At 43.6% G+C, this 110450-nt stretch overlaps 4 protein-coding genes and 1 long non-coding RNA gene across 9 annotated transcripts; 3 read left to right on the top strand and 2 right to left on the bottom strand.

Moving 5' to 3' along the window:
* The first annotated feature begins 8243 nt into the window (after positions 1–8243).
* Positions 8244–10819, top strand: LOC146759341 (growth/differentiation factor 9-like). Its single transcript, XM_085510230.1, has 2 exons — positions 8244–8699; positions 9700–10819. Exons 1-2 carry the CDS (start codon positions 8276–8278, stop codon positions 10647–10649), a joined length of 1374 nt encoding a protein of 457 aa, XP_085366356.1. The 5' UTR covers positions 8244–8275; the 3' UTR covers positions 10650–10819.
* A 1326-nt stretch (positions 10820–12145) lies between these two features.
* Positions 12146–12882, top strand: LOC146759340 (cytochrome b-c1 complex subunit 8-like). The gene is made up of 2 exons (XM_085510229.1): positions 12146–12354; positions 12673–12882. The coding sequence occupies exons 1-2, from the start codon at positions 12201–12203 to the stop codon at positions 12765–12767; spliced, it is 249 nt and encodes an 82-aa protein (XP_085366355.1). The 5' UTR covers positions 12146–12200; the 3' UTR covers positions 12768–12882.
* Positions 12883–16502: 3620 nt separating this feature from the next.
* LOC146759339 (uncharacterized) lies at positions 16503–17282 on the top strand. Its single transcript, XR_014932259.1, has 2 exons — positions 16503–16741; positions 17145–17282. It is a non-coding gene; the product is annotated as an uncharacterized LOC146759339 (long non-coding RNA).
* Positions 17283–19063: 1781 nt separating this feature from the next.
* On the bottom strand, positions 19064–59561 carry LOC146759338 (AF4/FMR2 family member 4-like). Of its 5 annotated transcripts, none has more exons than XM_085510227.1 (23): positions 59414–59561; positions 59033–59193; positions 58569–58675; positions 57996–58120; positions 55772–56038; positions 45181–45307; positions 39952–39988; positions 38183–38231; positions 36850–36870; positions 36243–36297; positions 35194–35231; positions 34692–34851; positions 33243–34178; positions 32474–32562; positions 31137–31374; positions 29164–29261; positions 28528–28591; positions 28243–28379; positions 27769–27840; positions 26567–26660; positions 26009–26052; positions 24953–25173; positions 19064–24376 (listed from the first exon to the last, which is right to left on the bottom strand). In XM_085510227.1, exons 6-23 carry the CDS (start codon positions 45301–45303, stop codon positions 24258–24260), a joined length of 2595 nt encoding a protein of 864 aa, XP_085366353.1. In that variant the 5' UTR covers positions 45304–45307; positions 55772–56038; positions 57996–58120; positions 58569–58675; positions 59033–59193; positions 59414–59561; the 3' UTR covers positions 19064–24257. The 5 variants fall into 5 exon arrangements, with proteins under 5 accessions (XP_085366353.1, XP_085366351.1, XP_085366350.1 ...); XM_085510225.1 differs by having other exon boundaries at positions 34692–34854; positions 57996–58123; positions 59414–59559; XM_085510224.1 differs by having other exon boundaries at positions 34692–34854; positions 59414–59559.
* A 6690-nt stretch (positions 59562–66251) lies between these two features.
* Positions 66252–74258, bottom strand: LOC146759337 (obscurin-like). Its single transcript, XM_085510353.1, has 4 exons — positions 73708–74258; positions 71806–72075; positions 70854–71120; positions 66252–66274 (listed from the first exon to the last, which is right to left on the bottom strand). The coding sequence occupies exons 1-4, from the start codon at positions 73820–73822 to the stop codon at positions 66252–66254; spliced, it is 675 nt and encodes a 224-aa protein (XP_085366479.1). The 5' UTR covers positions 73823–74258.
* Positions 74259–110450: the final 36192 nt, after the last annotated feature.

The following is a 110450-nucleotide window of genomic DNA, read 5'->3' as shown; positions in this document are numbered from 1 at the left end:
ACAGATGGCTGCTCAGAGTTACCAGCTTCAAAAACTAGGTCAATGGTATCAGAGAGAGGAAGGAAACATAACGATCCTGGGCTTTACGAACCCAAACCATCCAAATAACAGCAGCCTAACAGAGAAGATGATTTCACTGAGAGTCCTCATTAACCCCAGGCCTGGCAGCTGCACTGCTGAGCGATCAGAGCAGTGAGAGGGGCAGAGGACCGTGCAGCTGCAGCTGCACACTCAGTACCTTTTACCATTGCCCAGTAATTCCTATAGGAGTTAATCCTGCTGCGTAACCTTCCAGCAAACATAATCAGTAGCTCTCCAGCATTTCCTAAGACATAGTTAATTTTTTTGTTAGCAGGTTGGTTATGCACAAAAAGCAATACAAAGGGCACTACCACTGCTCTAATTCATACAGAAGTGCCCCGGATCAAAGACCAATGCTCCTGCACTCCTCCAGACCCCAGTTTCATACAACACATTCTGCAGCCAGGCTTCCCCTGCCCTCGTTCCCATGGGGATGGTTTCCCTATTCCAGCAGTACAGGCAGTTACAGCACACAGGGCTTCCAGCCGCAGCGTGGAGCAGAAGCAAACAGCTGTGTGCCAGGGAAGAGTGAGCACCAATACCAGTTACCTGAAATGTCGGTATTGAGGCCAAAGATTTGTGTTGTGAAAGCACAGCCACACTTACAGCCACAGAAACCTCCGCTGTGGGCTTTGACTGGGTCAGGTTATGGGATTTCTTCCCAGTAAATATGTAATTGTGGGTCTTTAGGTCAGAACAATCAAATCATATTTGAAGGACTCATTACAACAACATTTAGCTGAACAAGTTTCCCAATTGAAAGCAAGTTGTAAGCATGTTTAAATGCTACACATCCAGTGCCCAATCTCTTTGAACCTATGGAGAAGAATTCCTGGGGAGCACCAAACATTGTATCACCCCAAACAGGGACAGTTTAGTGTCTTAACCAAAGGGCTGCAGCAGCCTGGATAGGCATACAATGGGCTCAATGATACCGTTTAATATTTTATTAAATTAAGTGAACTTCCTTGGGTACAGCTGTCACACACCACCAGAGACCCCTGAGCCACAGCCTGGAAGCAGCTCCAGTCACTGAAGTGCAAACCATACCAATGGAAATAGCAGACACCTCGCTGCTGTCAGGGGCTGGATTGAAAAAGATAGTAATTAACATCCCCTAAAGTAAAACACATTCAGTTTTTCGCTACATTTATGACCTCTTCCTAATGTCTAAACCTCATTTTAATAAGATTATGCTGAACACGGTATACATCTATTGAATAATCTGTATATGTTTTACCCTTTTGTTGTACCCTTTTTAACACAGCTCATCCCGTGCAAATACCTCAATATCTTATTTGTGCAGAGAAGCAATGGATAAGAAGCTCATGGGACATTCTGTCCAACAAAAGCATTGCTGCTCACAACTTCTGTGCTTTCTTTTTTCACAGATAATTACTGAGCCGGAATGTAAACGAAGCTTGTCACTACATTTAAAGAAACACTTGGGGATTGCACAGTGGCAGCACTGAGGAGCAGTGCAGGATGCTGCTCCATCACTCCCAGGCAATCGTGGCCCATTTGTTTCTCTCACAGGCACCACAGAATGTGAGAGAAGTAAACAGAGAAGGACACCAGGGTCCCTCTGGGACAGGATCCCCATAGAACAGCCCCCCAGCTGCTGCCTGTTCTGCCATCAGGACACGCTCCTCCCCTGCATTAGAGAAATGAAGAAATGAGGGGCTCAGGGGTGTCAGTATGGTCACAGACAGTGGCAGGCATGCTGCTTTCTCTTGCAACACTCAAAAACAATGGTGTCTTTGTTGTGGGGAGGCTAAATAAATAATGCAGCTAGCAGATGACATAAAGAAAAGGAGCATTACCTGATTAAGTTCCAAATGTTGGCTGGGGCAGCTCCGCCACCCTCACAGGTAAACAAACAGCCGTGTGAGCTGGCAGCTTGCTGTTCTTTAGGGCAAAAAGTGCCCAGGGTGCATAGAGAGACACGACATGAAGATTCTTGGGTATTAAGTACCGTTTAGCACTGGATGACGTCTGATAACATGTATTTATTGTTATTATGCTTTAATTTACTGCACTGGAATGGATGAGTACATGAACCCAGTAGGAGTGGAACCAATGGCCCTTGGACATGGCTTCTGAAGAAAACCCAGCCATCATGCAAGGCAGCTCGAGCACATTTCCAGAAGTAAAAGTTCTATTATTCTACCAACCAAACTCTAAAGAGTATCAGAGGTCTCCAAACAGACATCACATTACATCACTACAGACATAACATTGAGCTTTACATACTGACCATCCACAGCTCCCAAGGCCATCCCTGGAATTCCCCTTGGAAGCAAAGAGATCAGTACTTGGAACTAAGAAAGTGACCACATCTATTATTGACAAGTCCGTAGTTGTTAATAGTTGTAGTGACTTATAGTTGCTTGTTTACTCTGATTATTTACATTCATTCACTTTATGTTTATCCTGTTTTTCATTCGCCTCATGAAAAGCCTCAAAGCTCAAGCGCTGCCGTAACACTGCACACCCCTGACAATGAGTACAGGCACTGTGACCATCTGCACATCAAAAAGTCACAAATATCTCATTCTCAAACATAAAGCCTATGCTCATACATACGCACAGAACGAAAAATGTAAATCCTGCGTCATTTGTGGCAACACACAGGACTGTATTTGGGCATAATTTTCTCGTTACCCACCCTCCACTCCAGCTTGGTGTGCACTGTACAGCCAGAGGAACCTGAACTTACCAGAGCGGGACACCCCCAGGAGCGCTGTGACCAACTTCACCCCCAGCTCAGCCCATTCACTGACACCTCAGCACCCTCCAGTATTCAGTGCCTGAATCCTCACCCACAGAATCATCACCCTTCTGACAGCAAAGACTATCAGGAAACGTTCCTGTCAGGTCATGAAATATTTAAACACATTTGATCACTTTTGAAAATGTACAAAATTAAGTTCCAGAGGAGCATTAAGTTCAGGTGGATCTCCAGGTCTGCCATACACCTGCAGTAGTGGCGAGCTGATGTCACAAGAGCAGATGATGAAGAGGAAGGTGATAGAAACTGGAGTGTGTTTGAGACTTGGCACCAACCATATTTCTAGCACAGTCTTTCCTTTGCAGATAACTTTCAAAGAAATTAAAGCTTCATTTTAATAACTAAGGTTAAGAAAACATCACAAACAAAAAGGAACTAACTGTGATTAGCTCTTTTTTCCCCCCTTCTCATTGCTTTCAGCTGTCTGTATGGAAATTATACACGTCTATAATTATGTTTAAAGAACATTCACAGAACTCCTACTCCATTTGTGTTCACCCCACCCCTCCCAGCCCCATTCCCACCTGCTCAGCTCTGTCAGGTCCTGGGGCACAGTGTCAGAACCCCCAGTTCCAGTGTGGCCAATGCCCACCAGGAGCCCACAGTGACAGTCGGGCTCTGCACCTGAAGGCACGGGTTGGAGGCAGCCGGCTCATTTATCTCTTGGGATGAGCCCAGAGTCAGCCCAGCCATGGCTGGGAGCTCCTGGAGATTCCAGTAGGATAAGGACAATCTTCAGACATTTAAGGTATGAAAATCAAAGCGAGTGCATTTTCTGTTGATTATTAATTGGCCAGACTTGGGAGGATCTTCAGAGGGAAGAACAAAAGGTGCATCCCTAATGCAAATCCATGCAAAACAAAAATTAGTTCCTTTCTCCAAATCATGGGAAACGCAGCTGCTCAGTGACAGCTCAGAACTACTGAAAATAGGGAAGACAGCATTTGATCCCCTAAGATCATCGTTAGGGACACAGGGTTTGTTCTGCTAACTTTGCCCCAAAAACCCAGACCGAGTAAACAACCAGAGTGCAAATTATCAGCTGAAACAAACTCCAGCAAAGTCAGGACAAGGCAGCGAGCGAGTTCAACTCCAAAGCTGACTTCACTGTTCAAAGTTGAACAGGAGAGTTCAACTCCAAAGCACAGAGGTGGCTCAGAAGCACGGCAGCACTCCCACATCCCCGGCCCTACGCGTGCTCAGACTCGCAGCTCAGCACCAAACACAGCAGTCAAGAGGCAGCATCAGAGCACACGAAACCTCCCAGGCAGATTCATAAGTAAATCATTTGCATCTGCTCTCCCAAATCACTGGAAAGTCTGCTGGGATTTTCTCCCCCTCCCCTGCAAACACCTTTCCTTCCCAGCCACACCTCTGCCCGATTCATTCACTTTGGATTCCTGTTTTCCAGCTGCATGCTCAAATCGTTTCACGAGTTTTAACGTTTTCTCCTGGACTTTCACACCGAAGCACACACACACACACTGCTAAGAGACACTTCTTAAACACAACACATCCGAACATCTCACAACACAACTAAGTGCTCAGATCTCAGCAGCGCAGTGTATTCGCTCCCTGCCCCGTCCCGGCGCTCAGACCTTTGCTGCTCAGAGGAGACCCCGCAGTGACCGCAGGAATTAGCGATGCGGCTCAGACCGCGACCACACAGATTTTAAAGCCCAGAGAACGGCATGTCGATGCACGGCAGAGCCGCCTTAGCCACGTAACGCCGCTTATTCAATCTACAGCAGGGCTCTTTTCACCGCGGAGATAACATCACATGAGACACAATCATCGTCAGGACCATTTTGAGCAGACAACAGGACGCCGTACCTTTAGCGCTGTACAGATGAGAGCAGCATCCCCGGGAGGGATTTCCGAGAGTCCGTTTCCAGCCGGGACCGCTTCAGGCAGGAATCAGCGCAGTAACACCCGCACGGCAGCTCCCGAGAGCACAACTTCGGAACTTCCCCAAGCACTGCAGGGTTTCACCGGCCCCTCAAATCGCTGCATAAGCGATCCCTCCCCCTCCGCCCTTCCCAAATCCGTCTACCTCCGTCAGTCCCAAATCACTTCCAGATGGGTACACGCGCTCTCAGCTATTGGACCCGAGCGGCGCAACTCACGGAGCGGAGCCGACCCCTCTCGGCCCAATCCCCGCAGCGCTGCGCTCTGCCAGCCCGGCCCCGGGGAGGCACGGAGGTGGGGTCACGGGGAGACACGTGCGGCTGGAGCGGAGCTGCTGGGGAGAAAGAAGGAAGAGAACCCCTCACGGACACGGGGAAAGGGCGAAGCGGCCGCCCCGAAGTCGCAGGAACGGGCAGCGCCGGGCGGAGCAACGGCGTGGGCTCCGGTCCGTGGAGTTCGGAGCGGCCACGAGGGGCTGCTTCACAGCCCAGTGCTTTTATGGCTGAGGGTCACACAAGGACACGCACGGCAGCACAACAAAACGAACGATTCCTTGTTTTCCTACCAGCCAGTGGCTGCCAGAACGGCTGGAATTGCTATTTTATTTAAAAACTATTTTAAAACATCCGAAAACCTTCACACGTGGGTACTGTTATTTACCTACCCCATCAGCTGCCCTGCGCCAGTTGACAGCGGCAGCATCAGTGCCGTGCTGCTGCTTGTAGGTACCTTCCAACGTGAGGACATGGCAGATCTCAGCTCTGTAGCAGCACAAAAACAGGAGGAAGAAAGCCAAGCATCAGCACCCACCTCCTGGCTTGTCAGGAGGGGGTTCATTTGGGTTTTTGTCCTTCCCCTTTATATAGAAAAAGTAAAATAGAAAAGGGTGAAGGTCTTCTGCCAACCTGTCTCTGCATATATTACGAGCGCTTTGGTTGTTCTTAATGACCAACCAGCACACTCTAACCACATGTGCTTTTCCCCAGACCATGCAGCTGATGACAGCACTGCATGGTATCGCCCTACAAAGAATCCACGCTAACAGCAGCACTGCAGAGCCACCACCTCACCTCCTGCCTTCCTCCTTAACAAAGGGCACAGCCTGAGCTGCCCCATGGCCCTGGTTGGATTGAGCAGCCAAGGAATGAGCTCTCATCGTTCTTTTTTAATGAACACCTGATTACAACAAGGAGAGACCCACCAGCTTCTACGCAGTATAGGCTGAACGGGTGAGGATGTGAGTGCCATGTTTGAACACTACGTATCAACATTTATCACCTCACATAACATGGCTGATGGGAAGCCATGAGTGGATGAGTTGTAAACCAAGATTTCAGTACAGAAGAGCTCTAAGTGAGCACTCCACAAGCACATACCTTCACTGCAGCAGGACTGAAGGGACTGGATGAAGCCAAGCAGCCCCAGCAGCCCATGAGCAGAGGAGGGCCAGGCTCCATTCCAGTGGCCAAAGCAGGGCCGTGCTGTGCCAGGCAGTTGTTTTCACCAAGGTTGAAGTACAGCTTTTCTCACATTGCTGCCTATTCAGTCACTGAACTCTACTAAATGAACCAACTGACTGACTACCCTGCCAAGAACAGTTATTAATTCCAGTGGTACAAACTGCCCAGTCTCTCAATGCTGTGCTACATGCTCAGCTTCCTGCTGGTAATGCATCCAAAGGAGCAACAGTGCACCTATGCAGTGTGCCTTGCTCCTGGCATGGAGAACACAGCTCATCACAGCACTGCGTGCAGCAAGCTTCATACTCAGAGCAGGACACAGCTCCACAGCAGGCACTGAGCTCACAGTTACAGTGTAGAAGTAGTTAGCTACAGACCTACAGCATTATCAAGGGACCTTACAGAGAGCACCTGTTGCTTCTTGTATTTCACAGTACTCTGAATCAGCCCAACAAGCCCAAGTAAAGCACTTGGTTGGGGCAGAACAGCTGCACCTGCAATTGATGCTTCCGCTCTCTCATGGAAACAAACAAATGTCATTATCTTGCTACAGGGCAAAGCACCAAGTCTTCTCTGCTTCATAGAAATTCAAAGATTGCCATTAGTTTGTGAGAAACAAATGAGGTACTTGGTGTTTCCCAAGGAAGAAGAAAGAAAAGATATTGGAGAGCAGCTTTAATAGTCATGAAACAGCAGAAACCATCATCATGTTTGTCTGACGTTAACACAGGGAGGGAATGGTTTACATGCACAGGAGAGCAGCAGATCAGCTCTTCAGGTGTCACTGAAGGATGCATTTTTAAAACAAACAGAAGTACCGACCTCATCCAAAGCGCTGTTACACAGATGGCCTTAGACCTGATGGCATCCCCTTATCTCATCACAGTCAGAACAGCTCTAAGAGATCTAAGCAAAAAGGTTATGTTGTTTCACATTAGCGATTGGTTGTTGGAGATGGAGGGAGAAAAGCAAACGACCACACCTGTCATTGACATATGATCAGCTAATCTCATTTATTGCTTGGCTGCGTGTACATTTATAATACAGATAATTAGCTCATACATAGTGCAAAAGCGGAGCTCATCATTGGTTCCCAATTACATACCATCCCCAAGTATCTTTGCAACTTGGAGTTATCATCCTGATAGTTACTCCCTTGCTGAGTTCACAAAACCATGGCTAGTTTCTCACCATCACAGGGCATCCTGTTGCTCTTGCTGTCCTTGCAGGTGGTACAGCTGCTTGTTTAGCTGCACTGTGTTTATGACCCTTCTCAGCTAACTAGCTGTCAATAACACTCCAAAATTGGTATCTGAATTAAACCTTCCATTCCAAATGAAAGAATTCTGTAAGTTAATTAAGCATTCTCTGAACAAGCACACCTTATTTAGAAGCCCTAAGATGCAAAAGCCAGATTACAGGTGACACTTCACTAGATTACCGATAGCACAGCTCTAATTAAAACCATCTGGCATGAAAACACGTTTTCCTTACTAAGTAAAACAAAACTCCACCCCTTTCCTTACATCATGCAACGAGTTTCTAAACACACCAAGCACTCACTACTACTCCAGATGGAATCTTTAGGAGCAACAATATTTAGCATCTTATATATATTTAGCAATGATAACTGGTGCTGTTGCTGAACTTCCTTTAACAGCTAACACCCTGATACCGGAGTGCCGGCAGATCGCGCTCACTCAGCCGGACCGGCAGCATCACTTGGGCTCCCGGCTCCCCCTGGGGGCTGATCCACGAACATGGTGCGCTGCAGTTTTCACCAGGTGGAGAAGTTTAACCCTGAGAAGCAGCGTTTGTTGGTGAGACGCTTCCACGTGCAGAGACTCAGCCCGGCCGCACACACACGCACGTGGATTCCACAGCCAGCTGCGGATCTTCCCCTTTGGTTTCTAATCGCAAAGAAACCTCCCTTTAGAGTCACAGCTGAAGCATATATAAGGGCTCGCACTCGTGTGCATTTGTTTTTTCTTGAATATTTTGGGGGAGGCGTTGTTAGGCTGCAGCTCTGAAGAGCATGGAGGGTACCTGGAGGGTCTGCGTTTGTTTCTATTGCTGCATTCACTGGTTTTCTTTCAGCATCCAGTGCTCCCCCCGCTCCAGGGGTCGCGCAGCTCCAGACAAGGGCTCCGGGCTTATGAGAGCTCCTGAGCTCCGCGAGCTCTATCCGCTGCTGCGGCTGCCCAAGGGAGCGAGCCGAGGCTGTGCGCTCCTGCCCCCCCTGCTCAAAGTGCTGTCCGACCAGGGATGGCAGAGCTGGGAACGTGGGACCCCCAGGCTCCAGCTGGACTCCCGAGCCCTGCGGTACATGAAGAGGCTGTATAAGATGTACGCCACCAAGGAGGGAATCCCAAAGGCCCACAAGAGCCACCTCTATAACACTGTTCGACTTTTCACCCCGTGTTCTGAGTGCCAGCACTGCCACAGGGACCTGATTACAGGTAGGTGATCAGGTAGGTGATTTACAGCACAGGCTGCTGGAGGCGTTTTGGTTTTTAACAGGCAGCCTCATGCCAATGTCTCCTAAATACAGCAGCAGTTAAAGCAGTGGTCTGAATCCAAATCAACTTGGAGCAAATTTGGAGGCTGCTGTTGAAATTCATAACTTTAGATAAAAAAAAATCATTAACATAAAGTAGTAAGTTTATTAAGATCCACAGAGACCACATCTGACTCTTAACCCTTTGCTTCTCTGTGTTTGAAGATCACTTAATGCACTTGTGTCTACCAAAGAACAATCTCTAACTCAGGAAAGCAGCAGTGCTGAGCAGTAAGAGAAGCAGCGTGCTGAGCATTCAGCTCTACACCTGGAGAGAAGGCCAGCACGGGGCTTCACCAGCCTCAGAATGAGACAGAAATTGCAGTAAATACAAATAACATCATGGGAAATGACAACAAACAGCGTGTACTACAGTAGGGACAAATGAGACAGAAATATGCATTCAGAATAGCTTGGAAGCTGTCATTCTGTTTCATGAGAGAGAAGCAAACTGACAGAAATGACTTTCTGCTTTGCTGTTAGTCAGCATCACTGGCAGCTGTTGGTCAGGAATGTGTGAGTAGGAACAATAACTGCAGCTAATGCTAAAAATCTAAAGTTTTAAAGGGAACATGGCAGCACACCCATTAGAACTTACATCATTTCATGGTTTCCTGCACAGTCCAAAGGCTCTGGTTCCTTTTTCCCCTTTGGAACTGCCAACTTTGTGTGCTGTTCCTTAACTGCACTCAGTGCCTCTTAGAAACCTTGGGCCTTCTTGGTTTTGTTGAAAAGTTTTGGTTCTGACTGAAGTAGACATTCCATATAATAAAAATATGGGCATCTAAATTGGTTTCTTCTGCTGCTTACCAATTTCTGGTGATCCACTATGTCAGAGCATTTATGTACCGGTGGCAAATCAAGATGCATTAACTGTGCAAGATCTTTGTTTCTCTTTTCAGGAGACCTTCACTCAGTGGATCTGCTCTTCAACCTGGACCGTGTTACTGCTCTCGAGCACTTACTCAAGTCTGTCTTGCTCTACTCATTTGACACCTCAGTTCCCACTTCTTCCTTTACGTGCACGTGCCATTTGGCTGTTAAGGAGCATGATTCTTCTAGCCAAGAATGTCCCAGCATTTCACACTCTGTAGCTTTTAGCCTGCACTTTGAAGTTAGAAAGCGCAAGTGGATTGAGGTTGATGTGACTTCTTTTCTGCAGCCTCTCATTGCTACTAACAGGAGGAATATTCATATGGCTGTGAACTTCACTTGTCTGATGGGTAACCCACAACATAACACTAACCAGGATAATCTCATTAATATGGCTCTGGTCCCCCCTTCTCTTCTTCTTTACCTAAACGATACCAGCGAGCAAGCTTATCACAGGTGGAACTCACTTAGACACAGAAGGAAAAGCCCAGCGCGGCTCAGGCAGAGGAACAGCCTGTTTGCTGATGTGACAGGTGACAAAGGAAGAGAGAACACGCAGGTTAAAAGGGCATCCAGGCATCGAAGGGAAGAGAATCTGAAGGAAGCTCCAGCAACTCCGCCTCAAAACCTGAGTGAATATTTCAAACAATTTCTGTTTCCTCAAAACGAGTGCGAGCTTCACAGCTTCCATTTAAGCTTCAGCCGGTTAAAATGGGACAAATGGATCATAGCACCGCATAGATACAGCCCTCAGTACTGCAAGGGTGACTGTCCAAGGGTGGTTGGGCACCGTTATGGCTCACCTGTACATACAATGGTGCAGAACCTCATATATGAGAAACTGGACTCCTCTGTTCCCAGGCCCTCCTGTGTTCCTGCTGAATACAGCCCTCTGAGCGTCCTGACCATAGAGCCTGATGGCTCCATAGTCTACAAAGAATACGAGGACATGATAGCTACTAAATGCACTTGTCGGTAGGGGGTGCACCTTAACCTGCTTCACACTTGCTTTGGGTGTTTTGTAATCTCAGAATATTTGTGGTGTTTGTGTAATTCTGACGGCTCTTTCAAACTGAATAGGAGCATGGAGTTAATTAGTGGGTGTTTATATAATAGCACTGTTTTTGTAGCCACTCGGGCTTTCTAGAATGTGGAAATAAATGTAAGTTTCTTTTTATTGGAATAATGTTGCATTTGAACAGAAGTGGTTTCAACTACCAGGTGCCTATTTTAAGCTGTTTTGGTACAGATTTAATAATAAATAAAATGAGTGCCTATCACACATATCACTTGAATTCAGTGTCTGCTAGTCTTACTTTATATAAAGAAATCCTTTGTAATGGCACTTCTGTTAAGCTTCTGGATAAGAGGAAAGGCTCATGTTAAAATTATTCTCAGTATTTCATTCTTTTTCCTTTCCAAATTTCCAGCCCCCCCCCCAGTGTTTTTCTTGTAGTAGGAATGTTGCAGAAAATGCTTGTTTCAGGATGAGAACAACTCAAGCTAAGAGAGCTTTGGCTGCAGCTCACACAAAGGGGGCTGCTTTTGGTAGGGATTTTTTAATAGAATATGGTGCTGTTTTGAGTGTGGGGGTTTTTTTAGTTGCGAAGAATAGCTTTTAAAACAATTTGTGAGCATGTTGTTGCGTAAACTCCCGTTCTCTACCAGCCCTTAACATTAGATCATGACTCACACGGCTCCGTGGGGCTTAGGCTGGGAGCACAGCCTGGTGGGGACAGCACGGAGCCCGAGGGCTGTACATGGCTCACAGGGCACTGGCAGGGCAGCAGACGTGCTTTAGTCCCTCGGCATGAGCCTGGAGCTGCGGTGCTGCCTGACACAGCCCAGCTCTGCCCATTGCGTTGGCCTGAAGCTGCTGAACTAAAAATAGTGCTGACTTTGGTGCTGTGTGAGGTTCATCTCACCAAGGGCTCCAGGCGAAATGGTTCCACGTCAAACAAAGTCCTGCCTCAGCTTGGTGCTGTGTCTGATTGGCTTTAAAAAGGGTTGCTTGCTGAATGTACACCACTCCCACCGATCCATTCCAAATGATGGGAGCTGAGCTCTGCCAAACGTGTGTGTATTTGAAGCCGCCTCCTTTCACATTGTGGCTGCGGCTCTTTCAGCAGTGACAGATCCTGGCAGCGCCCTGTGGTGCCTTTTCTCACCGTTTTTAGGGCGTTTTGGCGTTTTTAGGGGATTAAAGATGCTGCGCACCCTGCAGCTGGTTCAGCAGAAGCGAACACGGAGATGTGAAGTTATTCGCTCTTTATCACGAGTGTGGAAAAGTCAATGGAGGACAAAGCATTCAGGCTGTGGAAGCTGTAATGGGGGCAGCAACAGAAACGTATCACCTCATATCAGAAACGTGATGGATCCGAGGGCGCATCCTCTGCGCAGTGATAACGCACCCATTGCAACCAATGGCGACCAAGGGCCGCCTCGCCGCCAGGAAGCAGAAGCAGCATGTGAGGTTCCGTTCTGAGTCGCGCTGCAGCGGGGCGGTGTGACAAGGTGACACGGTCCGGCCATGGGCATCTACTTCGGGAACCTGGCCCAGGTGCGGCACATCATCACGTACAGCCTGTCGCCCTTCGAGCAGCGCGCCATCCCCAACGTCTTCTCGGACGGGCTGCCCAATGTGTGGCGGCGCTTCAGCTCGCAGGTCTTCAAGGTGGCGCCCCGTGAGTAGGAGCGGGGCTGAGCGGGGGCCTGATGGAGCTCGGGGGGGCACAGTGAGCAATGGGGTCTTATGGTGGCAATGGGGCTTTGTAGTGGCAGTGGGGTTTTATAGTGGCAATGAGGTTTTATTGTGGCAGTGGGGTCTTATAGTGGCAATGGAGCCTTATGGTGGCAATGGGGCCTTACGGTGGCAGTGGGGCTTTATGGTGGCAATGGGGCTTTATAGCGAGGTGTCATGGCTGTGTTGCCGTAGAAGCACAGCGGGCAGCCTGTGCTGCTCTGTGCCGTGCCCTGTGTCAGTGTTTCTTTTCCGTTTCCAGCCTTCCTGGGCGCCTACCTGCTGTACTCGTGGGGCATGCAAGAGTTTGAGAGGCTGAAGAGGAAGAATCCTGCTGACTATGAGAACGACCAGTGACTGCACCGCTCAGTGTCACCGCTCTGCGTTACTTGTTCCATTGCTCATTCACGGAACCAGAGGGACGGGGAGATAATACATAATAATGCCTAATAAACTTTAACTTTGGCCTGTATCTTTATATGAAGTCTGTGTCTTACATTGCTTAAGGTGAATTATACCCCGTTATCTGTCAGGTGAATGCCATACAGAGATAACAGTACTAAAATCCTCTAAGCTCAAATTGCTTTATTTCACATTTCTCTCTGACTCTATTTTCTAGATACATTTCTCAGTGTATTCAGTTGAAGGCATCCCTGGCTACAGTACAGGTGATGAGAAATAGCAGAGCATTGGTGAGCAATTTGATCCTTTTATCCTCCTCTCACTGGCCACTTTTTGCTTGAATTAGAACAGATTCCAGTCTGTGTACCTGTGAAGAACAGTCTGATATGATACTGACAAAACTTGCCCAGCCTGACTGATGGTTCAGAATTGAATATGAGCTTTGATCCTTTATACAGTTACCAGGTTATCATATTTATTAATAATAATCAGATGATAAACTGCAATTCTGATGTTTGGTTAGCGTTAACTGGCTGAATTAAAAGCAGTTCCTAGGGAACTACAAGGAAGTAAAAGGATTATTTTAACACCCAAAGATGATTTAAGGAACTCTATTACTACCATTAAATTTTCAAATGCATGACTACAAAATTCACCCCGGGGCTCTTACATGTATGACACGTTTCCCTCTGCAAAGTCCAGAACATTTGGCCCATTCCTTTATCTTTTATTTTTCTTAGTGTTGAGCTGTCTGCCTCAAATTCAAGCAAAGTAACACCTTTATCTCCCTGTCACGCTATTCCTGTAGCTGGTACTGAAAATTTATCTAATCTGGAGAGTGTGACGTTCTTCTGTGATAGATCCTTTGTGGGTTAAGGGCTGAGCTGTCTGGAAGTCAAAGATGCTCAGTCTCTCACTTCAGCAAGCTGTGAATATACACTTCCAATAGCTGCAGGCTTTCTTGTTCTGTACTCCCAAGTGCAGTCTGAGGTTGGCAGAAACAAGCAAAGCAAGCTACTCAGTGCTGTAAGTTCTGCTAAAAATAATCTATTTCAGTTCTATTTCTACTTAAGCAAGGGAAGAATAAACTGGGTTCTCCAATTCTGAGCAGCCAAACATGTCGGCAGCCATACTTCATTCAGAACTCTTGTTTGGGTCTTATTTACTTACCCTCAAACAGCAACAGGAGTTGATTCGTAGCCTGAATAACAGGACATCTAAGGTTTCGTACTGTGGGAGTTTGAGTCAATACTTCCTTTTTGGTACCTCTCAGCAGTTCTGTTGAGCATGAGCAGCTCAGAACAGAGCCCAGCCTCTCGTGAGGTCTCTGCTCCCATTCACAGACAGCTGAACTATGTCCAGACCAGCTGCTAGACTGCTGTAAACAGGTGGCAAGTTCAGCTGCCACTGCTGAGTTTACCTACAACCCAGCAGCCCCGTGAGCTTCAAGCGACAGCACCGCTGCCAGGCCCTGGCTTTTAACCTTCATGCTGCAGGGTCAGCAGCTGGGCTGGAGCTGCTCCCTGTCTGTTCCTGCTGCTGGCAGCGCCTGCTGCAATCCCGCTGAGCTGTTCTCATCTCTGCAGTTGCCTGCGGGCCCAGCCGTGCAGCAGGGAGCAAGAAGCAAACCTGGCACATTGACATGCTGCTGCAGTGATGGCTCCCACCTGCCAGGTGGTACGTGGGAGCTCAGCTGAGCAGCATTTCAGAGTCTGAACAATGCAGCTGAAAATCAATCTGTCCCCTCATTTATTTCTGATGTTCCTTCACTAAATGCTAAAAGTGGCAACACAGCAATGTTTTACATTCTTTTCAATTGTTTAAACAATTGCAGTGGCTATCTACTGGCCTGCAACAGACATCTGGACTGCACTGCATTTGCACACATGGAAACAATCAGTCCCTTTTTTTTCTTGCACAGATGAAACAGATGCAGCCCAGAAGGGATCTGCAACTACAAAGACACTATAAAGAACTTATAATACACAACAATTTTGATGTATCATCACACGAGTAGTTTTAGCTAGCAAAAAATGCTGAGAAACAATGACATGCTGGAGGCACTGCTCTTAGAGTTGAGATGCCATTCAAACCTGTGCTCCACAGGTGAAGGCAGTAATTAAAACTCAGTTGTATGTAAAGAAAGGATTCAGTAGAAGAAACAGTTGAGAAATTCACAGCAAAATGTAAAAAAAACAACCAACCAACACTGAAGTTCAGCTATTTGATCTGCAGTGATTATGTGAGACCCAAGAATGCAAAATAAAGACCAGTTTTGATTCCTCCTCACAGGGAAGCAAGACAAATAAGGGGAAGTGGGAAAATGTAAGAGGAACGCCAGGAAAGGAGCAAATCTTCCTGCAGTGGGTTGGAGGCAATATGCTGCAAAGGGCTTTCATTTAATCCCAGTGAAATTTGGGCTTCGCAGTAATCATTTGTAGGCTGGAACCTGACAACCAAGCAGGCATTATCTTAATCTATGTAACTTGCCTTCCACGCTGGCACTTATGCCTCCATATTGGGCAATCACAGAAAACTGTAGCCTACTGCATTCACATTTGGATTTATAATGTAGCTGAAGCACAATTATTTTGTACAGTACCTGAAATATTTGTTTTTAAACAGACTGCTTCCAAATCTACGTGCAGAGCTTGACACAGCTATACTGGTGTTCTGCTACTCTGCAACTGAAAAAAGTCATTTCCTTGACAGATACAGCAAACCTGGACATACGTGGTAGCTGGGTGCATGAAGCATCACAGCCAAAAAGGAGTAAATAGTGACAAGGTGCATTTACAGAGTAGTAATCTTAGACACACACCTACTCCTACTTGTCTCAGTGGGAGACAAGTGGGGGAAGCATGTTTCAACTTTGATATTTTGGAAGAAATGGGAAGCAGTATGTAGTGCTTTTTAAACATTATTTTCTCTGGGCTGTTGGCAATCTTCTATCACCACAGAAGAGTTTAAGATTTCCCTTAATTACAGACTGCCTGTCCACATCAGTGGGAGTTTTGTAGGCACCTTTCAGAAGATGAATCGTGAGGTAGACTATGAGATACAGAGGCAGAGTACAGCAGAGAGCATTCATCTCCATAAACCAGTCTTGCTAGATAGAGCAACTCACCTCCATAAAATCCTTGCAGCCATCCCTTCTACTTTTTTGCTTAGCTATCTAGAGATTAACTGCACATGAGGATCCTTGAAAGGACAGATCTGTGATTTACCTACCAAGTAATAACATTATTTTGACATTCCAAACCCCACATGGAAAATATTATATCTGATTCTCAAGTACTGCTTTGTGGGAATAAAGGTTAAATTATTTGCTTGTGATTCTTTCACACACCAAGAATGAGAAGCAGAGTCGAAAGTTTGATTCTCTGCTCAAAATACTCTCAGGAGAGCAGTATTTACCTCCCAGCTGGCAAACTCAGAGCTCTGCATGCTGTGAATGTCACAGAAGTCAAATAAGGTTATGGCTTTTTGATCTTCACCATGAGACTGTTGGCCACCCACACTTTCACTTGCAGGCACACAAGGGAGTTCTGGTAACATGCTAGATAGGTGTTAAAGAAAGAACAGTTGGCAAATCTGGTAAGCTGACCAGACAAAGTACAAGTGGAAGGAGAGTAAATCATTAGCTAGATAGATAGGCCTTGAACCAGATTGCTTCAGTAGATGCTAACTTTGTAATTCCCTCTTGCTCCTAAATGAACTTTGTTCCTGTAATGACTGACAGCTGATGCAACGATAAGAGAATGAAGTCTATAAAAATCTGGCTGTAGCTTGGGAAGTTCTATTCGGGGCTCTTCCAACCTCCTCCACCCACAGCTGTTCCTACAGTTGAAGTGGCAGCTCATCCTGTGAAGATGCACTGTTGGAAAAGCATGGCATTCCTTTTATTCTTCTCACTGCTGCTCAGTCAGGTAAGCACAGATTACTGTTTGAAGTGCTAGTTCAGACGTCAGACAGCAAAGACGTGCATGAACGAGAGGAACTGGCAGGAGTCAGCAGTGTGGGTAGAGCTCTTTTGGGGGACTCAGCATCCCAAAGAAGCAGAGTGTCTGCCTAGTGAAGATGGGTCACTTGCTCAGTTACTTTTCAGAGTAATTGTGCCTTCCCTCCCAAAGTAACTAAAATGCTGATTTTTAATAACTATTTCTTTAGGACTCGGATACAAACAATTATGCTTTAAGAGAGCAATGTCTGAAAACAAGGAAGATTTAAAGTCCTTCACTTAGTAATGCTTAAGATGATTGACCCGAGCATCAAAATGACCCTCTGCCCACTGCTGCTGCATGTTGCTGACAGTTGGCTGCTCTGTTCCAGGCACACTCTGCTTCCCTGCACCAACCACAGCCCCTCCAGAGACAGAAGCGGATGACACCTTTCTGGAGAGGAGTCTCACTGAGACCCGTTGGAGCCTCATGTAGGGATAACAGTGAATGCATTACAATGCTATGCAGGTACTAACCCTAATCAACATCATGGCTTGGAGACGTTTGATACTGTGTTATGTGGAGGAAGTTCCTACTTCTTCTCAATCAATTAAGATATGAGATTAACTCTGTGCATAAAAGAAAAAGATGCCAGGAATAAGGATGGAGCAATAGATTGAGACCTCTTCTGTTGGCAGTACAAACAGAACAGAGTCCAAGTGCCCTTGATGACAGGCCTGAGCCATTGCAGTGCAACCCCAGAAAAGTCATCTTAGAAAGAGAAAAAAGAACACAGAGTTCGAGACTGAATTTAGGTACTGAGGCCTTAAAAATTAATCCTTAAGGCCAAAATAATTCACTTTAAAGCATATATTAATTAAAAGGGACTAGTTCAGCTCTCATTTTGAAGAGAGCTAAAATACTAAAGCAAAAATTCCTCAGTTGCCATGCACATGAAGTATGAGTAAATTGTCCAAATCCATATAAAAAGTGATGTTGAAGTTACTTGGTGACTGAAAGCTGATTTTGTGGCACCTACTGTACTGCCAGAAAGCAAATGGAAGAAGAGCAGAACATATACATCATCTAGATGCAAATGCTACAGGAAATGGTAGTCAGGCTCCTCTTTTGCATGCATTTGAAATGCTTCTTGTGGTTCTACCAACTAGTATGGATGAACTGTAACAGCAGCTACAGGAAGATAAATAGACAGAAAGGTGTCTCTTATGGGTAACTTGTACGCCACTATCTGACTACTGGGTCAGACCTGGGTAAGCTGTTCTTTGCAGTTACCATGAGAAGCAAAGAATGTAAAACGAATAAAGTCAAACTGAATTAAGCCAGCGAGATAACAGCAGCACCGCTGCAATGGCTGAGTAAGATGAGCACCGCTAGGGCTGGATAGACTTGTGTAAGCCCTACATGGCCGCCAGTCTGAGCTGTCAGTGCCTGATGATGTTTTGTCCTCCAAGAAGAACTGCTGCTTCCTTAGAACTGCCTCCGAGTGACCTGCCTCTAAGAACACCCACTGCTGTTACTGCTGCCACGGCTCAGCTCTACTTGTGACGTATTTATTGACCACTCAGAAGCTACGACAGCAAATCAGCAACAAGTACATTCGACTTTCCTGCCACAGGAACTGGTAAAAGGACTTCAAAAAGATGGAGAGCATTCGCTCACTGGGGTTGTACCTCTGCAGCACGCACTGAGGATGGCCAAGCTCAGTAAAAGGACTCTGCATCTCATGTTTGTTTTGTTTGTAATTGTTCATATATATATATTTATTTTAAGGTGCGTATTAAAAGTTTATATTCCGCAAACTACCTGGGTTTTTCCTTGCATTCTGTGACCACAGTGTCTGCTGACGGCACATCAGGCACTTCAAGCAGAAGTGCTTATTTCACAGTGGACTTTAGACATTTATCGTTCAACCTGGCAAGTGTGTAAAGTTGATCACGCTTCTGTCTCATTTCAGTCTCAATAGCTGAACTCTTAGCCGGACTTCAAATAAAAGCCTGTTAGAAGAGAGAGCAAACAAACTGATAATAATAGTGCTAGCAGATTCAATATACTAAATATATCTGGTGATAACCGGAAGAAGTATTTACTTTTAAATTATTTCTAATCAAAATTGCCTACGTCCCAAGCTGACCTCCCCGTCTGAATAATCCCATTATTTCAACATACCTCACATACTGGACGGTATCTTCCCTTGTTATGCAGAGTGCTGGGGTCAAAAAAGAAACCTCTGCTTAAAAATATAGCAGCAGGGAGCACGCAGCCCTTTCAACAGACAGGACCACTTTGAAATTTAATACAGAAAATCTATTTGATATTTATTAAACTTAGTTTCTCCAGTTACAGTTTTGCATTGTACAAAGCATTTTAATGACACAGTAGTTAAAAAGATCTTTACAAATTGAAATGTGATACCCTTTTCTCCAAATATTTTAATTGCCATAAATTTGTTTAAAAATACACATTAAACGCATGTTTCAGACACTAAACTTTCTATAATCTCAATACCACAAAATACATAGAATATACTATACAGATGTGGAAAAAATCTAGTTAGTATATAATACTTTGCTCACCATTATCAGCTTTATTACGTGAAATGCACATACTGACTTAGAAATCCTAATTTGAGCCCCAAAGTACCCTTTGAAATTTCAAATGTATTGCAACAAATAAAATCACAGTTGGTGTGTTTCTTTAGGTTTTGGTTGAAGACGGACGCCTAAATATTCCCATAGAAACAAAACGTAACACATGGACTCGTCATGTACAAAGTGTGAAACAGAGAAATCCCATTAGTTACTAGCAGTACCTTTCTGTATGATTCACAAGGGCTTCATTTATAAGAGACAGGTGAAAAGTTACCTTCCCTCACCCACAAACCCTCCCCCCAAAAAACCCTTCTTCATCAAATAATAATTTCAATTAAGATAAAGGATTTTTAATAAATATATAAGCACTTTATCCTCCATATACAAAATTTCTTAAAACAATTTAAAAGGGGGACCAGATACAAATGTCAGGAACTGTGCTTGCAAAAGTCACGCCTGGTCCTTAGAGTTGAGTTTTCAGATGTGTAACATCAATGCAGCCGAAAAGAAGCGCTGCAGAAGTACTGTGCACCCAACAGCACCGATTCCCCGGGCTGCATATAAAAACCAAGTCGGGGAACACTGCATTCCAATTTGCCCGTATCAGCTCCAATAGCAAACGCAGAGAGGTATGACAGGAGTAGGTACGTTTCCATTAAGTTTCCAGATGAAAATAAAACTTTTACATAAAGATGGCCTATATAAACCCTAACGCTGTAACACAGCGTTTCAAATTGTTCAGTATAGTGTATTCGATTGAAACTCAGCTGAGATCGGCAGAGAGCAAAGAACTAATGCTGTCGATAGCTGATCTAGCAACGACCAGAGCTCGTATTGAGAGAAAAATGTACTTATTACATCGCTAAGCCCTCCCTCCCTGCCTCCCCCCACCCCCAATACCGCTGCTTTCAAATGGCATCATGGCATCAGAAACCAATTCCTTGAAAAGTAATGGAGTTTGACATACATCACGATTCCCTGATTGATTGATTGCTTTTAGGTAACTTTCACACTGTGGAGATTTGCCTCCTGGAACAGCTCTGTATTTGTCTGAGTTGGCCACCAAAAGCTTTGGCTAGTCTTCACACTTCAAGATATCCAGCATTAACATACAGGTTTCCATAACACTGTTTCATTAGATGGAATAATTTAAACCCTGACCAAAATTTTTGTCAGAAATCTAGAAATTTGGAAGTTGCTTACTCCCCAATGGGTAATTCAAACTTGACTTGCTCAGGCCCTTAACATAAACGCTGCGGTGACAGTAAATATCTGTTAGGTAACTGAAATATTAAATACAGCAAAGGTAGTCTCTTTTTCCAATAGTTTCCCATTCTGGAAAACTACATCATTATCTGCCTACGGCTTTATTTTACTTGCCCCGGGCAAGCACATCATTCCCATAAAGTACTGACTCTGTATGTTGGGGCCATTCATAAATACATTTCAGGGCTTTTTTTTTTCTTCTTCTTTTCCTTTGTTATCACAGCAATCAAGCCTCAGCAATCTAAAGGAATATACATTGCACTCCTGTATAATATGCAAGATTTATCACCAGTAAGATGGTGACTCAGCACTCAATAAATAATATATCAATATAGTCAGTTGCACCATAATCTAAAAACAAGTATAACATATACTTTGGACAGACTGATTTCATATATATATACATATATATTAAAAGACACATACAATACAAATTGCATACTGCCATCAAAAGCCAAGAAGAGCCATTCACACGCTCTACTTTATGGCTAATAGTTTCAAATCAAAATAAAAGTATCGGGCTGTTTTACTCTGGTGTCCTGAAGATTTGTTTATAAGTATAAATGGTTGCACCTTACCATCTAGGAACCTGCAAGTTTCACAGCAAATCCAAATAATAGTGATATCTGAGCAAGCCTAGTCTGATTAAGCCATTTTTAAGATTCACCAACTGGGACCACGTTCGGTAAGGGAATTAAGATCTCAGTGTTGATATGTGCTTAAGATCCAATCATCTAGGGAATCGTTGAGGAAGCTGGGAGTGAGGGATCCCCTCCTCAGCCACCAGCGCAGCCTGCCTTAGTGCTGACGCTGTCTGCATTTCCACTGCTGTTGTGTAGAGGTTAACAAAAGGACAGAGTTGGACTGTTAGTCTGCATCGTGGCACCGGGATGGAAGCATATTCAGTATTTGCATTTTTTTAATTGCTAAGAAATCTGACAAAGTACACAACTTCTGTCTTAGAAACAATGGTAAAGCCCAAATCAGATATGCTTTTGGAAGCGTGAAATTTAAGTGTCTCTGATTGAAATAGCCACAGATGAGTAAGGCATTTTTCAAATAACAAGACCACTGTGTATCTCCCATACAGACAGAAAACCTGGGCAGCACTCCAGGGAATGTTTCCCTGTGACGGATTCTGTCAGCCATTCCAGGTCCACATTTTAACACAATGTAAGAAGTCTTTCAGTTACCCAAAGACCCATTGACCTGGGGACAAGCAAAACATTTTTGTAAGAGACAACTGCGTGTAACACCAAAAGGTATTTGTGGGACTCTAAGGAAATAAAAAGAGAAAATAAATTCCCAGAGATGAGACCATTCCTGCTTACAGTCATGGTCACGGTGCACTAAGGAGCAAGCTGGAAGCAGCCGCACCGGCCGGTGCAGCACTACACAAAAAAAAACAACTATGAATGCAACTCCTACAAAGGTATTTTTTATATAGCGTCAAAAGAGTGCTAGGCACTTTAGAGTATTAAAGGAAAAATTAGTTGACAGTGTCCTATTAACCAGGATGCAGAGTCTGAGGGTACAGAGTTTTGTCTCTAACAGCAAACACGAAAAGAATGCGATCTTGCACAGTGATTTAATAAAAAGGATGCTCCAACCAACAGACCTGATCAGTGATTCAGCTCTAACGGGAAAAGTCACAGGTCCGCTAACCAAACACATGTTGGTTCGTATGTAGCAAAGCTCTTCTGGAAGTACAAAACACGCTGGAACACAAAGGAAGCTCTACGAATATGCAGCTACCTTTTAGTAGGTTACTCATTTCAAAACTTCTAAACTCTTAAAGCCCATAGGACATACTGCAGTACTAAGTAGCGTAGAATTCTATTCCTTCTTTCGAGGTTGCCATGATTTTGGCACTTAACCACGACGACACAAAACTTTAGTGCAATATTTTTTCCTGAACGTGCACGTTCATCTCTGGTACAGAACTAAGGGTTAAATGGGAGATAAAACAAAGCAGCATTCCACAATCGCACTCTAAAGTATTCAGAGCTTGACTCTTTAGAAGACCACTGCAATGAGAAGTCAGTTTGCATGACAGACACTGGTACTTTTGAAAAAGAAATGGAATTTTACCCAAGTACTGCAGAAGTCCACTGCATACAGTACACCTGGTCCTGCTGTAAAACATCTTGTAAACAGTTCATAAAATCTTCATCTAAAAGTAAGGCATAAGGCACACCAGACATGTTAGGGGCACTAAGCAATACTGAAAGCAGTAGCATTTTAAACCTTTGATTCAGACAAGCACCTCATGTGGAAAGGTACTTTGGTTTTGAGAGCAGTCGACTGCAACTCCACAAACTGTTTCTGTTACACCAACTCGCTTCCCTCTCAAATGAATATTCTGCTCCATCAAATGCATCAAACACGAATGGGACCTTCATTAACATGGGGTAAATACAAGTTTTAAATCCATTCTGCATCAAAACGATTAGACAACTTCCCTGTAATAGCAGGTGTGCTCCCCCACCCCACAATGGCTGTTGCACTGTCATGCTGTAGTGTCCATTAACCACCAGACATTTTTTCAGGCAGAAAAAAAAATGGACCTCCGTCTCTACTTAAGATTCCTGATTTTCCAGTCAATGAGAAAGTTGCAAATGGCAGTTCTGGTAGGAATTTAACTACTGTTGGTTTTTTTCACCACAAAACTGCTGATTTTGCAAGTGTCAAAAAATGACAAACAAAATGCGTTTTAAATGAAGAGAGATTAAAAAAAAAGCACAAGATTGTCCATTTCAGAAACCTTTCCTATATGCCTTTCCTATCAGACCGAAGTTCATTCCTACACCATTACTCTGATATTACATTGAATGCAAATTGTTTCATGATTTGCTATAGTGTTAACCAATGGTTTGAAACTGCCTTGAAAGCAACCCAAGTCAGAACCAGCTAAATATTTTTCCATATAAATTTCTTTAAAATTCATTTAAATGAAGTATTTTAATACGTAGAAGAATATCTGGAATTTTTTCTATTTAGTACAAATTCTGCAATAATAAAACTCTAGCTGTCATTTATTAGTTGATCATAGGCATTAGGCATGAAAAGTATGGTGTTTCTACACGTTAGAACCTATCAATCCTAATTCCTTTTACAGGTTCTACCACCACAAGACATTACAGAGTAACAAAGCTCACAGAGTACTTAAATAAAGTGTCTATGTTTAATTTTTCCTAAGTACTTGGAAGGGTAAAATTTAGGGAAGAAATAGCTAAAAACTACCCAAAAACTGGGCTTTTCAAAATTAAAATTAAAAAAATTAAAATAAATAGGATTTAAACCGACTATTTACGTATTGTGACGGGAATTCCAATGACTGATCCATCCATGATAGATTAGCCAAGCTACACCTTTATATGTCGCAAATTTAAAAATATTTAAATAACTTAAAAAGGGAATACTGAAGGAGTTCATTAGCAAGATCGTTTTGGGTTAAAACACAAAACACAAATCAAGATGGGAGACATGTGAAAGCATTCTTTGTTTTTAGTGTCAACTAAGCAATGTGTTATGGCAGTCTTCCTTATTGACATGACACAGTGTTGTGGAGATAAATCAGAGGCAGCGAGAAAAATGTGTTCAATTTTCCATTCCTTCAGTTCGAAGTATCACTTGGCATCCAGGCGCAACCAGTGTAGTCCCTGACGGGTGTAACGCACTAGGTCTGTCATGATGCTCGAGTTAAAAACCAGAGGGCCCATCTCTTTATCCAGTTCGGCAAAGAACTCTAAAACAACAGAAACACAAATCAGGCACAGTCGTTCTCATTGGCTGCCGTAAGTGAAATATTGCTCTCCCTAAAAGAACACCACCTCAGCACAAACATTGCAGATCAAGGCAAAAGAAATGAAAGACGGCTGAAGATGGCAGAAGAAAGAGAAAGAGATCCTTTCTAAGCCCATTTCTTTACTGTTTTGCAGAAGGTAAGCATAATTACACTGCGGCCTAACTGTTACAAAGCATTCTTGGCCTTCTCCCTCGAATGTGTATATTCACTCCAGGATTTCAGAAAAGGAAATGCACCAAGTTCTACTTCCTAAAGAGAAAAACTTGCAGGAAATGCAAGACTTATTTATTTATTTTAAGCATAGCTGGTAGGAAATGTTAGATCTCCAACACCACCTGACAACCAGGACAGCCAGCCCAGAGCATCGCTGTCACCAAAGGAATTACTTTCCATCTTTCTTTTACAAAGGACCCAATTATTTATCATTATGCACTGTTAACTCCAAAATTGAAAACCTGTTAGAATTTAACACAATGTATACATCTTAGGTTACAACTTGCCTTTGCCTACCCTTACCTTTCTGTTCTTTAGACAGCTGTTCAGCTTGGTCCCAAATTTCAGTGGCATAGAGGAAGTTGGATGTAACTTGGACGTAGCTGGCTGCCATCTGATGGATCCTCTGGGGGATCGTCACCGAAGACCCACTCCCTGAAGGGCTGGCTGCCCCAGAGGAGTAATTTCCTGAATTCCCTGGAGACAGCTTTGGAGAGACTGGAGACGGCATACCAACAGGCTTGCTGCTTATCCAAAGGAAAACATTACATTGTAAAACACGCACACAGATATGTCAGGTGTGTCATGCAAATGTCTTCCTACAGCTCAGAACATGGGATGCTAAGGCACTCCTACTTCACACACTGAGAACTCAGGACTGGCCCTAAAACAAGTGAGCTTTTGAAAACCTCTCATGTTCCTCCAGCTCCTGTATTTTAGCCTCACAGCCAAATCAACATGCAGCATCTTTCAATCAAATCTGTTTAAATAAATTGAACCTCACATAGTAATAATGAAAAAATTAAAGCAAGGCAATTATACTGCTGTTGTATTTTCAAATAACATGATGCATATCTGAAATGCCCTCCTAAAATTCTGGTTTTTGTTTTGTTTTGATAGAGTAATCTATAAAAAGTCTGTTGTCAGGTTTCAAGAACAGAAGTAAACTGCTGTACCATGGAAGAGCTTACTGTGAAAGCACTTGTAGCCATCTGGGCTACAAGTGCATCACTGCAGCACTAATAAAGCTATTGTTTTGAGAGCAAAAGCATTACATAAAACAACAAACCACTGAGACAAGTGACCTGTGTGTTAAGGACACACTGAGAAGTTTTTTGTTCATTCCTCCCAACAAGGAGTTGCCTGAGAATATCTCTGTACAGCACATTTCTCAACCTCTTATCAGAACACTTACCTGAACAAAGGGATCAAAATCTAGACCTTAGAACAATTAGAAATTAGAACAAAAACAACAGAAGCTCAAGAAAGTAAAAGCTGCTCTTTGAGCACCTCAAACTCACAGTTTATGTGGAGAATGAGCTATAAACATAGAAATACAGGTAAACTTTTACTACCTACCTTCCCATACCAGGTGACGGTGCTTGAGAATTATTATAGGAATTCTGTTGGGAAAAAGTAAACGTATGTTTATACCTCAGCTAATTATATTTTATCTGGTTGTTTAATTGCTCATTTCTGAACATGAGTTCTCATGGCTTTTCTTTTAAGCATATAATAATATCAAAATATCCTAAATAATATCAAAGTACTTTCAAAATTGGGAAAAGCATCCATTTCACTGATGACTAAGACACGAATCAGCAAAGTTTTAACTTTGTTATATCAACAACAAAATTAAAATTCTCTTTGAAGCCAACTAAATTTACTAAAAGCTGCACCAAAATATTAATAGGAAGCTATCATTAGGACCAATGGGTTGATGACATCATAGTCATGCTGTATCCTCCCAGCTTTAAACTGCTCAGCTTGAATGTACTTTCAAGGTCCATTCCTAAATTAGGGCATACTGGAAGTTCACGTGCAGCAATCTGAATACCAGGCAGAGGAATTTTAAGTAATGTAGAGCTTCAATTTGATTAGTTTTTTAATATCTGAAGAAAATATATATCCAATTACCTTCAGATGTTCAGTCAGAGTTTTAGAATATTTCAATGCACTTTCCTTTTTCAGTTTGAAAAGCCTTAGGTATAGTAGAGATTGGCACCGAAGACTAACCAAAGACAGAACAACAAAACATTTCCAGTTAAAGTCAAGCTTATCACAACATACCAAAAGTCAAAAATGGAGTACCCATGTTTTTAAAAGCTTTTCTCTCCCAACACTAAACAGCCAACTGTCAAACTGTAACTAGACAAAGTCCCACACCACCTTTACTTCTCAAGAAAGTAAAGAACAGTTTTGTGCCTTAAGCTGAAACTAGGTTGCAGTGACTTTACTGATACAGCCTTCACTTTTTTCTCATGTCAGGACACACTGAATCTGGTGCATGCTGCTATAGTCCCCCCTCCCTTTTCCACCTGACACAGTCAGCTTTGTTCAACTGCTTGCTGCAGCCATTTAATTAGTCCAGAAGGCAAATGACAATTCTTAACAGCCATTTCAAGTTTTGCCATATCACTGTGTGAACACACAGCAAAGACCCCAAACCCTCCTTCTGCTACTCCTCCCAAATCCAATAGATAATTTCCTTTCCAAGAAAGTTTCAAAACAGAACTGGAAATTCATTCAAATGAGTAAAGCAGTGTGCTCTGATTATGTTATTTTACTAAAATTAAAGCCAAGACCAGACAACAGTTTGCTTGTTAATGTAATCTCAAAGTTTCCCGAAGCATTTAGGTCACAGCCCAACATCAGCTGACCATGCAACCAACTCAACAGTAGTCTGTTATTTTGGAACACTATAATTTACAAAGAGAGCAAATGAAGAGCTCAGTTCATCAACAGTAACTTTATCAAAACACTAAGGATAATGAAATTCACAAAGGCACCTCTATCATTTTTAGCCATATTAACAATTCCATTGCATGCGACAAGTTACCAATGACATCGCGTTCTAAAATAAAAGCAGTAACTGACAGAACATTATGGAAGTCAAAGTTGAAGTCAGTCAGTCATTTTCTTAATAGCTGAAAGACTTTGCTGTTGTTAACAAGCCCTTACAGTAATCGATCTATAGCATCAATGGTACTGAACAGTCAAACAGAAAACTCCTATTTGGTTCAAAACACCTGAAAACTCAGTGTAAGACAGCATTTCACAGACTGAAATCTGTGTGTGTAATTAATCAGTGTGTAATATAAAGTTCAGGATACACGTACCAAAGCACTGCTAGCCTTTTGTCTGCAGCCGTAGCATCTGGTGCCAAGTAATTCTTCAGTTTCATAGTGTACCTATAAACAAATCACCAACAAGAAAACTATCAAGTAAATGAAACATTATACAATCATTTATCAGCCACCAAGTTCTTATGAAATTCAACTTTCAACTCCTTCACTGTTTCAGGTCTTTCCCTCAGACCCTAAACAGAACGTGGCTAGGCAATAATTGGAATAGTTCTGCTCTGCACATGTCACAAATTGTTAAGACATCACAAACTTTGGAATAAAGGATCTCAGCCCTCAAGAACACACTTGAAGCTTCAGTAACTGGAACAAAGTGGCTAGTGATCCGTTCTTAGTGCAGAGCAAGGGACTCCAAAAGTTAGTGGCAGAACATGAGTAAAATGCAGAAGCTTTGATTTCCAGCCCTCTTCCCCAACCATCTGAGTTCTGTGTGTGCTTTACAGCGCTTACTTGATTAATTCCACAGTTTCTGAATACATAGTGAACGGGGACTTGGATTCCTGAGCATTTTTCTCCAATGCATTCCCACACTCAATGAATGACACCACTGCATCTAGGTAGTACACAGCCTTCTCAAACCTGTCAGACTGAGAAGATTGGATAAAAAAAAATAAGGAAAATATTGAGAGGAAATACCAGAAAGTTCTAGTACAGACAGGCAGCAACACAGCACAAGCAGTAAACAAACCCCAGCATAATGTGCAAATACTGGATAAACATTGTAGATTTGCTTACCAATGCATCTGCATTATGTTTTAACTTCTTTGCTTGCTGTAAATAATGATCAGCTGAGTAAGTCCTACAATAGAAGACACATTTAAGGAGTCAGACCACCTACTCTGTACTTCCTTTTATGACAAAAGTTTGTTAATGTTACAGCTTTCACTTCATCCCCCTCTAACTCAAGTTACAATAACAGGAGGTACTGCATCACAATCCCATTTGGGTTCAAAAAATGAAGGCTCCTCTTTGCTACCAAAGACAACAACTGCTCACCATGGGCAAAGCAGACTCTGTTAAAAGAGAACAGGCAGCAGTGATATCCTGAAAGTGAGTGATGGATACATCAACACTTAAAAACAGGACAACCCTGGACTGTTTAGATCTACTGTTTGGTCCATCCACGCTCTGCAGGAACACACAGGGCAGACTAGAGTTTCTCCTCAAGGAGTGCACCATCTGCCAAGTATTTGGTGCACAAAGCAGGCAGAGAAGCACGTTGCTGCAGAACAGCATGCAGATCTCCAGAGCATGAACTAGTATTCAGCATCTTTTGTGAAGCAAACAGGACAACCCTTCTCCACAGAAGAGCTCACTGTGCTGCAAGATTAGCACCCCCAAAAAGGGAAAGGCACCCTCTGCTTTTCTTACCTGTCATCAAAAACAAGTTTTGCTCTTCTGGACTTTGAGCTCTCTGTAGATGGAGCAGAAACAGGAGGGCAGTTCGATGAATTGTTCAGAATCTTCTCCTGAAAGGAAAATGGTCACCGAATCATGTCAAGACTTTTTTTTATTTTTATATTCTCAAAGACAAAGAGGAATTTACTGTACACATTTTTCCCATGATTTCACACTCTGTAAGCAGTAAGTTCAGTTTAGTAGCTGCTTTAGCTGCCATTCACCATACAATAACACAGTTTCCCTGAGGCTTTCATCTCATGCTGGCACAGGGGATGACACAGAGGCTATAATTAAGCTGAGCCCTACTACACTAGGAGATCTCCCTTATTGCTAAATCATGATTTTCCACTCTGAACAAAGAGGCTATATATACTTCTATGACTTCTCATGTCTTTCAACAATAAACTACTGAATGTCTCTGGGTAGAAAAGATTAGTATTTCAGAAACACCAACTTCAAGGAGAAATAACAGCTGTCTTCACAACATGCTGCCCTTGCTCCCCTTAATTTTACATGGCTCAATGTGACACTTCAGGCTAAAGAAGGGACATCAAAACATCTTGTGAATTCTAAGTGAATCTCTTCTCACTAGATCAACAGCATAAGGCAATTTCCCAGCTTCAGTGTGCTTTCAGTTCTTTGGAGTCATCGTGACCAAAGGCCAATTACACAGAGTATTTAATAACCTGCCTTTATCAGATCCTTGCTAATTAGAAGGATCTCAAAGTTGCGAGGCACTGCACTTGCACAGCAATGCCCTAACTACCAGTGTAACATAAAACACCACCAAAACATGCAGGGAAATGCAGCATTTCCAAAGTATGAAAAGAAAAACATCAAACAAGTTAACAGCTGGTTTAGGGACAGTTCTATGCTGATGAATAAGGAAAGGCCAGAGCAGCAGTCTATGATGCAAATCTGCTATCTACAGGCTTCCTGTAAGTGCAGACACCGATGCACACAACCTTCCCAGGTTTCTAAAATTTCACAGTAATGGCATGTAAATTAATCCAGCAGGTCTCCCAGTTTAAATATTGCATGGACTTCACCCTAATGACTAAGCTACTTTCTGCCACTGCCGATGGCAATTTGCTGCTTCACTCCTCCCCAAATCAATTACCCTTCCTGAACACTTCAGAGCAATCAAGGAGAAATGGTACATTTGGAATCCCAAAGATAAAGGTGAAATCCCTCCAACTTGAACATATTACACTCAAATCTGGTTATACAACAGAAATTACTCTATGAAGATACCCAGATGTGCTCACAAGTTTACTCCTGTCCAGTAATACACATTTATATACTAATGAAAAAGCACATTACATATCATGACCTTACACTATCATCATCTTATAATGTTTTTGAAACCCTTCAACTACATATGTTCTTAATTTAAGTTGCTTAAAAAACACTTTCTGCATCACCTTTTCCACAGTGTTTTCTCTACTCTAACCACAGAGAGCTCTGTACCATCCTGATCTGGAATCAGATGAACCTTTCTAGAATCCTAGGGTGAAAAATGAGAGCCACAGCTTTGTATCTCAGCACTGTGCACGGACCCAGCTCCTGTTCTCCTTAAAACGAGGACAAGATCTGTACTTGCTCCAGCGACATAAGAGTAACCTCATTATTCATTCAGTGTGAGCAGATCTGTAGTGATATTTCTCATTAACAAATTAAACAGCAAATACGCAGCATCTGTCATCAAAAGATGACTAAATGCACTTTAGTAATTAACATAAATATTTGGTAGGAATAAACATTAGCATTCGACAATATCTCCTAAGTTATTTTCCAATTTAGAGTCTAAGCACCACGGTACGAAACAAGGCAAATCTGAAACTAATTACATTTCAACAACTGCAAATTATTTAGATGACACTGCACGTCAAAATGCAAAGCTAAGAAATAAGTTCAAGGCATTCACAGAACAAGCCCTTTACCTTTGTTTCTTTAGCACTGCCAGAACCTTTTCCCTCTATCTTCCTCTGTTTAGAAGATGAGCAGCTTTTACTGCCACTGCTGCTGTCCTTACTAACATTGCTGCTGGACTTCAAGGATGATGACTGACTGGCTGTCCTCTTCCGGGACCCGTGCTCTTGTTTGGAATCCTTCTGAAGGACTGGGGCAGCAGGAGATGGCAGTAAATCCTTCTCTTTAACAGCACTTGGTTTTAAAGACCTGGACAAAATGAATACATTCAGTTTTGTTTTTTACTTTTCAAAATAGAAATAAAACAAAAATCCAGCATCACTTCTTTTTTTCTCTCCACACCCTTCCCCCATTTAAGCCTTTTCCCTCTCCCTTCCCCCCCCCAAAAAAAAAATAATAAAACAAGACTTTTTGTTGTTTTTTTGTTAAACATAGCAAGACAGATTCAGAGGAAGCAAATTATCACCACAGTAACTAAACGTTATGAAGCCTGATTAAACTAGTTTTCATCACTTTATCTGTTCTGACCTGAAAACGCAGAAGGCAAGTTCTAACCATAAAACCACATCCCTCAACAGTTCTTAAAAACACCCTAAACACTTGTAATGTTAGAAATGAATGCCAGCGTTAGCGCCAGTCTGTCTATTGCAGACAAGTCAGCCTAACAGCTCAGAAAAAAGATGGCCCAGATAACTGTTCTCTAGAAGCCATTGGTCTTTTGGTACAGTCTTACCTTGGCTGCTGAGGATTCCAGTTGCTAATTCTGGCATCCCTTTTCACAGAGAACAGTACACAAAATAACTATTTACATGAAGTTTTTGAAAAACCATCTTGTTGCATTTAACCAAGTGCCCTTCAGAAAATCACACCAGCAACAAAACAAAATATCAGGACTAAAGGAAAAAAAACATGACAGACGAGCATCCATTTTTTCTACATTTCTTAACAGAAACAAAGAAGGCATTTAACTCAGAAAGACTTCTAGCATCTGTAGCCAGAAGCTGCAGCTTCTCACACATCAGTAATTCAACAAATATTCGCTGTAGAGAATTTTTTTTCCATGATGTAATTATACCAGCTGTCTGTTGTTTGATCTGAAAAAGGTGAACCCTTCATAGTAGGGTTTACCTAGTCAATATTTTCAGTTATGGATATGAATTTCCACGAACAACTAATGGAAACTTCAAACTGAAGAATCAGAAACCATGAAATATTACCCACTGATTAGTAAGGAGACATTTTGTTGTGGAGGAAGGAGAAGAAGGTAAGGGAGAGATGGATACAGGCATGAGTCTTCTCCTTGATCACTCTGAGCCTTCAGTGCTGAAAAGACAGGCAAGATACTCACTCCCTACTGCTAGAAGTCTTGTGTCCTGATGGAGCTTTTTCTTCTAGTTTTGTTTTCTTGCTTTCACTGGCTCTGTTTTCATCCTCATTCTGAATACAGCAAACAAGAAACACATCCAGATAAATGTCTACATTTACAGCTTCACGAAGACAGTAATTTTTCACATTTAACGGATTTAATTCAGTGGGCGTCTTGCAGCGTACAGAATAATACCTGTACAGGCTACAGAAACATCCCCTGAAGCAACTACCTTGTATCATATATTTGAAAAGTGGCAGTCTCAAGTTGTTCATTTTATAACACGCATATCACTATGAAATAACAAAAATCTGCCAAAGGCTTTGGTACGAAATCAGATTTTATGCTGGGGAGTCAAACACAGGTGTCTTATGAATGCCAGGAACTGTAAAACCCATGGAGTCTGTAAGAGATGTCGAAGACCAGATTTTTATATAAACCTAATCCTAAAGTTGAAGAGTTTAAGAGGATACACAATCTGTGCTACCTCCAGGAATGCAAGCTACAGTGCTAACACATCTAAAGGTACAACCCTCTGCCTTTCATGAATGAAAACTCCAATATTCCCTATTACAACGGCACAGGAAGGATCAATTTATTCTACATAGAATAGGTAGGCAAAGTAATCTCCTAAATTACTGAGCCACTGCAGTGAGGTATGACATTGGTTACTGGGCCATATGCTTAACCCCTTTAGCAAGATACTAAAAGGCTAAGATAACAGGCAAGATTTTATTTACGATACTGTTACCTGTTTATGTTTCCTTTTGCCTTTTGTGGAACTCTTATCAGAAGGCTGCTTCTGAGATTCTCTTGCATGCTTCTCTGGCACATTTTTCTTTTCCACTTTGGGCACATCAGCATCCTTGTAAGGCTTCCCTGGTATTCTTGATAAGAGGCTCAGGTATCCATTTTGTGAAGGTACCAACTTCACAATAAGTGGGTACCTTTCATCAGGATCGCTGAGTGGTGAAAGAAGCTCTTTCTCTTCCATAGGAGAGAACATTCTTTGCCGAAAAAAGCTGTCATCCTCCTCCATGGAAGATTTAACAGGAGTCCTATTGCTCTCGGAGTATTTGGGTGTTTGTGATGAAGGAGGCAGGCTTTCATTTTCATCTGAATCAGAGGATGAGGTATCTGTTTCTATGAATTCCCTGGATTTCTGGGCAGATTTGCTTGAAGCCTTGTATTTCTTTTTCTCTGTTGTAGGCCGAGGGGAAGATTTGGGCTCTTTCTTTATATTAGGTTTTCTGGAACCTTTAGTGGCTACCTTATGCCTGTTTGAAGGTATGTTTGTTGCCATGTCTACTGGGGTTTCACTTTCTATTTTAAGACCTCCTCTAGGCTCTTCAACAGATGTCTTTTCTGCTTTCTTGGGCTGCTTTTTACCCACGATCCTCCTCTGTGTTGAGCTGTCACTCTGGGCAGGTGATTTCTGCGCGCCACGACTGCTCTCTGAGCCCTTTTGGGTGGGTTTGGAATCTCGCCCTGGTGTTGAAGAAATCAAGTCCTTGGATCCGCTTTGATCAGCGTACCCACTTCCTGTTCCCTGATCCCGTCCCTCTTTTTTGTAGCCTTGTGAGGATGGGATGTTGCTGTCCACAGAAGAAGCTGGTGACACTTTATGTGAATTAACTTTGTTCAGCCAGTTATCCAGTTGCCACTTGTTTGTTGGCGGTGGCTCCGGCTAAAAACAAATTTCAATAAAGCACTGTTAGATACAGTGTTTCACGTGGCTTCCATCTTTTCTGCAGCCCTACTGTGCTGCAAGCCAAAGCAAGCGGTGCACTCGAGCATCTGAGGTCAGTAACTAATGAAAAATGCATATAACTACAGATAGCAGGTCTGCTTTTTCCTTCAATCAGAAGAACTGCAGTCCACAGGAAGCACTTGCTGCCATGGCATTCCAGACTAAAAGCTACTGGTTTTTAAGCTACTGTTCCCATGTCTTCTGCACTCCAACAGATAACTATGGTAAAAATCACCTCAAATAACAAATGTGTGCTTATAGAAAATATAGTTATCATGTCAAATTACAGGTACTTTAGCAAAAGAATATGTGGAAATATGTGGAAATAATTCTACACTTGACAAGTTTTTGTTAAAAAAAAAAAAGAGACCGAGAACATGTTCATTTTTTTCTGCTTTTAAAACTCAGGATTAATGCCTGATGACAGCCCAAATGCGTGACAAATCCTACCTCAGGGGATGCACTCTGTGATGGTTCATTAGCTTCACTATCACTGGAACTGCTTTCACTTTCAGAGTCAGATCCTGAACTGCTTTCAGACCCACTGTGGCTGCTTGAGTCATCCCTTGAATTATCTGCTCCTTCACTGTTATGTTGTGAAGGTTCAGAACTACTGAAAACAAAAAGGAAGAAAAATAAACAAACATTACTCAGTGCAAAGGCATCCTGGAAGTTCTTCCATTAGGAAGAATAAAATGTAATATTTTAACTAACATTTGCTAAAGAGTTCAACTGAGCACAATTCACCTTGTTCCCCTCCCCCCTTCACAATGTTGTCAGTATAATATTTGCAGAATATGTGTTGGCCACTGATTAAACTCTAATCACCTTCTGGTCTAATCAAAGACAAACAACTAACACTGATTTTAGAAACGAGATCAAGCCAGAAGCGCTGACTGGACCAAACATCACTACCATTGGATTGCAGCATAGAAAGTAAAGGAATGCCTACCTTCCAGGTGTGCTCCTTGGAACTGTTTTATCACAGTCCTGCAATTAAGAAGAGGAGCATGAGGCTTCTAGAAGCATATGCAATTACATTGCAAAGTATTGATATCAAGTCTTAAAGATTCTAAATACTTAGCCTGAAGAGTGCTCTAATTCAGAAATACAGAGGTTTAAATTTGCCTGCCTTTGGCTTGTACAAAAGGAAAAATAAATCACAGTTCTTTTATCCAAGCTTTTACCACAAACGTGTCATCTCAGAACCCTCCATATTCTGACAGTAGTTCTGAGATTTCCTATTTTCTCCACTCCCCCATGCCATGTTTTAGAACCAGATGATACAAATTTTTACTGTGCTATTCCAGAAATGTTCTATGTCCCAGTAATTAAACAACTAAATGCACCATCTTCAAGTTTTCCATGTGAAAAAATAACAAACAGCGGAACTGAGAACAGCAAAAAAAGCAGCATGGACTTCTGCTGGGTAGCACAGACTCAAGAGGTATGTTTAATTCAGCAGGCTGAACACCATCTCTGGCTGGAGATGCACAGAGTTAATATTGCCAAGGAGCAAAAGATACGATAAAAATAAAGGAGCTGCTAGACTTATAGTTACAGAAACAACCTGGGAGTAAAAGACACACACAGCAGCTCTTATCCCAAACAGTTGCTGCATGGACATCTGTGTGCCATGCACTCTTTAGCCAGCACAGAACATGAGGGGCTCTCCCTTAGGTGGCAGCCCATTGTGTGTGTTAGGAAACTGACTCTGTTTCCATTCCACATTTAGAGAAAGCCCATTTGAAATCATCAAAGCATGAGTCCCTAGGTAAAAAAAAAAAGTACTGTTCTCACAAAACCAGATCATTTTCCTCACATTTGCATTTTAGAGTACCTGAAGTTTGTTTGAAAACTTGCTAATTGTTTTTCGTACCTCAATTGCAAATTCTCCTTCAGCTGTTCAGTTTGCTGTTGGACTACTGAACATTGCTGATGTAACAAACCATCAATACACTTGGTTTATTCTACTGAATCTTTGGTATCTTGTGAACATACCTGCTCTCCATCGCTGTCTTCGCTACTGCTAAGTTTTAAGTCATCTTTCAACATACTAAGTAAGTAAAAGGGAGAAAGTGAGACAAGTTTTTCCATGTAATTTAATTACATTCAAAGCACTCTTCTATATTCCAACAAGTTACTGTTTATGCTACAGAGCTGGGTGTGTGGGTGAAATCCACAAGTTACCATTTAAAACATTTAATGTCTAAGAATGGCAAGTTAAGTCATTCTTTAAAGAAAACTACGGGCTGTAGTGCTTTGATTCCTTTGTTCGTTCTTTAAAGTTTAGAAAGGAATTCTGACACGTTTTACTAATGCAGGTGGAGCTAAAACATCTGCGTTCAACCTCTTACACACCACGGACAAGAATACTGTTTCCCATTGAATTAAGAAATGTGATTGCTTCATGTCTAGTGGCAAAATCCCAACTGTTCGACATCATAAATTTTCTACTATTCTTCAAAGGTATAATTGCTCCTATTTAGGGTAGTCATACATACACATACTATTTCATGACACTGAAAGTACAGGAACACAAAGAAAACATAGTGGGGTATTTGTGCTTATTTAAAAACACCTTCGTTACAAAAATAAAACGTCTTACTCTGTCTGGTTCGATTCACATCTGGAGAAAGAAGATAAGAAAGGGTTAGAATACTTCCCAATTTCACAGTACAGCTGTTCTACTTACAATCTGAAAAGAAACAGCAACCTCGAGAATCTACTTAGACATCTATTTTCAGCTGCTACCCTTATCAAAAGATGCATTTATCTCACTTTTTAACGCTTTCTTAACAGAGCACAATCGCTTTATCGGAAATTCTATTGACACAGCAAACATCTCTTCACCCCTCTTCCCATGCACCTCACTTTAACTAATGTGAAGTGCTAACTCCAGTTCTTGCACCTTCCTACACCCTCCCATTCTGGAACCAGCACAGCCCTTTCATAGAGGACTACACTGCTATAACAAAAGAAAAGCCAAATGATGAACTCCTACTGCTACCACTTATTGAAGTGGCTGTGTATAAACATCTGAAACCTCATGTTTTAAGGAACTGACATAGTCTATAATAAATAAATAAATGAACAAGCCACTCTTCAATTATTTCCCATTTCTTTCTCACAGATGATTTGTTTTTTAATCTTATTAATACTAAAAATGTAAACAGAAAAACTAAACTTCATTTCGTAACTGCATCACAGCAAATACTAACTTAGAATACCTTCAGAATCTGCAGTTGCTTTCAGTAAACATTCCATCAGGTGGAATGGGCATTTTTTGTTTGGAAATTGTATTTAAACAGAATGTAATCAATTTTCAGGTATGAATAGGGCAGAAGACAGTTAGATTCTTCCTGCTGCTTTTTTATTTTTTCTTTCTGATGTCTGATTAATGAAGCATAATGTTAGGTCTGTGTACGCAACTAATAAAAATGCCTGTCAGTCACTTAAGAGAATGAGTAACTACTCGTACAAACTTAACTAGATCTCAAACTTAATTTACTGTCTCCTCTAATAACAGAACAGTTCCTCATCCTATTTGTGCAACTGCAACAAGCTGCTTCCAGCGGACAGCTTAGCAATGCACGTTTAGTAAATCCTGTCCCATCCTGCCCATTCTCACACACTGATACACTTCCAGCTCACCAGCCAATTCCTAGGGCCAAACTCCTGCTCAGTATCCTACAGCTGAGAAGAAAGCAGGGGGATGGAAGGAAGGCACAGCGCACCTGTTACACCGGTGTGCCATTATTTGCCCTATTGTTCCTGAAAATAGGTTGAAATCAACTTTTTTTTCCCTCTCCTGTCAGTTAAGTGTAAAGCATGACAAAGAGTGTGCAAGAACTGACACATTCTGGTAAAGAAACAGCTACTTTCAGAATCTTTTAAAAGTTGACTGTTACGTGAGAAATGTTTTCTCAACTGCTACTTACGATTTGGATTGATGGCCATTGGATGTTTTTGATGAAGGATTATATCGTTCTAGAAGGAAAAAGAAATAACGCTGTACTCTTTTGAACACAGACAGCAAAACAGTCACTGCAAAGTGGACAGAACTAAACAGGCTTAGCCAAACAAACTCAAGAATGGCGGAGTGAACAGGAGAAAGAGGGACCAGCTGACGTCAGGTGCAGCCTCTCACACATTGACCAAGTGAGAGAGGAGCAGAGACAGACTGCCAAGAGAAGCAATGACCTTAATCAAGAAAATCTAGAAGGCTTTTTTAAATCGTTGCTGTCTAAACCAACACACACTTAATATGTTTCTGAAGGTGTGAAAAACTTCTGCTTCTATCAAGGTAGGATACAAGTGACAATCCTGAAGTAAAAGAGGATAGGTCTAGCTTAGATATTAGGAAGAAATTCTTTAGTCAGAGTGTGGGGAAGCCCTGGCACTGCTGCCAGAGAGCTGTGGGTGCTCCATCCCTGAAGCCAGGCTGGGTGGGACCTGGGCAGCTTGGTCTGGGGGGAAGCTTGGAACTGGATGGCATCTAAGGGACCTTAGAGCCCAAACCCTCCCATGAAAATTATTCTATTACCCTCTACATGCTGAGGAGATCAATTAAATCAAGTTTTTAATCTGTTTCAGCATTCCTACGCAGCTCTTTAGTGAATGAAAAGTCTTTAAATCCAAAAAGCAAACTCATAAACCAAACCCTACAGTTAGAACACTGTGATATAATCTGCTTTTTGGTTTGTCTTCTTTTTCCTTCCCTGTTCTTTAGTTCTAGTAAATTACTAAACATAGCACAACAGAAACAATATCTGAGGTTGTTGGAAGTGTCACAGAAAACTGAAAATGGAGCTGAGAAATGGTTCTGTGTTTTTATCTATTTGGCCTCCCTGATGACATACCTGAAGATCAGCTGTTTCCAGAATGTAACCTATTGGCTAGCCTTATGGAATTAAGTTTTAATTTGTTTCCTTAATTCCCCACTGTATTAGGAGTTTAGATTAAGCTGCTTGTGAATACCTAAGAATAAACCATTCCGCTTTTACTATTTAATCTGTTTAATCACTTTGACAGGGACTGGTAAGACTGTTGGAAGGCAACAGCACAAATCTAATTCATTTTTGCCAGATATGTTACCTGGTTAAATGCTTCATTTCAGTAATATTCAAAATGAAGACACAGTCAAATAGGAATAAAAGGTGCATTTGTCTAGACTTTGGAAATACATTCTGGGATAATACACTCAAGAATATTAACAATTCTTGAGCAGTTCTCTTCAATTTTCATATCCATAATGCGAAAGTGGACAAGAAAAAGGAAGAAAATGCATTGTGCTTTTTCTATTAAAATATGAACTTCGTTGCTTTCCAGCATACCCAGGGGTTTTCTCTGTGGGTGTTTTCACACTCAGCTATTTTCAATCATATCAACCAAGGAAGCCTATTTTTCGAGAATTAAAAAAATAACAACAATTTAAAGAAACAATTTTATTTTTTTCCCCTTTTCTAGAAGTTATGAGTGAGTTACACAACAGTTATTAACTTTCCAGTTCTCAGCAAGAAGCCACAAATAAAATCAAGTGTTTATTTCATAAGTCTTGAGAAAATACGGACAATTTTTACGTGCAACCCATTCCATTACCAGCCTGGAGAGGTCTCATGATCTAATGGCCTGACTTCTTAAGGGGTACTAAGAATACTCAGTTGTAACAAAAACACTGCACATAGGAAAGGAAGTTTAATGTACTTACTCTGTTCTCCAGTGCCAAAACTGGACTGTTGAGACTCCTAAGGGAACAAAAGATCACAGGAGTTTTTTCAAAGGGAATTTTAACATCTCAAAAATCATGCCATAATCAAGCTATTGTTCTGACTTTAAAAGATGGCACATATCCTTTAAAAAACAACAACAAAACAAAACCAACACCTACTCCCAAAGAAAACCAACATGCTAAAAACAAAACCCAGTGGTAACAACCAAACAGAAACAGGGAGCCCTTTCCTGGGCCCAAGCTGCCTTCCCCAGCAGTGACAGAGCAGCGAGTACATGGGAAGAGCATCCTTAGCTCATCTGTCCCACTGACCCATCTGTCCCTGCTTGCTTGCTTGGAAGATGGGCCACGTGCAGTTGTCATACACAGTACCTGAATCTCCAGAAACTGTGCAACTTCTGCAAACCCTATCTTCCCTTTCTCACCTTCATCCAAATCCTCATGTAACTGAGCAACCTGGCTGTATAAAAGCCAACAGACAGTGATAAATACCTGCCTCGATATACAGTGGATTTGCTGTCTATGAAACTAGCCTTGAAAGACAGAGCCTCGCCAATTCTAGCACTGGTAAGATCTCTGTATTCCTGTTCCAGAAAACCCAATTCTGCCTCCTGAAACACAGTACGTTATCAAACACTTGAAATGTTAAAAAATAAATAAATAAACAAATAATCAGAGAGTATTGTGTTACTGAAAACCTACTTCTAAGCTAGTGTGCCATTTTAAAATAGGACCTTCCTGACCTCCTTTTAAAATGAGGACAACTGCTGACCTTACGCATAAAAACAGAGAATGTTTGAGTCAATTCACCAAGCTGATAGATGTACTCTGTGACAGTGAATTGCAGGGGTTTGGGGCACAGCTGTACAGCAGTCTTCACAAACAGCCAGCTCAGTGACGTGATGCAATTTATAAATGCAGTTTCCAATTGTAACTTCATAAACACACAAAAGCTCTACATGGCAAGGCATACTTACATATATCTGACTTCCTTTAACATTTTTATTTCAAAAGTGGCAGCAGTTGAAATCATGACTTGAATGAGTATTGTCAGTGGAATGGAGAAAGAGTGCAATTTTCTCAAAAACAAAACCTCTTAGGGAACTTTAAGATGTTCCCAATGCCCTTCATCTTTACTGACTGAAAGAAGAGACATTAAAATCAACCTATGGTTAAACTGCAAAGTCAAGATCAAGTTGCAGAAGTCTTCTTACTTCAACAGAGAGCAAAAGCCGTACTCTCTTCAGAATACAAACTGATTCTTATCTTTCACACAGGTTCAATGAGTACAAGCATGATTCCTCAGTTTCCTTTTTCCTGTCAACTAAGACAAGTAGGTAAATACTTGATAAAAGTACCTGATAAAATGTAGGTAAAACCAAAAAAAAGACCCTACAGTAATCAAAATACCACATATGCAGAACGACTGCGCTGTGCTGAGCACAAGATGAGTAACTGGGACTGTTCTCATCAATGTACATACCATAAATTCTGCAGAAAGTGTCTGCCTCAGTGCTTACCTCAGCCAGCTTCCTATTTCTAAGGCAGTATTCCAGTTAAGGGCACTTTAACGAGGTGTTATGCTTAAATGTGCAACTTCTTCCAAATAACTCACCATCTATTTTGCCTCTGAATACACGTCTCTCAGAAACTCAAAGATTAATAAAGAAATAAACAGAAATATATATTTTTTCAAGTCCAATTTCTTGAGAAAGAAGAAATTAAGAACATTTTGAAGGATGGAAATGCTTTTCACAAAAGCATAGCAGATTGCAGAAGTTAAGTGGAAGACACTTCAACAGGTAAGAAACCATTGCTTGGACTCTGACACAAAATGGTGATTAGAATGGTAGTCAGGTACATAATTCTTACCTGTCCATTTTTGGTTTGGCTGTGGTGAATAGGATCCATTTCCATTTAATATCTGACAACCCAGGTCAGACCTCACTTTTAATTCTCAGAATAAAGTTTCTGGATCACAAGGGATCGACGCAACTGACTGCTGCCTTCACAACTACTACAGCACGGGACACTGAGCAAACCCAGAGACCAGTGCACCTCTTCAGAGATGTCTGCAGGTCACCGCTCAGGTACACAGACATAACAGCTGTCAGTGACATCACACTCCCTGTTCTATGATGGAAAGATTCCATCCAATAAGAAACAGCTGCATTTCTGAATATATTTTACAAACACACCAGTCCTCCTGCTCTGCATTTTTTGACTGTGAACCCCTGGCTTTAAAGACTTACACAGGATGAAATTACAGAGCGTTAGGTGATGGGATAACATTTTTATCAAGAGTCAGGAATCTGTTTTTCACAGCACCCATAAAACTTTTTATGACCTATTTTCATGAAGTTTTATCTTCTGATTCAAAGACTTCCTGATAATTATAAGATATATTTATAGTAATGCAGACAGGCCCCACTCAGGATTTTGGGTCCCTGCAAACACTTGCTGCACACAGGGAAAATGATCTTATGCCAGCAATCTTAGACATAAAATCCACCCATCCACCAAAACGAGCCTCATTTTCTACATGTAGGCAAAGTGTACCAGACTTCTGCACACAAGAGAAATGCTGTGAGATGCTGCAGCATATAACTTGTAAATAAATAGAAAGTTAAGGAGAATAAGATTTTCTAGAACAGTGTGGCTTGATTCAAGTAAACCAGCGCTGTGTTCAGCCTTCTGAATTCTGTTCCGGGTCTAGGCTGTACAAGCCTACGGCTCACTAACTTGCTGGAATTTGGAGAAATCCCACTGCCAAGAATGACAGAGGGGAGAAGGCAGAGGAAATTACAGACTTTGGAAACAGAGAATTTGACAAAGTTCCATGGCTAAGATGTACGCACACAAAATAAATAGGCTGGCAGAAAGTTGAAAGGCTCAGGGCAGCCATACATGGAATTTTTTCGCAAACTTTGTGAAGAAACAGAATCCAAGGTTGACAGATTCAGAAAGAAAAACACAGCCTCCCTTTTGTGTTCAGACGTCAACAAGGCTGTGCAATATTATGCAGTTCCTATCTGCAGCACAAAGGCCTTTGTATTTCTGCACACTTTCTTTCCCCCCCTGAATCAAACAGCCACTGAGAGAAGAACGTAGGCAACACAGGCTGCTGACACCAAAGCTGCCCATAGCTCTGGGCTACCCAGGCAGTGACAGTACCAGGACCATCCAACCTTCTGTCAGCCTGTGGCACTTTGGTGGATGTGCACTTACAACACACAGCCTGGAACATTTGGCCAAAAAGCAACCATGAGTTGTAGTCGGAGCCTTTTGGAAAGCTCCATTCACACACTGCTCTGAATTCTTAAATGTTGAAAAGCTGGATAACTTAAAAAGTAGTCTGTCTGTGTGCTTCAAACAAAGAAGTAACTAACAACTCTATTAAAATCTTTGATCAAATTTAAATGCAACTTTGCCCAGTTATCATTTTCTCATTTTATTTCATATGGCCAACAAAGTATCTGTGAAGAAGATTTATCCTTCAGCCTGGGAAGACACAAAAACACCCAGGACACAGAACTCTAAGAAAAGCATTATTTAAAGCATTGCTTTTTAGGGAGGCAGGTGAAAGGAAGCAAACTAAAATGTCAGCCATATCTATTTATCAAAGACTACCAAGGGCTGAATGAAAGAACTGCCATTAGCAAATAAAAAACCACTTCTATGTGTTCTTCTGCATACAGGCCCCTTTAAAACTGCCCTCTTGATTGCACGTCAAATAGGATTTCCTATACAGAGGAGATTACCACTGTCTTGGCAGAGGCTGAGAAGACACCTGTTCATAGAAAATAATGACTAAATCCCTACAGGCAGAGAAGAGAAGGAAAAAGACCAAAATACTTTGCAATACTTCATACTTATTTTGACAGTTTACACTTATTTTGATAGAAAGAAAGCCAAATGAAAAGTGTCTATTGATGCCCAATCCATGCTTATTCTCTAAAAAATGAAGCCGTTGTTAAAATCTACACAGTCAATAGAGTTTTTAGTCCCATGCATTAGAAGGTGAAGGAAACAGGCAAGCAGCCACACAAGTGAAAAATACTAATTAAATGGCCTGAAGATCCCTGTATCTTAAACCCCTACAAAGAGTCACAGTGACCCAATTCTCCCCAACCAACCACAGTAATGCAGTTCTTTCCCTCCCTCTGCTCATCTTTTCCTCCCTCAAATTTCCTCTTTCCCCTGAGAGGCAGATGAATTACAGCTGACTTCAAATAAATGGATCAATCACTTCACCAACTCAGTTCTGTTATTTTCTTATATTCCAATTCTCATTCTGGGCAAAGAAAGTGGATTTATTTAATCTGCAGCCAAATTCTAGGCCTTCAGCCAAGTTTCAAGTAGTACTTCTGTACAGCACCACTTAAATTGACCAAGAATAGTTGAAACACTAACCAGTGCTTCAAAGAATGTATAGGTGAGCTGCATGGAAGACTTTAAGAACTGTAGACATTGTCACCTTAAAGTCTATAATGTATTGGTCAGACAACGCTTTACTTAGCAGTAAAATAACATCAGCTCAACCTCACCACTCAGTTATGTAATTTTTAATTGGTATTTATACTGGAATAACTTGTTGCCAACACAGTTATAGGGGTTCTTTCCTGAAAAACCAGTTGGGGTTTTTTCTGTTGTTTCTTTTTTGCCCTTCAAATCAGTTTTACTGTATCCCAACCAGCTTTAGTTAGCTTCATACTTGTAGGTTTTAGTTATCAGGCACAGCAAACAGAAGGGAAGACAGGAATCAAAAAACTCACAACTTCCCTCCTGAGGGAGAAAAGTCTTCAGCTGCAATGTTTGACCTCCCGCAAACAAAACAGAGATAAGGGAATGGCTTTGTTTTCAAAGTGAGTTTTGAACTGTATAATGAAAACCTTCAATGGTACCACTTAATGACCACTGCAGCAGAAGCAGAAAAAAGGTTTTTTCAAAAAATAAATTATCTTGTCTCATTATCCCTTTCCTCCCTTGAAAGTACTCCCTGCTTCATAAGTATTAGCATAAATCTGCCTATGGAGATGATTAGTAACTAACTGTCCATCCTTAGTTTCAATACTTGCTTAAATGCTGGTTAAGGTGACAACTGGGACCTGAAAAGATTTCAGATATAAACAGATTTGTAGCACATATTTCCCTACAATTTCCACTACAAAACAAAAAAACACATTTGTACAAATGGCAGAAACTCACAACTTTGTACGGTTCAGCAAAGAGAGGAGAGTTGGGTGGAAAGGCTTCTTCACCCTGCTGGATTTCTTGATTTCGCCTTTCCCTTTCTTTCATATGCAGCACATTTCGGTCTTCACGGTTCATGTTGCTGCAAAAAACAACCAACAATTCCCTGGTCACAGAAGGAAAGAGGAGGATGGAAGCACACCCTGTTCTTCAAGAGATCCCAGGCAAGAACCCCCCGCTGACTGCAGCTCCTCAAAACTGAAAAGAAGTTTGTCCAGCTTAAAACATTTCACATTTAGAGCAGCTATAACCTACAATCTGTTCCTGACAGGGACAGTTTATGCACTTAAATAAATAAATCACAGAGTCCTCAGGCAAACAACTGGAAGTTGGAGCCTTCAGCTCTGTTGGCACTGCGATGCAGCAGTCAGGAGTTGTCCAGGCTCCAGGAAATCCAGAAGGATCGGCCCCTCTGGTAGCCCAACAGACAGCACACATTACAGTGCTCTACTGCAAAAATGTAGATCAAAAACATAGAAATCTCACATATTACAAATCTTCCTTGGAAGCCTGGCCTTGCTGCTTGCATTAACAGCAACGGGTCAAACTGCAGAAATGCAAAATCCACAAACAAGTCAGCAATGATTTCCTTTGAGGTTCATAAAGCACCAGGACTTACAGGAGTAAACAAAATAAGGTATAAATAAGGTCTCTAACTCTTTTTTGTACGTGTCATGCTGTACTTTGCATTAAGAGATTTATAAAAGTGGCTTCTTGATCTACAAAATGATGGTAGGTGCATCCAGAACATAAATACTATTCCAATTTAAGTGTAAAATGAAAAAGGTGTCTGCTCAGAAAGTCATTATTTCATATTTTCAGACAGCTGCCTGATTATTAGAAATACAGCATCATAATCCTGCCACAGAGCTCATCTGAAAGCTCTATGAAACCAGCTGTTCCATTCTGGGCACAACTTCCACCTACCACTCAGCTTTTAAAAAAACATTATTTGTGCTTTTCACCTTAAAATCATTTGAGCCTTTCACTGCAGTTTCTTACTCACTTGGCTTCATTTTTTCCTACTGCTCTGCCCACAGGCACATCAAAACCAGAAGAAATCCCCGGTGTAAGTTTAAATGTGTGATGCTTTAGGGTGTGAGTTTGTTGCATTTCCCTGAGATACCTGCACTGTAAGCAAGCTAAAAGCATCAGCATCATCCAACGTGACGCTGACATCGAGCCTAGGAATGTGCTAACTTTTAACGTACATATGAAAATCACTTCTTCTCTAATTGTGCTAAAATCAGTTGAACTCATGCAACTGCAAGTGAATGCAAGTCTGCCAGCTGAGGGAGGGCCCTGCACGCTGCAATGCAGCCAAGCTACAAACTACAACCAATGTTCACAGTGATGGCAGAACGTAAACCTGCCTTGAAAGTTGGAGGTATAAACAGCTTTTTCTTTTTTCCTCCTTCAGATTTCTTGTGTATCCAAGACTTAAACAGCAACAAATGTCAGACTTAATCACAGATAGTGACCTGTTAAAGCCAACCATTAGGATCTATGCCATTTTACTATCAAAGGCAAAATGTTTGGCAGGGAACAGAGTATCTACACCTACCTGTGGGTAGTTCATTCAATAAAAAGCACTAAGATAATGAATCATATGCAGCTATCCCTTTAGAAGATAATTACACTTTACAAGTAGAGAGTTACACTTTAACACGAGGATCTTCACTGAGCATCACCTTTCAAAACTGTATCAACATCTGTTGAAAAAAACAAGTGTACTATACAAAGATATAAAAACAAATATAAAGGGAGTTACAGTACTATTTGAGTATAAGAGTAAAAAGGTCAAAAGAGTCAAAACAGTTTAAATCTGCTCTCCACTAAATATCCCAAGACAGACGGAAAATTTGATTTAATATGCTGTTACCCTTTTTTTCCTCCCAGTACATTTCACTTGGGTCTCTCAATATGCATTATGCTACATTTCTATTCCTAGTTAAAGAGTCATAACTTCTTCAGAGCGAAGAAGCAGCAAATGCCTGCCATGAATCTGTGCAATGAAGTGCTCCTTAAAAAATCAAAAATGCATGAAATGATCCAGAGCTGAAAGCTGAAAATCATCCATGCCAACCTTCAAAATTACCATTGTGTTTACAAATGTCATAGGAGAATATGATTTTAGTTCCCAGGATTTCCTGTCTTCACAATGAGAAAAATATCTGATATTTAGCCAAGACTTTGTCTTGAGGCTTGTATACAGAGTCATGTCCACAGCATGTGAACATTTGGGTGAACACTTCCAAAGCACAGCACGCATGCCAGTGCAGCTAAGTGCTTCTACCCTGACCTGGCCTCTGTTATCCTGATGAATTTTCATTCAGTGAAATGAAGTAGGATTCTTGGGGTGGGACATCGCAACTGCTTAACTGCACACAAAAACACTCTGTAACAGCATAAAGGAACATGAAGCTGTACTTAACCTTTTTAAGTGGGCTTTTCCTGCAGCCATATTTCTCATAAAGTACAAAGAGGAGAGTAAGCCATACCCTTTATCCTTTTCTGCATGTACAGCACCACACCACCCAAAGCAAAACACTGCTAAATACGTATTAATTCACATGGTAATATAGAGTGAATAAGATGGAAGTACAAAGATAGTAGGACTCTTCTGTTACCTACAGCACTCTGCTAGCTGAGTGTTTTCCTGGGAAACAACCAACTGAATACCTGTAGAAAATTATATTCTGAATCTTTCCTTTTGTGGACCCTCCTTAAATGAATGGAATTTCAGACTTAAACCCTATAAAACTGCAGAATTAAAATTGAAAAACTAGGACCTTAACATTTCTGTGCAAATCAAGATGAATCTGAACATTTGTAAAACATGACCATCTTGGGAAATGAGAAATGTCTTTGGATATTTATTATGCCACAATTTAAAAACATTCTGAAATCTCAGTAGCTTGGGCCTGAGTTAGCTCCCAGTCAGATGGAAAGATTTTGTTTAAAGCTGTAAATCCTTCTAATGGTATTTAACTGTTTGAGTCATTGGAGAATTTCCTGTCGGAGTGACAAAGTGCGTAAATAAAAACTAAAGCATCTGAAATATCAAAGAGATCACAGACACCTTTGGCTTCAGTCTATAGGAAAAAGCTCAATTGCCTCATCTCAGTGCAGCGCCCAGCACACAACATCAGGGCAGAACACCAGACAGAGAAAGCTTTTTTGTGTGTGTTTACACAAACAAACCCAGTAGGGAGTGTAACTGACTAGGATAGTTTTCAAGATCCCTTCACAAAAGCGATCCCAGAAATGCCAAAAAGTGTAGCACATATTTAGTCTGAGACTGAATTGAGGAAAAAGCAATCACTTCTTTCAGGTGAACACTCCAAAGCTAATGGGAATGCCTTTTTATAAACTCCAAGGCAACTTTTAAAGATTGAAAATTAGAACTAGAAGTTATTTTTGCTGTTGTAGGTGTCACGGAGTTCTCTCTAGAGCTCACTCCGGGACAGTGGGCACAAACCCAGGGCAGCAGGAACAAAAGCCCCCCCCCTTTTCTCTAGCGGCAGTGCGGCGTGGCCCGGCCCGGCCCGGCCACGTGCGTTTAGGGAGACGGGGAAGGGAAGGGAGATTACGATTAGGTCTAACAAAAAATGAGGGAGAAAAAAGGTGATCTGAGAACGAATGGCAGTTTAATAACCTAATAATGCTAAACAAACAACAAGAGAGTATCAACAAAGAGAATACCAAGTCCCCAATCTCACCGGTGGAGCTGTGGAAGGCAGGACGCTCTGACCACGTTGTCTCCTCGCAGGGAGCCGGCCAGCAACCCTGTCCCCTTCCTCACTTCCCTTCTGGTGCCCCACCCCACATGCCCATTAAGGCAGCCCACAGAAAAAAAAACTTGTCCCCTTTACTCCCATTATTAGCATGGTGTTCTGATGTGGAATACCAACACCAACCAAATTACAAAACAATAACATTCCACCCCTTATTACACATCATCACATCATGCCTAACTTTTATCAACATATAAACAGAACAGTAGTTAACATGCATTACATATGTACATACAGATATATATATATATATATACACACACATGGAATCACAGGCTGCACTCCCCCAGCATCAAATTTCCCTGTGGCACACACTGAACATCCCCATCCTTCTGCATCACCCACCAGGTGCACCCAGGTCCCTGTGCAAAGACAGTTCCACGGAGGGGCCTCCCCTTTCCAGAGGCTGGAAGGACCCAAACTGCTTTTCCCAGCATATTCTTTACATGCACCACAGGAACCTTGTCTCCCTCCACGGTACGCAGGGAGTTGGACTGTGTAGCACCGTCTCGGTTGGCTGATCCTCGGGTGTTTACCAGCCAGGTGGCTTCTGCTAGATGTTTCTCCCAGTTCTTAAATGTTCCACCACCCATTGCTTTCAGCGTGGTTTTCAGCAAACCGTTGTGGCGCTCGATCTTACCAGCGGCTGGTGCGTGATAGGGGATGTGATAGATCCACTCGATGCCATGTTCTTTGGCCCAAGTGCTCACCAGTGAATTTTTGAAATGAGTCCCATTGTCTGATTCGATCCTCTCTGGGGTGCCATGTCGCCACAAGATTTGTGTCTCTAGGCCTAATATGGTGTTTCTGGCAGTGGCATGGGGTACCGCATATGTCTCAAGCCACCCGGTGGTTACCTCCACCATGGTGAGTACATAATGCTTACCATTACGAGTCTTTGGCAGGGTGATATAATCAATCTGCCATGCCTCCCCATATTTATACTTTTCCCATCGCCCTTCCCCCCAGAGAGGTCTCATCCTCTTGGCCTGTTTGATCATGGCACAGGTGTCACAATCATGGATGATCTGCGCAATAGCGTCCATAGTTACGTCCACCCCTCGGTCTCTAGCCCACTTATGTGTTCCATCTCTGCCAGTCTCTACCAGTGAGGCTTATCTCGGCCTCCAACACAGACAGTTCCTGCGAACCCCCAGTCACCCCATGTATATGTATCCGTTCTGTCCCTTCAAAACCTGAGGGTATCAGAGTGCACTGTGCACCGGTATCCACCAGTGCTTTATATTTTTGTGGTTCTGATGTGCCAGGCCACCGAATCCACACAGTCCAATACACTCTATTATCCCTCTCCCCCCCCTGGCTGAGGGCAGGGCCCCTCTATTGGTTGTCTGAAGCGGTAGAGGCAACCTCAGTAGTGGCTGACCTCTTTTGTAATTTTCTTACCCGTGCTCGCAGTACAAAATTGGGTCCGTCATGCCACTTCTTCATATCCTCTCCATGGTCACGCAGGTAGTTCCACATGGCACCACGTGACATAGGCTCACTGCGGTCCTTCACTCGGACAGGTGTGCGTTTGCGTCTGACAGCTGAGACTGCCACAGGTTCACTGTGGTTCCTTGCCGCAGACCAGCTCTTCTGCATGTTGTCCTGTCTTCTCTCCATTTGGTCCATTCTATCCACCATTTTACAGATGGCTGCGATGGTGGTACGGTGTGGCAGTAGTGAGTATTCGATATTTTGCAGTGAAAGGATGAGCTCAAAAATTTCAGGTCTCCTATCCAGCTCATCATACCTGTTAGAGTTCGTTAATAGTACACTGGAATACTTCCCTGGTGCTGACCGTATGAGTTTCTTGCATATTTCCGGAGTACCGCTCACCTTTTCTGGGTCATGGTAATCCTCTGGGTCCCCAGGGACAAACGTGGGATCGAACAGCATTTCTGCCACAGCCATTTCTCTCAGGTACTGGATACCTTCCTCAGCTGTACTCCATTTTTCCAGTACAGGCTCCAAATCACTTTTGAGAAGACAGGTTGCCTTTACAGCTGATAGAATCCTCTCCCCGAGATTGGCGACTCCATCGAGACATCTGCTGATCCCTCTATCAATAGATGAGTCTCGAGCAATGTTTCCTAATTGACGAGCCTCATCGCAGCTTAGGGACATGCAGGCGGCCCCATTGTCCCAACACCGGAGCAGCCAAGTGACAAGGCGTTCACCTGGGAGTCGGGCAAACTCCTTTCTCGCACTTTGGATTTCAGTAATTTTCAGAGGTTTACGAGTAGAGGAAGCAGTGACTTTTCCCTCATCATCACTATCTTCTCCGCGTCTGTTAGTCTTCTGGGTTGCCTTTCTCAGTGGTTTTGGGGAGGGTCCCTCACCAGGATCTTCCTCTACTTCCTCCATCCGTTCCAGACGTGAGGACACACGTTCCCACCTCTGGCCTTCCACTGGGGCGACTGACACTGATGCTGGTGCTTCCTGTGGTCGGCTGGGATTAACTTGTTGCCTTCCCCTTAGGATTTGGATCTCATTCTCGAGACTCTCTATCTTTTTCATAAGCCATTCGTTCTGAGATCCCCCTGATCTCCCACACTCACTCAGGGGTTCTATTAATTTCCCAAGGTCCCTCTGGTGTTCAGGGGTGAGATTACCTGATACTGGGGGTCCCGATGCTTCTGGCCCTTTTCCTGAGTCTCTCTGCACTATTCTTTGCATGTCTCTCTGCAATTTATAGTAAACTACTACAATCAGAGAGACTAACAACACAGTATTCCAATTGACACCCCAGTCATACTTAAGGAATTCAGAGCATTCGTGAGCCAGTTCAAGCACGGTGCCTGTGATGTTCGTTAGTCTGGAAGGGAGCCAGGCAGATATCTCTATCCCTGCCAGCCATCGGCTTAATAAATCTACCCCTACCCCCAACATCAGGAAGTCCTTAAGCCAGGACCACAGGAACCTAGGGACTATCAGTCCTACATACAGGGCTGCTGAAAAAAACCACCTAATTACTGCCCAAAACATTGCCCTGAGCTCTGCCTGCATCCTCCACCAAAAATGTCACGGAGTTCTCTCTAGAGCTCACTCCGGGACAGTGGGCACAAACCCGGGGCAGCAGGAACAAAAGCCCCCCCCCTTTTCTCTAGCGGCAGTGCGGCGTGGCCCGGCCAGGCCCGGCCACGTGCGTTTAGGGAGACGGGGAAGGGAAGGGAGATTACGATTAGGTCTAACAAAAAATGAGGGAGAAAAAAAGGTGATCTGAGAACGAATGGCAGTTTAATAACCTAATAATGCTAAACAAACAACAAGAGAGTATCAACAAAGAGAATACCAAGTCCCCAATCTCACCGGTGGAGCTGTGGAAGGCAGGAAGCTCTGACCACGTTGTCTCCTCGCAGGGAGCCGGCCAGCAACCCCGTCCCCTTCCTCACTTCCCTTCCGGTGCCCCACCCCACATGCCCATTAAGGCAGCCCACAGAAAAAAAAACTTGTCCCCTTTACTCCCATTATTAGCATGGTGTTCTGATGTGGAATACCAACACCAACCAAATTGCAAAACCATAACATAAGGAAACAAACATTTGGGGAATGGCAGAATGGGGTAAAATTTACCGTCACGTCAAGAAAGTTGAAATTTCACTCTCATGTTCTTGGTGTGGTTTCTGCTATAATTATTTGGACTAATTAAGCTTTTCCCTGACGAAAGCCTAGAAGTATATCACAAGAAGGACCAACTTACCCATGACCTTTTATTTGTCTTACTCAAGCATCTCCTCCTGACCAGAACTGACAATAAAATATTCAGCCAGACTACAGGTTTGAGCAGCTGGGTTGTTTCTAGGATCTCCTGCAATCATAAGCTTGGAACACACACTTGTCTTTTGACTAAGTGTCTTTTACAGTGCAGTAAAACAACAGGTTTTCACATGGCTATTCCTCATTTACCTTGCTCTGAACTCATTCACAAACCATGCGGGATCAGTCCAGGGAGAAGGGGAGGAGAGGGAAAGGGGAATTCCACTGTCCTCTAAAATCAGGCTTCTTAGCCTAAAGTTTAACAGCAAATAGCAGTCCGCTTCCCCACATTGCTAGACTCCGAGCATTTAAAGAACATCAGCTGACCTCATTATGAGCTCTAACATAGCCAAAGGAATTCACATATTCAAATATTCTCTTGAGTGATGAGAAATATGGAGCATAACTTCAGACTTCTGCTGTAAAACTCTCACTTCTATCATCAACCAGGGTAACAGTTCAATGCTGTTTTAGATGGAAGACTCATACTTTAAATAACTCAGCTCATTAAGGCTTGGATTCCCTACTACAATTAGCTAAATTCCAGTTTGGATCATGCTTCACCTTGGATCACTTAGGGATTCAGCCACTTAATGGTACTAACTTAGTTTGTCTACAGAGAAGCTGTTTTCTATAGCAACAATAAGCTGTGATTGCAACTGGATGTCGGGAAAGCACAAATCCCGCAGTTATCCTGCACCAACATCCTCTCCTTCCATCAGAACTGCAAGTTTTTAAACCAGACTCATGCAAGCTTGCATGACACACCTTGTGCAAAACTGTTGGCAGCCATCAGGACAGCCAGTTGCTTCCTGTATAGACACTGTTCCATCAGTTTGGGTTTTTTGCCTCGCTAGAACAACATCCAGTGGTGAAAACTCACACAGCTGAAGCAACCACGCTGATATACTGCAGTCACTGGAGGTGCTCAAGAGCCACGGGTATGTGGCACTGGGGACGTGGTTAGTAAGTACAGTGAGGGTGGGCTGGGTTGGGCTCAGCTATCTCAGTGGTCTTTTCCAGCCTTGGGTGCAACTTGTAAGAGGGAATGAAGCAGCAAACTGCCCAGCACTGAGCTGCATTCTTCCGACATGTGGTATCAATGAAGTGCTGTATTTCCCTATCTTCTCTGGAACTATTATTCATCTAACCTAACTGAAACAGTAAGCCTGAACCTAGATATAAATCAGGATCATAGTCACCCGTGGTTCCTTATATATTCAGAAATACACTCTAGAGGGTAATTCAGTGCATCTAGAAATTCAAGTAGTCTCTGAAGGTCTTTGTATTTTCCAATGTCTGTTGGCCGCAGAAGTATGTGAAGTGATGGACATGGCCCAACGATCAGCACTGACAATCAGCTGCAAGTTAATATCTGCGGGTTGTTTGGTTTGTTTGCTTGTCTGTTTTATTTCCTACAACCATTCAGTTTGGAGAAAAGATGAGCAACTGCCAATAGAAGTGATAAGTGCACATTTTGGGACACAGAAGCAGAATTTTGTGACAACTGTCAGCCCAGAATATGTTGATGATGAAGTTGTCCTAACAGTGCATGCCAGTGATTTGACAAACCCTGCTCGGTATGACACAGTTTGTCTTCAATTTTTGGTATCTTTGATTCCCAGTTGGCTCTTAGGCAAAAAAAAAAAAAGCCACCCAAACAACCTAGTCCTCATCTCATCCTTCCCATCCAGCTGCTGCCTCACAGAAGGGGTAAAATAAAAACTCTCTTGGACTAGCAGAGAGATTTACAATGGAGTAACTTAAGTAAGGATGGGAGACTGAAGGTGTTGGGGAAGACATCCAGGCTTTAGCTACAGGGCATGCATGCAGAATCACAAAACAAAGGCCAGTCAGAGAAATCAGAGCTTCGTCAGAATTAATGGGGTTGTTTCTACATGCCCACCCTATCTGCCAGTGTAAAACCTTCCAGTGAAAAAAAAGAAAGCTACAGATGGGTGGGGAGAATTGTTGGTGAAATTATTTGTGATATTTTTTGCTAATAATATGCTTAAAATCCTGGAGCAAGACTTAAAGTTAAGCAACTCACTCTATGTAAGTAGACTTACAGAAGGGAACCATAAAGCTTATGGAAGGGAACTGTCAAGCTAATCCACAGCTAAAACAGAGTAGAGACGAATTGCAGGAGCTTGTTTACTTTGCAGAAGTGTGAGCTTTAACCACTGCTGAGCTCCTAGTACAAAAGTCTGAACCAATGCAACAAACCAACCCGTCCATGTTGTACAAAAGAATGTACTGACACCACCAGAATACAAAATTCAATGGCTAAAAATACCAGCAAAAATCATCCAGCCCTTCTCCATTGCTCCAGGACATGCTCAGCTCTTTGTGACACAGATATTTCACTAACCTTTTCTGAATCCCACAGTGAAGGCTTCAAAGCCCCTCCAAATGACATATCCAGTCATCCAACCATTAAAAAGCTTTTCTGTTGTAGAACTTGCATCTTTGTCATTGCAATTGAAGTCCCTTATTTCTGCACAGAGAACAGATTGTTTGCTTCCACTTTCTAAAAGCCTTTTATATACTCAAAGCCTGCTATCATATTATATATGAGCACCTTCAAAGAGCCAACAGAGTCAATGATTTCATTGGAAGCATCAGATTTTATGACTCGCAGTAAGTGATCACCATAACTCACACTCACATCTCCTGCATGTAGAGGAGATCCTCCTTGCATCTACAAAGATGCAAGAAGAAAAGAGGCAAAGAAGGGGTAAAATAAATCCCATCTTACATTTGGGATGCTTAATTCCAGCCTTGAAGGCTGATTTGCCCACTTAACAGCTGTGCTCTTCAGAAGCAGTTGTTCCACAGTTATTTAGAGAGAAAGACAGGTTTTGTACTTGGTTGTTAACACAAAGAACAGCATAAACACACAAATGAACTCAGCTTTGCAGTGTTGTAATGGCTGATGAGGGAAGCCAAGGATCCTTCCACACTGTCAGCCTTCATTTCCAGAGACATACCTTTGGGGGTGATGGTAATGCTGCTCTTGTCATCTCTGGACTCACACAAGTACTCTCCCTCATCCTCAGCCCGGATCCCTCTTATTGTCAGGGTTCTTCTGACCCCTTCCTCATCAATCTGGAAACGTTTGCTGGGTTTGATCTCAACTGCATTCCTGCGCCACACCACCTTCCCTTTGGCATGGCTCACTTCACAGCTTAAAGTGACACTGCCTCCAATCTCAGCATTAACAGCTTCGAGCTTCTTGGTGAACTTCACTGGGATTTCTAAGATGCAGAGGAAAGAAAAGAACTATGAGAATGCACAAGTTAACAAACGTGTTCTACAAAACCAAATGAAAAACCCCATGAACAGACACACTCGGGGATCATGGCAGGCTGAAAGAAATCCCAAAGATAGAAATCTGGAGATATTATCAGCATGGAATTATATTATCATTCTATTTCTGCAATGTAAGAACAGCGCCTTAAAGAGACTTAAAGACTACCTTCCAGTGTCTCTAATCTTCTACCTAATGAGATGTGTGGTGGTTTTTTGCTGCTATTGTCGGTTGGTTGGGATTGTCTCTTATTGCTGGTTTTATTGTTCTGTTTTTTAGCATCAGAGTCTAATTTGCCTGACTACCATTAAAAATCTGTACAGATGGAAGAACCCCAGCAGCCACAGTTGTATTTCATGTCACTGGAGACACAGCCAATGGAATCAGAGATCTGGGAATGTGACACATTCAACCTGTTGACATGACCTGCTAGCAACCACTCCCATGCAGTAACAGCCAAAGGGAGCTGGTGGGGTGCATGCCAGCTGCAGATTTCTCCAGTGTGGGTGTCTGAAGGGACACAAACCCCATTCTACATCCTCCTCATCAGCTCTGACATGCTTAGCAGAGTCAGGAAGAGCTGAGGCTCTGAACACAACCTACCAACTGCTTTAGGAAGAGATAGAAACTGGGTGATGACAGTGAAAAGCAAACACCAGAAAAGAACCCATCATAGTCCCTGAGCTCTCAAGTGGCCAGCAGAGGACAAACTTGGATCTCTGGAGGCAAGAAGGTCTTTTCTGGTCTATGCTGGGGATGCTACAGCAGCTGCAACAGCAATTCAAGCGTAAAGGTTGGAACAGCTTGTAGAATAGACCAATCTTCTTCACTTCATCCTCCCATAAGAAAAGAGCAGCTGTAAAAAAGGACACAACTTGCAGGCTTCTACCTCCTTACCTTTCACTTCTAGAATTCTAAAACTAACTGAGAAGTATTAATACGATGAGTATGGCCTAAGTAAGGCATATTTTCTATTCATTCTACTCCCAATCTCTTGGCCATTCATCTTGTACAACACTTTGCTACAGAACTGGGCAGTTCTGGGACACACAGCAGCAGAGAGGATTGTCTTAATCACCTTCCTCCTTATCTCTTTCTCTGCTCTTCAGAACATCCCATGCCTGCTTTCAGCTTCTGCTCACTGACACAGATCAGGTGATGAGGCATGCAAAGATGAACAAAATCTATATAGAAGTTCCTTAGTCAAAAATATTCCACAGCCACATTTTCACCTCACTACCACTACATTAAAAAGGAGAATCCAATTAGTGGTGTGGGTCATTGATGTTGTTCCAGGGGGAATTGTGGCTGTTCCATGCCCACAGTGTAGAAGACAGACAGTCTTCCTCTAAGCCACATAAACAGCTGCTTAGTGCTCCCAAAGCGAATATCAGCTCTTCTGTTGAAACAAAGTGTCAAATCTAGGCAAGAAAGAACCTAGGAACTGAAGGAACCAAGAGGGTCCTTGAACACCAGTCCCATGGTTGCAAGTCACTATGCAAACATATTGAACCCAAAAGAACATCTGTCCTGCAGGCAACCAAAACCTGAGTTCCTTTTACTTAAGACCCACTGTGAAACATCAGAACACATAAACATGTGATAGTCAAACCACTGGCTGCCTTTTCATGACACAGAACAGTACTCCTGGCTTCCTGATGGAAGGTTGGGAACATGCAGCCAAAGGGACAGGATCAAAGGCCTCCCTGAAATCTAGAAAGATTACATCCTTTTCCTTCATACACTGAGTCGGTGGCCTTATCATAGAACAAGATTTGATGACCAAGACTGGTTGCACACATGCTCCCTCACCGATGTTTAGGCCACCAGACTGTTTACCCGGGCAGAGCTTCAGCACACAGAGGCATTTTGACCAGAACCTTGTGCTGAACTCTAAAACTTACCCCCAGGCTTCCTGACTGTGTGGTACTGGCACGTCCTGTTTGGGATGGAATTCTCAAGGGAATGTGCTTGCCACGAGCCTTCTTAGACTGAAGCAAGAGATAGGTTGCCACAACTGGTCGTAATTCTGCTAGAAAACAAGAGGATGTAGATCTCTTCAGAAACATTGTCAGTACAAAGACAATTTCTGCATGTCTGCCATATTTTCCCCTTGATGTGCAACCTTCATGTCTGATCACATTAGGGTAGTTTCAGGCCTCAGATGATTCACACAATATGTAAGAGATAAAGAAGCAGACTATTCTCGTTTTTGCTTGAAAGTTAGTGTATTGTACAATTGCTGGAAGTGAAATCTAAAGCTGGTGCCAGAATCTCTCTACTGAAGTGAATGGCAAAGCTCCTACTAATTCAGTTTGTACAGCATTTCAGCTGGACTCCCATTTCTGGGGCCAAGTTTCAGCCCAGCTCCAAGGAGCATCGACATTCAGCTGGATTTTCAGCAGCTTTTTGACTACTATGAGAACCGTGGGTACAATGCTTGAGAGACTCAGTGTAGTATAATAAGCTTGAATTACTTATCAGGCATTAGAAGTCCTTTGAATTAAGACTGTGATAATATCACAGACTTGAACTGAAGAACTTTTTCCCCTTGTAGGTCGATCGTTCTCTTTATTCCCTGTACCTAAAAAAGAAGTAACAGTGACTCCACTATTGATCTTGCCTAGATAAAACTTACATTTTACATCTAGTCTTACTAAGGTTATATGGAAATCTTAACAATCCTTCAAATTCTACCACTTTCTATTTAACAGAAAGACAACTCAATTTCAAGAGACAACTTTCAGATTCAGGTTAAAGCCAGAGTACCCATCATGTTTTAAATCTCTTCTACAGCTTGGAATGTCATTATTGACATTTATACAGCATCTCTAGAAGCACTCAGTTCAGCTTTTCTCATTTATTTTCTAAAGTTACTGGAATTAATTTATTTCCTGAAGTATTTGTGAACTGTAATTCCAAATTTGCTTGGTTGTCCTACCTGATGTGTTGATATTTTCCACCTATCAGTGAATCATTTCAAAGCAGGGAGTTAAGCCAGCATGTGACATCTGCTGTTCATCCATCAGTTTCTGTTTTGAGTCTGCCTGGTCTTCCAGAGATTCATAAGGATTTCAGCATGGTAAAAAAATAACAAAAAGGCTGAGAAAACACAATTAAAGGAGAAAAAAGGAATAAATGTGAACTTCAGAAATGCAGTTATTAGGTAGACTATGAAGTTCTGCAGTGGTAACTTATCTCTGAAAGGTGTGAAATATTTCATGTTTGAGAATAAGTGAGTGTTAGAGTCTGTTAATACAGTAAGGTTATTTACTGTAGGAGTGGGCTTAAATACAGAGAATTACTGACATACGTTTATTACCTCTGACGTTAATGCTGATCTACTCTCTCTTCTCTTGTTGTGAAACACAGAAAGCTGTTACACAGTCTTCATCAAGGTGTCCCAGCTGCAAGAATAAGACCTATACTGAGGAAACAGCTTTCAAGTCATCTCACAGCCCAATCTCACCGTGGTAGTGTTCTGCTGCGCAGCAGTCAATAATTAGCCATGATTTCAGATTCTTTTTTAAATAGTGTTATGGCTACATATTACAAGGAGTAAACAGAAAGAGTCGTCCAACTTCAGCAACTAGTCCCCCTGTGGCAACAGGTCCTGAGTTCTGAATTCAAGTACAAAAGCCTGTCAGCAGATGAGACCTTTTACTAGAGCAGAAGTGACGCTTCTATCTCTTCTTGATTCCTACTTCCATGGCGTGCACAGCATGCTGTGCTGCATGCACAGCACAGCTGTTCTTCAGAGCAACAGTGGCACCCAGTGACCAACAGCAGCCATTGTCTGCAAATACACAGCAACTTCCCAGGATCTGCAGCAACAATCTCCCCACACACTCCACTGCACACAGACACTATGACCCTGATTAGACTCAAGCAGCAGACTTAAAACAAGTCAGAGTTTTAGATTCCAGGATATTTCAGGACCTATCATGTGTGAAATTCAGTTACACAACAGTGATTAGGTGCCTGCGTTTCAAGCAACTTTCAGATCACAGCCATGTAAAATAAAACAAATTCAGTGCAGAAATAGCAAGCTTGTACCTTAATACCTATAGGATTATCCATGTTATAGTGCATTCTGATTGAGTTCTAAAACTTTCTCATCCTAGATCACTTCAACAAGTTCCACCAGTTCAAGCAATGCAGTTCTGAGATCCTGTGTATGTCAGGCAGATAGAATTGAACAGTGCAGGAATAATCTCTGACAGCTTTAAGAGCTCCGTTCTGCTTACAAACTCTCAGTCCAAAACTATTCTCAGTTTTAAGGCAATGAACACCTGAAGCAGTTGGATCATCTGCCATTTGCCGCATTCTGCTTCTTGGCATCATGATTAGCACAAAGGGTTTTCTGCTGTCCTGCAGAGATGGACAAAGTCCTGCTTACAATTGGACCAAGTTTCAGTGTACAGCAGAGTTTGTACCAGACTAAAAAGCCACGTCATTCAATTCATGTGCTCAGGTTGTTATGCACTCCGAAAGGAAACAGAACTGACTGTTGGATTCTGAAGGTAATCTGTGGGGTCCTACATTACCTCCTGATTCTGGAAGAGGAAATTCTAATAGCAAATGCAGAACTTTGATCTTTGTAGACATGAGAAGAGCTGGCATTTAGGAACATTCATTTCTGGGAAATCAAATGATGTGTCTCTATTTTTACTACAGATAGTATAGGGAGCAGCCAGTTGAAGAACCAGATACAAAAAATCCAGCCCATTGGCAAGAAAATACTTCTCCTTAAATTCTGTATGCTATCATGGTACAGAATTAGGCTACAGTGCCACATAGGCCAACCAAGCGTAGAACCAAATCCACAAAATACTGGTAGACAAAGCAGCAAAAACAGGGACAAGGCCTTTCTACCCACAGCTCAGCATGTTCTGCCATCCGAAAAGCAAGGCCTCTTGTCAAGCTCAGCTATTTCCCTTCTCAGTGTATTCTAGCACCACTGATACCCACTGGTATCCTCCTGTAGAGTGCCATCATATTGTCATCATCCAAAGGAAAAACCCACACAGCAGAGCATACAGCAGTACACCCATGCTCCAAATATCCGCCTGAAAAACAAAAAGACAAGCTTACAAACCTGAAGCACCTCAAATGGCTTCCTGACAGACTGGATTGTCTGCCCTTGCCAAAGCCCACATATAGCCCATGAAAAGCTGGCTCTTTCCCTCAGGAAATAAAGCCTTATTGTCCCAGAGAAAGCATATAACCCTCATTCAATTGCCCTTCCACTCAGCTTAGAGCACAACTAAAACCAGCATCTTCACCTTAGCTCATCACACTGCTGCACTTCCTTTTACAAGGATTTCACTGGCAAAAATGAAATCAAAGCCGTCACAAGGGATTTAGCACAGTTACGTGTTACTGGCTACGAGAGCTGTCAGCACAGTCACCTGTCGGGCTTTGCTGCTGTTCTATTTATGTATAGGCACAACAAGGTTCAGACACCTCACAGTGCAATTCTCACTTTGACTGTAAAGAAAAAGGAGGCTTGAAAAGCAGTGTGTGGAAAACAAAGAAACAAGAATTAGAACAACAGTGGGGCCATGACACTTGCAGGAATTGCTCCGCCTTTAACAGCGATTCAAGAAGGATGAGGGCATTCCAAACCAAACCAGTTTGGACAGATTAACAACTGCAAGTAGTGGCTTCCAAAATTCCAGACATGAAATCAAAGCTGGAAAAACTCTTTGCATTTACATCTCTCAATTTTTAGTACATTGTGCATTACAGTGCAAACAAGTCTTCACATACAACTTGGAAGCTAAAGACAAGTCTGACAAAACAGACTGCACAAAAATGATGGATAATGAACAGAGCAAATTGCTCTTTCAAAAACTTAGTAATAGAAAGAGATCTCTGAAGTTGCTGTTCTGTAGAGCACCAAAGCAGTTGCTTGAGGCAGTTCAGGATTAGCCTGAGACAAACCAGCCAGCTGTGTGAACTGAGACCAATTGCACTTTTCTAGTCTGTGGCCACTGACAGCTTCTGAGAGCTACCAAGCAATGCAACCTAGCAGAATTCAGAAGGGAAACCAAGAGAGCCTACCTGAGCTCCACTGCCTTGAAATGCTCTGTGGAGAGGGAAGGGAAAGAGGGGAAAACAAACACCGCTCTACATCCCTTTGAGCCAATATACGCTTTGCCCTGGATTAGCTCTGGTCCTGCATAAGCTGGGCTTCCACAGCATGTGTTCAGGCGGTAATCAAGGCCTGCCTGAAATAACACAAAAAATAGAGAGAAATGTTTGCTTTAACAGAGTTTATGTCTTCTGATCATAACACTTCAGAAGCCTCAGAGGCTTCTTCTCCTGTGTATATTTTCATTCATCTTATATTTTGCTTTCATTCAATGTGACCTCTCTAGGCAAATATTGTCTAACACCATGAGTATCACATAAATGTGCAGATCTCAAGCTGCTCACTTATCTAGTACCCTTGGCATGATGCTTTATTTTCCTCAGCTGATCATCTAGATTGTGCCTGTTGATTGTGCAACAACAGCCTGTTGGTCTCGATTACCTGTGAGAGGCTCTAAATTTGGCCAGGAAAAATCATTTAAGGATAAGTAATTATCTGGGACTCAGTAAGTCTTCCCATGCTTTCATAACAGCAGAGATACACACACACACAAACTCGTGGAACCCCACTGCTTTGCACAATCCTGTGCACACTCACGTGTGTCATGCACTGATTTCCCAGCCAGTCCTCGTAGGGTCTCTTACTTAGGACAGGAGTGCAGGGGAGCAGCCAGAAGCTGTCTGCATTCCCTGCTGTCTGCTGGGCAGCTTTGCTGGAGATGCTTGGGTTACTTTGTTTTTCCTTGGGAGGTGGGAAGGAGCTTTGGGTTGGAGGCACATCCCGTGCCAGAGCATCCCAATGGCACGTGTGGGGCACTGATCTGCAGCAGAGGAAGGGGAGGAGGTCCCAGCACAGCTCTGCACCATGCTCTGCCACACTGGGCAGCTTGTTCCTGGCTCAGCAGCGTCATCAGACAAGAAGCAGGGAAGGAAATCAAGGATGGGGGGTACCATCAAACGCAGTTAGTGCATGCCTGTGCAAGACAAACAGACCCAGAGCTTGCGGGTTGTTCCTGCTTTTGTAGCATTTGTGTGCTGTAGCTGAGCAAAAGGTTCTGCTGCTTGAATCTTCTTCTGCAAGAGCCGCCTACCGGTAAATGTCTGCAGGGATGTACTCGGTGTGCACGTCTGAAGCCATTTGAGAACCTAGTCATTTTTGCTGCAGGACCCCTGTCTTCTGTTAAAAGCTGAACGGTCCCCAGAGCACCTGTTTCCATCAGCTACCACCATCCAAAGCAGCCAGCCTTCTTACAGTCACCTGGCCCAAACATCCCTTTTGCTCTACACTTGATTCATGCAAGAGATGGGAGCTTGGCATGCACACCATCCTTCCAACACCCCATCCCAGCAGAAAGGGATCACAGCGCTGGCACAGCTGAAACAAAAAGGGTGTGCGAGTTTCCTGTTAGCACTCAGTGTGAACAAATCTACCAATGAGCAACACCGTGAGCCCCCACTCACCTCAGCACAGGTCAACCTGTAACCCCAGCCTTCCCCTATCCATGTACACACGCACACCCATGTGTCACCCTGCCTGCTTTGCACACCCCCATGCACGCACTGCATCGTGTGCCCTCCTTTGCATTCACAGACGTGTGCCAACGACCCCTGGGAACATGTACATGCCTACACCTTCCACAAACACCCCTTTGTGTGCATCTGTGTGCAACCCAACTCCTCAGCACACACACACGTTTGTGCCACCCTGTCCACGCACTCACCGCGTGCCCTCCAGCACCCAAGGATTGCAGAGATGCTCCAGACTGTGCCAGAGATGAAATATCACAGTGCTGGGACATGATTGATCACTAAGGAAAACACTTGGAAGCATATTCAATCTGTGGAAGCTGAAATTACTGGGCACAGTCAGCTTTCCTATGGCTCAGCTGGAGGAGGCGGGTGCTCTCAGACATCTGAGACACTTGCACAATGCTGGGATCATTCTGACGGAAACTATGTCTTCAGATATCATGGTTAAAACCATCCAAGATGATCATGCAGAGCCTTAGCTCTGGAGAAGCACTTCTTCCCCACCCTTCACTACTCCAAGCAGCTCCAACAAACTTCTCAGAAGAAATCCAGGCCAGCACAGACCTGGCAGACCAGAACCAAGTGCAGCTTGTGGGACGGCAGTGCCCACTCCTTGCTTCCACCCTGCTCCAGCAGGTTAAGGAGTCTGAGCCTCACTGGCCTTTGACAGCTCAAGACTTTCATCATCTCATGCCAACATTTCTCACTAAGATACACCTCAGGCATTGAATTCTCTTCTCACTACCTCCTCCCAGTCCTTCCCTAGGAACAGAAACCATTCAGATTCTACAGCAAACTACAGCATCTGCACTGCAAGAGCACACTGAACCACCTGCAACAATGAAACGTGGTTTTGGAGAGTGGGTTTGAAAACACACCTTTAGACAGCTGTCTCCCTGTAGCCAAAAGGAAACCAAGTAGCAAAAGAAGAGTCCAGCCTGAAACATGCCCATGCTACTAGCCCAGGTTTTTCACAGTCAATGCAGAATCCATCCTGCTCTTGAGCTAACAAATGACCAGTGGGTCTCCTTTGCTCCACGCCTTCTCCTTCAAAGCCAGAAAAAGAAAGAATAAACAAGCAGAAGAAACCCAGATGTACCTTTCCACACACAGAGCAGAAAGTGGAACAGCAGTTGTCTCCTTCCTGAGACATGGTGGGGAGCATCCCAGAGGAAGCCCAAGTTCTTTGCTTCTCTCCACAGGGACTTCAAGCACTCTTGGCAAGAGCTGCTTTGGTTCTTTCTTCAACTGCTTCCATCACCAGAATCTCCTTTGGAAAAGGAGCCCGAAAGAAAGAATCAGCAAATGAAAAAGAATGAGCAATAACCACTTTCCCAGTTTTCTTCTGACATGCAATTTAGACTCTCAACTCTGGCAAGGTCTTAAAATCAGCTGGTTACAAGAACTGTCCCACAATATATCCAGCTTCTGTACAGCTGCCGTTATTTCTGACAGCGAGTGTAATCACAGAATCATAGAATGGCCCGGGTTGGAAGGGACCTCAAGGATCATGAAGATCAATCACCTCCCTGTCCCTGCTGGCCATCCCCTCTTCTGATGGAGCCCAGGGGACCATTTGCTCTCTGAGCTGCAAGAGCACGCTGATGGCTCACGTTCTGTTTTTCATCCACCAGGACCCCCAGGTCCTTCTCTGCGGGGCTTCTCTTAAGGACTGCTCCTCCCAGTCTGTAGAAATGCCTGGGATTCCTCCAGCACAAGTGCAAAACCTTGCACTTTGCTGTGCTGAACCTCATTAGATTCACGTAGGCCAACCTCTCAGTTGAGTTCCCTCTGAATGGCATCCCTTCCTTCCACTGCGTCAGCCGCACCACTCAGCAAACAGCAGAGGGTGCACTCCATTGCATCACTGGTGTCACTGATAACCATGTAAAAAAGCACTGGTCCCAAGACAGATTCCTGGATGACACCACTTGTTATCGGCCTCCACCTGGACACAGAACCATGAATCACCACCCTCTGTCTGTGGCCTTTCAACCAATCCCATATCCACCAGGTGGTCCACCTGTCAAATCCACATCCCTCCAGTTTAGAGATAAGGATGTGGTGGAGGGCCATGTCAAAGATCTTGCTCAAGTCCAGGTCAATGACATCTGTTACCTTCCTTTTGTCCACAAATGCCGTCACTCCATCATAGAAGGCCACCAGATTGGTTAGGCATGGCCTTCCCCTGCTAAAGCCACGCTGGCTGTCTTGGATCAAATGCTCATTCCTTATGTTATCAAGCATGTCTTTGAGGCGGATCTGTTCTTCACCATCTTCATCACAGTTCTACATATGAATCAAATAATTGGTGTTGGTGTCACCAAGAAAACCTTTGTCTTCTACTCCTGCTGCAGCTTTCACCAGAAGCAAAGGGAGAGGCCACCTCCTAGATCCAAATTTTAAGAAACCAATGCCCAGTAGGTGCCATCTGAAATAAAATAGCAGAGAAATTAAGATGACTCTTCTGCATCCAGCTTTGATCACTTCTTCACTCAGGCACACCACCATGTGTGATCAAGGAGATGCTGCCTCTAGGCTGCATTCAGCTTACAGACTGTGTGGGAAATCACAGCTTGAACCTCTCATTAATCAGCTGAGGCAAGTGTTGGGTCAGCTGCGGGAGCACAGGTGAGAGTAATCTAGCTGTGCTCCAGTAAGGGGTGGACCTCGACTCAACCTCCTCTGAGACCTCATGTAAGGGCTGACCACCACTGACGTAGCATCTCTTGGAGGTTGCTCCCCAGTTGAGACTGCCTCAGCTTTCTGATCAAGGTATCAATATGGGTGAGTTTCCCTTTGCTAATAACCTTTGACTATTTACCACTATCTTGGTTATCATCTTTTTACTGGCCACCCTTACAGAGACCATAAGGGTTTGGGCTTCCAAACTCCTAGCAAGCATTTGGATCAGCCAGCTTCCTGCTGGGGAGCCCCCTGCATCACTGCTGCCTATTCTGGTACTGTACCCGCAGATGCTTCAGAGCTCATTAGCATGGACTTCCTTCCTCCCCTCAGCAGCTGCTCCTGCACTCACCTTCATTCCTACTCAGATACCGGCCGCTTCCAGCACCAGCTGACCTGCAAGACACAGAAAGGAAAGGTGGGAGTCATGCAAACGCACAAGCCCAAGGCTGCGTCACCACCACGTATGGCAGCCTCGGGAAGTCAGCTGCAACTACAGCCTTTGTCAGAATGGAAACAGGCACCGTCAATTAAGTGTGACCTCTGAACTCACTGCCACCATCAGAAACAGGCACTGAAATCGCTCACTTCACTGCAGCTGGTTATCTCCAAATTCTTTTGCTTTTGGGAAATGATGGACATGGAATTGAAGGACACCAGAAAATTGATACCTACTTCATTGTAGGTGGTTAAGCTTGGAAGCAAGACTTGAGCAAGAAAAGCTTCTCAGCTCCTTGTAAGGCACTAAGTGACGGGATGATTTCCCATCCCTGCAGAAATCCTGACCTCTGCCACAGGTGGGTGAGTGACACAAAAGTTGAGCTGCCCATTCAGAAGCACGTGGGGCAGGCCATGGAGCGGTTACATACCAACACATGAACAGGTACTTTCCCATCGCAAGGGAAATCCCTTCTCCCTGCCATGCCATGCCCACACCGCTCCTCAGGGCTGCACTGACAGCACAGACACAATTGAAACATCTTTTGTCATCATTGTGGTTTTTCACAGACCCAGACAATGAGATACTGGGTTGCTGTGTGGGCTCCGAGGCGGCACTGCCATTTCCAAGCCATTGCTTCCTAGGGGCACAGAAAGTAAAACACTTTAACAAAATCTCACCCAGAGATTGCTATTTTACCATTCTTCCATGCAAAACAGGAGGACAATACAGCGGATTTGTGCAGCTGCATCAACACCCCGGGTGCTAAAGGAATGCAAAGACAGAAATATCAAACCTACAAGGAGGGAAGCTATGTTTAGTAATATCTTTTCTCATTTACAACAGGCAGTTGGCACTCTGAAGGAAAATCCCAGGCCTCAAGTTCTGACAGTGCGGCAATCTGGTACGGACTCAGATGTGAGTGATCCAAATGGTTTATTCCAGGTTCTAATATCACTTCTGTGCATTCACACGTTTTCTCTCTTAACTTTCCCACAGCCTTCACATGTCCACAGAACATCCCACAAACTCTCCTTTACGGCGCACGTAGGCACTCATCCCACCAGAGCCATCAGTCATTCCTAGCCATGTGCTTCTCCTCCAGTCACGGACAGTATCACACGGCCATCATGCATCTTAAATGACTTAGTTTTTCTGTTCTTTCTGGAGGTGTCCTTGGTTCCCAGCCTTACCTTCTCATGCCGTTCATCTTGCTCTGCAGCTCCTGCTCTGAATAGTCTTCTTATGTTCCCACGTGACAACTAGAAAATGAAGACACAGCCCCTGCCACCAAGGTCAGCTCTGCAGCACACGTTACCTGAGGAGCACTTGGCTACTCATGCAAACTGCACAGTGCAAGGAAGATTGTTACATGTTGCACTTCTTCTTCTCCTGGCTCAGAAATTAGTTTTCCTACCTAGTAAATGTGAAAATAATAATAATTAAAAAAAGAAAAAAAAAGTCTGACACAAATCAGACGTGATTGTTACTATGAAATTCTGGAGGACAAGGGATTTAACCTCTCTATGAAGAAGCTGACTGCAAAGGACTAAGAACAGCCATGATCACATTGAGAACTTGTGGGTAAAATTCGGGACTGAACCAATAATGGGCTTCTGGAGGTGAGGGTCTGCTCCAGGCCCCCTGGTCAAGGGAGCCTGTTGATGGGCCCTGCTTACTGCAGCTACCAGAAGCACCGCGCTCACTGACTCTCAACTTGATGGGGGATTCCGGTCAGTCTGGGAAATCAGCATGGCTGGCTGCAAGCTGTCTGAGAGACTGCTGGACTGCACTGGGAATAACTTTGTGGGCCAAGCATTAAGCACACCAAGCAGAAGGGAAGCATTACTGGACATGCTGCACAGCAGGGGTTAAGACTGGAGGTGGTCAGGGCTGTAGTGACCATGCCCTCCTAGAGTTCCTCATCTCAAGGAATGCGGGCCTGGCAAAAAGCAAAGTCAGGACCCTGAGCTTCAGGAGAGTCAGCTGCAGGCTGTTCAAAGAATTCTTGGACGAGGGACACTGGAGAACTGCTTTTAGGGGCAAAGGGTTGAAACATTCCTTTGTCTGCACCCCTGTGCAACCCAACTCCTCAGCACAGCCCTGTGCAAGCACACATTTGTGCCACCGCGCCCACGCACTATCTATGTGCTCACACACACTCACACAACCACATCCCTTAGTGCAGCCCTGTGCGCACACACACTCACACATGTGTAACCCCTTCCTTTCACTCCCACAGTGCACACACACACCGGTACCACAATGTCCTTGTGCAGCTCCAACACTCTGCACACCCCTGTGCACGTACAGGGGTGCATGCTCGTCCTTGCACACATACCCACAGACCTACACACACCTGAGCAACCCCACTGGTTTGTGCACTCATGGACACAAATGTGTGTACAACACCATCCATGCACAAATACACACACACACACAATCATGGATCCCCACTGCTTAGCACAATCCTGTGCACACTCACGTGTGTCATGCACTGATTTTCCAGCCAGTCCTCGAAGGGTCACTTACTTAGGACGGGAGTGCAGGGGAGCAGCCAGAAGCTGTTTGCATTCCCTGCTGTCTGCTGGGCAGCTTTGCTGGAGATGCATGGGTTGTTTTGCTTTTCCTTGGGAGGTGGGAAGGAGCTTTGAGTTTGAGGCACATACCGCGCCAGAGCATCTCGATGGCATGAGGGGGATCAGGGCCCCTCTATTGGTTACCTCGGTGGCTTGCAGCAACTGGAACTTTCCCCCTTTTGGAAGGGTTCACCTTGGTGGTTGTTTTGTGTTTTAATTCTTTCACTCGTGCCTGATGTAGATGAATCCACGGGGGTACCAGATGATAGAGACCATGGTTCCCACGATCGCCTATTGAGAAAGCTAAACAACGTGAGTTCCTCCCGACTCATATAATCAAAAATCTCCACCATAAAAAAGAGACATCTTCGTATTCAAGCAAATGACAACAGTAAGACCATGCATGTTCTTTTGTTGTATTTCCTGTGTAATCATGGGGAGGATATGAAGAAGTGGATCCACTGATAAAGAAGTGCAGAATCCACTTCTGCACTTCAGGCACAAGTTCCTTAGAATTGGAAGAGAACCTTAAAGGCCATCTTGCCCAGCTCCCCTGCAATAAACAGGGACATTCACAGCTAGATCAGGTTACTCACAGCCTGGTCATTAGTCATCCCGGAGGCAAAACACACACTGAACGATTTCTCCCTGCAGTCATAAATCCTTGGAGACAACAGCATTGACACTGCATGTTACTGAAGCAGTAAAAGAAATTGCTCTTGTAACTCTCCTTGTGTTAAGGAAAATGATGATAAAAAGCAATGGAATGCTTTGGCAGGACACCAAAACCATTCTCCTTCGTTGATATCTGCTGCAATGGAACCTTCCACTGGAAGAAGCCCCTGATGACTTGTCACCCCATAGTGGTGAGCTTTAGAAGCAGGATTGCTGCTCAATCGAATGAACTGGAGCTCCTTAGCATCTCTTACATCCAGGAGGGGTGTGATCAGACCCACCTATCACCTTCAGGCGCGCGCTTTCTGATACCCTGTCTGACTTCACTGTCACTGTGCCAGCATCCTCAGGCTTAACCTGCTTCATTGTCAGTGTGCAGCAATTGCCAGCGTTCTTGATGTCATTGTAATTGTTGGTGTAAAGGAGGTTGCCATTCAGGAACCATTCCACGTCCTCGTCATCATGGGACAGCTCGCAGGAGAAGACAGCAGAGCTCTCTTCTTCAATTTCCACATCCTGCAGGTGCTTCGTTACTTCTACATTGCAAGCTGTGGGGAAACAAGGTGAACTGTTACCACTGTTACTATAAATCATACTGGGATGTGGTAGAATGGTTGGACTAGATGATCTTTGTGTAATCTTCTCAGTGAAGATTATACATTTATAAAGTTAGCAGGAGAGAACGGCAGAAATCAACCTCAAGAAGAGAAATCTGAGGTGAAATAGGACATGGAAGAGGCCACCCTCCCTGCTCTTACCTTCAGCTGTCAGCGTGGCCTCAGTCTCTGCAATTCCTGCCTTGCACTTGTACACACCAGCATCATCGGGCTTCAGCTTCAGAATCTTGAGCTCTGCTGAATGCTTATCCCTCTTGATCTTGAACTTCTCAGAGGGTTCAATGGGTGTGTGGCCCTTGAACCATTTCAACACCTTTGGAGAAGGCCTGAAGTCACAGGACAGGATGACAGAATGACGTTCCAAACCTGTCTTGTCCTCCAGCTTCCTGGTGATTTGTATATGGTAATCTGCAAAGCAAGGGTGGAAGAGAAGAAAGGATGAGGACAATTGGAAGAAGAGGAAAGTCTCTTGCGTCTATTCCATTCCATTTCATTTCATATTCACATCGGTTCTTTGAACCACTCTAAAGATAAAACAAATGATTGCCTATAGGGAATGCCTTTGACTACATTTCCATAAAGTAACACTGTATACTATATACCAAATGCAAGGTCCAGCTCTTGCTTATTAAACTGCTCCCAGTTGAGGCAATTATTCAAATAAGAGTGAGTTGAAAATATAACAAATACTTCAGGATGTGAATGGAGACTCTTATGCTGGGGACAACAGCAGATAAAAAGCCTGCAAGTTTCTTTCAGATGAAATCAATGACAAACTGCATCAAATTTAGGTGCTACCAAACTCAAACTTGTCTACTTCAGAAATACAATTAATTTCACCTGATTTGACTTCTTTGGTATAGCCAAGGACAAAACCTCAGCTCTGTAGATCTGAATAGTAAGCACATTACAAATATTCAAACAGATCTTTTACTGAGATGCAGCTGTCTCATTTAGTGTCCAACGACTTTGAACTGGAAATGGAGGAGACCCTCCAGAAACACACACAATATTTCAAAGACCCCAGTGAAGGAAGGCTGTACGTTAATTAATTCTTCATCTTCATGATGTAAACCAAGCCAGGATATGTTACCTCTGATGAGCAGACTGGCTGTGGATTTGGATTTGCCAACTGAGAACTGACTGGTGCCTGTCATATCAGTGGTGGTTTTCGGTATGCTCAGCCGGTGGATGGTGCCTTCTTGCTGCATAATCAAGTTTCTGCCAGCCTGTAAGACTTCCCCACGTAGATACCACTTGGGAGGTTTCACAGAAGGAATGGATATCTCGCATTCAAATTTGGCTTCTTCAGGCTCAGTCAAATACTCATCACACAGCTCCTTTACAATATTAACTGATTGCTCTTTAAGAAGGATGGAACAAGAGAAAGCAGAGATTTAGAAGGAATGTAAAAAACCCTTACATTATCACCCTACTTACTCACGTCAGCATTACTGCACATGAACACTACACCTATCAGCTCAAAATGCCTTAAAACATCATTAAAAAATAATAGAAAGAAAGGAATGTTGTTAAGAAGTCAGACAATAAGACTGACAACCTGAAGAGAGCCCAGATCTTCTGATTCCCAGTCCAACATCTAAATCAAACCATGACCTTCCCATCCCGATATCAAACTCCTTGCATTACGAAATGGAATAGAGGTTCACTGAAACATGGACATTGATAATTACTTTGGTTAAATACAGCAACTTAGCTCTGAACAACAAGTTTTCTCCTAGTAAAGGTCTCTGTAGCTCAAATGTAATGACTCTACTTAGGAGAAATTCATTTTCCAGGATTTTCTTGCCCTTATAATTGTAACAGTGGCAAAGCTGGGGACTGAACTCTTGAGTACTGTGCTAACTCAAATGTCTCCCTTTTCTTTACCACACTTAACATCATATATATACCCTAACTTTGTATATATTAAAAAAAAAACCAACCCTGAGCTCTTTTCAAACAAACAGAGAAAATGAAGAAAAAGTCAAGCTATGTTTTTTATCCCAAAACGTTCAAACACAAATCTGAAGTCGAAAGGTAGAAAATAAACCTCCTAAGAAAATAATCTGTTTACTTAGCAAAAGTAAATCCGAAAAGACAAGCTGGATATTTTGTGGGCAGAAAGGTAGGTAGGTAGGAGTTTGCATTTCTGTGAAAGGTCCTGGTGGTGTTTAACTTCCTTGACATTCAAGCAAAGGGTGTTAGCTGGTTTATAAGATAAGATAATTTAAGCAAAATCATCATCTGAACCATAATTACCTTTAACTGTAAGATGGGCACAAGATTCACGAGATTCTGCCTTTTCTGCTACAGATTTTATTTCTGCGGCATCCTTGACTTGGACAAGTGTGTAAGTCAGCGAGTAGCTCTTTCCTGAAGCAGAGAACCACAGAGTCACTAAGGCTGGAAAAGACCACTAAGGTCATCTAGTCCAACCGCCAACTCATCCCTACCAAACTGTGCTCTTGAGAGCAAACCCACAACTACACTTGGCTTCCTTGAGCAAAGAGCTCTGAGGCACATGGCCAGGCTGAGCATCATCCATCTGGTTTCACAGCATCACTGCCTGTTCTCTCATGTCAATGAAACCACCCATTCCCCCACATCCACATCCCCACCAAAGTGTAATCTAAACATGGCTTCTACAAGGACTGACCAAATGTGGCCGTCGTCACCTTCAAAGTACCTGATACAGAAGGATCACACTCACTGTCAGACAAAACCTCTTTGGAGAGGTGAACTGACTGCCCTGGTCACCCCCACTTTGGAAAGAACTGCACTCATTTCCTACCTGCTCCCGGCAGTGTGGGATGGTGGGATAGCATCACACTTCCCACACTAAGCTTCCCACCATGTCACTTGTTCCACCCTAACCTCAGTCCCAAAACAAAAGGGAAACTCCCTTCTGAACTTTCTTCATTTCAGATGTCCTTTCTGCTTCATCTCCAACCCACCCCCCACTCAGGAGAAAGATCCCCCTCTTACACCCTACCATCTTGCCGCATTCTGATGTTGTCATCAGCCTTCAGCTTGTTGTCATCTTTGTACCACTGGGTCTGAACCTCATCGTGTGAAATCTCAGACAAAAGATGCACTCCCATATTCATTCACTTCCACATCTTCCACTGCTTTAACAATCTTGATATCTCCAGCTGTGAAAAACTAGAGATATATTTGTCAGGGTATTTCCAGAACTGAGTGCAGCATCTTTTCCTTACACATATTTGCATAGAAAATAAGTAGGATTTTGTTTTATTCTAAACCATCATCCATTCACGAGTCATTTCTCTCTTCAACACAGTCAATGCATTATTGCCCTTGAACCTAAAGACAGACTTACTAGCTACAAAGGAGCTCCCTGCAAACAGTTTTATGGAAACCAGAATCTCATTTATTCTAAAACCTTTGCAGCAAAATTAAGGGTAGAAAAACAATAGAATGGAATGAATCTTTAAGGTCATTTAGCCAGGCTGAGCATCATCCATCTGGTTTCACAGCATCACTGCCTGTTCTCTCATGTCAATGAAACCACCCATTCCCCCACATCCACATCCCACCAAAGCTGCTTAGTGTTCCCAAAGCGAATGCTCACCAGTTGTTTCCAACTTGAAGGTCATCTTCTGGCCAGCAGCCTCACAGATGTATTCTCCAGCATCTTTCTTCTCCAGCTGCTTCACAACCAGACGCCGTGTTTTGCCCACAGATCCCATTCTGAACTTTCTGGAGGAGGCAAGCAGTCTTCCATCCTTGTACCATTTTACTCCAGTTGGATCCTGTGCTACTTCACAGCTGAGGGAGGCACTTGCTGCCAGGGCAGCACTCACCTCTTTCTGCACCTTCTCCTGGTTTATAAACACAGGTTTTGGCTCTGAGGGAAGGAAAGAAAAAGTATTGACTGAGGGACTGAAATGAGACCATCTTGCAGGTTTGTATGTACAGGTTGGAACAGGTTTAGGTTACTACTTGTGCCCAAACTAATAGCCTTCACTAGAGAATATCAGCTCTTCTGTTGAAACAAAGTGTCAAATCTAGGCAAGAAAGAACCTAGGAACTGAAGGAACCAAGAGGGTCCTTGAACACCAGTCCCATGGTTGCAAGTCACTATGCAAACATATTGAACCCAAAAGAACATCTGTCCTGCAGGCAACCAAAACCTGAGTTCCTTTTACTTAAGACCCACTGTGAAACATCAAAACACATAAACATGCGATAGTCAAACCACTGGCTGCCTTTTCATGACCCAGAACAGTACTCCTGGCTTCCTGAACAGACTCCTCATGGCCTCTACCATTGCCACAACTGTGACTGTCAAAGGCACAACGGAAATATGCTCACCAAAGCAGTCCTTTGTTCTTTGTGTGTGATTTCCAGATATCTATTTTACTTTGAGCTCTGGGAATAGTCAGCTCTACCAGGTCTCTTACTGTGAGTAGCAGACTCACCTATCCAGATGCAGCCTCCAACATAAAGGCATAGTAAAAAGGCAGTGTACTACTAGGAGAAGTTCCTGCTTCTCCTGCCATGAAAGGCTGCACGTACAACATGCACTCCAGCCTCACTGCACATACTTATCTTAGTCACATGTTTCAGTGAACAGGAATTACAGTTTGGGATCTCAGGCACAGGAGAGATTTGAATAATATCTTGAATATTGCTTCCATTGTACATATATATCAGTAATTATTATTCTACAGACAGACTGAAACAGGTCTTTGTGCCATACTAAAACCAAATACTTTCTACAAACCGAGGCAATCAAGTCTAGGGAAAAAATCTCAGCACGGACTACTGCAACTGGATCACTGTATAATAGAAACTAGATTTTACTTTACTGTTCTCTGCTGTATTTCAGACAACACCTGTCTTACCTGTGACATGAATCTTGAAGGTGAGTTTCTGGCAGCTGTACTCCCCTGCATCTTTCTTCTCCACCTGGCTCACCACCAGCCGACGCTGTTTGCCCTCTGACTCAGCCTTGAACTTCTTGCTCGAGGTGATCAGTTTCCCCTCCTTGTACCACTTCACCTCCGTCTTCTCCTGGGCCACCTCGCAGCTCAGCGTGGCATTTTCTGTTGGTGCAGCCTTCACCTCCTTCTGCACCTTCTCCTTTTTGATGAAAGCATCTTCTGCTTCTGCAGATTGGGAGAGCATTTAGGATGCACAGCTACATTCACACTGTCCTGTGTGTTCAATACCAAATGCAAAATGCTGCTTGTAACAACTTCATGTATGTTTGTAATTTTGGAATGGTCTCATTCATACCAAACTTGATCCAGATTAATTACGTTCTGCCTATTAATTACCAATGACCCAACACTTCATCGTCCATTACTATGCTATATATATTCTTCATATCTTTAAATATCCTTCACATTCCTATCATTAAATATTCTTCATATGTTCAATAGTTTGAAAAAAATTAATGTTTCTTAGCAAATATTTTCCTTATTTAAACCCATAGCTGTTTCTAAAACAGCTCCTTGCAATCTTCCCCCATAAGTAGATTGGAATCTACTAATGCAGCAGAGAAGGATGCATTACATGCATCTCTTGAGATCAATTTTAACTTAATTTCTCTGCAGTTCCTGGAGCTTTGCTTAAATTGTCCCTAAAAAACTATTTTTAGAGGGGTCAATATGATTTCATTCATCAAAAATTGGAAGCCAAAGCAAACACCAAATATAAGCATGTTGTGCTCAGTGATATACAGGTGTCAGGAATTACACTCTAGAAAAGCAGTGCTGATTTACATATTTCTTATTCAAAAATGAAATGCCATTTACTGAGAACAATGTACTCATGCAGTATTGATATGACTCCTGATTAGGTGTTCATTTCTGTCCTTGTCAACAGGAGTACTTCTTTCAATGAATACCTTCAAACCAATCTCTCTTCTTTACCAAATCCTCAATATTGTAAATAAGCTTTAGATACTGAAACTCAGAGGCCACAGCTAATTCCCAGTCGTAAAGAATATGACATCATGAAACAGGTTAACCGTAATTAACTTCAGCCACCTGAGAGTTAGGGTTGATCTTGGTTCCCATAGGGAAACATTCAAGCTTCAGTTTCCCAATGAGACTGAGGGATTTGAAGCTGTGCTGTACTGAGTAATGACCTTCAGTGGAAGGCAGTGGGTGACTCACCTCACCCTACAGCAGATGGTGGCAGCTCACTCCTCAGACTATACTGACTACAACTGACCATAATCCAGTTGCCCACAGTCAGGCATCTTGGGCAATTCCACATGCTCTGTGCATCCAAGATGTCTTCATGAGGCTGGGAAATCTATACGGCACTCTCAAGAGAGACTTCCCTTTCTAACACAGCAGCTGGACGCCAGCAGGGATCTGCAGAGAACTTCAGGTATAACTGGAAACCAAGTGGGACTCATGGGCCATTCTGTGATGAGAAACATCTCCCTCACCTGTGACATGAATCTTGAAGGTGAGTTTCTGGCCAGCAGCCTCGCAGCTGTACTCCCCTGCATCTTTCTTCTCCACCTGGCTCACCACCAGCCGACGCTGTTTGCCCTCTTACTCCACCTTGAACTTCTTGCTCCAGGTGATCAGTTTCCCCTCCTTGTACCACTTCACCTCCGTCTTCTCCTGGGCCACCTCGCAGCTCAGCGTGGCATTTTCTGTTGGTGCAGCCTTCACCTCCTTCTGCACCTTCTGCTTGTTGATAAAGGCATCCTCTGCTTCTGGAACTGGAAAACACTGATTAAAATATACATTAGATATGAACAGCTTGTGACTGGAAGACATTAAAAGTTGCTTTATGTTGTATTGGGCCATTTCCCAGAGCAACACTGCTTCACAGTGTTTATCACACATTATAAGGCATCCTCAGCATAGTCCATATGGTCATCCCATCCCTCTGGGTAGTCTTTACTATCAGCTGGAACTCCTAATTTTCAGATTTCTTTGAATGAAGACAATGACAGATCTTCATCTGTGTGTCTTTTTGATATTGCTCCACTCTACACTGGAGATCAGCCAAATACAGCTCAATTATGAAGTGAAGAAAAGCTTTCTGAGTGCAATGGTAAGAGGATCAATTAAGGCTCAGAAAGCCATTGCACTTTGGGAGAAGCTAGTAAGAGGAGGATTTCTGTAGTGAAAGAGCCAACCACTCCAAGAGTACTCATAATCCCTCCTGACTTTCACACCACATCATTTTGCAGTGAGGGCTGGACTTGCACATCATGCTACAGTGAGAAATACATGAGAAATACAGCAACGGTAGCTAGGCAAGCACTCTCCCCGTATGGCAGAGGAGGAGGTATTACATTACCCTGTGCAGCCAGAGGTCTGAAAGAGAACAGAAAACCTTTGGTTTCTGAGTCAAACAGCTAATAATAGCCCTCAGCTAGCAAAATTCAAGTGTAAAAGCACTACATTTCTGGGTTTTCTCCCTACGCCTCTGCAATAAGACGTGGGCTGGCTTTGGCTGCTGAGGATTAACTTGGTAGATTCCAGCTGTTGCCATAGTCTTTCTGTCATTGTTCATATTTCATTTTCTCTGACAGATACCTCCCAAATCTACCCTGTCTGTAATCCACTCTTTGCTGAAACTGCCAATTTCCTGAGCCAAAAGCATGAGCTACACAACTCACGGAACAGATCCAAAGGCCCCAGAATCACATCCACATGGTGTGGGAACAGTAAGAGCTGATGGTTTAGAGTCTACACCACACGCAGCAGCAAAACTGTCTACTACAGGAGCAGAGATATATTGCACACCAGGGACTGAAGGAGCAGAATGCCCCAAGATGGAGAGAGCAAAGACTGCAACCTTTACAAGGGAACAGAACGCAAGCTATGCCCTGCAAGGACACCAGGTCTGTGTGAGCAGAAAGGCAGTAGACTCCCAGTACAGTTGCTCCTCCACATAGCTGACCAAATGCCAAACCTTGACCAGGATTAAGCTCCAATGTGTTCACTGCCATAAGAAAGAAGAGGAGAAAACAGATTCCCTGTCCTGATCAGCTCAGAATACAAGACAAGAACTGTAAAGTTAACAGAGAACAAGCTGACTTACGAGCAAAAACCAGCAGAGTGCAGCTTCAAATAAAGCAGAAGACAAACCCTCGTCATCAGCCAGCTCACTAATGGTCACTCAGAATGCAGCTGATGTGCTCAAGGCTATGTGGAGTCTAAGTTAAAATTTATCGGATCTTGTGCAAAATATACTGACACCAAAACAATCTCTACTGCAGCTGGAGTGAGAGATCTGCCTCCATGCTAAACTCTCAGACTAATGAGAAACGTACAATTAGAAAGGTATCAATGGATTCATGACTGGTCATTACATTTACAGAACATGGAACGAATGGTCGTCAACATGGGATTCAACAAACCAAAGGCAAGTGCAATGCCTCTGACTAAAAGTTCTTAGGACACCAACAACCAAACCTCAGTGCAGCCACAGTAGAGATCTGTAACTACTACTGTTGAAATATCAACTGGTAGAGCAGTGTTGCACATTGTACAAATCACAGTTGGACATCCATGGACAGCTCATTATAAAAGTAGTCGTAGGGGAAGAGCTGGATGAAACACTGTTAAAAACAAATAATCATTTTAGCTGCATGTTTGTAAGCATTTCTTTTCATTCTCCCCAAAACAGTTTCATGGCAGAATCAAGAGGACACATTCACACAGACGTTTCCACAGCCAGACAATGGAATAATCAAAGAATATCAACCAAAATGTGTTTCCTACCAGTTACATGAATCTTGAAGGTGAGTTTCTGGCCAGCAGCCTCGCAGCTGTACTCCCCTGCATCTTTCTTCTCCACCTGGCTCACCACCAGCCGACGCTGTTTGCCCTCTGACTCCACCTTGAACTTCTTGCTCCAGGTGATCAGTTTCCCCTCCTTGTACCACTTCACCTCTGTCTTCTCCTGGGCCACCTCACAGCTCAGCGTGGCATTTTGAGTCAGTACAGCCTTCACCTCCTTTTGTACCTTGTCCTTGTTTGTAAACACATCTTCTTTCTCTGCAGGGACATCACAACAGTCACACCATTTTGCTGTAGTCTGCTGCAGAGCTTACTCCAGTTTCCCGTTTTCACTAAACTTGCCCTTCACAGGGAGCATCATGATGCCTCATTAAGACAGGAAAATACTTTCCCTTCTATTTTGCCTTGGGAAATGATACGCATATCATATCATATCATATCATATCATATCATATCATATCATATCATATCATATCATATCATATCACAAAGCTAAACATTTCGCAGTCTGATAGCAGATTTGGACATGAGATTTAGAACACCTGCATGCACTGCTGAACCTCCTCCCTTATCTTTTTTTCTTCTCATGTCTCTCTACATTTCCAGTAAATCAGAAGGGAATGGCCCTCTAGAACAGGCTGCCCAAGGAGACTCTGGATGCTCCATCCCTGCAGGCATTCAAGGCCAGGCTGGATGTGGTTCTGGGCAGCCTGGGCTGCTGCTTGGCAACCCTGCACATAGGAAGAAGGGGGTTGGAACTGGATGAGCACTGTGGGCCTTTGCAACCCAGGCCATTTATGAGTCTGATTAGTGGCATTTTCCACCTAATTGTGTCATTCAAATTTTGTAACCAGTTCCCTTCAAACACCTCCCCTTTTCTCACTCCTTGCATGCCTGGTGTGCTCTTGCACTGTAACCCTGCAGACACCAAATGACTAAAGAGGTGCACAAGTTACCCTCCTTGCCTATTGTTTGTTGCAGTAATTCATTCCTGGATAGAAAAGCACATGTAGAAAAGTGTTGCTATGACACTAGATGACAAAGAAAGTCCTATAGCCAAAATGTTTTGCACCAGAGAGTCTGTAATTTGATCCTCCAAATGCAAGACACACAAAATGAAGCATTCCTATATCTCTGGGATTCCAAGCATTTTCTCACCTCTGACTTTCACTTGGAATGTTGCTTTGCATCTTTTGTTTCACAGCTGTAGCTCCCTTGGTCTTTCAGGGTCACATTTTTGACCATGAGCTTGTGGTGCGTCCCCCGGGAGATGATGGTTGTCCTCTGGTCCTGCTTCACCTCTGTTTGATCTTTCTTCCATACGACAGCTCCGCTTGCAGCTGACACCTCACACACCAGCTCCAGGTCTTCAGAAGTACTGACTGATATTTCTGGAGTCGTTTTGGGCTTGTTGACAACATTAATGGCTTCATCTGAAGAAAAAAAGAGAAAGTGGTTTACATCCTGACTCAGGCTTATTCAGCACAGCATTAAGATACAGTTAGAACTGATTCTAATGTCTCTGCTCATTACATTTGGGTGATCGAGTTTCACCTCTGGAGGTACTCACATACAAACGTGTGCTTGATTCTCCTGTGTAAGGAAAGAGGAAGTTCTATGCAGACAGTTCTTATTTCTTTTAATCAATTCTGTATTCTGCATATGTTCTTCTGAAGCTAAAATGAAGGCAGCTAAGTAACGTGTTTGCAATACATGAACAAACCAATTCAACACCTTGTCTCTAAGCTAACAAGCAGCATTTGATGAGCACATCAGTATTTCAAGCCCTTCATTCCATCCAGACAGAACCTGCCTGAGGAGCAAGCTGATGGCTGTCAGCTACAGGCAGACCTAGCTTAGTATTGCATTTCTTACAGCAACAACTGTTGCTTTCAGTCACTGAATATACCAAGGCCAATTGCTATGCCAGGCACATTTATGACATCAGTGAACAAATAATGCATTAAAAATTGTAATAGACAGGAGCCATCTATTCTTTTAAAACTAGGTGACCAAAGAAGATCAGTCCCTCTAGAGTCAAGCTGTTAAGAACTAACAGCATCAATCAATATCACATAGATAGATTACTTCCCTGCCCTAAGACCATCTTGTGACCATTTGGTGCTCCTAATTAAGCCCTCTTGATGGCTTTTTTGTCTGAGCCATGCGACATTTTGTGATAGGAGTTACTGCTAGTGTTCCCTTAACCCTACACCAAAGTAGGAGGTATCCATTCTCAGGGAATCATGCAGGCTTCCTCTGTATTTGATGCTCAGAGACAGCCCCAGAACTTTTTAAATCTTAGCTTAGCTCTCATCCAATAATGTTCATCAAACAGTGCAACTTGTCCTTTGGGGATGCCTTTGTTCTGCATCAACCAGTTCCAACGGAGTCTTCTTGGCTTGTTTTAGATCAGTTTTTCAACAGATAAAGCCAGGGTCTTTGAATTACAAAGTGAAATTGCAGAATGCATGATTCTCAACCAAACAGAACAGGAGGTGGGATGCAGGGTGAATACCTGAGCCAACACCACCTGCAAGCAATCCTTCAATATCTTAGGAATCTCTAGCCATCCCAAATCCAGTGTTGTGCTTGATCTATCATCTCTGCTGAGTTTTTAGCTAGCTGATGGTGAGCATCATGGTGGTGATGGGTGAGCAGTCGGACTAGAGGGTCTTAATCAACCTTAAGGATCCTGTGATCAGAGGAACGTGAATGTGCTGTTAGAGGTCACAAGCGCTGCACTGCAGCATGAGCATACACAGCGAAAGGCTTTCAGTAGAGCTTCAGTTCATAAATGAGGACTGGGTTATGGAAAAGAGGCTCAAGATAGAAACCAGAAAACAGATCTTAATGCCAGGTTCTGTGAATGCAGCCAGCTGAATTTCACAGATATTGAATTTCAATGACAATTTCTTGTGTTATTTTACCCTCCAGCTCCACCCTGAACAGGAACATGTCAGTGACAAGCATTACTCCTCCAGGCTTGACCTGACAGTGCTTGACTTGTACTATGAGCTAATGCCAGGAAGAGCAGGAAAAGAGTTTCATCCACGTGCCTTCTCCTTCCTTAGTAAAACCAGTGTGAAACTGCAGCCACGTCAGGCTGAAGGAGACGTCTCAGATGTCCTGCCTGGATGCAGGAGGTCACGTGTCAGAGGATGTCTGGCACGTCAAGTCTCATGGCAGTGCAGTGCATGACAAACTGCAACAACACTTTCCTGTGGGCTCCTTTGGGCACGAGGCCCAGCGGGTGACACACCTCTGGCTGCAGCTCTTCAGAGCCTCCCAGCAGCCACGTGATGCCCATGGGAGAGACACAGCTGACCCGCACAGCAGATGATTTACCAGCTAGCTCTGGTTTACAGCAAGAGAAGATACAAGTGGCGATGCTGAATGGTGAAATACTGCGAGTGTGTGGCATGGGTATAAGATTGGTGAGCCTGAGGATGTTCAAAGTCAGGCTGGACAGGGCTCAGAGCGCCTGATGGAGCTGCGGTGCCCCTGTTCATTGCGGGGGGAGTCCAACTAGCTGACCCTTAAGGGTCTCTTCCCTATCTATGAGATACACGAAAGCTGATTCTGCAGTAACCAAGCTACCAACAGCAGTTATTTGTCTTACAGCTTGCCAACACAGGTTTTAAAATAACAGCATTGATTACTCATTTGATAGTCACATTACAGTGCAAAGCACATGGAAAAGTCCATCAGCTAATTCAATTAATTCTGGGGGCAGACCTGCCAGTATGAAATATTATGCTAACATGACAAACAGAGAGAAGAAAAGCAAAATTAAGACTAGCTGACAAGCCTTGGCAGGAAGTTCTGCTCTCCATCAATTTAGTCCCATTATTCAATTCTGTTTGGAGCTGTCTCCATGTCTCTCTGGAGTTTGTTCTTTGAGAAGAAGCAATTAAGTAAGCTCTCCAATGCCAAAGTGCATACACTACTCTAGGGCGTTGTTGTTTCTCCATGGACCAACAAGGGTGACAAGCCAGCAGAATATGATGAAGAACCTCATGCATACTCAGTGTAAAAAAGAAAAAGGCAATTGTTGCTGGGAAGAAGGTGCATTTGCATTTGTGTCATCTGCAGAGGGTACTGCAGAAATGGAAAGTCTTCCACTGGAGCAAACAAAGGGCTCTCATTTATTGCAATCAAGGCCCAGCGTGTGGATCTCAGAGATCAGACCTACACCCTGCAGCAAAACAGAGACCTGCGTGGGAAAGTTAAGTTTCTCTCTACATCTGTGTAAGAAAAAGCCCACCATGGAATGACAGCTAAGGAAACATCCCTGTGACTCTTCACAGGTCTCTTCTACATTTGGGATCACTGCTACAAAAAGAGCTGTTGACATCATCTCTCGTGGCCACCCTGAGATTAGAGCAGGAAGGCTGGGATGCTCTTTTTCCTATCTTTCCCTAGATTTCCTCTATATTCATTTTAAGGACGAATCACAGGACAGAACACAGAAATCAAATGGCTCTACAAAGCAGACTGGCCAGTTCAAGTCAAAACAGCCACTGAAAACACCCCAGATGCTGTCTGACAACAGCTGGACTGTCGGGGAGTCAGGTGAATGCAGTCTGCTGGCCCTGGGCAGGAACAGGACAGCCCAGACTGTCACATACCTTTCAGTGAAAGCTGATAGAGCATTTTATCCCCCTCACAGATGCACTGACAACTTCCAGCATCATCCATGGAGACGTTGTGAATTTTCTGGGTGTGTTTCTTCCCCACAATGTGCAGTTCATATTTTTCACTGGCCTTGAGCTCCTTCCCATCCTTCATCCACTCCACGGTAGCGCCTGTGTCTGAAAGCTCAGCCTGCAGTTTGGCTTCCTCACGCAGCCGAGCGCAGATCTTTTCTACATCTTTGCTCTTCTTGGTAAATCTCACTGCAGCACCTGTCAGGAGCAAAGGCCTCGTTATTTCAATTGATATCAGGCTAAGGTGGTCAATGTTTGCCCCAAGATCTCTGAAAAAGTATCACCTTCTGTTCCTGCACTCATCATTGGGTCAGTGCTGAGCAATTCAAGATATTTCATTTGGCCTTCTTGCCGGATTTACTAAGTAAAAATCAACCAAACATCTCCTTCTACTGATTAATAATGCTCTAAACATGCTTCTGCAGAGGTTTCCACCCAATGACAAACAGCTCCTCCCATCATGAATGTTTATTTATTCTACTTTGTCATGCAAAGCTGATTGATAGAGATATTATTGGAATGATTGCTCCCCTACTTCTAAACTATTCCAGTGCAATCAGAAAGGCTGTCTGAACCTGAAGCTGAAAGTACTGCTCTATGGTGATGCAGTGGTAAACCTGCTGACTGAATGCACTGGCCAATAGCTGTGAACTGCAGACATTCATCAGCTGGCATGAAGCAATCTGGTTCAGATACCAAGCAGCTGGGTAGACTGGCTTACCCTACTCTCAGTGCTATCATGTTTAGGTCATTACCAGGACTCACGTCAGTCCATGGGATGCAGTTTCAGGTATTTGGTACAGTCAGTGAATGCCTGCAGCCCCAGTTCTAATCATCAGATCACAGCAACTATGCCTTGACTGTAAGAGGAAAGGAGAAGGATCAAAGCAAATACCTCTCACTCTCATCTTGCTGCTGACATCAACATTTTTGGCAACAAATTTCACTTCTGCTCCATCATCGTTCTTGGTGCCGTTCTTTATCATTAGGCTGTGAGTAGTTTGGGTTCTCTTGATGATGCAGGTCTCGCTTTCCTGTAAGACTTTACCATTGAGGTACCAAGTGCCGCAACACGTTGTTGTAAGGTCAATAGTAAACATGGCATCCCCTCCAGGTACAGCTTCACCAGTTGTTAGGGGGATTTCACAGCCAGGACTGGGTCTGAGGAAGAACATGTATGTCTTAATGCTCTTTAGATGCAAGTCTGGTATCTCATTTAGAGATGGAAGATTAAATCATAGGGACATTTCTACTTCTCCCTTTGCATGAGTGCTAGAAGAAGCACTTCTATGCTTCAGATCTGTTACAGAAAGTTCTGCCTCTTGCACATGTGAGATATCAAAAGATAAGGATATTCATGTCTCTGTCACAGAAACATAACTTGTATCACTTTAGTGGTAGCTGGAGGTTGATATGAGATAGGAGAACTAGGAATAAAGGAAAGCCTTTGGTGTGTTAATGCACTACTATCCTTAAAGTCAAAGGAAACATCTTTACGGAACCAACACAGCTGCTCAGCACACACTGACCCATTTCCATTGGGGTTTTTGTGCTTACCAAGGTGCACGCTCCCTGGGAATTCCAGATACAGGCTCTATCCATGTGCATTGACTGCAGACACTCGGAACTGATCATCAGCCTCTTCAGAGAGATTGCTCACCGTGAACTCTGGGACAGGGACATGAGACTCGTGGCACCTCACCCAGGTGAAGCCAGTTAGTTTCTTGCATTCCACAATGTAGCCATCAATTGGAATGGGGCGGTGCATCTTCGGAGGGGACCATGCCAGCGTCACTGAGGTTTCTGTTTTATTTTTCACCACGGGGTCAGCTGGGGGCTGGGTGGGAGGTTTTCTGGGAGCTGAACAGAAAGAAATACAGAAATATTAGCAGAAGGTCATGTAGGCTGGAAAAGACCTTCAAGATCAGCAGACTCAACTTTCAGCATGACCTACTGAGTCCCACCATTAACTACTGTGGTACCTGAGGACATACATGACAAGCTTATTCCTGCAGGTATTTGCATAGTGAATATATTCACCCTCTGGTTGCTTTGGAACATTTTAGAGGTTAAAATCCCATCAGACTTTTTCACTGTGTGCAGCCACTAATACAGGCAGGAGGCTGGGAATTACCTGATGGGCTCTAGTTACAGACTACTGACACAGTAAAGGATTGGTTTCATTTAATTTTGGCCATCAGAAAGTTTGGTGTCTGGTTTAAGTCACCCAGTTATAATTTAAGACTCCAAATATAATCATATGGAGAACAGTGCATTTAGGAGAACTCATCTCATCTTAATAAACCTGAATTTAACCACTGAGTAACTGTAATTCAGTGGTGCTGGTAGGAGAAGGGAAGTCCTAATCTTCCCAGAGGGAGAATAGAGTTGATGTTCACATGCAGACTGGTGCTGCAGCAGAGCCAGAAACCACTCATTTGGGAAACACAGCACCAAGAAAACAATGGGAATAGCTTCATAAAATCAGGAGCTTCACTCAAATTTCATGTCAGGTCCATTATTCTTCCTATTTTCAGGAAGAAATGATTTCCCTTTTTCTTGTAGTTTTATTTTCTTGATTTTCTCTGAGCGAAAAACATCTTCCTAAGATCCAACCTAAACCTCCCCTGTCTCAGTTTAAAACCATTCCCCCTTGTTCTATCACTGTCCACCCTCATAGACAGCCATTCCCCCTCCGGTTTATACGCTCCAATCAAGTACTCAAAGGCCACAATGAGGTCTCCCCACAGCCTTCCATTCTCCAGGCTAAACAAGCCCAGATCCCTCCACCTTTCCTCATAGGAGAGCTGCTCCAGCCCTCTGATCATCACAGTGGCCCTCCTCTGGACCCCCCCCAACAGCTCCACATCCTTCCCAGGCCTGGACACAGTGCTGCAAATAGGGCCTCACAAGAGCTGAGCAGGAGGGGACAATCACCTCCCTCTCCTGCTGGCCACCCCTTTTTCAGTGCAGCCCAGAACACACATGGATCTATCTTTTCCATACGGATATTCCCATCTGTGTACATATATATACCACACCTACACCCCCACAATCTGCTACAACTCCATAGAATTATCAAGGTTGGAAAAGACCTGGATGATCTTATGATCTTATGATCTGGATGATCTTATGATCATCCAGTCCAACCATCACCAATACTTCCCAGTTAAATCACATCCCTCAACACAACACCCAAACTTTTTGTGAACTTCCCAGGGTTGGTGACTCTCCATGAGAGAAAAGGGCACTCAGATAAGGGATTCTGCATTTGCTATTAGCAGAGGTGGGATGAGACCGAGCACTGCCCCAGCTCCTGGGATAACGCAGAAGGGCTGAGACCTTCCAGCTGCTTCCACCCAGGGTCACACAGCAAAGCCGACCCTGCAGGAGTCTGCATCATTCTTTGCATGGCATTGCTAAGAGGAAGATCCCCCCCCTACCCTTGGCTCTACACTCCAGGTGCTGTCTGCCATCTGTAAAGCCACCACAGCTCTCCTACTGGAGTTCCCATCTGCACAGTGACAGCTTGGTTTCTTCTTACTGTCCAAACAGCCACAGCCTCAGTGCTTCTAAAATCTCCCCTTTTCAGCTGATTTCCTCTTTCTAGTGGCTGGGCAATTCCTCCCTCTCACAGTCATCCCTCTGCCCCACTCTATGCCCACAGACCCACAGAGGGCACACAGAGCCAGCCCTGTCCCAGCTGCTGCTGCTTCACATCTGACAGTCTCAGGAGCTGAGATCCAGGCCGAGACAGCAATGCCCAGACATGGTTTGTAGGACGACTGTGAGAGGAAATAGGGAGGTTTGTGATTAAACCAGCCCCCTAAGGAGGAAGGCAATGCTGCCTGCAGCCCCAGCAGGCATTACAAAACATCCCCATTTACAGGATGGTTTTAAATAGCACAGTTCAGGAACTACAACTGCACAAATTCCCGCATGCCCTGGAATAAGTTTGGGAATGGACAAGGTTCTACCACCTGTGCAATGCCATCGAAATAACAACCATCCACCTGTAAACCTCCATCCTCTCCCCTGCTGCACAAAGGGAAGCTCAACAGCAGTGCACAAATGTCCCAGCAATGTCTGAGCACTGCTCTGTGCATCCCAACCTGCTCATCCCATCCACTCCTGGCTGGGCAGCAGGATTGGGGTGGCACACTGCAATGGGCACAGAGGAACATGGAAGCCCCACACATGTGAGGAAGGGGCTGGCTGTGCTCCACACTCACGTTATCAGACGTGATTTGCCCTTCTGTGGGGAGCCTCTGCTCTTTCCCAGCTCATCCTCCAGCGTCTGGGACTCCAGGATCTCATTCAGGCTGTTGCTGGCTGCGGGGCAGCTCCATGAAGAGCCGCCCCTCCACCGACCGGCACACAACAGCCGCTCCCGCGCACTGTGGCTCAGCCAATCGGAGCTGACGTTGGGGCAGGGGGGCAACGCGGGGGGGGGTCGGCAGTGGAGGGTGTTGGAGGGGGGGTGGCGGCAGCATTACCCCCGGACCCCGTGGACCCCCCCCAACCAAAGTGCTGCTCTCCGACCCCCGCGGGCTCTTTGTGCAGCAGCTGCCCTCCAGTTATAGGACCCTCCCCTCCCCCCCTATATTGCGCTTTGCTCACCCCCACCCCCCAACTCTGGAACCCCCCCCCCCCACTCACCACATCACCCCCTCACCCCCGGGTGGGGTTATGGGGGGTGGGGGTGGGGTCGACGATGTGCCGTAAGCCGCGCCGTGGTCGTGTGACAAACCCCCCCCCCCCCCATCAAGATGAATGGGGCGCTGTGGGTGGGGGCGCTCAGCCGTAAGGATAAAGCGGGGGGGTTATTGACGGGGGGGGGCAGCGCTATAGGGAACGCAACTAATCTAAGCCCCCCCCCACATTAACACCCCATTGTGTGTGGGGGTGGTGGGGGTGGGGCACACAATAACCCCCCCAAAGGCCAAACAGCCCCAACCCCCCCCTCAAAGCCGCTGCCTTACGCTGTGCCCCCCCTGCATGAAGGGCCCCCCCCCCTCGATTGAGCCCCCCCCAATCCCATCTATATTTGAGAGCTATGCTTTTTGTAACCCCCCCCTTTTAAAGCCCCCCCCCCCAAATGTTGTGCACGTTGTGCTGCCCCCCATGAGCCCCTGACCCCCCCCCCCCAAAAGATGGGGTGTGGGAGGGTGGTCTCGGACGCCCCCTCTTTTAAACGATGGGGTGAGGGGGGGATTGTCACTGCCCCCCCCCCACCAAAATGGACACCCCCCTTTTAAAGGATGGGGGGGGGGATGGGGGGGGGTGAAGGTGGTCTCGCCCCCCCCCCCCCCATTAAAACGGACCCCCCACCCCTTTAAAGGATGGGTGGGGGTCAGTTACGGGCCCCCCCCGGCGCTGTGTGTGTATGTGGCCCCCTCCCCGTTTTGCCCCCCCCCGTGTCAGAGTGTGCTGGGAAAGGATCTCTGTGTGGAGATTGCTTCTACTAGAGGTAGTTCTATAAGACTGTTATATAGAGCTGTGCAGGGGCTGTAAATCTGTCTGAAGAGGCTGATGATCAGTTCCAAGTGTCTGCAGTCAATGCGCATGGACAGAGCCTGTATGTGGAATTCCCAGGGAGCGTGCACCTTGGTAAGCACAAAAACCCCAATGGAAATGGGTCAGTGTGTGCTGAGCAGCTGTGTTGGTTCCCTAAAGATGTTTCCTTTGACTTTAAGAATAGCAGTGCATTAACACACCAAAGGCTTTCCTTTATTCCTAGTTCTCCCATCTCCTATCAACCTCCAGCTACCACTAAAGTGATACGAGTTATGTTTCTGTGACAGAGACATGAATATCCTTATCTTTTGATATCTCACATGTGCAAGAGGCAGAACTTTCTGTAACAGATCTTAAGCACAGAAGTGCTTCTTCCAGCACTCATGCAAAGGGAGAAGTAGAAATGTCCCTATGATTTAATCTTCCATCTCTAAATGAGATACCAGACTTGCATCTAAAGAGCATTAAGACATCCATGTTGTTGTTCCTCAGAACCAGTCCTGGCTGTGAAATCCCCCCTAACAACTGGTGAAGCTGTACCTGGAGGGGATGCCATGTTTACTATTGACCTTACAACAACGTGTTGCGGCACTTGGTACCTCAGTGGTAAAGTCTTACAGGAAAGCGAGACCTGCATCATCAAGAGAACCCAAACTACTCACAGCCTAATGATAAAGAACGGCACCAAGAACGATGATGGAGCAGAAGTGAAATTTGTTGCCAAAAATGTTGATGTCAGCACCAAGATGAGAGTGAGAGGTATTTGCTTTGATCCTTCTCCTTTCCTCTTACAGTCAAGGCATCGTTGCTGTGATCTGATGATTAGAACTGGGGCTGCAGGCATTCACTGACTGTACCAAATACCTGAAATTGCATCCCATGGACTGACGTGAGTCCTGGTAATGACCTAAACATGATAGCACTGAGTGTAGGGTAAGCCAATCTACCCAGCTGCTTGGTATCTGAACCAGATTGCTTCATGCCAGCTGATGAATGTCTGCAATTCACAGCTACTGGCCAGTGCATTCAGTCACCATGTTTACCACTGCATCACCATAGAGCAGTACTTTCAGCTCCAGGTTCAGACAGCCTTTCTGATTGCACTGGAATAGTTTAGAAGTAGGGGAGCAATCATTCCAATAATATCTCTATCAATCAGCTTTGCATGACAAAGTAGAACAAATAAACATTCATGATGGGAGGAGCTGTTTGTCATTGGGTGGAAACCTCTGCAGAAGCATGTTTAGAGCATTATTAATCAGTAGAAGGAGATGTTTGGTTGATTTTTACTTAGTAAATTCAGCAAGAAGACCAAATTAAATATCTTGAATTGCTCAGCACTGACCCAATGATGAGTGCAGGAACAGAAGGTGATACTTTTTCAGAGATCTTGGGGCAAACATTGACCACCTTAGCCTGATATCAATTGAAATAACGAGGCCTTTGCTCCTGACAGGTGCTGCAGTGAGATTTACCAATAAGAGCAAAGATGTAGAAAAGATCTGCGCTCGGCTGCGTGAGGAAGCCAAACTGCAGGCTGAGCTTTCAGACACAGGCGCTACTGTGGAGTGGATGAAGGATGGGAAGGAGCTCAAGGCCGGTGAAAAATATGAACTGCACATTGTGGGGAAGAAACACACCCTGAAAATTCACAACGACTCAATGGATGATGCTGGAAGTTGTCAGTGCATCTGTGAGGGGGATAAAATGCTCTATCAGCTTTCACTGAAAGGTATGTGACAGTCTGGGCTGTGCTCTTCCGGCCCAGGGCCAGCAGACTGCATTCACCTGACTCCCCGACAGTCCAGCTGTTGTCAGACAGCATCTGGGGTGTTTTCAGTGGCTGTTTTGACTTGAACTGGCCAATCTGCTTTGTAGAGCCATTTGATTTCTGTGTTCTGTCCTGTGATTCGTCCCTAAGATATAGAGGAAATGAAGGGAAAGATAGGAAAAAGAGCATCCCAGCCTTCCTGCTCTTCTCTCAGGGTGGCCACGAGAGATGATGTCAACAGCTCTTTTTGTAGCAGTGATCCAAAATGTAGAAAACACCTGTGAAGAGTCACAGGGACTAAATTGATGGAGAGCAGAACTTCCTGCCAAGGCTTGTCAGCTAGTCTTAATTTTGCTTTTCTTCTCTCTCTTTGTCACGTTAGCATAATATTTCATACTGGCAGGTCTGCCCACAGAATTAACTGGCACAGGCTGCCCAGGTAGGTGGTGGGATCCCTGGAGGTGTTCAGGAACAGTGGAGATGTGGCCCTGATGGATGTTATCAGGGGGCATGGTGGGGTGGGTTGGGGTTGGAATCAAAGGAGGACCCCCATGTATTTCATCAGGAAGCACTACTGGTAATAAGACCTTTGGAGCAAATCCTGGTAGGGCCACGCTCAGCTGGTCCAGTCCGGAGGCTGTTTCTCCTTACTGCAGTATCTGCAGTGAAAACCAGCAGCTGCTTTTGTGTGGTTGGGCTCACATCCAGCAGTGGTGACGGGACTACAATGATAAGAGACAGTTCCTGAAAAAATGAATGAAATTTGACTGTATGATAGGATGGAGTTCAATGTATTGACAGGATCTCAGGCATCCCAGTGTCCATCAGCTGGCTCTCGAGCTCCTAAATACAGGCATTCTGTAGAACGTTGTTGAATTTGTATTATACATGCGTGTTCTTGGAACTGCAGAACAAATGCATGCATAATCCAGACTTTATTTTAGCAGCTCTGACTGCGCTGACTCAACAGACCCAACTCAGTTGTGTGCACTGTTTTGAAATGATATGTTAACAAGAAGTTGGAAAACAAGCTCAATTACCCTCAGTAAAATAGGACCGTGGACTTAGGCTTAAACTTTTGGCTAAGACAGTGGTGAGATTTTGAATCTTTGAAGTCAATTATTCCACTGTGTGTTAATAGGGGCCAGTTTCATCATCTAACTTGTGCACTCCAATTAATTTCCATAAAGGAATTCTGTTTTTCTTTTCAGTCCTATGCGATATCTCCATCTTTTAGGCTTGATTTCTTTGCCAGGGGGTTACAGTGCAGTAATAGAACCCCCTCCATTGATTTCCTTCTAGTTTGCTTGTTCCAGTTCTTTCCTCAGTTTTCCTATTTTAGACATTTTCTTGAAGCCTTGGGCTTCTTCCTTTGGCTCTGTCCCCTGTCCAGTGTATGTCCTTCAACTTGTGGAGATAAGGTAATCTGGTACGTGGTTTATAAAAGCTGCCAATATGCCAGCATCTGAATTAGAATCTAGCAATTAGAACTAGGATTAAACGTGCACGTTTGATCTTATGATAAATGAATGCCTCATGGTCACCAATGTCCCTGCAGTTCTTTACCATCATACATATTTTATGTGTCCATATTTTGTTTCAGCACTGGCAAACTTCGTAATCAAAGAGACAACTGGAGGAGTAATCAGGGCCGTTGCTGGAAAGCAAGCTGAATTTGTTTCTGAGACCTCTGAAGCCAATGTCATGGTGAAGTGGTACAAAAATGGCAAAGAAATCACGACCAGTAAGAAATTCACAATGGAAGATAAAGGGAAACTGCATAAGCTTGTGGCTTCAGCTGTAACGAAAGTAGACGAGGGAACATCTGCAAAATTGGAGATGACACTCTGATTTTTGATTGGAAAGTCTCAGGTAAGTTTGTGAGGCAAACATAGGATCACAATCCATGTAAAGCACTTCAGACTTAATTCATTTGATTTGTCCAACCCTGTGGGTTTCCAGTATTTAGGACAAAGGTTGCATATCTCTATTGAAGTAATTCTGACCTTACTGTTGTCCCTATGCAAATCCACAGTATGAGCAAATCATGTAACTGTGTTGTGATGAATTCAGGACAGCGTTAGCTCCAGCTGGGGCTGGAGACACGACTTGAGCCCTGACATCTGGGCTTCATTCTTCTAGTTCATGTATTGCCTCAGCGCTTACATCATCTTTAAACCTATGACTGAAATGGTCCTAAGTTATTAGCATGGGAATCCTGTCTCCTCTTTGGACAAATTAAACTCCACATTTGGAGAGTTGAGTGTCTCCTGCTGTACCCGAAGGACATTGTGATCTCTGAGGTGTCTCCCTGAGGTGCTGTAAGCACAGCCATTAGCTCATAGTGCAAGTAAAGCACTGTCAGGTCAAGCCTGGAGGAGTAATGCTTGTCACTGACATGTTCCTGTTCAGGGTGGAGCTGGAGGGTAAAATAACACAAGAAATTGTCATTGAAATTCAATATCTGTGAAATTCAGCTGGCTGCATTCACAGAACCTGGTGTTAAGATCTGTTTTTTGGTGTATATCTTGAGCCTATTTTCCATAACCCAGTTTTCATTTATGAACTGAAGCTCTACTGAAAGCCTTTCGCTGTAATCTATCTATGTGATATTGATTGATGCTATTAGTTCTTAACAGCTTGACTCTAGAGGGACTGTTCTTCTTTGGTCACCTAGTTTTAAAAGAATAGATGGCTCCTGTCTATTACAATTTTTAATGCATTATTTGTTCACTGATGTCATAAATGTGCCTGGCATAGCAATTGGCCTTGGTATATTCAGTGACTGAAAGCAACAGTTGTTGCTGTAAGAAATGCAATACTAAGCTAGGTCTGCCTGTAGCTGACAGCCATCAGCTTGCTCCTCAGGCAGGTTCTGTCTGGATGGAATGAAGGGCTTGAAATACTGATGTGCTCATCAAATGCTGCTTGTTAGCTTAGAGACAAGGTGTTGAATTGGTTTGTTCATGTATTGCAAACACGTTACTTAGCTGCCTTCATTTTAGCTTCAGAAGAACATATGCAGAATACAGAATTGATTAAAAGAAATAAGAACTGTCTGCATAGAACTTCCTCTTTCCTTACACAGGAGAATCAAGCACACGTTTGTATGTGAGTACCTCCAGAGGTGAAACTCGATTACCCAAATGTAATGAGCAGAGACATTAGAATCAGTTCTAACTGTATCTTAATGCTGTGCTGAATAAGCCTGAGTCAGGATGTAAACCACTTTCTCTTTTTTTCTTCAGATGAAGCCATTAATGTTGTCAACAAGCCCAAAACGACTCCAGAAATATCAGTCAGTACTTCTGAAGACCTGGAGCTGGTGTGTGAGGTGTCAGCTGCAAGCGGAGCTGTCGTATGGAAGAAAGATCAAACAGAGGTGAAGCAGGACCAGAGGACAACCATCATCTCCCAGGGGACGCACCTCAAGCTCATGATCAAAAATGTGACCCTGAAAGACCAAGGGAGCTACAGCTGTGAAACAAAAGATGACAAAGCAACATTCCAAGTGAAAGTCAGAGGTGAGAAAATGCTTGGAATCCCAGAGATAAAGGAACGCTTCATTTGGTGTGTCTTGCATTGGGAGGATCAACTGACAGCCTCTCTGGTGCAAAACATTTTGGCTATAGGGCTTTCTTTGTCATCTAGTGTCATAGCAACACTATTCTACATGTGCTTTTCCATCCAGGAATGAATTACTGCAACAAACAATAGGCAAGGAGGGTAACTTGTGCAGCTCTTGTAGTCAGCTGGTGTCTGCAGGGTTACAGTGCAAGAGCACACCAGGCATGCAAGGAGTGAGAAAAGGGGAGGTGTTTGAAGAGATCTGGTTACAAAATTTGAATGACACAATTAGGTGGAAAATGCCACTAATCAGACTCATAAATGGCCTGGGTTGCAAAGGCCCACAGTGCTCATCCAGTTCCAACCCCCTTCTTCCTATGTGCAGGGTTGCCAAGCAGCAGCCCAGGCTGCCCAGAACCACATCCAGCCTGGCCTTGAATGCCTGCAGGGATGGAGCATCCACAGTCTCCTTGGGCAACCTGTTCTAGAGGGCCGTTCCCTTCTGATTTACTGGAAATGTAGAGAGACATGAGAAGAAAAAAAGATAAGGGAGGAGGTTCAGCAGTGCATGCAGGTGTTCTAAATCTCATGTCCAAATCTGCTATCAGACTGCGAAATGTTTAGCTTTCTGATATGATATGATGTGATATGATATGATATGATATGAAGTGATATGCCTATCATTTCCCAAAGCAAAATAGAGGGGAAAGTATTTTCCTGTCTTAATGAGGCATCACAATGTTCCCTGTGAAGGGCAAGTTTAGTGAAAACGGGGAGCTGGAGTTAGCTCTGCAGCAGACTACAGCAAAACGGTGTGACTGTTGTGATGTACCTGCAGAGAAAGAAGACGTGTTTACAAACAAGGACAAGGTACAAAAGGAGGTGAAGGCTGTACTGACTCAAAATGCCACGCTGAGCTGCGAGGTGGCCCAGGAGAAGATCGAAGTGAAGTGGTACAAGGAGGGGAAACTGATCACCTGGAGCAAGAAGTTCAAGGTGGAGTCAGAGGGCAAACAGCGTCGGCTGGTGGTGAGCCAGGTGGAGAAGAAAGATGCAGGGGAGTACAGCTGCGAGGCTGCTGGCCAGAAACTCACCTTCAAGATTCATGTAACTGGTAGGAAACACATTTTGGTTGATATTCTTTGATTATTCCATAGTCTGGCTGTGGAAACGTCTGTGTGAACGTGTCCTCTTTATTCTGCCATGAAACTGTTTTGGGGAGGATGAAAAGAAATGCTTACAAACATGCAGCTAAAATGATTATTTGTTTTTAACAGTGTTTCATCCAGCTCTTCCCCTAGGACTACTTTTATCATCAGCTGTCCATGGATGTCCAACTGTGATTTGTACAATGTGCAACACTGCTCTACCAGTTGATATTTCAACAGTAGTAGTTACAGTTCTCTACTGTGGCTGCACTGAGAAGGTTTGGTTGTCGGTGTCCTAAGAACTTTTAGTCAGAGGCATTGCACTTGCCTTTGGCTTGTTGAATCCCACGTTGACGACCATTCGTTCCATGTTCTGTAAATGTAATGACCAGTCATGAATCCATTGATACCTTTCTAATTGTACGTTTCTCATTAGTCTGAGAGTTTAGCATGGAGGCAGATCTCTCACTCCAGCTGCAGTAGAGATTGCTCTGGTGTCAGTATATTTTGCACAAGATCCGGTAAATTTTAACTTAGACTCCAGATAGCCATGGGCACATCAGCTGCATTCTGAGTGACCATTAGTGAGCTGGCTGATGACGAGGGTTTGTCTTCTGTTTTATTTGTAGCAGCACTCTACTGGTTTTTGCTCGTAAGTCAGCTTGTTCTCTGTTAACTTTACAGTTCTTGTCTTGTATTCTGAGCTGATCAGGACAGGGAATCTGTTTTCTCCTCTTCTTTCTTATGGCAGTGAACACATTGGAGCTTAATCCTGGTCAAGGTTTGGCATTTGGTCAGCTATGTGGAGGAGCAACTGTACTGGGAGTCTACTGCCTTTCTGCTCACACAGACCTGGTGTCCTTGCAGGGCATAGCTTGCGTTCTGTTCCCTTGTAAAGGTTGCAGTCTTTGCTCTCTCCATCTTGGGGCATTCTGCTCCTTCAGTCCCTGGTGTGCAATACATCTCTGCTCCTGTAGTAGTCAGTTTTGCTGCTGCCTGTGGTGTAGACTCTAAACCATCAGCTCTTACTGTTCCCACACCACGTGGATGTGATTCTGGGGCCTTTGGATCTGTTCCATGAGTTGTGTCGCTCATGCTTTTGGCTCAGGAAATTGGCAGTTTCAGCAAAGAGTGGATTACAGACAGGGTAGATTTGGGAGGTATCTGTCAGAGAAAATGAAATATGAATGATTACAGAAAGACTGTGGCAACAGCTGGAATCTACCAAGTTAATCCTCAGCAGCCAAAGCCAGCCCACGTCTTATTGCAGAGGTGTAGGGAGAAAACCCAGAAATGTAGTGCTTTTACACTTGAATTTTGCTAGCTGAGGGCTATTATTAGCTGCTTGCCTCAGAAACCAAAGGTTTTCTGTTCTCTTTCAGACCGGATGACCTCATGGCTGCACAGGGTAATGTAATACCTCCTCCTCTGCCATACGTGGAGAGTGCTTGCCTAGCTACCGTTGCTGTATTTTCTCATGTGTACCATCGTAACATGATGTGCAAGTCCAGCCCTCACTGCAAAATGATGTGGTGTGAAAGTCAGGAGGGATTATGAGTACTCTTGGAGTGGTTGGCTCTTTCACTACAGAAATCCTCATCTTACCAGCTTCTCCCAAAGTGCAATGGCTTTCTGAGTCTTAATTGATCCTCTTACCATTGCACTCAGAAAGATTTTCAGGGTTCCTCTACCCCAGGGTTCCACTGGTAGCATAGAACAATCCTATTTTAAGGACATCGTGAATGTTAGGTGCTCAGTGTGAAGCGTTACGGGATGCAGATTAGACCTTCTTGCTTAAAAGAAACAAGTGCTGCACACCTTGGGAACCTATAGAAAACGAGAGTAAAAAGGGCTGATTCTGCCATCTCATTATCTCAGTATTTGTGGTGCACGCTGAAATCCTTATTTGAAGTGGGCCAAAGCTCCATTGCATTTGTGAGAAGTTTTGCATCACCTGGTTGGTCTAGGCCATGTTTGTTGTCTTGCTAATAAGCAACCCTTCTGATCTTCATCAAATCATTGTGGTTGGAAAAGACCACAAAGATCCCCACATCCAGCCTCAACCCATCCCACCATGCACACTGCCCACGTCCCTCAGTGCCACATCTCCATGGTTATTGAACACTTCCAGGGATGGTGACCCCACCACCTCCCTGCAAAGCTGTGCCACCACATCACCACTCCTCTTCAGAAGAAGTTTTTCTTAACATCCAACTTGAACCTCCCCTGAAAACCATCAGTCAAAACAGGGGCTGTTGAAGATGGGCGGAGAGAATGATGATTCTGCAGTCAATACAAGCAGGGAGATCAAATGTAGAGTGTATCAACTGCATTCTTGCATTGGCTTGCTGCCCTGCTCCCTCGCCTTCAGTGGACTGCAGTGCTGGTGGTAGAGCTGTGGTGTGAATCCTGGGATTGCACGTACTGCAACGGTCAGCAGCACAGGAACTTGAGCTGAACTTACCCTCCTGGGCAGCTGCTGCCACTCAGAATTCAGACAGCATGCAGAGGAGAAAGTCATGAAGGAAGGGAAAGGGATGGCAGCAGAAGGCTTCACAGAGTGACAGCGGGGAGGAAGGAGATAGGGGACAGGTCATGGAAGGGTTTGCCATGACTGCTGGGGAGCAGGAGCCTTCCCGGTCACCTGAGCTGGGTATGCCTGAATATGCTTGCATGAATGATCTGAATGAGTGGTCTTCCATGTCTCCACTGCAAATAAAAGGCAATGTCAGTCCCCCTCACACCTGCTAGTCCTGCATTCATCCTTGGAGCCTCTGTCTTGGTATCAACATCAGGACCCTGGGATCTTTCCTGGGACCCAAACAAGCATAGGAAGCTTATTCAAAATTGCTCTGCTGTTAGAAGCTGGCTAGCACTAGAGAAGTCCATGATGTAAGTGCGTCAGAAATATTCTGCACTTGTACAGCCTTTTGTAGGGCAAACCATGGAATAGAAATGGAAGCCCATTTATTTAGGGTTTATCTGTTCTCCCACGCCTCAAATACGAACTAGCATGAATGCTCTCAGCAACCACTTGTTGGTAAAAGGAGAATCAGATAAAACAGTCATTAAAGTAATCCATAAAAGATTCAACATATCAATCGATCCCACTTAGCAAGGTGATTAACTGAATCACCTTAACTGAAATGTGTATGCCTAACTAATTCCACTTGCTATCTTTCTGATGCTAACTCCATTTGTTGACACAAAGGGTAAGGTGGGCTTTAAACACTTTCTTCTATATGTGTTAGGTATTAAGAGGAGATGACCTCAGCCAGTTCTCTGAAGAATCAAGGGTTGCTGAGAGTAGAAAACCATGCTTTATGCATAAAACCGAGCTACAAAATCTAATGTAGGCCAAGTATTTCACCATATTAAGGGCTATATCATTGCCATAGGGTAGAGTCAAAAGATGGTTTTCTGCTCTTAAATTTCTATGGTTTCCTGATTTTGAGGTCTTCACTTCATAATTGAGTTGTATTTGGCTGATCTCCGGTGTAGAGTGGAGCAATATCAAAAAGACAGACAGATGAAGATCTGTCATTGTCTTCATTAGAAGAAATCTGAAAATTAGGAGTCCCAGCTGATAGTAAAGACTACCCAGAGGGATGGGATGACCATAGGGACTGTGCTGAGGATGCATTATAATGTGTGATAAACACTGTGAAGCAGTGTTGCTCCGGGAAATGGTCCAATACGACATAGAAGCAACTTTTAATGTCTTCCAGTCACAAGTTGTTCATATCTAATGTATATTTCACCCAATGTTTTCCAGTTCCAGAAGCAGAGGATGCCTTTATCAACAAACAGAAGGTGCAGAAGGAGGTGAAGGCTGCACCAACAGAAAATGCCACGCTGAGCTGTGAGGTGACCCAGGAGAAGACGGAGGTGAAGTGGTACAAGGAGGGGAAACTGATCACCTGGAGCAAGAAGTTCAAGGTGGAGTAAGAGGGCAAACAGCGTCGGCTGGTGGTGAGCCAGGTGGAGAAGAAAGATGCAGGGGAGTACAGCTGCGAGGCTGCTGGCCAGAAACTCACCTTCAAGATTCATGTCACAGGTGAGAGAAATTGTTTCAACTGTATTGAACCCCCCAACAAAGAAGGGGTGGGAAAGTTAAGTGGTTTGACACATTTAACCCCAGCATTCAGTGATGTAGACGGTCCTTAAATTCTGTTTAATTTGTGTACATTCCTCTTTGCCTTCTGAAGCTATGAACGCAGAGGACTTGGGTAGCCTCAGCTTAAGACAGGCTGGAAATAATTCGGGAATTTCCCTGGGGATCTCAAGTAGATGCAGTGATAGCAAAATGAGAAGTCAATAATTACAGGGGGAATTGAAGAATATTAAAGATATCTTCAGGGCACAAGCACACCCCTGCAAATGCTTCTTCCTAAATAGTCTCAGAGACAGCATTTGGTCACAATGCTAGACGGCGGCATTGGTGGTTGTGGGAATACAAGAAAAGCTGTTCAGAGCAGCAGCTGTGGAGCAAGATAAACAGCATGGGAACCAAGGACACCTCTGCAAGGAGAAGAAGAGTCTCACAGCTCTGATTGGTTATGTGCCTGCATGGACAGTTGAAAAGTGTTTTGTAGAATGCTTTGTTGACATGTAAGATGTTTGGGAAAGTTGTAAGGGCGGATGGGAAAGTTAGAAAATAACAACTTGTGAAGGTATATAAGGGATGTGAGAACTTGTAATAAACGATTTGGATCGTTCACATCTGAGTCCGTGCCGAGTCGCTGCAGGTGGTTTCTATTAAATTAAAGAAACCTGCAACTAAAATGGTTTTCCCGTATTGTCTTTTGTTTTCTTCTCTATAGCAGGTACAAAAGAAATGCTTAAAAATAGAAAGCCTTCAAGCTGGTGCTTTTCTTTCCAAAATGGAGGAAGACAGGCGTTCTATTTATTAGGAGAGTCTGATAAGAAAGTGGAAAAAGGCTTTTTACCAGGGTCTATAGCAACATAAGAAGGGGCAATGGTTTCAAAAGTGAAGAGGGTAGACTCAGTTTGGACATGAGAAAAGTTCTTTATGATGAGGGTGGTGATACACTGGAACAGATTGTCCAGTGCAGGTTGTGGGTGACTCATCATTGGAGTGTCCAAGGCCAGGCTGGATGGGGACCCTGGGCAGCATCATTTAGTGAATGATGTCCCTGACCATGGCAAGAGGTTGGACTGGATGATCTTTAAAGCTTCCTTCTATACCCAAACCGTTCTATGATTCCATAGGGGAAACCATTTTATTACTGCCTCTGAAAACTCAGGAGATATTAGAACTGTTTTCAGAAATAAGTAGGTGAGAAAAATACATTTCCTCACTATGACTTAATCACAAACAGAATTTAACCTTGACCCTCACCTGGCTTTTGCTGGCAAAGCAACTTACAACTGTCAGCTTGTTTGGACAATTTAATGCCTGTCCCCTTGTATGAAACAGACTTTTCAATGACTGCGTATGCTGGTGTGCTCCTGGACAGTGGGGAAAGGGGTGTTTTTTAATTATTGAAGATTTTGGAACATGATACTGGTGGAAATGAAAACAAGTTTAGGGCTATCTAAGCTGTTTTGGTCTGGCAGGGAGGAAGCTCTTCACTGGTAATTGATATAGTTCAGATGTTGGCATTCAGTTCATAGCACTGTCAGGAAATGTGAGTGGGAAAGCTGTCCTCAACGGTACAGTCCAAAGACTAATTTGGGCATTTGGGGAAGGCTGTGTAGAAAAGATTCATGTCTTAAATGTGCCCATTTGCCTTCAATTCCAGAAGAAGAAAATGCCTTTATCAACAAGCAGACGGTGCAGAAGGAGGTGAAGGCTGCACCAACAGAAAATGCCACGCTGAGCTGCGTGGTGACCCAGGAGAAGACGGAGGTGAAGTGGTACAAGGAGGGGAAACTGATCACCTGGAGCAAGAAGTTCAGGGTGGAGTCAGAGGGCAAACAGCGTCGGCTGGTGGTGAGCCAGGTGGAGAAGAAAGATGCAGGGGAGTACAGCTGCGAGGCTGCTGGCCAGAAACTCACCTTCAAGATTCATGTCACAGGTAAGACAGGTGTTGTCTGAAATACAGCAGAGAACAGTAAAGTAAAATCTAGTTTCCATTATACAGTGATCCAGGTGCAGTAGTCTGTGCTGAGGTTTTTTCCCTATACTTGATTGCCTGGGTTTGTAGCAAGTATGTGGTTTTAGTATGGCACAAAGACCTGTTTCAGTCTGTAGAATAATAATTACTGATATATGTACAGTGGAAGCAATATTCAAGATATTATTCAAATCTCTCCTGTGCCTGAGATCCCAAACTGTAATTCTTGTTCACCGAAACATTTGACTAAGATAAGTATGTGCAGTGAGGCTGGAGTGCATGTTGTACGTGCAGCCTTTCATGGCAGGAGAAGCAGGAACTTCTCCTAGTAGTACACTGCCTTTTTACTATGCCTTTATGTTGGAGGCTGCATCTGGATAGGTGAGTCTGCTACTCACAGTAAGAGACCTGGTAGAGCTGACTATTCCCAGAGCTCAAAGTAAGATAGATATCTGCAAATCACACACAAAGAACAAAGGACTGCGTTGGTGAGCATATTTCCTTTGTGCCTTTGACAGTCACAGTTGTGGCAATGGTAGAGGCCATGAGGAGTCTGTTCAGGAAGCCAGGAGTACTGTTCTGGGTCATGAAAAGGCAGCCAGTGGTTTCACTATCACATGTTTATGTGTTTTGATGTTTCACAGTGGGTCTTAAGCAAAAGGAACTCAGGTTTTGGTTGCCTGCAGGACAGATGTTCTTTTGGGTTCAATATGTTTGCATAGTGACTTGCAACCATGGGACTGGTGTTCAAGGACCCTCTTGGTTCCTTCAGTTCCTAGGTTCTTTCTTGCCTAGATTTGACACTTTGTTTCAACAGAAGAGCTGATATTCTCTAGTGAAGGCTATTAGTTTGGGCACAAGCGGTAACCTAAACCTGTTCCAACCTGTACATACAAACCTGCAAGTTGGTCTCATTTCAGTCCCTCAGTCAATACTTTTTCTTTTCTTCCCTCAGAGCCAAAACCTGTGTTTATAAACCAGGAGCAGGTGCAGAAAGAGGTGAGTGCTGCCCTGGCAGCAAGTGCCTCCCTCAGCTGTGAAGTAGCACAGGATCCAACTGGAGTAAAATGGTACAAGGATGGAAGACTGCTTGCCTCCTCCAGAAAGTTCAGAATGGAATCTGTGGGCAAAACACGGCGTCTGGTTGTGGAGCAGCTGGAGAAGAAAGATGCTGGAGAATACATCTGCGAGGCTGCTGGCCAGAAGATGACCTTCAAGTTGGAAACAACTGGTGAGCATTCGCTTTGGGAGCACTAAGCAGCTGTTTATGCGGCTTAGAGGAAGAGGAAGTGAGCCATGCCAAAGGGAAGGTGGTGTGGCGCAGGAATGAGGTTGCGATCAAACCCAGCAAACGTTTCCAGATTGATGAGGAAGGGGTCAGAAGAACCCTGACAATAACAGGGGTCCAGGCTGAGGATGAGGGAGAGTACTTCTGTGAGTCCAGAGATGACAAGAGCAGCATTACCATCACCCCCAAAGGTATGTCTCTGGAAATGAAGGCTGACAGTGTGGAAGGATCCTTGGCTTCCCTCATCAGCCATTACAACACTGCAAAGCTGAGTTCATTTGTGTGTTTATGCTGTTCTCTGTGTTAACAACCAAGTACAAAACTTGTCTTTCTCTCTAAATAACTGTGGAACAACTGCTTCTGAAGAGCACAGCTGTTAAATGGGCAAATCAGCCTTCAAGGCTGGAATTAAGCATCCCAAATGTAAGATGGGATTTATTTTACCCCTTCTTTGCCTCTTTTCTTCTTGCATCTTTGTAGATGCAAGGAGGATCTCCTCTACACGCAGGAGATGTGAGTGTGAGTTATGGTGATCACTTACTGCAAGTCATAAAATCTGATGCTTCCAATAAAATCATTGACTCTGTTGGCTCTTTGAAGGTGCTCATATATAATATGATAGCAGGCTTTGAGTATATAAAAGGCTTTTAGAAAGTGGAAGCAAACAATCTGTTCTCTGTGCAGAAATAAGGGACTTCAATTGCAATGACAAAGATGCAAGTTCTACAACAGAAAAGCTTTTTAATGGTTGGATGACTGGATATGTCATTTGGAGGGGCTTTGAAGCCTTCACTGTGGGATTCAGAAAAGGTTAGTGAAATATCTGGGGCACAAAGAGCTGAGCATGTCCTGGAGCAATGGAGAAGGGCTGGATGATTTTTGCTGGTACTTTTAGCCATTGAATTTTGTGTTCTGGTGGTGTCAGTACATTCTTTTGTACAACATGGACGGGTTGGTTTGTTGCATTGGTTCAGACTTTTGTACTAGGAGCTCAGCAGTGGTTAAAGCTCACACTTCTGCAAAGTAAACAAGCTCCTGCAATTCGTCTCTACTCTGTTTTAGCTGTGGATTAGCTTGACAGTTCCCTTCCATAAGCTTTATGGTTCCCTTCTGTAAGTCTGCTTACACAGACTGAGTTGCTTAACTTTAAGTCTTGCTCCAGGATTTTAAGCATATTATTAGCAAAAATATCACAAATAATTTCACCAACAATTCTCCCCACCCATCTGTAGCTTTCTTTTTTTTCACTGGAAGGTTTTACACTGGCAGATAGTGTGGGCATGTAGAAACAACCCCATTAATTCTGACGAAGCTCTGATTTCTCTGACTGGCCTTTGTTTTGTGATTCTGCATGCATGCCCTGTAGCTAAAGCCTGGATGTCTTCCCCAACACCTTCAGTCTCCCATCCTTACTTAAGTTACTCCATTGTAAATCTCTCTGCTAGTCCAAGAGAGTTTTTATTTTACCCCTTCTGTGAGGCAGCAGCTGGATGGGAAGGATGAGATGAGGACTAGGTTGTTTGGGTGGCTTTTTTTTTTTTTGCCTAAGAGCCAACTGGGAATCAAAGATACCAAAAATTGAAGACAAACTGTGTCATACCGAGCAGGGTTTGTCAAATCACTGGCATGCACTGTTAGGACAACTTCATCATCAACATATTCTGGGCTGACAGTTGTCACAAAATTCTGCTTCTGTGTCCCAAAATGTGCACTTATCACTTCAATTGGCAGTTGCTCATCTTTTCTCCAAACTGAATGGTTGTAGGAAATAAAACAGACAAGCAAACAAACCAAACAACCCGCAGATATTAACTTGCAGCTGATTGTCAGTGCTGATCGTTGGGCCATGTCCATCACTTCACATACTTCTGCGGCCAACAGACATTGGAAAATACAAAGACCTTCAGAGACTACTTGAATTTCTAGATGCACTGAATTACCCTCTAGAGTGTATTTCTGAATATATAAGGAACCACGGGTGACTATGATCCTGATTTATATCTAGGTTCAGGCTTACTGTTTCAGTTAGGTTAGATGAATAATAGTTCCAGAGAAGATAGGGAAATACAGCACTTCATTGATACCACATGTCGGAAGAATGCAGCTCAGTGCTGGGCAGTTTGCTGCTTCATTCCCTCTTACAAGTTGCACCCAAGGCTGGAAAAGACCACTGAGATAGCTGAGCCCAACCCAGCCCACCCTCACTGTACTTACTAACCACGTCCCCAGTGCCACATACCCGTGGCTCTTGAGCACCTCCAGTGACTGCAGTATATCAGCGTGGTTGCTTCAGCTGTGTGAGTTTTCACCACTGGATGTTGTTCTAGCGAGGCAAAAAACCCAAACTGATGGAACAGTGTCTATACAGGAAGCAACTGGCTGTCCTGATGGCTGCCAACAGTTTTGCACAAGGTGTGTCATGCAAGCTTGCATGAGTCTGGTTTAAAAACTTGCAGTTCTGATGGAAGGAGAGGATGTTGGTGCAGGATAACTGCGGGATTTGTGCTTTCCCGACATCCAGTTGCAATCACAGCTTATTGTTGCTATAGAAAACAGCTTCTCTGTAGACAAACTGAGTTAGTACCATTAAGTGGCTGAATCCCTAAGTGATCCAAGGTGAAGCATGATCCAAACTGGAATTTAGCTAATTGTAGTAGGGAATCCAAGCCTTAATGAGCTGAGTTATTTAAAGTATGAGTCTTCCATCTAAAACAGCATTGAACTGTTACCCTGGTTGATGATAGAAGTGAGAGTTTTACAGCAGAAGTCTGAAGTTATGCTCCATATTTCTCATCACTCAAGAGAATATTTGAATATGTGAATTCCTTTGGCTATGTTAGAGCTCATAATGAGGTCAGCTGATGTTCTTTAAATGCTCGGAGTCTAGCAATGTGGGGAAGCGGACTGCTATTTGCTGTTGAACTTTAGGCTAAGAAGCCTGATTTTAGAGGACAGTGGAATTCCCCTTTCCCTCTCCTCCCCTTCTCCCTGGACTGATCCCGCATGGTTTGTGAATGAGTTCAGAGCAAGGTAAATGAGGAATAGCCATGTGAAAACCTGTTGTTTTACTGCACTGTAAAAGACACTTAGTCAAAAGACAAGTGTGTGTTCCAAGCTTATGATTGCAGGAGATCCTAGAAACAACCCAGCTGCTCAAACCTGTAGTCTGGCTGAATATTTTATTGTCAGTTCTGGTCAGGAGGAGATGCTTGAGTAAGACAAATAAAAGGTCATGGGTAAGTTGGTCCTTCTTGTGATATACTTCTAGGCTTTCGTCAGGGAAAAGCTTAATTAGTCCAAATAATTATAGCAGAAACCACACCAAGAACATGAGAGTGAAATTTCAACTTTCTTGACGTGACGGTAAATTTTACCCCATTCTGCCATTCCCCAAATGTTTGTTTCCTTATGTTATGGTTTTGCAATTTGGTTGGTGTTGGTATTCCACATCAGAACACCATGCTAATAATGGGAGTAAAGGGGACAAGTTTTTTTTTCTGTGGGCTGCCTTAATGGGCATGTGGGGAGGGGCACCGGAAGGGAAGTGAGGAAGGGGACGGGGTTGCTGGCCGGCTCCCTGCGAGGAGACAACGTGGTCAGAGCTTCCTGCCTTCCACAGCTCCACCGGTGAGATTGGGGACTTGGTATTCTCTTTGTTGATAATCTCTTGTTGTTTGTTTAGCATTATTAGGTTATTAAACTGCCATTCGTTCTCAGATCACCTTTTTTTCTCCCTCATTTTTTGTTAGACCTAATCGTAATCTCCCTTCCCTTCCCCGTCTCCCTAAACGCACGTGGCCGGGCCTGGCCGGGCCACGCCGCACTGCCGCTAGAGAAAAGGGGGGGGGCTTTTGTTCCTGCTGCCCCGGGTTTGTGCCCACTGTCCCGGAGTGAGCTCTAGAGAGAACTCCGTGACACCTACAACAGCAAAAATAACTTCTAGTTCTAATTTTCAATCTTTAAAAGTTGCCTTGGCGTTTATAAAAAGGCATTCCCATTAGCTTTGGAGTGTTCACCTGAAAGAAGTGATTGCTTTTTCCTCAATTCAGTCTCAGACTAAATATGTGCTACACTTTTTGGCATTTCTGGGATCGCTTTTGTGAAGGGATCTTGAAAACTATCCTAGTCAGTTACACTCCCTACTGGGTTTGTTTGTGTAAACACACACAAAACAGCTTTCTCTGTCTGGTGTTCTGCCCTGATGTTGTGTGCTGGGCGCTGCACTGAGATGAGGCAATTGAGCTTTTTCCTATAGACTGAAGCCAAAGGTGTCTGTGATCTCTTTGATATTTCAGATGCTTTAGTTTTTATTTACGCACTTTGTCACTCCGACAGGAAATTCTCCAATGACTCAAACAGTTAAATACCATTAGAAGGATTTACAGCTTTAAACAAAATCTTTCCATCTGACTGGGAGCTAACTCAGGCCCAAGCTACTGAGATTTCAGAATGTTTTTAAATTGTGGCATAATAAATATCCAAAGACATTTCTCATTTCCCAAGATGGTCATGTTTTACAAATGTTCAGATTCATCTTGATTTGCACAGAAATGTTAAGGTCCTAGTTTTTCAATTTTAATTCTGCAGTTTTATAGGGTTTAAGTCTGAAATTCCATTCATTTAAGGAGGGTCCACCAAAGGAAAGATTCAGAATATAATTTTCTACAGGTATTCAGTTGGTTGTTTCCCAGGAAAACACTCAGCTAGCAGAGTGCTGTAGGTAACAGAAGAGTCCTACTATCTTTGTACTTCCATCTTATTCACTCTATATTACCATGTGAATTAATACGTATTTAGCAGTGTTTTGCTTTAGGTGGTGTGGTGCTGTACATGCAGAAAAGGATAAAGGGTATGGCTTACTCTCCTCTTTGTACTTTATGAGAAATATGGCTGCAGGAAAAGCCCACTTAAAGAGGTTAAGTACAGCTTCATGTTCCTTTATGCTGTTACAGAGTGTTTTTGTGTGCAGTTAAGCAGTTGCGATGTCCCACCCCAAGAATCCTACTTCATTTCACTGAATGAAAATTCATCAGGATAACAGAGGCCAGGTCAGGGTAGAAGCACTTAGCTGCACTGGCATGCGTGCTGTGCCTTGGAAGTGTTCACCCAAATGTTCACATGCTGTGGACATGACTCTGTATACAAGCCTCAAGACAAAGTCTTGGCTAAATATCAGATATTTTTCTCATTGTGAAGACAGGAAATCCTGGGAACTAAAATCATATTCTCCTATGACATTTGTAAACACAATGGTAATTTTGAAGGTTGGCATGGATGATTTTCAGCTTTCAGCTCTGGATCATTTCATGCATTTTTGATTTTTTAAGGAGCACTTCATTGCACAGATTCATGGCAGGCATTTGCTGCTTCTTCGCTCTGAAGAAGTTATGACTCTTTAACTAGGAATAGAAATGTAGCATAATGCATATTGAGAGACCCAAGTGAAATGTACTGGGAGGAAAAAAAGGGTAACAGCATATTAAATCAAATTTTCCGTCTGTCTTGGGATATTTAGTGGAGAGCAGATTTAAACTGTTTTGACTCTTTTGACCTTTTTACTCTTATACTCAAATAGTACTGTAACTCCCTTTATATTTGTTTTTATATCTTTGTATAGTACACTTGTTTTTTTCAACAGATGTTGATACAGTTTTGAAAGGTGATGCTCAGTGAAGATCCTCGTGTTAAAGTGTAACTCTCTACTTGTAAAGTGTAATTATCTTCTAAAGGGATAGCTGCATATGATTCATTATCTTAGTGCTTTTTATTGAATGAACTACCCACAGGTAGGTGTAGATACTCTGTTCCCTGCCAAACATTTTGCCTTTGATAGTAAAATGGCATAGATCCTAATGGTTGGCTTTAACAGGTCACTATCTGTGATTAAGTCTGACATTTGTTGCTGTTTAAGTCTTGGATATACAAGAAATCTGAAGGAGGAAAAAAGAAAAAGCTGTTTATACCTCCAACTTTCAAGGCAGGTTTACGTTCTGCCATCACTGTGAACATTGGTTGTAGTTTGTAGCTTGGCTGCATTGCAGCGTGCAGGGCCCTCCCTCAGCTGGCAGACTTGCATTCACTTGCAGTTGCATGAGTTCAACTGATTTTAGCACAATTAGAGAAGAAGTGATTTTCGTATGTACGTTAAAAGTTAGCACATTCCTAGGCTCGATGTCAGCGTCACGTTGGATGATGCTGATGCTTTTAGCTTGCTTACAGTGCAGGTATCTCAGGGAAATGCAACAAACTCACACCCTAAAGCATCACACATTTAAACTTACACCGGGGATTTCTTCTGGTTTTGATGTGCCTGTGGGCAGAGCAGTAGGAAAAAATGAAGCCAAGTGAGTAAGAAACTGCAGTGAAAGGCTCAAATGATTTTAAGGTGAAAAGCACAAATAATGTTTTTTTAAAAGCTGAGTGGTAGGTGGAAGTTGTGCCCAGAATGGAACAGCTGGTTTCATAGAGCTTTCAGATGAGCTCTGTGGCAGGATTATGATGCTGTATTTCTAATAATCAGGCAGCTGTCTGAAAATATGAAATAATGACTTTCTGAGCAGACACCTTTTTCATTTTACACTTAAATTGGAATAGTATTTATGTTCTGGATGCACCTACCATCATTTTGTAGATCAAGAAGCCACTTTTATAAATCTCTTAATGCAAAGTACAGCATGACACGTACAAAAAAGAGTTAGAGACCTTATTTATACCTTATTTTGTTTACTCCTGTAAGTCCTGGTGCTTTATGAACCTCAAAGGAAATCATTGCTGACTTGTTTGTGGATTTTGCATTTCTGCAGTTTGACCCGTTGCTGTTAATGCAAGCAGCAAGGCCAGGCTTCCAAGGAAGATTTGTAATATGTGAGATTTCTATGTTTTTGATCTACATTTTTGCAGTAGAGCACTGT

Source organism: Coturnix japonica, chromosome 10 (assembly GCF_054131305.1).
Source record: "Coturnix japonica strain WE chromosome 10, WE-NBRP24, whole genome shotgun sequence".
NCBI lineage: Eukaryota > Metazoa > Chordata > Aves > Galliformes > Phasianidae > Coturnix > Coturnix japonica.
The sequence above is the reverse complement of the archived record's forward strand: the minus strand, read 5'-3'. Positions and strand labels throughout refer to the sequence as shown.

Bases quoted from the DNA above. Each gene is read 5' to 3' on its own strand.
- LOC146759341 (XM_085510230.1), top strand. From the start codon at position 8,276: ATGGAGGGTACCTGGAGGGTCTGCGTTTGTTTCTATTGCTGCATTCAC. The intron at 8,700-9,699 runs GTAGGTGATCAG...TTCTCTTTTCAG, and splicing joins CCACAGGGACCTGATTACAG to GAGACCTTCACTCAGTGGAT.
- LOC146759340 (XM_085510229.1), top strand. From the start codon at position 12,201: ATGGGCATCTACTTCGGGAACCTGGCCCAGGTGCGGCACATCATCACG. The intron at 12,355-12,672 runs GTGAGTAGGAGC...TTCCGTTTCCAG, and splicing joins GGTCTTCAAGGTGGCGCCCC to CCTTCCTGGGCGCCTACCTG.
- LOC146759338 (XM_085510225.1), bottom strand. From the start codon at position 45,303: ATGAACCGTGAAGACCGAAATGTGCTGCATATGAAAGAAAGGGAAAGG. The intron at 36,298-36,849 runs GTAAGACGTTTT...TTACTTACTTAG, and splicing joins TGTGAATCGAACCAGACAGA to TATGTTGAAAGATGACTTAA. The intron at 35,232-36,242 runs GTATGTTCACAA...TCTTAATTGCAG, and splicing joins AAGACAGCGATGGAGAGCAG to GACTGTGATAAAACAGTTCC.
- LOC146759337 (XM_085510353.1), bottom strand. From the start codon at position 73,822: ATGAATATGGGAGTGCATCTTTTGTCTGAGATTTCACACGATGAGGTT. The intron at 72,076-73,707 runs GTAGGGTGTAAG...TCCTTCTTAAAG, and splicing joins CATCAGAATGCGGCAAGATG to AGCAATCAGTTAATATTGTA. The intron at 66,275-70,853 runs GTAAGAGCAGGG...TTTCCCACACAG, and splicing joins GGCCACGCTGACAGCTGAAG to TCTGTAAGCTGAATGCAGCC.